This window comes from Miniopterus schreibersii, assembly GCF_964146895.1.
Source record: "Miniopterus schreibersii genome assembly, chromosome: 10".
Classification (NCBI taxonomy): domain Eukaryota; kingdom Metazoa; phylum Chordata; class Mammalia; order Chiroptera; family Miniopteridae; genus Miniopterus; species Miniopterus schreibersii.
Genome location: NC_138110.1, coordinates 32,441,029 through 32,585,207, shown reverse-complemented (window position 1 = coordinate 32,585,207; position 144,179 = coordinate 32,441,029). Strand labels below are relative to the sequence as shown.

The following is a 144,179-nucleotide window of genomic DNA, read 5'->3' as shown; positions in this document are numbered from 1 at the left end:
TCTAAGTTGCTGTATGTGCAAACAAGACACACACGTCTTCCTCAGAGGGCTTGGTTTTTAACAATAATCTGGATTAGTGGATTATAAAATTGAGGGTCAAGAATGATGCACTAATAAAGGGGAGCAGCAGGACGAGGAGAACCACAGCTGGCCTGGAAACCGTGGTGGGGTAGCAAGAGCAAGCTGCTTCAAGGCTCTGGTCAACCCCCCGTGGTGCCATTGATGAGCTGTGAGGCCTGATCAGTTCGCGTTCTCTTTAAGGCTCCCAATTTCTCATTTGGGGTGGGGAATATACCACTCCTTATCAGAGTGTGAGTTGTAAGTGCAAAGCAAATGAAATAGTGCCCATGGAAGAACTTCATAAAGTGGAAAGCACGCCCTATTTGGTTGCTAGGATGATTATTATTGGAGTACTCCTTGCCTAATTGTTCTCCGACTCTCATGCCCTGAGAGAAATCCTTCGTCTTCCTAAAAAGAACTTGGAAAAATTCAAAATCTATTTCCAACCATAATTTTCCCTATTCCCCCTCACTATTCCTTTTTTCTATTTTATCTCTAAAAAAAGTGAAACACACAGGTGATCAGATAAAACAAACAAAGTTTTGTTTTCTTTTATGTGTGAACTGTCTGCCAAAGTAAAGATGTACAGCCGATTCCCATTATCTGCAATCGTGATGTTCTATAGAGTTGCCGAGGACACTGAACCATTGCTTCTAGGGGAAATACAGGGGTAGGTTCCTGTGAGCCTCTAGTCACAACATTTTTGTCAATCAATCAATACAGAACCTCATTTTATATATGTATTTTATTAGATGCCTTATTACTATATATTGTTGGGTAATTAACATTGAACTCATTGCCAACCGACAGCACTGTAACTCATTCTTGAACAAAGCTCCCCTAATGTGTTTTCTCAGTAAGGCAACTCACAGCCTTCTTTCACTCAGGAGCACTAGACAGCACTGCTTGGGGGCCATTTTCAACAGTGAGATCACCAACAAAAGCTCATTGTAAAAAAACGTGACTGTGAAAGTGACTCATATACATATGAAGCTGAGACAGGTAGGCAGAGCGTCATCTTGTTTTACCGCAGTTGAGAATGTGTGTTTTGGGTTACTAAAATTTCTCACCACACTGAACATGTCCACAAATTACCACAAAAGTGTTGGGAGTTCTGATTTGGGGGATACAAATAAATTTTAAGTGAGTAGGCAAATTTGCAAATAAGAATCCACAAATCATAACGATGGGCTGTGTCTCTGGAGGGCAGAGCTAAGATTGACTCGAGGAAATTGTAGGAGAGCAGCTTCCAGATCCCTGCCAAAAAAGGGTTTCCTGATCATTACAACTGTCCAGCAAGAGAGCGGTCTTGCCAGTGAGCGTCTACCATTGTGCGGGTTCTAGGGGAAGGGGCGTGATTTAGATGGGTCCTGAAAAGAGGCCACAGGCCATGAGATGACCCATGATTGAAGAAAGAATTTAAAAAAGGCAAATGCAGTTACCATTGTTATTGATCATTCCCTAAAATAAATCTTCATTCTTTTATACCCAAAATGGAATTTCTATCGGGCCAGTTTCTAGTGCTTAAAAAAAGAAAAAGAAAAGAAAAGCGGAGCCCTTTTAAATGAGAATATGTCCATCAATGTGCTTTATCCTTGCAAGCTGTCAGATGTTAGAAGGCACGGCAGCACTTCGCAGGTTATAGAACAGTGATGAGGAACATGCTAAGGGATAAGTTAGCATGGAAGAGTAAGTTCCTCAGTAAATCATCAGAACATAAAAGACAGAAAGATCTCTGGGAAGAAGTCACTTTCAGAAATACCTCATCAAAGCAGCAAGAGAGGGGCATCTCCACGAAGGACTGAAATATCTAGAGATCTACATTAATAGCAAATAATGTGTCCTTTTGCTTAGAGATAAACAACAAAATGGCACCCCTCCCCCAAGTAAAACTGACTGTTTAATACTCAGGAACTTGAAGGGCATGCAGAAAAATTTGATGGTTAGGGTTAAAATGTATTTTCAGAGGCTGGGTTAAGGAGGAGGGGCCACAACCACCTTCAGAAAGCTCCCCTCCTCCAGTTCCTGCAGTGAGGCAAAGGAGATTCCAGGAACTTTCAACTGAGAGCTGCAAACTTTTTTTCTAAGCAGAGCCAAATAAAGTAGCAATAAATTCCCTCATTTCTGCCCTAGTCTGGCTTGTCTTCCTGCATCAAATGGTGGAGGTTCTCCTGTGGGGCTCATTCCCTTTCACTTTTCTGTGATTTTATAGATTCTGGACTAGTGGGGACTTGGCTCATGTCCTCTCATGGGCCTGGGCTGGGTTTCTGATTTCTCCCCCTCTTTTTTTCACTCACATCTATGGGCAGATAGCGGGCAGCCATACAGATTCTGTGAGGTTGAGGGTTTTTATTATTTTTTTCCTGGACCCCAGGAGGTTAGCCCAGCTGCCCTCTTTGCAGGGGCCTGGGACTCATCCTTTCCAGGTTTAGTCGTCCCTGGACTGTTCAGTTGAGCTTCCATGCAATACTTTGCCTTTACGTTCTGTTTATTTCTGTAAGTTAAGCTTTCTTTTTCTTGCTTTCAAGCCTAGTCATGTATTAAGGGGAAAAAATTAATCCAGAATTTTTATATATTAGAGTAGGGACAGGGAGGGCTCCCTGCTTTTGCTCTGTCTGTAATAATAAACAGAAGTCAGCAAACAGTACTCTCCCCCGCTCAACCCAAATTGTTAGTTTTGAAAAGTGTCAAGGTCTCAAAATTGTTGAGTTATATTTGTTTATTTTCTGCCTTATTCCATAAAAATTTTAAGGCTGCTAACATGATGGGATAAACTTTAAGGGAAAAGTAGTGTCCCTTAAGCTTTGAGGTATCCTTTTCTGGAAAAAGCTTTCATTTTAAAGCAAATGAGTTTTACATAGTTAAGGTTTCATTATTTTTTAAAGATCTTAGTGGGTTTTTTTTCCTCTTCAAAACATTCAGGCAAATTCTTCAAAATAATTTGTAGCCTACTATGGATCATTTTTGGTTTCTGTTTAACTTGCATCTTTGGGAGTATCTATTCCTGAGCAGTGAAATCTTTCCTCTTGTCATGAACTCCAGGCCAATCTCAGAACTCTTTTCATGGCTGGCTTGCTGACTCTGGGGACTCTGCAGGCAGATTGCTTCACAAGAGCCTGTTCAAGTAGCAGATCTCCTGGGAAAAGTTGCTACCATTCACAGTTGGAGTGGTTAGAAAAGTAATAGTAAAACTTGTATAAAATCAGTTTAGGATGTGCTTACTTTGCTCCAGCTTTCAAAGCAAGAGAAGCAGATCTTACCAGTTGAGTGCAAGACGCGTATCGATTAACAGGAATATACTAAATGATCACAGTTGCTTTTAAAAATCCTTGTGCAGAGCAAGAAAATGTACCAAAAGGCTTATAATTGTATCTTCCATTAAATTTAGAGAGATAAACATAAAGAATTTAAAAAGACAGTGAGGATCGGGGATGTTACTCTATCTTGAACATCACTTAGTCAATCTTAGGACGTTGTTTTTATGTACCATGAGGATTCCGCACTGCTTGCATAGTCCCAATGCCATACTGAAAACTTTCCTGAGTAGATGCTCATAAATAAATACATACAGCTGTTTAACAATGATAATCAGGCACAGTCTTGCTAGTAGCTATTTTATATTGATGATCAATGCAAACTTCTGTTTACTTCATATTTTTTCTTTAGGATTTTACACTTTGATTCTTTCCTGCGCTGGTATATTTTGGTTTCACATACATTTTGGAGTTAACATCCATAGCGCTACATTTAAGTTGTGCAAATCTGTCCATATGAAGTTACAGTAAAGATGTTTATTTGACAGGTATTTAAATTAACCTATAAAGCAATGGTGTGTGTGTGTGTGTGTGTGTGTGTTAAGCCAAGAGCAGAAAGGTTAATCATAATAACAGCATTTATTAAACTCTGCATTAAGTGCTTTACATTCATCTCATTTAATCTCAAGTTTATCAAGCAAATAGGCTTAGGGAGGTAAAATTATTTGTTCAATAATTTGGACACATACTGACACAGCCCATAAGAGGCTGTATGGAGATTCCAAATGCCTGAAGACAGCACCCTGAGAGCCAACAGGTCAAGCTGACATATTCTTTCAAATGGCTATTTTCTACTCTTTGCATGCTCATTAGGATTATACAGGTCAAAAGGATAATTGGTTCTCAAACATTTATATGTAAATGTAGCTGGGTCCAAGGAGCAAGCTGTGGGGACCCAATTTTAATCAATATATATATCACATAGATCAATTTCCCTAACTAAGCATGAGAGAAGAGGCCTGTGAAGTAATTTAGTTTATGGGAAAGCCAATGGACAGAAATGAGAGGTGATTGTCTTCCATCTTTTTTCACTAGAAAACTTTTCTCAAGTAAGACATGTATGTTGCAGGCAGTCATTTCCCCTGTTACAGCTACACTTGTTCTTATTGTTAGAGTTATATTACAATAACTACCACAAGTTATTGGGATAGTTGTTCAAGTCTTCTCCTTTCTCTTTTTTGTTGTGACACTATTTGCTGAAGCGAATGAACAAATAAGACCTAGAAACTAGCTCATAGTAGAATGTCTGAGACACACACGTAAAAAGACATCTTCACCAGGCCGGAGCATGTCCTTGGGGAACGAAAAGATGAATTCGATAGTTGATAACAGGAAACTCAGCCAGGTGGATACAGTTATTCAAGGAGTGGGATGACAGGCAGCAGGTAGTGGTTCTGGAAGTTGAGCTCTGTCAGGGTGGCTCAGAGAGGAGTCATAGGTGAGTTGAACAGAGCATGGTGTGCATGACTTTTGAAGCAAGAGGCAGCATTTACTCCCTCATTACACATTCACTGAGAGTTTTATAAGACGCAGCCACCGTACTAGGTGTTATGATTATAAGATGAATAAAACATGGCCTCTTCTCACAATCCAGTGATGAAAACAAACTTTAAACAATGTAATAGAATGGGTTGTGTTAGAATGTAGGGAAAGCTACAAAGTTTTATGAGTCCGGCAGAAGGGAATGACTAAGTCATACTTGGAAGTCTTAACAAATGAGCTCAAGGAGGCAAAAGTTGCCCACTGCTTAGAAGTTTCATAGGATTTGGCCAGGTTAAGAAGGAAAAGCATTACAGGTATAAGAACAGCTTGCAAAATGGTATTGAGGGACTAAAGTCTTCTTGATTTGGAGAATAGTAACTACTTTAAGGAACTAGAGTGCAGAGTATGTCAGGGAAGTGAAAAGCTATGCAGCTGCAGTGTAGGTGTTTATAAAATACTTTTAATAGCATCTCCTAGCTGGTAGGGAGCCATAGAATAATTTCATCATAGGATTAACATTTGCTAGACATGCATTTGCTATGAATTAATTGAATGATGGAAAGGTGTGAGGGCCTTTCGTTTGCATAGGCCTTTCCAAGACCCAGGGAAGATCCAGAGCAATGGGTCAATGGTCATATGCTTTGGAAAAATTTGAAAAAGAAATCCTTTATTTTACAGAGGACCTTCTCAATGGGATAATCTTAAAGATCCACAAATCTTGGATCGGTCCCTGGCATGACCTGTGACTTAGAAAGCTCTCCCTGACAGTGAGGTGGTGCACGGGGTGGAGGGGAAGAGGCTGGTCGGAGACTCTTGCCAAAGTCTAAGAGATGTTGAAACTGAGTTAAGGCAACAGCAGTGAGGATCGCCAGAAGAAGTGGGCGCTTATGATGGAGAATCAACAGCATTTGTGAGAGTTGAATATGGGGACAGAGCAGATGGAAGAAACTTTTGGAAGTTTCAGATTTTTAATGGGTGCTTAGGAGGAAGGTGTTGCTATTAACTGCAAAATGGAATATTCATGTGAAAGACACTGAGTTGTCTGTGGTGGGGAGAGGGATCATGAAAGAACGGTGTTCAGCAATGTTAAATACTGGAAAAAAGGTGGAGTAAAATGAGAATTAAGGATAGTCTGCTAAATTTGGTGATTAAGAAGTCACTGGTTACCTCAAAAAACAAAGACTAGATTCATTGGGCGGTGTAGGTGGAACTCAGACAGTAGCAGGAAGCAGGTTATAGTCCTGTACCTCTCACCACTTTCATGAGTTCAGAGGTAGAACTGCAGCTTTCTTTTGAGGAGTTGGTGAGAGATTAGCTATCAAATAAGACAGGTCCGAGTTGAAGAGGAGCTGAGGAGGTGGGCAGGCTGCGAGGAAAGGAATTCAGGAACAGGGGAACCTAAGAGAGAGACTGTTCCAGAGCATGGGAGTTTTGGAATCAGAAACTCAGTTCCTGGGAATCAAGATGCTCAAAGGACTAGAAGTTAGGCTGCATTAATGCTGAATTCCAGCACTGCCATAAAATATCCCAACCCCTTTGGATAAAGATCAGGTTGTCCCAGGAGTCCAGGGCATGCCTGAGCCTGCAATTTTTGGGCAAGAGATATAGCAGGCAGGAAGAGGGGACTAGGGACTCAGGAAGAGGTAACCAGAAGGAAGAATTTATGGTTGGGGAAGGGATTCGAGGCACCACCAAGCTCAGGAATCTGAAGTCAGTGCTTCCAAACCTCAGAGGGGAGATGCAGGCCCATCGCCCTTTGTGTTTCTAACAATAGTACCTCGGCCTTTTTAATTTATCATGTGATTATTCTGAAGTTTGGAAGGGGAAAAATGGGAGATTTTGCTCTGAAGATTCCTAAGGGGCATCAAGGAAGACATAGTATTGGTTTGTGGACTGTTCCCTAACGTACTCCTAGCAGCAAAACCCAAAAGAAACACAGCTGGAATCGTTTTATGAATTGCAGGCAAATTGTAAGATTGAGTGTAGTCAAGATAATTGGTTCTTAAGCATGTCTTTTTCTCTTTCTCCTGTTCGGTATTATTAACATGAAGTCTTTTTAAATGTCGATAGTTTAAATGTAATTTAATTTCTTGAATGAAATCGTTTAATAATTTGAGAATATAAGATAGGTTTTGAGTGGGAAAGGAGCAGCAGGGGAGGCTGGTGGAGGCCCGGGGAGCACTCAGCCTTGGAGGGGACGGAAGGTGCCTTCTAGCTCTCCAGGGCGACTGACTGATGCCTGCAGGGTCCCTTTGAAAGGCCTTCTTTTTCAAGTTGCCCCAGCTGAACGCAAGGGAACTGCAGGCCAAACGTCATTCAGGAAATGTAAAGTGTATTAGAATAGGCAGCGATCCAATAGTATTGGATCCGGTTCCCCTGCCCACAAAATTCTAGTATTTAAGTAAAGCTGGAATCTGGAAAACAGATGAGACTGTCATAGCCCTATAGCCTGGTGCATAAAGACCTTCACAATTAACTTTTTGTAAAACATTGAATCACACTCAACTCTGAATTATATTCAACCTTTTAATTTTTTTAAATACAGGTCTGAGTTTATCATGTTATTTATGGAGTTAAAGCATTTGGAACCTAGAACCACGTAGAGGACTTTATATTTACCCCTATTTAATGTTATCTTGTGATTTTTGAACTCGGACAAGTTTCTAGGCTGTTTGGAGCTTTTTGAATGCTAATTCAACCATCACTATATTCCCTGTTTCTCCCAGCTTTGTGCCATTTGCAAATATAACAGTTACGTCATTTGACACCTTCATCCAAATAATTGATTGGAAATGTGGAGAGGATGGGGTGAAGTCTTAAAAATCTTCCTATGGGTTGACATTGGTTAATTAATGGGGAAATGGAAGAGAAATAACTTTTATGGAATTTCTACTATGTACCTGATACTACAGATTCTTAGCATGTATTATCATATTTAATCTCTAATCATGGTAACACAGCTAGCAAGTGCTGAACTTGATTTTTGATTCTATGTATCTAACTCCATGCTCGTATTAGTAAACAATATCGCCTCTAACTAAAGTGTTTTACTTAGTTATTCAAATTCCTACCAGTTCACCAGAGTTTTCTTCCAGCCTCACATTTCTGAATTTGTCCATAAGGGCACCAAGACAGGTTCTACTAAAGATGTGGTTGAAATTCAAATACACTATGTAGATTTCTCTCAGTCATATCAAGACTAAAAATTGTTGGGTGTGGTGGTAAAGGATGGGGGGGGAGGGGAGACAATCTGAAGGGACACTGTTTGAATTTTCCATAAGGTGGTACTTATTTTTGGTTGGTTCGTTTTTGATAAGAAATATATTATATATGACACTTAAATATTAGAATAAAGAGAAATGTGGTTTCTCATAATTAATGTAGTATATATCACATTCTATCATTTTTTTCTACAGTTGCATTTTTTTTAGAGTTTTGAAATTTGAAGGGCCTATTATAATGGAGAATTCTGTTACATTGATGATATTCCCCTCAACACCCCCGAGTTGTGGTGATAACAGGAATAATAATAGTAACATTAAAATGCTTACTCTGTATCAGGCAGTGTGAAAAATGCAAAATGTATTAGGTATCATCTCACTTATTTTATATAACTACTGTCTGAAATGCTTCCTATTAATATTTCCATTTTATAGACTTGGAAACAGATTGAGAAGTTAAGTAATGTGCCCAAGAGCTGTGGTTTGAACCAGGAAGATGGTGTCCTCTATTGCCTGTGGCTCTAGTCATTGTTGGGAGAGAATTTTCCAAGGATCACTTGCATTTTTGTCTGACTTGTGAGCAGAGAAACGAACTGTCTTTTTCAAATTATCTTTTCAAGAAGTTTGAATAATGAATAGCCTTAGAAGATGTAGTGTCTCCCTGCAAGATAAAGGGTAGGTGTGTTTACTGTTCAGTATAGTAAAGATTGTATCCCTCTCTGGGGCAAAGGTTAAGGAGGCCCACTGTTCACTATAAAAGGTTCAGGTTCCTTAAACTCAGGATTCCTTTCATGTAATGCAGCTCACTGTGTGTGCGGACATCACAGGGGCCCTCATGGAATCACCTTGTGGGAATCAGGGCTAGGGTAACTGGTACAAACGCTGACCTTCTGGCTACTGCTATTGCTGTGAGTAATAAAATATTTTGTCTCTGACGCTAGATTCTCATGTCTTTTTCTATGAATTTTTTAACTTGTAACTAGGGTAAAATCTCAGACATATTATAGTTCTTGACCGCCTCTATATGGAGAGCATATGATTCTCTCAACTAGAATCACGTCTTGTCAAAAAGACGTGACAAACTAAAAAAAAGAGAGCTAGTTGCCTTCTGATGGTCCAAATATCTTTGATGATGTACTTTTGGTTAATAGACCTCTGGTGGCAGCCTCTGCTCTCCTTCTCTTAGATAAATAAAATGCATAAATGAGAATCTGACTGTCCTTAGGTAGTCTAGAAGCATAGTTCTGGTTAAAAACATCTTGAAGCAGAACTTCCAACTTAAGTTTGCAAAACAGAAGGCTACTTTGCTGGGTTGCCTTGGTTGTTGACCTTAAGGGATGTGGACTCATTTCAATGGGTAAAATAATCACAGAAAAATCACTCAATCTGGATTTACTGTTATTTTAGAGCTTTACATACACCTATCAACAGCAGAACCTAGCTAGTGTCAAAAGGTACAGGATTTGAGAAAAGGAGCCATTCTTGAATAAATACCAGTTACTTGAGACAATCTTAGAAATTTATTGGAGAAATGATGCTTTTAGTTTCTTAAGAAAAAAGTGATCATTAGAGTATACAAAGGATTATAATTTGATTTAAATAAAATGATTCTGAATACTGTGCATTTTCAGAGTTTGGGGTGGAAGAATTTGGGTTTTCAACAGTTTTCAGTAGATTATAGGAATGTTTTCCTAAGTTGTGTGCAAGAAACATATACTCGAAAGGTTGCCCAAAAGGTTTTATATAAACTATTAAAAATTTCACACCCGGCCAGGCGTGGCTCAGTGGTTGAGCGTCGACCTAGGATCCAGGCGATCAGGGTTCGATTCCTGGTCAGGGCACATGCTCGGGTTGCGGGCCAGTGGTTCTCGAACTTTAGTGAGCAGCAGAATCCCCTCGAGGTCTTGCTGCTTCAGCCCCACAACCAACCCCTAGACTGGAGTGTCTGATTCCCTGGGTCTAGGATAAGCCTGAGAATTTGCATTTCGAATGAGTTCCCAAATAACACTGAGACTGCTGGTCTGAGGAGCACATTTTGAGAACCACTGCCCAAGACCTTCTGTGAGACTAAGTGCCTCTGGCCTAAAATGAGAAGCTCTTTAGAAAAGTAGATGTTTAGGCTATTTGTTCATATTTGCCTTAGGAAAGATATGAACTTTTGTTTCCCAGGGGACCCTCCTTCTACTTCATGCCGATTTTCGTTTTCCATTGTATTTCTCCTTTGCATAAGTCAAAGTACAATTCTGCCCTAACATACACTGAACTTAATTTTGGCCCCTCATTTGATTTTTCTGTTTTTCTTCAATCATCTTTCTTCCTTTGCATGTGAAGCAACACCCAGTGATTTTTAGGTACGTTTTCTGGACAAACTAGATGTGTATTACGCAGACCTCTTCTAAACTGCAGACAAGGGACCACTTTAAGCCCTTCTGGAGAGGGAAGTTACCAGTTTCCTTTTACTCTAAGTCTTTATCTGTTGGATTTCTGAGTATGTCAACAAATTGCATACCCTCTTTAAAAGGCCAAGACACCATCTGGATTTGCACTTTTAGCAAATGCTTGCTTTTTACACAATAACTGTCTTTTACTTGACTGTTGTACATTTTTCTTATTGCATACTTTCATCAGTTTATTCATCCCAATTAACCATATTTGTCACATTTGAAATCTGTCATGTGCAATTCAGTATATTATTAATCTAAACAGATGAGTGACCACTGTTGGATAGCCCGAGATGACAAATAGGGTTTATTCTCTTGGTTGATTGATAGGTATATAGGCTGCTTAGAGCCCTAGGCTGAGACCAATTTTGACTGCACCTGAACTCAGTGGGGAAGGATGCCACCATCAGTTATGACCGTGTTGGGCCCCAGAGAAGAACATGGCTGCATGGGAGTCCCCCACTGGCAGATTCTGGCCCACTGTTTCTTTTTTAAAAAATTTATTTTCCAATTACATTTTACATTCAATATTATTCTGTATTTGTTTCAGTTGCACAGCATAGTGATTAGACAATCATATTGGCTTATTGTTTCACTATCATATGCATATAGGATAGATGAAGCAATTTTGTATGGAAATGTCAAAAAGTAATAAAATAATGATATAGGAATTAGAGAAACTTCTTTTTTTTTTTTTCTTAGCCTCAGTTTCCTTAATGATAATATAGGGATAATACTACCTATTTAGTATATGATATTATTAAGCTAGAAAAGAGCTCCCAAAAAGAAAGGCATAACTGTGGTGAGGGGACAAGAGATCCAGTTGGGGTTCCAACCCCACCTTTTCACTCACTAACCCTATTTGTTTAACCTTTCTGAGATGTAATTTGCTAATCTGTAAAATTGTAATGTAATATCTACTTCTCAGGGTTTTGATAATTAATACATGTAACATGCATAACTCGTAATAGGTATTCAATAAAGAAGGCCATTATAAATGAATTGTTATTTACTATGGAAAACCTGAAAGGAAAATATTTGAAGACAGATTAGAAGATAAATATTTTCTGTGTAATTAGGGTCAAAAGATAAAAATTATACAAGGGAAAATCACACCAAGTACAAGGAGGAACCTTCTAAGAAGCAAACCTGGGCGAGCAATGGAGCAGGTTTCTGCGTCAGGCAGTGAGTTACCTAACCGAGAAAATATTCAGAGAGCTGCTGCATGGTTTTGGTCAGAGTTTGTAAAAGAATTCCCACTTTCGATGGGAGATTGGAGCCTATGATATTGGCAATTCCTCCAATTCAATTATACTGTGAATTCATCCCAGTGACTTTTGGAAAATCACCCTCTCTGCTCCTGTTTTACATTATCCCAGTGATGACTCTTATATTCCAAAGGGTTTAGATTTCCATAGGACTTGCGGGACTTAAGAAATTACCATAAAGAAAACTCCATCCCGGTGTTTAAAAACCAACAAACAAAATGAAAACAATAGATATCTATTTCTTTTCTTTGTTTTAAACAGAGTAATAGGTGCTCTGCTTGACCAAGGGCTCAAGTGCTAAATATACCCACTTAAGCAGCCCAAGGTTGACACTACTAACAAGAGGACATTCTGAAAAAGCACATGAGGACATGGCAATTGAGTCCGGCAGTCCCAGGAAGAAGTACATTACTGTGGCTGTATGTTTCTGGTACACTGATCAGCAGTGAAATGATTAACAGTGTTGGCATTTAAGTGATCATAATTAGGTTTCAAAGTTAACAGCCCATTGAGATAAATAGTGGAAGTTCACACCTCTCTCAGTGCTATTGTTTATCAGACTGTCAAGTTGCAGATTCAGGAAGACAACATTAATGTGGCTTTGGACACTAATTGCCCAAAGCCGAGTTACATCCACCTGGGAGGGTCCTTTGGGTATTTGTTCGACTAAAATGTCAGGGAATACGCCGTGCTGGGGTTGTGTGGTGCCTATCAACATACAACATTGCACTGGTGTTTTGATGCCTAGAAGGAAAACAATACTGGAGTATGTTACTATATTCAGGAAGAATCTCCTGGTTTAATAGTATATTTGCCTCAGTTTCTCCTCTCAAACAGCACCGAGACTGCTCACTTGGACACAATGGTTTCTGAGAGAAATAAGAAATTTAATGATTTAAACAACAACTAAAACCCCTTTGCTCACATGAGTTAGATTTCATAACCCCATGTTATTGTCCTAAAGGAGTTACATGCTCATTCCATCAATAGAAGAACATTAGAGTATAATGAAATTAATTTTCATAGAATTCTGAATTATTTGTTCACGATGAAGTTTACACGCATGGTTGCATGCTGCCTGGTGCTCAATAAGGGTGGCGACTGTACAGTTTCAGTTGGCAAAGTATTGATTTTCTTTTTCAAAAGACAGTCAATAATTAAAGGCAGCAAAAATAGGGGAAAAGTAGCCCTAAGACATAAAAAAGTGTATGCTGCAACATTATAGTAACGGTTGTCTTTTTATGAAATAAAGTTTATTAAAAGAACAAAGTCATTAGGAGTTCATGATCATCATCAACATAAAATAATTATTGAACATCATTAAAAAAATTCCGTCATTAATGAAGCTTAAGGAAAACTCAACTTTACACCTTCCCATGTCACCTTACAAAGTATTTCTTTTCTTTCCTTTTTCTCCCATCCCTCTACCAACAGGTGAGAAAATGGGCCGTGGCGTTCTCTCTAACTCTGAGCGCTCCCCCTGGGCTTAGCCATGACCAAGGACAAGATGAGGAGCCCCAGGCATGCAGACAGGAGAGCAGAAAAAGAATTATATAAAAGAAGAGAGGAAAAAAAGCTCAGGAGCAAGAATGTGGGCAAGGGATGAAAAGCAGGGAAACTGGGATATAGGGGCCCCGGGGATCAGCAGATGCCTCAGGTGATGGGGCCATTGTTTTCCCACATCTCAGAAACAGGTGTCTAGTTTCTGCTTCTTTGAAATAGTTTTGCTTTGAGAAGCTTTTTATGAAAAGAATTACATCACAAAGAAACGGCTTTAATCTTTCTGAAAGAATACAAGGTGTTTTCATTTCTTACTGTTTTCCACCTGGAATAGCCTGATGCCTGAGGTTCTAAAGCCAGTCAGGAGAGGGTATTTACACAGACATCTGAGCCAGGGTGGACTGTAGGGCAGACCCGGACGGTCAGTGGAGTCCATCCTCTAGGGATTGGAGAAGAATCCTGCTTTATTGCTGTATAAATAGGAGTAGACTATGAACTCCCTGAGGCCCATGGTTGTGCTTTATTAATTTTAATATCTTTAATCTAAGCTTAATGCCTGGTTCGTAGATTTTTTTAAAGGGTAAATGTAGACTCTATGGCAGACACCTAAAAAATCATTAATCCACATCTTTTGTTAGGAGATATTAAAAGCCACTGAGTAATTATTATACTCATAATTTTCATATCACACATTTAAAAAGTATTTTAAATTTTTCAAAATGCCCCCATAGGCCCTGGCAGGTGTGGCTCAGTGGTTAGAGAATCGGCCCACAGACCAAAGGGTCTCAGGTTTGATTCCTGCTCAAGGTCATGTTGGATTCCTGGTCCCAGTTGGGGAACCTGTAGGAGGCAAACAATGGGTGTGTCTCTCTCACATCTATGTTTCTCTCTCTCTCTCTCTCCCCCCCTCCCTCCCTTCCTACTCTAAAAATCAATGGAAAAAATATCCTCAGGTGAGAACAACAAAAAATGCTTCCATAGTACTTTTGGACTCTACTGAACTCTGTTGTACTTCTTGCAATTTGAATGTGTATCAGTGTCAAGGACAGGAAGAAGATGCACCCAAATATAAACCATGATGTGATGGTCAATTATACGTGTTAATTTGGCGAGGGTACAGCCAGTTATTCAGTCAAACACTAATCTTGCATTGCTGTGGAAGTATTTTGTAGATCTGAAAGGGAGATTGTTTTATATAACCCGGGTGGGTCTGACCCATTCGGGCTTCCCCGAGGAAGAAGAAATCCCCCCCTTGTGCATAGCAGTTTTCACTCCGGCCTGGGAGTTCCAGCCAGCCCTTCCTGATGGCCTGCTCCACAGGTTTCCAACTTGCCTAGTCAGCCTCCACAAGCCCATTAAGTCAATTTCTTGCAATAAATCTCTCAAGTAGCTTTATTGAGATATAATTCCCATGTCATATAATTAACCCATTGGAAATGCACAGTCCAATGGTTTTGTATTATTACATTATTAATTTTTAAAAATTGTGGTAAAATATATATAATGTAAAATTAGCTGTTTCAACCATTTTAAGTGTACAATTCAGTGGCATTTATTACACTCACAGTGTTGGGCAAACATCACCACTATTTCCAAACTTTTCCATTACCCCAAATGGAAACTCTAACCACTAAGCAATAACTCCCTCTTCTCCTCTTCTTCCCGTAACTTCTAATATACTTGCTGTTTCTGTGAATTTTCCTATTCTAGGTATTTCATATAATGGAATCATAAAATATTTGTCCTTCTGCGTCTGGTTTATTCACTTAGCATAAATTTTCAAAGTTTATCCATGTGGTAGCATGTATCAGTATTTCATTTATTTTTAAGGCTGAATAATATAATTTCATTGTAGTATATACCACGTTTTATTTATCTGTCCATCAGCTGATGGGCACTTGGGTTGTTTCTGTCTTTGGGCTACTGTGAGTAATGTTTCTATGAACGTTGGCATACAAACATCTGTTTGAGTCCCTCTTTTCAGTTCCTTTGGGTATATACCTAGAAATGAAATTGTTGGGTCATGTGGTAATTCTATGCAATATATTGAACATGAACCATTTGCAGAACTGAAAGCAATCCATGGTGATTGTTGGCTATATTTGATCCAGCTAAAAGAATTTTTTTTTAGTTATAACATATCTGATACAGTTGAAGCTCTTGCAGTCCTATTTTTCACTCCCTCATCCCCTAGGGTAAGGAACATTCTCAGCTGGCGTGTAGGCTTCTGATCCATGTTTACACATTTTCAGTACTATATGTAAATGACCATAATCTGCTGAGTGTTATATTTTGAGTTTTAGCAATTTGCATAAATGGCACAATACTTCATTTTTGTAGCTTACTTTTTTACTACTATAGTGTATTAGACATTCATACAAGTTTATACATGTAGATCTAGTTCATTTATTTTAACTTCTGAATAGTACTCCATTGTAAAAATACACCATTTTTTTCATACACTTCCTTATTGATTCTAATTTTTCACAATTTTAAATAGTGCTGAATAGATCTATTTGCATGTTTCCTTATTAAAATGTGCAAAAATTTAGCATCTAATTAAAAATGGATTTTTCTTTTTTTTCTGTGTTTAATCTGATGTTTATGACATCCATTGAGTTTTTAATTTCAAAAGTACTTTTTCAGAAATTTTATTTGGCATTTTTTTCCAAATTCATTTTTTAAAAACATATTTTCCTATCTTATCATTATGAAATTTCCTCCACTTGGTATGAAAAGGAGAGAAGATAATTAAAAAAAGAAAGAAGTGGCATTAGCAGGACTTGTGAACTGATTAAACATGGGAAGTAAAGAAGAAAGAAGAGCACTGGGTGAAACTATTAACAACTAGCATTTACTGAGCATTTTGCATGTGTTTGGCACTGTGCTAAACATGTTACATGCATGACCTCATTCATCCTTCCTGCAGTAAATGATTTGGTTCTGACAGTTTCAGGGAGTGTCCTGTAGCCTGATAAGAATATCTTTGCTTACTGGGAGGCCTTGGGTCATGCAAATAGTCTATGCCAACAATACCATTTATTGGGTTTTGGACCACACAGTATCAGTTTGACCTCTGGAGAGGCTCTAGCGTAAGTGGTCAGCCATATCTAAGTCACCAAATCCCGTTAAAAACTCTGGACACCAAGGCCGGGGGAGCTTCTCTGGCTGGCAATACTTTGCATGTTGCCACACATAGTTGCTGAGAGAGGTAAGTGCTGTGTGCATGACTCCCCTGGACAGAACAACTGGAAGCTTCATGCTTGGTCTTCCCTGGATTCTGCCCTATGTGCCTTTTCCTTTTGTTGATTTTTGTCTGTAACTTTCATTGTAATAAACTGTAATTGTGCATATAATGGCTTTTCTGAGTTCTGTGAGTTCTTCTAGCCAACAATTGAACCTGAGGGTAGTCTTGGGGGACGCTTGGATTGCACACTCACAAAAGCCTCTTCATGTAGCTATTATTGTTATTTTCATTTTTATGCATGAGGACACTGAAGCTCAAAGAAATTAAGTAAGAGATAATGAAATTTGAATGTAAATGAAGACCTCCATGATTCCCATTGCCACAACCCTAAACTTGCTAAACTAATGTACCCTATGCTTCTGGCTTGGGAAGCTGGATACAATTCACCCAGAATGGCAATTGAGAAGAAATAGATTTGGGGGGAAGATGCTGAATTGTATATATGAGGCTTGAGCTTCAAAACCGGGTGTGGGCTGGAGATAAAGATTTAGGAGTGATAGGTGGGGCTTGACATCACTGGAATGAATGTCATCATCAAGTTTGAGTATGCAGGGAGGAAAGAGATGTGCCGAAAAGAGACTCCAAAATACACCAATTCAGAAAGATCAACTAAAGAAAAGGAGTCAGCCAAGAAGACTGAAAAAGAATAGTTGGCAAGAAGGAGGAAAACCTGATAATCATGCTAAGGATACCAGGGAGAAAGCATGTTTTAAGAAGGAAGGGCATGGCCAATGGTGTCAAATGTAAAAATATGTCACATAGGATAAAATTTAAATAGTATCCATTGGATTTGGAAACTAAGAGCTGTAATCTCCTTCAGGGACCAGCCTGGCTCCGATCCCTGGGTCCCACTCAGTAATGAGTACACTGCAGGTGCAAGCTGATATTCAATGAGTTCGGTATGCTGAGGAAGGCGGTCGTGGCAGAGATGAGCAGCTGTGCGAAGGGGATCGTTCCTGGTGGGGCTCAGAGTGCACCAAGTTAGACAAGGGCTCACAGGATGCAGTCATGTTAGGGGGTTAAGAGAAGCTCTGGGTCCGGTAGGCCCCACCTCAAATCCTGTCTCCAGTACTTTCTGTATAACTCAGTAACAATTCTAAGTCTCCATTTTCTTACTGTAAAAAAATGTGTATTAGTTTGCTAGGGCTGCCATAACAAAATACCACAGATTGGGCTGCTAAACAACAGAAATGTATTTTCTCATAGTTCTGGAGGCTAGAAGTCCCAGATCAGGGTGTCGGCAGGGTTGATTTCTTCTGAGGTCTCTCTCCTTTGCTTGCAGAGACTGCCTTCTTGCTGTATCCCCACATGGTCATCCCTCTGTTTGTGTTGCCTGTGTTCTAATCACCTCTTCTTATAAACACACCAGAAATATTGGATTATGGCCCATGCTAATGACTCCATTTTAATTTAATTACCTCTTTAAAGGCCCTATCTCTAAAAATAGTCACCTTCTGAGGTACTGGGGTTATGGCTTTAACAGATGAATTTTGGGGTGATGCAATTTAGCCCATAACAAAGAGGATAATATTAAAACCTATTGCATATCGTTTGGGGAAGAAGTATTGAGAAAACACAGAACATACTTAGTACTGTATCTGAGATCTAGTCACTACTAAATAACTTAGATGAGAAGAAAACTGCAGACCTATAAAGGAAGTGCTTGCCTGGCTCTAAAAGGAAGTAGAGGGGAAAACCCAAGGTCCACTTTCTGAGTTATTTCTTCTGGAACATAATGCCTGATCAACCCTCTTGCCTACACATGGGTCTCCTCTTTGCTCTGGTCCTGTCTAATAACGTCCATTATGTCACTCTTTTTGTGATTGTCTTCCCCTTTGATGGTGGTCAGTGTCAGAGATCATGCCTATTTTGTCTATATCATCAGCATAGAAGCAGGAAAAACAGCACAAACATATTTATTAAATGAAAACATGACTGTCAACATATTTCCAAGATAACACAGTGACTCATTTCTCCTCACATTTTTACAGCAAAAGAGAACAGAAAATAAATGAAGACTTAAGAAGACTAAAAGCATTGCTTTGATTCCTGGGCAATTTGAATCTGTTTTTATTCAGTGCACTTGCTGTTTAAGTTTCTTCCTCCGAGTAAAGGAAAACCTGATAAGTTTGCATGGCACGTAACCCACACAGTTATGCTTTCTCAATATTTAGCTAGCTTTCTCCTTTCTCCCCACTGCCCTGGAGCAAATGCTGAATTTTAATTTTGTGATTTCATACCTAATTTTTAGCAGTAGCCCTTACACAGTTATGAAGATATAGACCCTCCCCCCCAAGAAAAGAGAAACATTAAAACTCAAAACAAGCTTTATGTAAATTTGCCTTCTCAACTTTATGCACCTGAGTTAAATGAGGCTCATAAGAACGGTTGCAATTCGGTTAATGTTTTCCTCCTGACACAGAATTTTAATTTGGAATTGTATTTCTGAAAAGGTGACACAATTTAGGAGGCTGACAATTTAGGAGGCCATTTAAAATGATGCCCTCTCTATAAAAGGTAGTAAGAGGGCTTCTTCGTGGGTATTAACTAGGCCAAAAGTTCACCAAGGTCAGGGAGCAACAAATGTCCTTGACACTGAAAAAGGTTTGGAAATCTGAGAAGTATGTAGAGCCCTGGTTGTTGTTTTTAATGCTGTTAATAGGCGACAGAATGCTAATTAGTCAGATTAACTAAGTGGCTGAGTCATGCAGTAACCCTTCTCACAAAAGAAGTGCCCATTTTGAGGTGTTAAATGAGGCCATAAAGGCAGCCAACCATTCCATTCTTGAAAGGTAAGAGTACCCATGAGGCTGCTAATGTAGCAAGTGAATTAAGTTTCCTGTGTGTTGTATATGTATGTACACCTACCTACATATATTAATATACATATGTGTATGGAGGGTCCAGTTTTCATATCTCAGGCCTACTCTAATAAGCACTTAAATAAATCTGCAATAAGCTCAGGTCTTTGAGATATTGAATCAGATCAATTTATTCTTTAAGGAAAACCCATTAACAATTTTTATTTGAAATAAAAATTGTAAAACTTAAGAATTGAACAATTTTCTTGAAAATTGTGGTTTTGGATAATCAGTAGAGGGTCCAGAATGGTGGAGGCAGTTTCTGAGGCAGGACTGGGTCTAAGTTATGAAAATTTCAGGGGTCTGCCCCACTTTCTTGAGAAGGATGTCTTAGCAAGGAGGTCTCAGGTTTTCTTCAGGAGACTCTAATTTCCAAACTGTATTTGCTTATTTTACAGCCTTTCTGCTGCCGCTCTTCCCTCAGTGGCTCTAGCGGTTACCTAAATAAAAGGTCTTTTGCCCAAATTCCTTCTGGAGGTGCTGGTGGGCAGCCCTGAAGTGGTCTTTGTTCTTCACAGTTGAGACCGTGTTTCTGTTTTCCCTATTCCCAGCACAGTAGGACAGTTAGCAGGATAACCAAGGCAGGGCTACTGATGCCTACTGACTGGAAAAACACACAAGAGAGCTTGTAAAAGTGTAGCTCTGATAGGAAAACCAAATCACCAAGTGTTGCTGGTTCTTTCAGTGCACTGACAAGCAATACTGAGAAACAAATGGTTTGGCTTAAAATGATCTAGGCTAAGGGTATGATTAAGAAACACCTTTCTTTCTCTCTCCATATCATTTTATTAAAAGCAAGTAAGAGAAGAAAAAAAATCATGGAGCTGGAACATGTTCATTTGTGTAAGATGGTGGTTGGGCTGAGGGAAGGTGAACCTGGAGACAGACTGTGGTTGGTGAGTGTCACCGCGCTGACCTCTTGATATGGCTTGACATGGCCCTGACTGTCTTCAGCTTTCCTCTTACAGGAAGAAAAAGAATACTCTTGCCAGTGGAAATGGAGTCCTTTCAAGGAGCCATAAGGAAAGCCTTCCGGGAGACCCACTATGAGAGGATGTGGTCTAGTTGGAAGAGTTATTTGGGTGGAAGCAGAAGGCTGTCCCCAGGTTCCCGATGTCTCATCTCCTTCCATCCCACTATGGAAAAAGTTCAGCCTTGTCTTCATCAAACCTGGAAATAGGGCCAGTGTGCCGACATTTAGCACCATTGATTCAGTCTCTATTCCTGTCCTGCTAGCTTAGCTTCTGTTCCCAGGTCCTGTGCCCAGGCCTGCGTGGTCTGCTGCAGGCCCGGTGGCTGCTAGGCCCCAGTGGCTATGGAGAGAGAATGCACAAGCGAAGGGGGCGAGCACATGCTAGCCAGCCAGAGAGGGCGCTTTGTTGAGTTTGGGTTATATTATTCCAGGCTTGGAAGGACCAGGCACCCTTTCCAACTAACCAATCAACTTCCCGGTCTTTCTCAGGCTTCTGATGGGGCCGCCTTGTAACCAATTTATTTCCTAGATTTTCTGGGGTTCTGGGTCCCTTATCCAATCCGATCCTTTTCCCAGACTAGACACCCCCCCCTTATGGCCGTCATCTTAGTTCCTACTGCACATGCCTCGTAGTAGAAACACCTCCCCCTGTGCCATCTTGACCTTTACTGGGCGTGTGCCCAGTGAGGAATTTCTCCTGTTGCTTTTTACCCCTCTCTGGGTAACAACTGGTTAACAATCCTTCCTGCCTGCTTGCAGAACTTAGAGGTCCCTTGGGGTGTAGCTTCCCAGTGAAGCAGGCCTAGTATTGGATTCAGCTGCCCAGTTTATTAGGCTTTATAATGTCTAATTCCCTTTGCTCCCTTCCTTTATTAATATCTAGCTACCTATGCTAACAATGCCAGGAAAGAAGGTGTGGATACCCTGTCCTGGTGCAACTGGGGTGAAAACGAAACTAATGCTACATACTTTCTTGTGCCATGTTAAGCCATTTGGATTCTATAGAGAGAGGTAACTGAAGTTCATAGTCAACCTTGTTTTGAATGAAGCAGTGATAGACACACCCAGGTTTTAGAAAGATGATTCTAGCAGCCAGCAGGGCGGGGAGCACAGAGGGACACAGACCAATGGGGAGGGGGTTTTGGAGGCTGGGGCTCTGACGAGATTGCCTGCTGTTACTCAAAGGGTTTTGGTGGTGGCCACCTCCACAGCACAGATGTCACTGGGGAGCTTGTCAGAAGTGCCAAATCCATTGGCCATGTCCTGACCAGGGTATTTAAATCTCTGGGGATGGGTCCAGGAAACTTCTCCCATGCTCTCCAGCAGATTCTTAGGCACATTCAAGTTTGAGGATGCTGTAGAAGATACTCTGGGGAGCTGCTGCATTCTTCTTTGGTCACCTGCATGTGACCTGGATCCATCCCTCGGCTCCTGCTCCAGAGACGTGTACTCTGCAGGGTTAACTTTCCACCCGAATGCAACAAGGGAATGCTTTTCAGCGATCAGAGTTCCACTTGGAAAGTCACAACTTCCTGGGAATAAATCAGGCCACCTGGGAATAGTTTAGTCTCTTTACTTGAGAGGAGTGCTTCATCAGCTTCGATTCATCAGAGGATCTGGTCTGCATAGTAATAATAATCATCTTGATGACAACCAGCATTTGTTTAAGAGGGAATGGATGATGGCAGGCTATGGAGGTCTTAAGTGTTGAGCAGCAATAAATCCTCTCTCTTTGTCTTTGTGGGCTAGGATAATACCAATCATTCTCTTCCTTCCTTCCTCTCAGGGCTCTGCCTAGGCAAAAAAAAAGCAGGAGTGGGGTGATTCAGGGATACCGCAAAGACCTCCAGGAAGGCCCAGATTCCTTCCTGTCTGCCAAAGTTCCTTTGTACTGGCCACTCTGAAATTTTATTGCTTTATTCTATTATTTATACTTTAGTTACTAAAACTATTAAGTTTCTCTGAGTGGGCTGTAATTTAAGGGTAACCTGTAGTGAATTTGAAGACCCCAAATGTGTATATTTTTATCTTAAAATATATGTGTACTATAGTACCAACATTATATACATATACCAATGCAAAAATAACAAGAAAAACATAAATGTATATAAACTATACATTTCTCCCAGTTCCCAATGCATTGGATGGTAAATTCTGCTTCTTAGACTCCTGCTCTAAAACTGAAGTTCTAAATCTGAGAAAATCCATAGACCAGCTGCAAATAGTCAGTCAACTCCCTGAAATGTATGCAAAATTGATAAGCATTTTTCTGGAGAGAAATAAAGCTTTCTTAGAGGGGGTTTTAAATTCAAAAGGTATTATATAATCACAGGTAAGAGAAAGAAGGACCTACAAATAAGATTGTGCATGGGGTAGGGGAAAAATACATGAATGAAATAAATTAAATTATTTAATGAGAAGCTAATATAAATTAGATACTGTCTCTGAGACTCTGACTTATCTTCTATTGGCATTGCTATCTCTATTTTATAAATAGGGAAGTTAGATGATTTCCTCAAGTTTACTCAGCAGGAATGGGATGGATCTGGATTCAAGGAGGGAGAGCAATAGGCACTTGAATTTAAAAGACTTCAAACAGGGAGATTAGGGACATCAAAGAGACACTTTTTTTCTTCTGGTCTCTTGAGAAAGATGGGGCGCTCCCTTTATCTAAGACTTACCCCTCCAGTTATGCCTCGATTCTTCCTACTCTTGCCTCTTCTGAGACCGTCTCTATCAAATATCCCGTCTCATTTACACCTGGTCTCTTCGGCTGCACCTGTGATCAACAACAACGAGGGTCAGCAGAGAGCATGTGATGTGTAGGTAAAACCAAACCACACCCTCTTCAGGTAATTCCACTGTCTCTGTTTTGTTCTCCCCTGTGCCACTGGGAAGTATCCTCTGTCCTCTGTATTTCTTCCTGACCCTTTTGCCTGTGGACATAGTTAACGTTCCCTATTACAAAAAAACTGCCTTGAGACTCACATGCTTTTTGTTTTCTCTAGCTCCCTCCCTTACGCCCCTAAAACTTCTAAAGCACACCCATGTTCTACTAACTCTGGTGCAGAAACACATTTGATTAAAGTACATATCATATACAGTAAGTCCTCACTTAATGTTGTCTATAGTTTTTTTGTCTTTAAGCAAAATGGCATATGATGAAACCAGTTTTACTATAAACTAATTGATATAAACCGAGTTAAGTTTCTACGACATCTCATCAAGTATAACAACAAAATGATGTTGAATGAAACAATATGATTAGAGGACCCACTGGAATAAGATATCTTATTGTCTACCTATCTTTCTCCTTCAATAGACCAAGAGGGGACTGGACTACTGTGTTATTTTGTCTCCCTGGACCCGGGAATGAAGCATAGGAGATATGTACGGTGAAACAAGCACTGTATTCTATGATCTAAAATCACAAATCAAGCTTTATAGGGTGAAAAGCTATCCTGGTCTTTCCAGGGTGAAGTACTTTCTTAGGCTGTAGACATTCAAGTACTAAAACTGGGTCAAATTGGGTGCCTTAAGCCTTAACCTGATATTCCAGACCTAGCATGATCTGGCCCCAAGAAGCTTTTCCAACTCAACTTGCATTACTTCCTCACAGACATCCTGTGTTTCAAGAAGAAAAGAAAGCAAACCATGTCCTTGGAGTTCCCTGAAGATGGACATTGCTAAACCTGGAATGAGAATGTAGGGCCTCGAGCAGAGTATCCTGGGAAGAGAGGGTGTTATTGTGGGTGCGCTGAGTTCAGTTTGAAAATGGAGGCCATGTAAATGGAGCTGACCCAGACTCTAAGAAACAGGTATATTTGGAAAGGTAGGGATGTGGAAAGGTTAAGAGGTAAGAAAGGAATCTAGTGTCATATGGAGTTCTCAAAACGTGGTCCTTGGGCCAGCTGCATCAGCCTCCCCTGAAGGTTGTTATAAATGCAAATTCTCAGGCCCCACCCCAGACCTACTTAGACATTCAGCAGGTGCTTCCAGCATCTGTATTTTAACAAGCTGTCCAGGGAATTGGGGTGCACACACAAGTTTGAGGGCCACTGTCCAGTGAAATGAACACCTTAGTAGGAATCAGAAAACCTAGATCGTAGTGCCAATTGTCACAGATTATCAGAGAGACTGTGAGGCCTCTGATTCTCTAGCTATACACTGAGGGGATTGGAAGGGATGATCTTTGAACAGTTGTTCTCTCTATGGAAACTCTTTCACCGTAAGTACCCAAGGGCCCATTAGTGGAGCATTAATGGCAGGCCAGAATATAATTCCACAGTGCTGTACCTGGGCAGGGTTAGCACCCATTCTGATTATGGCACCAGGGACCTCTTAGAGAAGAAAGTGGCTGTGCTTTCCAATATTTGGCAGAAGGAAAATACCTTCCCCCAAATATCTCTAACTTCCTCTAGCCTATGTGCAACTCTATTCCTATTCATCTCAGCCTGCATCGAAACCTTAATTTAATTAACAGTTGGATTGTGTTACCCATTGTGTGTCTATTGCTGTGCAAGGTGCTATGCTAGAGGAATGATGTGAACTGACCTATGCCAATCTGATCATTCCCATTAAGCTTTTGGGGGAGAATACTGGTAACCTCCAATAGCTGAAAGTTGGTAAGGGTGATAGATCTCAGGTTGGGACACCCTTGACACTAGTTTTTAATGACAGCATGGCTCAGATCAAATTCTGCCATATATATATATATATATATATATATATATATATATACACACACACACACACATATTAAGCCAGGGGACACAAAAGGAATCATATAACCTGTTCCGTAAGCTTGGTAAAGTCCTAGCTCTAGGTCCCTTGGAGTGCTCCAACAGCGCCTTGCATTGATGGTTCACTAGAGGCAAAGAGGCAGTAATTTAGCAGCAGGATTCAGCTAACACTCCAGCCAGATGCAGACAAGGAGAATCCTCTGAGTCAGCAGCTGGACCCAGGACAATTTCTGAATCAAGCCTCAGGCTCCACTCCTAATTGCGCAGGCTATGGGGCTCGCTGGATTCTTACACCCTGTTCACGCATGAGTGGGAATGCCTGTACAATATTTCGGTCGATACGCACATCTTGATCACCACTCATTTCACCAATGAAAAATCATTTCTGACATCCCTTGCTCTAACAAAGAAAGTCTCTGGAGTTGATCGGCCATAAAGATAGCTGAAGTGTTTCAAGAGCCTCATGTGGCGGGAAGTTTCCATTAGAGTCTTTCAATTTTTAACCACCCTGGAATGAGCATTCTCACTTAGGACACTGACCTCCCTCTCTCAAGCTAGATAAAAACTACCTAAAAACACTGTCGGGGGTGGGGGGGAGCCTTTTAAAGGAAATCAGAGATAGCATGCCTGGGAAATACAAAGAAATACGATTTTTATAATATGTGAAAATGTGTATTTTTAGGTCAGAAATTTCTGGTTGAGATTGGTCATCTCCTATGCTTCAACCTAAAAACAGTCGTTGAGCATCTCTGAATACATTGTGCTTTGTTTTTTGGCCCAGTCTTTGCTGGTCTCCTCAAGTGGCTCTCCTGCATCTCCCCACACACATTTGACCTTTCTTCTCTGCCTGAGGCGGTTCTGTCCCAACCTTTTCCTGTGAACTGCCATTCATCCTATCTTAGATATCACTTATACAGGGACCTCTGGACTCCCCAGATATACCATCTAAAACATCCTGTGCTAACTGCCTTCTGAGCACTGCATTGTAAATCCTTTGTTAACTCCCTTTGTTCTGGCTCCTGGGTCAGTGGGTTGTGAGCCCCCTGAGAGCTGGGGCTGGACCTTCCTCTGCCAGGACAGAGCAGAAGGCAGCAGTGAGTGTGTTGTGCTCCACAATGTGTATCCTTAAGTTTTCTTTGGAGGGCATATGAGCTTAATCTATGAGAGACTAATGTCCTCAGTGGACACCACACGACAAGTTACAATTGGGTGCTAGCTGTTGAGATGTGGCCTGTAAGTGCTGTAAGACACTAGGGAGAGAAGAATGAAGGGGCGGCTCATAGAAAACCAAGGAAGGACATTTTGGAGATGGGGATCTGTGCCCTTGTCCTAAGTCTCTGGGTCATAAGAGAATGTGAAGGAGAACCCAGGCCACTGGGCTTCACCCTGATGACTGATGGCCCCGTGTCTGCGGGCCAGTGGGGCTCCAATTAACCTCAGAGGAGCTCTGGGCATCACCAGATCTGTGCAAGGACGACAAACAGAGGGAGAGGGAAGGAATAACAATAGCAGTTACACCAATTAAAATAGAAATGATATCATCTGGGATCACTCAACCAATTAGCATACAATTTAGTGTAATAAGAAATCAGAGAGGGGGAGAAAGAGAGAATGAGAACAAGAGCACGGTGCCTACCAGGACTATGAGAGGAAGCAAAAGACCGAAACTGCTGGAGTTCAGCACCGAGTAGATGGCTCGCATTTCCTGCAAGAATTGCACCCAAATAGGAGGATGACCATGTCCCTGCCGGTCCAGAGTCCAGCATAGTATCTATTGCGGATTTTGATGTCTTAGTTAAGCCTGTGCCAGTCTGATTTTAGGAAGAGTGTACATTATTTACATGAAAACAAATATGAGCATTAGGAGGCATTTTTCCCCTGCGTGCAATTCCTACTAAAGAATTTACATTCTTCTAATTTGCTGCTTTACTGCACCACTTAGTATCCGCCTGAGATGAGCACAATGTCCTCAGTTAGGAAGGTGCTGAGGAAATTTACCCTCTCTGCACTTAATCACTTGCTCTCCTCCTAGAAGCCACCAAGCTCTTACCCATTTGAAATTCCCCTTTTCTAAGCATCTGTTTGGGTTTGCAGGTATCTGCTGATCCCCAAATCACAATGCAGGCTTGGGAAGACATTTGATTTTAACATTTAATTCTGGGTGTACTGTTGTAGTATTTCGACTCAGATTCAAAATGGCCTTCTCCATAACAAATGCAGAGGCATGTGTTTTATTTACGTTGCAATTGATGAATTCTTCTTAAAAATGGGGATTCTGAGTGTTTTTTAGCAACACGCAAACATGAATACCATATGGCAGGCTGCCTCCTGCGGAGTTAGGATAAACATCATGAATAGCATTAATGTAAACCACATGTATTAGTGGTACCCATCCGACCAGCTCAAAAGACTTGCAGACTGAAACTGAACTAGAAAAAATGTCTTACGAAACCAAACATTGAACTTCTGTGGTGTCAGGAGACTTTGGTGTGTTTTCCTTTAGGAAAAAGGAAGACAAATTTAGAACCTTGCTTTAAACACATAGGAATACGAATGCCCATGGTTTTGTTCTTTGTATTTAGATTTTGAGGACAAAGAATGCTCGAGAGTCCAACTTTGAAGCCAGCTTTTGAAGTGATTGTGGACTTCTGTCACTTGCAAATTCTATTAAAATGGAAAGAGATATAGGAAACCACGGAAGGACTTTGAGGCACTGCAGGGCCTTGCATTTGCAGCTTTGCCCTGGCTCAGGCAGGATTTTGTGCTTATTGAGAAAACATTGCAGAGGTGAGGCTGATATGGTCCTCATCAGGACAGGGTAGGCAAAGTGTGATGGGAAGCCAGCAGGAGTCACATTAATGGAGACCAGTCTTTGTAGCTGTGTTTTATTTTTAAATATCAGCAGGGAGCTAACCTCTCTGCTGTGTCATTTTTTGCTCAACATTTTATTAATATGATGTGGCTTGGCCGGATTATTATAATTATAATCTATGGGAACTGTATCCATTACTGCAACCTACAATTTTTAAAATTTGAAGTCTTTCCCAAAGGGGTTATTCTTTTATTGTGTCTATCTCCTGCTCCTTAAGTCCCCCACAGGTGCAGGGACATGAGAATAGGATATTCCTTGCTCTCCTCACTGTCTCTGCCTCTCTGCCTTTTTACTTACCGAGTCTCTGCGACATGCCAGATGTTGTGCTAGCCGCTCTCCATTGTCTGCAGGCGCGAACATCAGCGCTGCTCCTGTTTTCAATTTTCCTCTTCCTCTTAGTTGCCTCTGTTGACCTTGAAGAGGAGGATGTCCCCTCCCTTTTCATTTTTTACCACCTGATTCCCCTTCCTTCTTCCACACCAAGACCTCCCGATGTCTTGGTGACATTAAAATCCACATCAATAAGACTGACCACGAGTTACTAATTGTCGATGCGTGGTTAAGAGTATATTGGGGTTCATTGTACTATTTTTCTACTTTATAAGCTTGAAAATACTTATAACAAAAAGTTAAAATAATCCATGTTGATGACCTTTACAAAATCCTGGTCTTATTTAGAGTTTCTGAATATGGTCTTCAGCTGCATTTCAGCTACCATGGGCAAGGCCACCTACTGGACTTCAGTGTCACTCAGAGTATTTCTCCCTCAAGATCATGAAATTTCCTTATCTGAACTCACTTTCCACCTTACCCAATACTATCCCATCCTCCTACTGTATTCATTCCTTATCAACATCCAGATCTAAAATCGCTCTACCTCTCCTAGTTCTCAAAATCTATTTGTTTTCATTTTGGTTTCAGTTAAGTTCCTGCCTGGCCTCGGTCCCTTAGATTGGGCAATGAAATAATTCTTATAGCAGCACCCTTAACTTCCTACTCATTTGCCTTTATATGATACCGGTTCTTCCAATATTTATCCCCATTACACATTTTTACTCCTGCTTACTTGCATAGCAAATATACCCTAGGCCACATTACCTGCTTACAGTCCCTATATCAAGAAATAACAAATATTATTCTTCAAGAACTATCTTATGAGCTCTAATCATTTCTTAATTTTAACTACATCTTAGCATCTAGAGCAGCACTGTCCATTAGAACTTTCTATGGTGACTGAAATGTTCTGTGAACCTCTCTGTTCAAAATGGTAACCACAAACCACAACTGCTATTGAGCAATCAAAATGTGAAGACTGCTAATAAGATTGAGAAATTGAAATTTTATTTTATTAAATTTTTATTGATTTATATTTAAATAGACACACATAGCTAATGGCTGCCATGCTGGACAGCACAGCTCTGGAGCTTTGGAACATTGTCTTAATTTCAACATCACTGTTGCTACCTGGAGAGCCTTCCTGCTAAGGTGATATGTTTCCATTTCACCGCAAGGGCAACCCTTCTGTATTGTGGATATTTTCTCTCTCTTTTGGGCCTTCATTGTTGTCTCTGGGGAAGACTAACTTGATGCTGGGTACAAAGGTTGAAAACTCTGGGTTGTTTGCCCATGTCTAATTCTCTCCTGTGAGGCCAACTTTCATGCTTTATTTCAGCACGAAATGCCTGGAATTCACCATCTCTTTCTAGAACTTCTGCATTGGCCTTCAACTAATTTCCTTGTTGCCACTTTTTGCTCCCTTAGAACCCATTCTTCACCAGGTAGATAGAATGAATGCATTAAAATGAAATTCAGACTTCCTCTTCTCCTCTTTTGCTATTTCAGGGATGTTATAAATGCTTTAGCCTAAAATGTTCCTCTTCTGCTTTTTGCATAGCTAGTTTCTCATCCTTCAAATCCCAGGTTAAATGACACCTCCTCAGAGAGGCCTTCTCTGAGGGGTCTAAAGAACACCTGCATTTTACTGTCTGTCTCAGGCCCCATTTTTGTCCTTTGTAGCATTGATTGCAGTTTGTTTCTATTTTATTTGTTTGTTTAAGTGTCCTTTTCTATAGAATGTAAAGTCCTTCAAAGCAGGGATCCCAGCAGCTTTTGCTCCCTCCCCACTGGATCTCTAGTACTTAGCATGTGATGGAGACTTAAGAAACAATTGTCAGATGAATGATGGAATCATTCCTGTTTTCTCCCTAAGAGAGCATGATAAGCAAGCCTCCTCCTTCTCAAAGTCTGATCTGTGGACCAGCATCGGGCACGACGTGGAATTTTATTAGAAATGCAGGATTTCAGGCCCCACCCCAGACCCATTGTATCAGAGTATGAGTTGGAGCAGCACTGCTCTGGCATATGAGAGAGTGGGGTGCTCCCTGTCGCTGCCCTCCATGTTCCACCATAGGCCCCAGACCCATCTGTGGCTCCAGTTGTGGTTTTCTTTTCACCCAAGGGGAATAAGAATTTTTTTCCCAACAACAAAAAATATGAATTCTACTGACCATTTCCTGAAGACAGAGCTTGCATTTAACATATCCTAGTGAGTTTGCCAGCTACCTGGGTTCATCTGAGGCTGGACTGCAGAGGTATACTGATGAGAGAATTGCAGGTTGAAGTCCTGACTTGTTACTCACTGACTGTATGAGATTGGATATGTTACATAACCTTTCTGTGTCTATTTAACACCTGTATTGAAAACATAGCCAGGTGGCATATCCAGACAGTGAAATATTATTCAGCACTAAAAAAAAAGGAGCTATCGATTCATTGAAGGACATGGAGGAATCTTTTTTTTATTTTATTTTAGAAATAGAGGAAGAGGGAGAGAGAGAGAGAAAAACATCAATGTGAGAGAGAAACAACGATTTGTTGCCAGAGAGAAACAACAATTGGTTGCCATCAGTACATGACCCAACTGGGGATCCAACCCGCCACCTAAGTGTGTGCCCCAACCGGGAATCGAACCTACAACCTTTTTGGTGTACTGGATGACACTCCGACCAACTGAGCCACCTAGCCAGGGCAAGACATGGAAGAATCTTAAATGCATATTACTAAGTGAAAGAAGCCAATCTGAAAAGGCTACATAAGGTAGGACTCCAACTATATGACATTCTAGAAAGGCAAAACTGTGGGGATAGTAAAAATCTCATTGGTTACCAGTTGGTGGGGAAGGAGGGATGAATAGGTAGAACAGAGAAAAAAATTTAGGGCGCTTAAAATACTTTGAATGATACTATGATGGATGCATGCCATTTGTCCAAACCCATAGAATATATACCAAGAGTGAAATTTAATGTAAACTATAAACTTTGGGTGATTATAATGTGCCAATGTAGGTTCATCAGTTGTAACAAACATACCACTCTGGTGGGGAATGTTGGTAATAAAGAGGAGGCTGTGTTTGTAGGGTGGGAGGCAGGGGATATATGGGGAAATTTCTGTATTTCCCCCCGAATTTCACTGTGAACCTAAAACCGCTCTAAATAATAGCCTTAATAATAATGAGGATGATAATAATAAAGCATAGCTAGCATTTACACAGTGCTTATGATGAACACTGCACTAAGCGCCTTACTTGGATTCATACTTAACAATTCACAACACCCTATTAGATCCCCTTTCATGATTTTTATATTGTAGATAGAGACTTAGGACTTAGAGACATGGGGTACTGAACAAGGCCACACAGTTGGTAAATGGCTAAGCTGGAATTCAAACCTAGGGCTGCTTTTCTCCAGAATCTTACCCCTTAGTGCTAGGCAGCTCTTGGATGACAGCACTTGGGGTTCTTGTGACAGCTCGGTGAAATAATACGGTGTTGATAAATGACTAAGTCCTGTGTAAATACTGGTTAACGTAATTTGGAGCAGAGATAAATGGCTGGGTCCCTCAACATATAACCATCTTGTATAATATGGTCCCAGACAGGCAGTGGTCCAGCTGGCTACACCGCATCTGCTCATGTCCGCAGACCTCGGCCTCTCCCTGGGCTGGGCAAATGATCTAGGTGAGAAGCAAAGGAAGCATTGCTCTCCTCCATGTACTGAACACAAGCCCAAGACTTGGACCCATGCAAGATTCAGGCTGCTTTGTGGATCAGTGTGAGCAGAGTGCTCAGGACCGTACAAACAAGACCTCAGAATGCTCACTGCGTATCGTATTCTGTGCACCCCCATCATCTCTGTGAGCAGCACAGAGCAGAAAATTCACTCCCTTTTCACACCTGGGGAAACAGAAGTATGCAGAGGTGAAATCATTTGCCTAAGGTCACAGGCTTCATCACTGATCGGAGCAGGGACCAGGAGCTTCAACATTTCTTTACTTCAATATTAGAGTTTTATCTAGTAGATGCTTCTGCTTAAAAAGCTGGTGTTTCAGTTCTTTTATGCTAAGTTCCATTTCAGCATTTCTTCTGATGTATGGCCCTAATTCTGCTTCAGTGGGTCTTGCTCAAAACTCATTTCTTTAGTGAACCATCCTCTAATCTTATATGACCACAGGCTCTCCTTAGACTGGAGCTCCTGGACATGGTTTTTGAAAAATGACATCATAATCCTTAAAAGAAATGAAGGAAATTGAAAGCAATCTTTGTGACGCACTATTTTTATTTGGTTGCTTGTGCTGTTTAGATGAAGAGGGTACCGGATAGGGACTATATCTTTCCCACATTTTATACCATGCTTAATAAGTTCTCAGAATATAATAAATGTTTCACAGGCCAATGAAAAATTTCAAAGCACATAACCTACTGGGGAGGTTGTAAAATTATTCATGGCTGACACTGATGAGAGGATCAGAGTTTTTACCCTCCAGAAAGAAGACACTGTGATATCCAGAGAAACCAAGAGTTATTCTTGGGAAAACCAGATGTATAGAGTATTTCAATAAAACATGTTTCTGCAATGAATGTTAATAAGGCATATACAAATGTACATAATAACAATGTGCTCATTTATGCCACTCTGTGATAAAACTAATAGTTGGTGCTGGTTATTTATTGTATGATGCACTAATTTGCATATAGCTCTTAAAAGAGGACCTTTAAAATGGTATGTTGCTGATCAAATGAGATAGTAGATGTATAGAAGAGTATATGCCTATCAATATTATATATGTAAATTCTTATTATTTAATGATGGAATAATTTCAGATATCTGTACAAGTGAATGGGCTTTGGGGAATTATTAGAAAATAAAACTGCAAAGTTGTTGGACTAATACAACTTGAAATCAAACCATCCACACTGTATGACAGTTATGTGGGATGTCAGAAAAAAGATTATCTGGAACAGGAGGGAGGAGACAGTACTTTAGTAATGGACATAAAAGTGGACAGTGACCGTTTTTGAACATTTGTTTCCTTAATTTATCTGTTCTAATATCAATTCTCATTGCAAATAAAACCATTAACTAACGTGTGTATGTGTTACTGAAAGGCTTACTGCTTATGTATACTGCAACAATCCATGAAGAACTACAGAAGAAGGTGAGTCCAAGGAATCTTGGGGGAGTTAGTGGGAAAGTGGGCACATGGAACCACTGAAAAGCAGAGGCTGGGAGGGGCTCAAGCCTAAGTCAGCGGTCAAGGCTGGTATGAGAGGAGTGGGAGCAGAGTGACCCGGAGTAGGTTGTGTCCTCAGTTAAGAGGAGGAGTAGGGGAGCTCAGTCTTGTGAGAGAGACTGTTAAATTAATAAATGCAAAGTGCTAGGTGCTATGATGATGGTGACGATGATGACATTTTTTGAGCATTTACCAAGTGTCAAGTATATAGTATTTTACATGCATTTACATGCATCAAAACATTTTACCTTTATGTGAAGACTCTGATAAAGAGGAATGACTACAGGATGGCATGACATCACATAAGAGGGCTATCTACCCACTCTAGGAGGATTATTTTTGGTTTCCTGGAGAAGGTGAATGCCTTAAATGAGAGTGGGGGTGAAATGGAAGAGTGTGAGGGTTCCAGATGGAGAGAGGAGAGCATTCAGGCGGCACATCAGAATGGTGAAAAGATGCAGATGATTTCCTCTCCTCCAGACATTAGTCCTACGCATCAGGGTTATGCTTGAAGCAATTCCTGCAAGAGTCATCCTCTATACAGTCAGAAAAATTGAGTTTCTCCCCTACAACCTGCTTTTGCATTTGTGATGGACATTGTTCTTATTTATCAATATATTTGATCCCCTTTTTCCATTCACAGGGAAGGTGAAATTTCCCTACGTCCCCAAAGACATAGCCATGGAATTTACTTTGGCTGATGACATGTGAGCAGAAGTGTATTGGGCGGAGGCACATAAGTGTTGGGGTGCTATTCTCCATACTTTGTTCTGTTGAACCAGGAGCCCATGTGTTCCAGATGGTACAGCTGCAAAAGGGCGGAGCCTCTGCCGGCCTGGATCAGAGAATTGCTCCACAGGGGTCCTCGCTCAGCGCCCGAGAGAGAGAATCCTGAGGGTCACCTTAACCTACAGCAGATTTTGAGTGAGAAAGAAATTTCTGTTCTGTTAAGTCACTAAAATGTTGGGAAGTGGCATTTATAGCTGCAGTATAACTGTCTGTCTGTTTTCTTTTGTTTCAGTTGAAAACATTTTTGTTTTTAGATTTGCATCTTATTTTTGTATCTTTTGAGTCATTTTTTTACTATAAAGTATTGTCTATGGGCTCTTAAGGCATCCACATTCCTGCTGGAATCAAATGCCTTTTGAAAATAACATCCTACTATATATAAATCTTGTGGTAAATTTCAGATGACAGTTTGAGTTAAAAATATAAGAAATTCTTTATTAAAATTCTAGATGGGTATTATTCTGCAAGACATCCTTAATATTATATTGCTATCAATGTTTTTATTTTTGTATTTTCACTGGCATAACACAGTCTACAATTTGCTTATAGTCACTAATTAAAGTGAACTTTAATTCCTATATTTATTAGGAATAAATAAGGTGACATTCCTATACTTATTAGGAATAAATTCCTTGAAAATTATAGGTATGGGTTAAATCCCTGTATCTTTCTGCAATTATTTTTCTCTTTAAAGGGAATGTTTCCACTACATTGCTAGACCTCACAGTTTGCATTAATTAAAATATGCATTAATACACTTCACTGAAGCTGGAATTTCAATGTTAGACACTTTTGGATGGTGTGAGAAGGTTGTACCCAAACTTGCAAATTTGGACCATTTTATTGCTTAGAATCTGCTGTCAGTTTTGTTTCCCAAAGTGATTCACAGGCAAAGTAAAAACGGGTGAATAAAGATTCAGATGCAACTACATCATCAGTAGACTGAATGTCTAAGATGAGAGGTTGACCTAAAACAAGGGCAAAACTTTCCAATGAGATTCTGTTTATTATGGAATTTATAAATGGTAAGGGAAGCAGAGTCTTTTTTGGGATGTTTTTATCTGGAGACCCAGAGGAGGAGGGTAGGAGATCATAAGATTTTTTTTCCTACAGAAGAGCTCTCCTCCCAGCAAACAGAAAAGATTGATCAACAAGTTTTTTTCTTTCCTTCCCTTCCTACTTTCCTTTCTCCCTCCCTCCCTCCTCCCCTCCTTCCCTCCTTTCTTCCTTTTTGAGCACCTGTCACATGGTTAAGCAAAATACTTAAACAGGGGAGATGTTGAGATGACCAAAACAGTAAAGCAGTTGGTTATATCTCACAGTCACGATGATGAAAGCACGGGTTGTCCTCGCTCTGCCTACACTTGCTTCTTCCAGGTTCTGTCAATTTTCTGCATTTATTACATTTTCTCTCCCGCCCTCTCTCTGTCCCTTCCTCCCTTCTCTCCCTAATGCAGCTCTGCCTGACACCCTATCATGCTCTTCTTACCTGTTAGCTTTTTTGTGGGGAAATAGGATGAGATATTTTAAACTTCCACTGGTAGAAAGAAGCATAGGTTCTGGTTAATATTACCCAACCCTTTGACTCAGCATCTTCTTGGGGGCTTGTCTGAATATTCGAAACCACTGTTATCACACAGGTTGCATCATCCCGTCGCTTCACCAAGTTGGGCTCGGAACAGAGACACAGAGAAATGGGAATGATGAGACCTACCCTGGCCAAACGGGTCAGCACCAGGCTGTTTATACAGTGCATATCTTTCTGCTGTATCCAAAGGTCTAAATTATGTGGTAAGATACTTATAGATTAAAAATTGTGCCTTGGAGACAATATTTACAAAAGAAAGTGGAGTAAAGAGTGATTCACTTGAGAGCAGAATTATGCCATTATCAGAAAAATTAAACTCTAAATCTGGAGCTTCAGCTTTCCCGTGTGGGGTTCATCCTGAGTGCACCTGTTTCCCTTTCAGTGAGTTTCTCTTTCCTGCTCACTGTCCTCTGAGAAATCCTTGTCTTCAGGGAGTTTGCTAGCAAAGCCACTGGCGCTCTAAGCAGGGAGTCAAAGTCAAGTGTAGAAATTGGATTGTTAGCGGTGGAGCTCGTGGGTGGTCTCCCAAATTCCCTTCCAGTGTTCTTTCCGGTACATCATGTGGTCTATAATATCTACTTAATATCTACTTGGTTTGGAATACAATCAAAAGCAATAGGCTTCTCTACAAGTGTGAGCAGGCTGAATAGCAATCCTTTATATACAAATGCACATATTTTTTTACTTCAGGGTGTACACATTTTTTTCTTTCTGTTTCTTTTACACACACACACACACACACACACACACACACACACAATTCTGTTACCAGACCTCTCTGTATAGCTGTACAGGTGTATGATTGAATTAGGTTAGGCAGGGCAGGGCCGAAGGTCCCAGGTAATCATAAACACTCTCTCAAAACATGGGCAACCCACTTACCATTAAACAGGATTGACAGCAGTTACTCCGGATGAGAACAGTTTATATGTTTTCACCTTTGCAGATTAGTTGTTTCATTAACGAACTGTCTCCACCAGCTGAATATGCACCAGGACAACAGAGCCAAGAAGTCTCTCCAATAACTTACATTTGGATTTAGAATGTACTATAAATGTACACTTATTTTGTAAAACTTATAAAGCATGTTTCTTAATTCCAGTTATACTTCATTTTCACTGATGGTGAAAATTTGTGTTTTCTGAGCACAAACACTACCTGAAATTGGAGAAGGTGGTCCAGGGTTGTATTGAGTGCAGTGGGAACTGAGATGGCTAAAATATGTGCCTTGGATAAAAATTTCTATTTTTTGTGGTGGTAGAAAGGTGACTAAGAAAGACTAAAACCTGATAACTTGTTTTTTCAAATCACAAAACATGAACTTATTTACCTGATTTTTTTATTGTAGGAACATTAACAACTTATTTTTAACAACTTATTTTTTATTACAAATGTAACATACTTTATAAGGAAAATGCAAATAAACCCATCTAAATATTCACCTCAGTTTAAAAATACTTTGGGATTAGACCTGCACTAAAGGATCTGTAACAAGTATTAAGAGTAATTTCATTTTTATGGTTCCTCAGGAGAGAACCAGAGAGTTGTTTTAAAAAATACTGTTGAATTAGATCTGGGTGGGAGATAACTATAAAGTACTTGAAAAAGAAGAAAAAAACAAGAACTGAAAATACCTATAAAAACTTAGAAATGGAGTATTCTGGTCATGTCCCAAGTTCTTTCAGCTTTTTTCCCTTTAAAGAACCAAGCAGGAAATGGTAGGCAGCACAGTCTGGGGGTGCAGGACCAACATAGTTCCATCTGCATCTGAAACTCAAAGAACAGCCTGTGGCTGTGTAAAAGCAGATTATCAAATAAATGTACATGTGGATATTTTAAGTTACAATAAAATCTTTAAGGTACTTTTGTATTCTCTCTCTCTCCTTTAACTATTTTGTTCATCCCATTCTAATCTTTCTGCCTTTCATTCCATGCACAGTGGTACCTGGGTTTTCAAATGTGAGCCGCTCCAGAAGACCGAGTTCTGAAAGGTTCAAAAACCGAGGGATCCACAGCCGACAGCTGGGCCTCAGGACCTTGCCCTCAGCGGAAGCCGTGGGGCATGTTCGACTTCCGAGGCGTGTTCGAAAACCGAAGCATTTCCTTCCAGGTTTACAGTGTTCGTAACCCGAAATGATCGTCAACGGAGACGTTCCAAAACCGAGGCACCACTGTAATGGTGGAAAACATAATGCAGACAACTCCAGGCAAACTTCATCACTTTTGGTTTTCTTAAATTCTAATATTTTTTATAATTAAATGCTTTATGGTAAGGTAATTGTAGATTTACATGCAGTTGTAAGAAATAATGGGGAGAGATCCAGTGTACCCTTTACCTAGTTTCCTGCAATGGTAACATCTTGCAAACTATAATAAAATATAAGAACTAGGATACTGACAATGACACAGTCAAGACACAGGACATTTCATCGCCACAAGGATCCCTCATGTTGGCCTACTCTCTCCTGCCTCTACTTCCCCCTTAACCCTTGACAACCACTAATCTGTCCTTCATCCTTTAATTTCGTCACTTTAAGGATGTTATATAAATGGATTCATATAGTATGTAACCTTTTGGGATTAGCTTTTTCTCTTAGTCTAATTGCCTGGAGATTCATCTAGGTTGTCACATATATCAATAGTTCATTCTTCTTTACTGCTAGTAGTTCATGGTATGGATTTACCACAGTTTAACATTCTCCTACTGAGGGACATTTTAGTTTCCTGTACTGGGTTATTATGAATAAAGCTGTTGTAAACATCATGTACCGGTATTTGTATGAGCATAAGTTTTCATTTCTCTGAGGTAAATGTCTAGAAGTATACTTGTTGGATTGGATTGTAGTTGCATATTTAATCTGTTAGAAACTGCTAAACTGTTTTCTAGAGTGGCTGTACCATTTCCTATTCCCACCAGCAATGTATGAGTAATCCACACCCTGGCAAGCATTTGGTGATGCCACTGTTTTTTATTTTAGCTATTCTGATTAGTGTGTAGTGCGATCATTGTGGTTTTCATTTGCATTTCTTTGATGGTTAATACTATTGAGGTTCTTTTGATGAGCTATTTACCATCTCGATGTCTATTTGTGTCCTTTGCCCATTTTCTAATTGGATTGTTTGTTTTTATTGTTGAGTTTTGAGAGTTCTTTATATAGTCTAGATATTTGTCCATTGCCAGAGTTATGCTTTGTAAATATTTTCTTCCAAACTATAGCTTGTCTTATCATTCCCTTAATAGAGTCTTCACCAAAGCAGACTCAATGCCTCCCTTGTGGAGCTGAGATTAGCAGAGAAAGTGGAAGAATAGAACTAATAGAATTTACTTCCAAAGTTTGTTATTGATGCAATGCACCCTTGTATCTCCATAGAGTCTTTACACAGAGTAAATGTTATTTTATAAAAAGCATTGAATTAGAGTTCTCCAGAGAAACAGAACCAAGAATATACACATACACGCACGCACACACACATCACCTTTAAACATTGCAGTGATATTGCATATTATAAATTATTATTTTCAGCATATCAGTTAGAGTTCCACCAAAACCCAAAAGCTGATGTTGTACCCTTCCAGGTGGGTTCCAGGTGCTTGGAAATAAGGTATAGCTAAATGTGCATCTAAACATGTGGATGATGCTGGCCTTTGTATCTATTATAGATGTGGTGTAGCCAGGGGAGCAACAGGCGGTCTGATCAAAGGTGGAAACAGACACGTTCGAGAAAGAACACCACCTCCTTGCTCGATGTCAAAGCCAGACCGTAAAGGAAAACCATTGCAGTGGAACAGCCTGTGCCTGGGATGGAGGGGACACTGGGGAGCAGGAGAGTGGTCTCGGGGCCAGGTGGCCAGTCGGCCAGGTGGTGAATCATCTCGGTGGACGTGGAAAACCACTGGGTGTCCACCTCCTGGCAAGGGACAGCAGTGAGAGGAGACACAAAACTTACAAAGCAAATTGCCCATCTGGAGCCAGTTGTGAGCCAACCGAACCTGAGAATAGAGTGGAAACTGGGGGAGCTGCTACTTAGCTTCCTACTCCTCTCACTGGCTGGCATGCACTGAACTAACTTCAGCCAGGCATTTGTGACTTCTTCTTGGACACATCACCAAGAAAGGTGTAGGGAGGGCGAGAGGTGGTCAAACCCTTCTTGACTTCCTAGCACCTGGGACCTCCTTCATGGGGGGATAGGGGCCTGGGTGGGTGGTGGAGCATGTGTTTGGCACCAAATAGGCCAACATGCAGGACTGGAAGCTCCAGTGGCCAGAGCTCACCCCACTTGGGTGCTGGCTCTGCAGGCCCACTTTGCACCCTCCTGGGGTCCTGGGGTCCTGGGGTCCGGGGTCCAGAGGTTAGAGCCTGCTCAGAGCTAAGTGCTGGAACCACCCAGATCCTGCCCCGATGTGGCCCACCTCCTCTGGCGACCTCCCCAGCTTCTCTGTTTCTGAGGAGTGTATGCGGATCCCTGACCTGACTGGGCACTGCACCCCATGACATCCCTTCCTGGCAGGCAGGTTCTTTCCTCACATCTTTTTATGAACTTGGTAAAACATTTAAACCTTAGGCGGGTCCTCAGGCCATACAGTTGGCAGCAGCTTGGTCAGGATTCGAACCCAGCTTGTGTGATCACAGAGCGCCTGCTCTAGATTGTGGTGTTTCCTTAATGAAATTCATGTTTTAACTGTGTGAGGATTTTCTGTTAGTGAAGGCAACTATGGTACCTTATTGGACAATTTTAGTTTATTTTTCATTGGTTGCTTTACTGAGCCTAATCAAATGTATTTGCTTTGTAGAGCTGCAGTGGATTAATCCTGAATAAGTAATTTAGAAATGTTTTTATTCATTTCTATGGAAACCATCTATTTGGATTTTCATATATCAAGATCATAGAGATTTGTCCCAGTCCAATTGCAATCTTAGTTACAGCAGTACTGGCTTACATATTAAGGGCGTAGTCTTGCTCTGATGGCCCTTCAGAAGTCTGTAATTGGTGTGGAACACTGACACTAACAGAATGTGCCTTAGAGGTCCTGTGACTTAGGCTTCTGGAGATTAGTGGAATCTTTTTTTGATGGAACAAGCCCTTTGAAATTGATTAACACTACCTGCCTCTCCCATTAACTACTCACTTCTCACACAATCTGTTTGGTCTGCCTTTGCTGGCATTTTTAAGAGCCAGACCTAAATCTGAGAGTCAAATTGATATGCCAGGTAATATACACCAGACATATTCCCTGACTGTTTACCCCCAAGCAGGGATTTTTCTCTGTGTGTCCATTTTGGGATGAACAATAATTTATATATTTCCTTTCTACAGAACAAACCTCTATCTTTTTATTCTCAGAATATGTCATCCTGCCTACAACATTACTTTAGGGCTTTTTGGGCCATAGTGTCTTTTTCCCCCTAAACATTACTGAGAGGATTGTCTGTTTGTGTTGGAATATATGTTAGGGAACATGCAGTGCAGACCTCGTGGAGACTATGAAATACGTTTAAAGAAACAATACTGTAAGGATGGCCTAAAGATCTAAGAATCATGTTAGAAATTTTGCCCAGCCGGGCGTGGCTCAGCAGTTGAGCGTCGACCTAGGATCCAGGCGATCGGGGTTCGATTCCCCGTCAGGGTACATGCCCGGGTTGTGGGCTCAGTCAATGGCTCTCTCATCATTGATGTTTCTATCTCTCTCTCTCTCCCTCTCCTTTCCTCTCTCTGAAATCAATAAAGATATATTTTTTAAAAAGAAAAAAAAGAAATTTAAGCAACAGCCCGGCCAGTCTGGCTCAGCGGTTGAGCATAAACCCATGAACCTGGAGGTTGTGGTTTGATTCCGGTCAGGGCACATGCCTGGGTTTTGGGCTCAATTCCCAGTAAGGGGTGTGCAGGAGGCAGCCAATCGATGATTCTCTTTCTTCATTGATGTTTCTATCTCTCTCTCCCTCTCCCTTCCTCTGAAATCAATAAAAACATATTAAAAAAAAATTCAAGCAACAGATATAAATTCTAGGAGAGTTTATAATAAATATCCAAGATTATCTATCTTTCCATCTATCTCTAATCTATTTATCATCTTTTTTCCTCTCATGTCAAATAACTTTTTATAAAAAAATTCTTTCTTAAAACATTGATTAGCTGTAACTGATTTATAACATGCAAAACAGCATCTAATATACCAAATTATTACAAACCCAGAGTTGCTAGGCTTTTAAGGTAGAAAGAAGTCATGCCCATTTGTTGAACTTTGTTTTTTATGTCTTTATACTACATCTAATGGTATTATAATTACATAGCTTTCCTTTGGTATATTCTTATATTTAAATTTTGTCTCCCATAAGCATCATATGAGTTTTTTCAAACCAGTCTGACAAGCTTATTCTTTAACTCAGAGTATTTATTTATTTTATTATTATTATTTTTTAAATTTTATTTTTGTTTAAAATATTACAGATGTTCCCTTTTCTCCCCAATGACCCGTTCCACCCCATCCCGCCCCCCTCCCCAGTCTCCTTCCCCACCATTGTCCGTGTCCTTGGGTTGTGCATATATGCATATAAATTCTTGGTTAATCTCTCCCCCTCCACCCACCCGCCCTCCTCCATCCCTCTGAGATTCGTCAGTCTGATCCATGCTTCCATGTCATTGAATCTATTCTGTTCATCAGTTTATTAAGTTCTTTAGATTCCACATATAAAGATCATGTGATGTTTGTCTTTCTCTGCCTGGCTTATTTCACCTAGCATAATAATCTCCAGGTCCATCCATACTGTCCCAAAGCGTACGAGGTCCCTTTTTACAGCTGCGTAGTATTCCATGGTGTAAATGTCCCACAGCTTCTTTATCCACTCATCTACTAATGGCCACTTGGGCTGTTTCCAGGTCTTAGCTGTTATAAACTGCGCTGCTATAACTCAGAGTATTTAGTCCATTTATCTTTAATAAAATTACTGACATTGGGTTTTATATTTCCCATCTTACTATTTGTTTTTTATTTAGCCTGTTTTGTATTTTTCTTTCCTTTTTTGCTTTTACTTGAATTAATTAAATGTCTTTATTATTCTATTTTCCTCTTATTCATTTGTTAATCTTATATTTTTAATTATTTGTTTAATGATTAACCTAGAGATCACAATATGCCTCCTTGACTTATTACAAATTATTACTTTATCTCTTTTCTAATCCTGATAGAAACTTTGAACACTTCAACTCTGCCACTGTGTCCTGTCTTTTAAATTACCTTTGCTACATAATTCAGTTATAATCTTACAGGAATTTACAATTACTTTTTGTATGGTCAATACTCATGTATAGTTACCCAAACATTAATTTTTCCTGTGTTCTTAATTCCCTCCTGTTTTCTACATGTTTCTACCTGTGATCACTTTTCTTTTGCTGAAAATCTCTCTTTGGTATGTCTTTTAATGCAAACCTACTGTTAAGGAACTTTCTTGGTTTTTGTTTGCCTAAAATGATCTTTTGTTCATTTTCAGGTTTTAGAGAATATTTTCACCAGATATAAAATTCCGAGTTGGCTTTTATTTTCTTTCAGCAGTTTAAAGATGCTGTAATAATGTCTTTGGCTTCTATCATTTCTGTTGAAAACTAAATTGAAAGTTTCATTGTTGTTCCTTTAAAAATAATGTGACTTTTTGTTCTCTGCCTTGGTTTTCATAAATTTTATTACAATATACTGTGTTATTTTATCTTTATACAGCTTGGAGTTGTTAATCTTCTTGAATTTGTGGGTTGCTATCCTTTAACAATTTTGGAAAATTCTTGGCCAATATTGTCTAGAATATGGTTTTACCATCATCTCTCTTCTTTCTTTCTGGAATTATAATGATGCATATGTTAGATATTTGGAGCATGTCCCAGAAGTCTCTTTAATTTAATGTATATACTTTTCTACTTTGTTTTCTCTCTGTGCTTCATTTTAGTTATTATTTATTAACCTCTTTTCCAGTTTACCAATCCTGTGTTCAGCGGTGTCTAATTTACTATTAACTCCATTCACTGAGTTCTTAATTTAACATTTTATTTCTTTTAAAATTTTAAAATAACTGTTTGATCTTTTAAAAGTCTAATTTTTTGGTTAAATTCTCCATCCTTTCATTTATTTGTCTACTTTTTATTCTTTTAACATGTCAGTCATAGTTATTTGTTTGCTAACTCTGGATCAACAGTGGGTCTATCGCTCTTTGTTTTATTCTGTTGTTTTTCTTATGTCTAGTAATTTTTGACTAAATGTACTGGTTGTGTACAAAAGAACTGTAGTGGCTCCACAGAACTATATCTTCTATCATAGAAGGCCTCTGCCTTTCTCTGTGATGCAGATGAGGTATGGAGGTGATTATCTCAACTCAATCAGGGATGGAGCTTGGCTGAGTCTCGTTTCAGTATTTCTCAGTTTGCGGTTGGTCTGTCCTTATTTCTAGGGTAGGCTCTCTTGGGCTTTTGGCTGAGCATCTGGTCTTTGTCTCGTGAGCCTTGGAGCGCTTCCCTTCCGTAGTGCTCAGCTTAACCCTTTACCCTCCTACTCATACAACTAACACTTGCAACTGCCTGGCAGGGATGAGCAGTCACGTATTTGAAGTAGATCTCTTCACCAGGCAAGTCTTTAATTCCTAAGCACTGTGAAATTGTGGAAACTTTTTTTTTTTTTCCTTCTAGAAGTTTTTGGCCTAGTTCCCCATCTTCCTGTAAAACACCAGAACTCCAAAAACTTCCTTCAGGGAAGACTGGCTGTGTTTAGGACGCCTCAGGCTTTCATTTTGTCACTCCAGTTCTGTGTGGCCGCTAAGAGTTGGCTAGTTTCTCTTTCCCACAGCATACGTTCTCTGTGTGGGCCAAGGTTGAACTACATATGGCCAGGACTTAAAAATGTGCCCAGAAATCTCAGAGGGAAGGCATGGGTGGGCAGGAAGAGATTAACTGAAGGATTTATATGCATGCTGTATTATGCATGGATGCACACAACAGTGTGGTGAAGGCCTGGGGCAGGGGCAGGGGTGGGAAGGAGGGATCAAGGGGGAAAAAAGGGGGACATCTGTAATACTTTCAACAATAAAGATAAATTTTAAAAAATGTCCCCAAAGAAAAACATTACTGGCCATCATCAGCTCACCTCAGTACATTGTTTTCCTCTCTGGAACTTTAGTTCGCTTAGTCTTAATTACTTTAATAGCTCTGTAATGTCTATAAAAATATTTTTTTAAAAAGTATTCATCTTTTGCTAGTCATCACAGTGAAAATCTTGTCCTGCTGTGGATTTACTTCATTTTATCTAAACCTGAGAAGTCCTTACCCTCACACATTTTCATTTTCTTCATCAATTATACCACCATTTAATACACTAATCTAGAGATGATTAAATATCTGATCTAGCAGTTTTCCATATGAAATTGGTTTGTTATTTACTGGATTTTCAAGGATTACCTTACAAACATTAACTGAAGAAAACAATTTCTTTTATTTTCTACCTACTCTTCCAGGACTGACTTTATATACTCTCCCTGCCCCTGCCTTTCCTGATTTCTTAGTTGGACATAAATTCATCCTCTCTGCAACTCCCAGATCACCTTATTTGTATTTCTTTATGCACATATACCTTGAATTACAGTGACTTACATATATTTATGCTCTTGACAGGGCATATCATATAGCTTTGCCTAAAGTAGAACAAAAAAATGAACCAAAGACTGACAGTGTGATACTGAAGATATTCTCTGGGGATACCAAGAGATTTGTTACACGCTCATCTTCATCATTTGTGTTTTCTGAGCTGGAGGCCAGGATCACACAATTACTATCTCATTTATGTACCAGGGCTAAGATTTTCATAATAGTGGGGTTTTTATACAATTGAACAAGGGTTTTTGCATTAAAATTCTGGTTTTCAGTCATTAAATAGGAAAAACATGGTTAATTTAACAAAGGCAGCTAACTTGCACACACTTATAGACAGGGTTTGTTATATTGGCAACAGTCAGGTTTGTCTTTGAGAAAATCCATGTGCAACTTACAGTTTCAAGATTATGAGCATACAATTTCTGAGTGAAAAAGACTGAGCTACTCCAGGGATTCCAATACCTCTAAAAGCCAATATCCATTTGCTGAGTACCACGATGGGCAAAGCATTGAGGGGAAAGCACATTTCAGGCATTGTACATTCTCCAGCAATGGGATTAGTTAAAACAAAGCATAAATATATCATAAAACACCATCTATAAAATAAATCATGAGAGGTGCCATATGAACAGTATAGATAATAAATATTCTAAGAATTTAGAGGAGATGATGACCACCCAAGGATGGCTAGCCAGAGATTTGGATTATATTTTCTCATCAGACACGTAGCTCCAGGGCCGTTTGGCTTTCAAGTTCTTTTTTCCCCTTCTTTTCTTTCTTTCCTGCAAGTTGGATTAACACTGGTGAATCATGTTGGAAAAGAAATGAATAAATTTAAAATGGCATTCTATTCCAGCTGGTTTTAATTGTCTGAATTACCTTCAAGACAAATTTGTAAAACAAGTAAAGAGCTTCCTGCCAAACTGTATGAATGCCATGTGGCCTGAAGTGGAATCTTGGTGGTCCTAGTCCATTCACAAGGAAAGCACAATTTACCACAACTATTCTGAGGGAGCCTGGAGGTTGGGGGAATTGCAGCATTTCTCTTCAGAAATGTTAAATGAGGAAAATGACCATAAGTGAATTGAATAAGCAATATTTCTGGAGAGCAAGAAGTTTTATGCATTTCAAAGTGTTTGTTATGGTGAAACAATACTAGTAGTTAGGTGGAACATGAACTGTGGAGTGAAATTGGTGGGAGGGAATCAGAAAGAACACATAAGAATGCTGTTTGAGCATTGTGTGTGACACCAAGACATAAGTCAAAATTTGCCAATGTTTGAATGTTCATTCAGCATACTATGAAATTATTAACAGTGACTATAAAGACCACCTAGTCACATAGAAACATGCTTATGAAATGCTAAAAAGTTAATGTCAAGATATAAATTCAGTTGTATAGAATGCAAAAAATGCAAGTGAAAAGACAGGTTAGAGTTCACACCCCCAAAAGTAAAAGTTATTGTGTTGTATGGTGGAGTCAAGGTAATTTTCTTTTCCTCCCTGTATTTCCAAAAATGTTTATAATTTGATTACCTTACACATTAAATATAGTACTTTTATTCAACAAATATTTCATAGCTTTATGGTTTATTCAAGACATATTGCATATTATACCTACCCTCAAAGAACACTGAATCTAGTAAGAGGGTAAGACAATAAAATCTTTTGAATAGCATTGAATAGATGAGGGAAGAGAGCCATAGGAAGTCCCATGAAGAACATCACAGAAGACTGTTGTGATGATGAAGCCTTAACGAAGGCAGTGGAGTCTGAACGGGGACCTTGAAGGACAGGATTTTAATAGATAGTGTTGAGCATGAAATAGTATTCTCGGTGGAGAAAAGACACAGGCAAAAGGTCAAAATGGAAAAGCATAGATGTGTTTGTGGAAAAGCAAGGATTCACATTGCTCAGTGAACAGGGCAGTGAAGGAAAATGTGAGGCTGAGACCCGATTTTAATGTATCTGACATGCCAGGCTAACACTTGAACTTCGTCATCCCATCCAAATAGCTGATAAGTGTATTTTACTTCGGAGTTTACGAGGTACAGAGTATTTTCAGGTTCTTTATGTATGAGTTTCACAATAGTTTTTTGAAGAAATGACTATCACTCCATATACAGATAACAAAACTGAAGTTGGAGAAACTAAACACCTTCCCAAGGTCTCAGAGCAAGTTCCTGCTAGTCCTGCCCACTCCTGTGCTTCCCAGGAGTTCGTTCTCACCAACAATATAGCATTAACCATAATACATCATCATTAATTGTTCACTTTTCCCTCCGGCACATTCTCTTCATATGTGAAAAAAGCAGCCAATCCTCCAGGAATTCCTACATGACTTCAAGTGATTGATTTAAGAAATTTCTTTGTGGGCAGAAGAGGGTATGGTAACTTGAGGATGATCTTAGATTAATGCCTTGGTGTGAATCCTAGCTCGGCTACTTGTCAGGTGTTTAACTTTATCAAATACTGTAGTTTACTTTTCCTGAGCATGTGTCCTTACATTTAACGTATGCATAATATTTATCTTATATAGCCATTTAGAGTAAATAGAAAAGATGTATAAAATGCCCAGCGTAGTGCCTGACTCACAGTAAGCATTCAGTTAGTGGAAGTTTTATATAATATTGTTGATAAAATAACTTCGAATTAATAACTAAATGCTGTTCTTTTTATTCCTTTTTTCCTAATTTAGTTCAATCAGTTCTTAAATGTCTCAGATTTGAGCAACTTAATTGGAAGCCAGGAGCCTGCCATCTCTCTAAATGTAGGGTGACCTTGTCCTGCAGCATATGTTTACCTGCCCCTGTACCCAGCCCAAAATGTCATTTTGTTGAACATAGAGGACTTGGAAGGTCACAGAGGAGGACTCATCTTAAGATGTAAAAAATGAAAGGGGAGGTAAGGGGAGGTTACAATCAAGGATCACTTTACCTGAAGAGATCTAATCCTTCAGAGCCTGAGCAGTACACAGTCCTCTATCTTGACTCACTTCAAAACCATCTTGTTTTTAGTATCGTTAGTGAATTAGAAACACTAAGGTACTACGACTCCTGCAAACGTGAGGAATTGACATTTGCTGAGTCCCTAATATATGCTAGGCCATAGCCTAGAATAGAATCAAATAAAATAAGCCACAGAAGTTTCAATTTGTAGATTTTTTTTCTTATTCCTAAACCCTCGTGTTGCATTCTTGAAGCCCATTTTTCTTATGCATCTTTCAAACTGAACCTTTTGTTACTGCATCAAGCCTGTAGAGTTAACATATGTTAAATGCTGAGAAATCCCATCCAATACTTGGTCCATTCTTATTGCACCATCCAGAGCATCACTATACAGCTACAGCTACACAAGGCAAAGGTACTATTTGGATATTTTCTTAGGGTGGCCTTTTAGCTTCTCATTGCCATTTTATTTTCTATCAAAGTTCAACATCCTCTGGGGCAGTGCTTCTAGGAAGTCAGATTTGATGAGTCATGATCTTCCTGCTACCCTGTCTATGGGAACTCAATCTATAAGATACCCACCAATGAGTGTATTAACTGGCTTTGGTATGCTTTACCGATCCAATTTTGGCCTATTCACTCACTTATTTAAAAATATTTTGACCTAGAGAAACTAGTTTAATGAGAGCTCTGGCATTTATGGTCTATCTTTTGGGATATGTTCAATAAATACTTGATACTTACAATGTTGATAATTATGACAATTTGTTAAGTGATGTGTCAAGCAGCTGGGAAAACAGAAATTTGGGTCTAAGAGGGGAGGACAAAAAGGTAGTAACTTTAAGTCTACAGTCACAATTAATTAATTCAAAACCCTGGTCCCTATGCTCACTCTCCCAATTTTAATCAGTCTATCTAGTTATGGACTTAAAGTGGGTGGCTGCTTGGAATTAGGAAAAAGACAATTATATTCACTTAACTGGTCTTGATACCGGGTCAGCACTAGAGTTTTGGGGGAATCCGGGCCTTTGGAAGAAGCCCTGCTACAAGCAGGCATTAGATCAGGAGATGGTGCAGGAGACTGGCTCAGAGAGAGCCTCTTTCTGGAATCTGTGCTGGCACAGAGAGGGGAGGTCCAGGGGCAGAAGAGAGGAACTCACTACTCTTGCTTTCGTGGAATGCTAGGGGGGATCAAATAATCCTTTAATTGTGAGTTTCATCCTCAGTAATGGTAGATTGGGCAGGGAAGCATGGAAGTAAATCCTTTCTAGCTTACAAGCTTCAGGAAGTAGCTTCTAACCCTTCATAACTCTTCAGCTACACGCCTCAGTCTCCCCTATTGTCTCCCACAGCCATCTTTCCTTGCTCTGCACTTCTTTTTCAGATTAAAAAAAAAATTAAATACTACTATGTATTTAGACAATTTATCTAATCAAATGTGTGGTTCAGTGATTCTTTAGAAAGTGTACAAGTATTGTTTAATACATATGGTGCTTCTACTCATTTCTGTAAGTATTTAGTTATTAGATCTTGGATAAGTTATTCCTTATTGTAACACTCATACAGTGTCAAAATCAGGTTTAACTCATTATTTTTAACTCAACATTTTTCCTGAAGCATTCCATAATTTTTAGCATTGTCCACACTTATAAAATACACTGCAGAATAAAAATATGTAGGCATTTATATATTACAAACATTTAAACAATTCAATGAAGATTTATGCACAGGCTTTATAAGCAAAACCATGAGAGACAGTTGAATTAGTACATAAAGTTTTTATTTCAAGTTTCCCCCTTCCAAGCAAGCTTCATTTACACATTCTAATACTGTACAAAATTTACATCCTCTGTGACTTTTAATCGTTTTTCACTAATAGTTTGTGTCTTTCTGAAATACAGAAAGCTTTACTTACAGTTCTCATAAATGCTTTTTATTTATTTGGGCTAGAAATAAAAAATAAATGAAGAACAAGTCTAAGGAAAGCCAATATCCTTGTTTAAACGGCGACATTCAGGCGGCACGGTGACAGGCGACGGTGAGGTTCTGGAGCAGACCTTGTTTTCTTCCTGATGTCAGCTGGGGTTTCCCCGCCAAGCTCTGTAACTTTTCCTTCTATATACTCATATGCTTTCAAGGAAAAAGAAATGAAAGTTCATTGTACTGGATATATACTTATATATATATTTTACAACGGATCCTTTGGATCTGAACATACAAATAAATACAAAAACAACAAAGATTGCACTTGACTGTGGAAACGGCACCGGGCTCCAGGTCCCCTGTCCACCTTGACGTGTCCCGCAGCGAAAGCTCGTCACCCGGCAGCTTTCACCTGTGGCTTCCCCGCGCTGTTGTTCTGAATGACACATTTGTTGAGGGATTCAACAACATCTCTGGGTGATTGAAAAAAATATTTTAGGCTTTCATGTACTCCTAACGGATGTCGTTCCACATCCGAAGAGCTTGAAAATCAAATTCACGTTTCTGCCAGTGTTGTTCGTTCGACAGGCCACACTGAGCCGATGTCATGCTCTCCCGACCTTCTGGTCCCAAAGTCCTTGGGGCCCCGAAGACAACTAGCGACTGCGCTCTTAACTGGGCCCAGGCGTCCCTGGCGATGGCAAACACGTCTGATGAGCTGGGGGAATAGTCAGGGCAAGCCATGTGCTTTTCCAGAGCCAACTCTAGAGCCGCTTCTAGAGCCGAGGCGAGAGGGTTTGCTGGGGACTAGCATTCGCTCCTGCGGCTCTTTAAAGTTGTGTGTTTTAGGGACAGAGAGACAACTGGGATTGTACTTAAAAGAAATGATTCTTTCATTTTGTTCCTGAATTCTGGAAAGCCATCTCTCAGTTTTCATTGTGGGTTAAGTTTGGGTCAGATGTCACCCGACAGAAAACACAATACTGTCTGCCTGCCTGTCAATCCTACCGTTTGACGCGAACTACAGGTGTGTTCCCTACTTGTTTATACACTGCAGAAAACGGGCGAGCCTCCACGAACCCAACAGCTACACAGTGCATTTTGTTTTACTCTTTCGGGTAAAACTGAGAACACAGAAACAATGACTTTGGCTACAGGGCAGAAAGCAGTTGCTACAGGAGCCAGCATCTTTCTCCTTTCTGATCCCATGAGGTTCCAAGGGGAAGAAGGTATACGACAGTTACACAGAAACAAAAGTGTTTCTCTTTAATCTGATACGATTTTCTAGAACTGTGTTGCCTAAGGAGTCTGTGAAGTAGCCACAGGTTAGGGATATAGAATCAGGTGGCAATTTCTGTGATGCAGGGAGAGTACTTCAGCGGGTCCAACGTTGAATCACTCATGAACACAATGTCCCCGGAACTTCAACATAGATCACATGCAGGCAGACTACAATGCACAATACTGATCTCAGGTCTCTCTGGGGGTGCTCTTCTGTATTTTATCTTTCTCCTTTTGAAAGGGTAAGATCCATGGGAGGAGTTTTTGTAAAGCTGGGACAAGTCAAAACCAGTCTGAAATGGAAGAGTCTGTCACCACCGGAGGTTTGTTGTGATCCGAGTTACAGACACAGTATCTGTTCAAGAACAGGTCTTTTTCTTTCGTAGTTACTTGTACATCAACAGCAACCGCTGGGCTGCATTGTTCCTAGTTATAATAGTGATGTCGCCTGTCATTGTTTCCTAGAACGGGATACTGTTCATTCCAGGGTTTCCTGGGGTTATTTATTGTAAGGTACGCAGGCGGGCAGGATAACTGTTGCACAGGCTGGACCTGCCAGTGGTTCTGCTACGTCTCCTTCCAGTTCTGTCCAGGTGCCTTTTTCTGGACAATAGCATATTGTAGATGACTTGTAGGCCCCCTGTAATGGCAGAACAGGGAGCATTTAGGGAAGGATATTCAGAGAAGTGCAACGGCAACCTTATTTATCACATTTACCTTGCAAAGAAAATATCAATTGTCTGCTCTTGTTTAAAAACTTCAAAATTAAACAGTGGATTTTAAACTGTTTCAAGCCAAGGGAAAATTTGAGATTGACAAAATTTCTAAACTATGTTTTTATGTGTGTGTGACTAATAAGAAAAGTCAAGCACCTAGAACATCCTAGATGATCAACAAATCCCTTAAAATAATTGACCAAAAACATAGAAATTATCCTGCTGGTTTAAGATAAAAAAAAAAAAAAATCACCTTAAATAGTCAAATAATTGAAGTAAATTGGATTTTAGACTGTTGCCTCACATTTCCATTTTTATTTTACTACTGTAGAGAGGATTAGAGCTTGATTCAAAATCAGTTTAAAATAAACTGGAAATGAAAGCTTGCTGATTTCTTCGCACACTGATTTATTTATTTTCAAAAGGCCACATGAGAAACAAACAAAAAAACCTTGTTTCTTTTGTCAACCTCTGGGGCTAGTGCTTGTATAACATATCCCTTCCCAAAGCGGCTTGCTTTTTATCATAGACAACAAACAAAATTCCCCACCAACCTAACAACCATTTTCTGAAAGTGTGTCCTTCTTGTGGCTACCAATTTGCACCAGCAAACAGGCACATGTTGAGTGTCTGGTGATATATGTCAATATATATTTGCCTCTGTATGACTAATAACCTTTTAAAGCTCCCCCTAAAACTTTATACAACAACCTTGTTTGATGCAAAAGGAATAAAACCCTGAATTAATCTTACAAAATGAACGCATATAAATAGGAAAAGATAAAAAGTCATGATTTAAAAAGTGAATATGTAGACGTTAGACCCTATCTGTCTCCTGATGTGATATAAGTTGAACTACAGAGGCTCAAGTGTTTTTGGCAAAAATAAATTTAAAAAATTTTTTTTAAAGAGAAAAGCTGCCCAGTTGGTGTGGCTCAGAGGTTGAGCATCGACCCAGGAACCAAGATGTCACGGGTTTGATTCCTGGTCAGGGCACAAGCCCGGGTTGCGGGCTCGATCCCCAGTCGGGGGTGTGCAGGAGGCAGCTGATGGATGATGTTTCTCTCTCATCGATGTTTCTATCTCTCTATCCCTATTCCTTCCCCTCTCTCTAAAAATCAATAAAAACATATTTTTTAAAAGAGAGAAAAGCTGAACTTAATTAAGCCCTTATATCTAACTTCCAGTCTATAGGAAATTTTAAATGATGCCACAAGGAAGCCATTAGCTAACTGCATACTGCTGGATATTCTTTTTTTTTTTTTTTTTTTTTAAATATATCTTTATTGATTTCAGAGAGAGAACAGGAGAGGGAGAGAGACAGAAACATCAATGATGAGAGAGTCATTGATCGAGCCCGCAACCCGGGCATGTGCCCTGACCGGGAATCGAACCCCGATCGCCTGGATCCTAGGTCGAAGCTCAACCGCTGAGCCACGCCCGGCCTGGCAATGCTGGATATTTTATATGATAACTGACTCTGCATATTTCAACAAGTCAGTGGCATGAAACAATAAGTTCCATGGGACCGGGGGTAATGTTCCAGTTTGCACAAGAGATGATAATTAATACAAATGAGACTTGTTTTAACATAACAATCTGAAAAATAAATTTTTTTCAAGTGAACAGGAGAATTTTAAGTATGGATTGGATATAAAGAAATTATTGTTAACTTTGTTGGGTGTGATAATATAGTATGTTTACATAAATGAGTGATTTCTTAAAGGTAAACACTGACACATTTAGGGTGAAATCATATAATGTCTAGAATTTGCTTCAAATTGTTTCAGTAAAAATTTTTTGAAGGATGAAGCAAGTATGGCAAAATGTTGATGGATGTTGAAGTTGGATGGTGTGTTAATGAGGGCCCACTTACTCTCAATTTTGGTGTATGTTTGGAAATTTTAATGATAAAGGGGGAAAAAGTGAAACACGATGATAAATTACATATCCTAAATAGAATTTGTGGATATTAAACAATTGATTTCCATTTTCATGCCTTTCTGGTCAGAAAGTTTTCAGACTCTCCTATTCAAACCACTTTAGTCTGACTTACCGTTGGAAAGCCAGAATTGCAAAAGCATGGGGAAGGGAGAGAACCAGAGATCTAACCCATTCATGATACAGTTGATCAGAGAGCAAGCCAGCTCTACAGAAGCCACGCTGATTCTATTACTTAAAGTAATTTACTGTTTGCATATAAGCGTGATACTTTTTAAAAGTACATGCATGGGTAGATGACACATTTTGAGGGAAACAAAAAGTAAGTACAAACAGAAAGGAGGAACAGTTCAGTGGGGGTACAAACCATGCTCCAGCTGTAGCCTCCCACAAGGTAAATGCTGTCATCAAGCACTGCACAGCCAGGACCACTTCGACCCTCCAAGATGGGAGTTTGGAGAATATTCCACTGGTCACCTTTTGGGTCATAGCATTCCACGAGCATTACATCAAGGTGGGAGAAACCTAGGTAACAGAGCAAAATGGAATTACAGAAGAATAAACTCTCACGGTCCCAATTTAAAGCTAGAGCTTCTTTTAAAAAAATGGTCTAGAGCCAAGAAGCAGATAATTGTGTCTTGAAGGCACACATGTATAAATTTACTGGTGAAATTAAGAGAGATGTCAGAAAGACCTAAAACAAACAACTAACCCAACTCCGGTTGTTTCAGATTAATTCAAAGCAAGAACCATCTGACTAGATTAGATGTCATTGGTTGATTATATGGGGGTAGAGTTTATGAAAAATGGCTTATTAAAACTTTTTTAAAAGGTTTAAAATAATTACAGTTAAAGCAAGCATTTTATAGAGTGCCTTTAAAAAGTTAAACAGCTCGCTTATTAAAGTGCTTTATATAAATGAACTCATTTAATCCCATCAGTAATCCTATGAGATAGTTGTACCATTATATTCATTTTATAGATGAGGAAACTGGGTGACAGAGAGAGTTAATGATGTGAGTAAGTCACATGGCCAGTAAGAAGATAGGCTGAGATTTGAATACAAGTGAACTGGCTTCAAAGTTCATACTTTTACAGATTTTTCTTCAATGAGTATTTAACTCTCTCAAAATGTTTTAATTAAAATGTGTTGTTCAGCATATTCTACCCTTTTCACAGCCTATGTAAACAGCTATGACACTGTGAACTGTTTCCAACATCTACTAAGAATCAAGGTTTTGAGTATGGGGCTAAGTTCCACCGAAGGGCCTCTCTTCCCACTTCTGATAAAGTTTCTCAGTGGCCGGGACAGTCGCCAGGTCACAGAGAACAACTTAGGTTACTGGACTCTCCTGGGTCCCTGCCTTTAATTTAGGGAGTCAAAAAACCCCTACTAGGAGCTTCCTGGTTATTGAGCAAACTAAGTCTTTAATGATTTTTTTTTCCTAGTTAAACACATGGTATGGATATTTGCTAGCCGACAATTACAATGCATATAATAAAAATAAACCAATGTACTGGACTCTTCAAATTAATTGAGAAGGTAGACCAAAAAGTAGAATAATTTTCATTCTCGAAGAGGCAGACAGAATATTTCAGGCCACTAACCTTTTACATAAAATAAATCACACTGATTTTGGAACAGCAGAGTAATGTGCTTACTGCAACTCTGTGGTACATTTCTTTCCTTTACCATTAAGATAATGGGTAATTTTTGAAGCATATGTAACTGGAATGAGGATTTGGGTAAATTCCTGGCTCTAGGTTCTAGTGGCATCATATGAGAATATGTGTGCCTTCTCTGTACCAAGTAAAAGTATTACTTTTGTTGACTGTAATTGTCATAACTACCAAGGAAAGGGTCACTATCCCTTCTTTACAGACATGAAGTTAAGTGTCTTGAGTAAGACCACACAACTGTAAGTACATAACTGGGATTCAAACCTAAGCTTAGATGCAAAGTTCACACCCTTTCCTCTAATGCCTCAGTGTCTCCCTGAGCCAACCTGACTTCATGCGTGTGTGCCATTTTTCATTTAGACTGTCATTACTCAAATCTTTTCTGTCCAAGTATAACCATAAATATTAAAAGTTCCTAAAATAGTTAGGCTTTCTTGTGCAAAGAAATTAGTAGAAGTGATATTGTAATGCAGGAAACTACAAAGTTAATATAAAACATATTGATGTAAGGGCATGGTGTGTGGGTTGACATGCAGGAGCACCAGGGAAGGAAACAAAGAGTAAAAGGGAAGAGCTGCAGGAGGAAAGATAACCGTCTTCCACTGGGGAGAGCGCTGAGATGAGCAGCAGACACAGACCAGGAAATGACATTTCTGACTCATCATTCTTGTCTGGCCTTTATTATATTTAGGGGTAAATATTTAGTAAGAAAAATAGAAAAAATGTCTATGTTTAAGCCATTTTTTAAAGATGGATATCTAGTTGAGAAATAAATGCACAGATGGGCCTTATCTACCATATCCAGATGGCCTAGTTCTCTTTGAGTTCAATTTCAAGGATCATGGAAGGTCAGAGCCACAGGGGATTTTTAGAGATCAACTTCCTTTGTTTTCAGATGAGGAAACTGAGGTCCAAAGTAGTTAGCAACATTCTCAATACCATACATCTCTCTGTTTCCCTATCAAATTCAGTGTTATATAAATGTACATAAAGCTGCATACATGCACATATACTGTAAAAAGTTGGAGTCAAATACAAATATGAAGGAAAAGAACCAAAGACATGGCTCTAAAGATACTATGCTTTAAATAAGTTTTTTTTTCATTAAAAAAAGCAAATAGAAAAAATTTGAGAATCATCGATGGTTCTTAAAAGAGATCATTCTAAATTTAGACATGAAATTCTAAGTGTTTTCTTTAAGAAAAATCACCTATTAGCTTTGCGCAGCTATGACTAAAGTTTTTATGATTACTACAGAAAACAATTTTCAGGACAAAATTCATTACTATAACTTTGTTGATAAGGAATAATTTGTTTTTACTGAATTCATTGTTACAACAAATTGTTTGTGCTTTTTCAGTTATTAATGCTTTCATTTTTAAATTTTCTACAGACATCATTATTCATTTCCTTAATGTGTGTGGTAACTTAAAAATAATCCTATCTGCAGAGGAGCCAAAATAAATGCTTGCCCAGTGGTACCGGGAATTTACACAGAGTAGATTTTCTTTGGTCAACATACTTTTTACTTGGTTACATTAAGTATGATTATCTAACAAGAAACCCTGTTAGCAAGAAACATGAGATGCAAATGTTATTGTGATTAAAAAAAAAATAAGACCTTTCAAATGATTTCCTCCAATTGCATACAAGCGATCGTTCATTACAGCCAAAGTATGAATGGCACGTTTTGTGTTCATGTCTTGCTTTCGAGCCCAGACATCCATCACGGGGTCATAGCAATAGAGCCACGGGACGTATTCTCCATTGTGCACACCCCCTGTGAATGGAACATAGACACACAAGTCGGGAGAGTGCCTGGGGAGCGCGCCGCGCGCCAGCAGGCGGCACTTGCCTGAGATGTATATCTTGCCGTTGTGCACCGCTCCCGCGTGCGCGGCCAGGGGCTGCGGCAAGGAGGACACGTAGCGCCACTCGTTTGTCTCGAGGTTGTAGCACTCCACGCTGGACAGGTAGCCCGTCTCATTCCTCCCGCCGATGACGTACAGATGCTTGTCCAGCCGACAAGCATAGAAACTGGCTCTTCTACGGGAGAAACAACCACCGGCCGTGAATCACACAAGGGGCCCCGTCCGTTGGGAAAAGGGAGTCTATTCAGCGTCAGAAAGGGCTGCAAGCCTCTGAAAATCACTTATGCAGCTACCTCCTGAGTCTGAGGCCTTACCCAGGAGCCGTACGCACCGCCCGTCCTGGTTAGCCTTTCTGATATCAAAGAACAGTAGAGGAGCAATGGACCAGCTCGTTGTCTGAGCTCTTTTTATCTTGCGTTTGATACACTGGTAAAGTGTTCACTAATGTTTGGGATATTTGGTGCCCTGTAAGGATATCACAGCTCAGTAAGACAACGTGAAAAATGAGGTAGATAATGTAACATTAATAAATTATCTTGACATTCACTTTCTTTATGGTCCTTCAAGGGTCATTGTTTCCAATTTATAAGAGAACTACATCATCAAAATTTTTCTTCAATTATCATTTTTTCTTTTTCTCCCCCCAGTTCTACGGCAAATAGAGAAACTTTTGTGAACTGAATATAGTGTTGAAAATTTGCTGTTATATAACCCATCACAGGAATTTCATCTCTGTAGTATTTGGTGTTGATTCTTACAAAGCTATGGGATATTTTTTAGTCTCTTTTCAAGAGAGGCTCTTTATTAGATTATTTCATTATGCCACTGAAAGCAAAAGTTGTAAACTGTGTTGAAAGGACTGGAGACAGGAAGACCAATCCGAGGCAGACCATAATCCAGGAGTGAGGTATTAAGGACCTAAATTATAGTTTTAGTATAAGGCTAGAAAAGGGTGACAAAAAAGATATTTTAAAGGCAGATGTAAGACTCGGCAACTAATAAGATATGGAAGCTGAGGCAGGATAAAGGTTAGGAAGACTAGGTTGAAATCTTAAGCAAACCTTTGGATCTTCGCTTCTTTTTCTCATTGATGCTACCAGAATTATATATTCATAAGGAAAGCGTGGTCCAATACTGACAAACTACAATTACTAAGTGCCAAGTCTCTTAGAGAATATAATTTATGTTTGATGAATTATGGTTTTCATAAAAATTGATGCTAAGTCTCTTGGGCAATGTCAATAACAAGATGAAAAGTCCCGTAAGTTTTTATCAGGTAAACTTATATGGTTTGGAGATCTTCCAAGTTGTGTTTACGTAGTGCCCAAACCTCTGGGAAGCAGTGTATAGCATCTTGATAAACAGTTTGATGTCTGGAATAAGATTGCCTGGCTCCGTGATTTACTGGGTGTGTGGCCCCTGTGTTTATTGCAGCATTATTTACAATAGCCAAGACATGGGAGCAACCCAAGTGCCCATCCATAGATGAGTGGATAAAAAAGCTGTGGTACATATATACCACGGAATATTATTCGGCCATAAAAAATAATGAAATCTTACCATTTGCAACAGCATGGATGAACCTAGAAGGTATTATGCTCAGTGAAATAAGCCAGACAGAGAAAGACAAATACCACATGAATTCACTTATATGTGGACTCTAAAGAACAAACAAACAAATAGAAACATACTTATGGATACAGAGAACAGACTGACGAATGCCAGAGGGGAGTGAGGTTCAGGGATTGGGTGAAAAAAGTAAAAGGATTAAGAAGTACTAATTGGTAGTTACAAAACAGTCTCGGAGATGTAAAGTAAAGCATAGAGAATACAGTTAACGATATTGTAATAACTATATACTGTGCCAGGTGGTTACTTGAAATATCAGGGGGAACACTTTGTAAAGTATATGATTGCCTAACCACTATGCTGTACACCTCAAACTAATACAAAATAATGTTGAATTTAATTGAAAAATAAAATTAAAAATATTTCCATATACATTTTCTTAATAATACAGGGGTGAGGCAAAAGTAGGTTTACGGTACTATTTCAGTATCCACTTTCATGGGCCGTTGGTTAAATTACCAGCCATTGTTACTTAAAAGATAAATCGTAAGGATATGAAATAATAACAATCATAAAAAGACAAGTAATATAAATAAATAATACAATAATAAATAAATAAATAATAATATAGGAATAAACTCCGTGTTTCGTGGTCGCACAACTGTAAACCTACTTTTGCCCATCCATGTATTTTAAGTGACAGTTAAATTCTTTAATATTTGTGTAGATAATTTATTACCATATAGGTATGATGTATGTTATATATGGTGTTGTATTCAGTTTTACTTCATTTTATTCCAGCTTTATTGAGGCATAATTGACAAATAAAATTATAATTTATTTAAAGTGTAAATGTGATGATTCAATATATGTGATGCATTTAATATGCATACAATGTAAAGGGATTCCCACCATGAAATTAAATAACACATTCATCACCTGACATAGTTACCTCCCATTTTTTTACTAGAACACTTAAAATCTACTCTATTAGCAAATTTCAAGCGTATTAACTATAGTTATAGGATCCTTTATATTAGATCCTCAGAACTTATTCATCTTACAACTAAAATTTTGTTGCCTTTGACTAACTGCTCCCCCTTTTCCCCACTCCTAGCCCCTGGCAACCACCATTCTATTTTCTGTTTCCATAAATTCAACATCTTTTTAGATTCCATGTATAAATGATATCATACAGTGTTTGTCTTTCTCCACCTGGCTTATTTCACTTAGCATACTAACTTTCAGTTTAAAACGGCAGGATTTCCTTCAATTCTATGGCTGAATAATATTCTATTTGATGCAGACACCATGCTTTCTTTATCCATTTATCTGTTGACAGACAATGTTGTTTGCACATCTTGGCTACAGTGAATGATGCTACAATGACCGTGGGACTACAGATATCTCTTCAAGATACTGATTTTGGTTCCTTTGAATATATAAGCAGAAATGGGATTGAGGGATCATATGGTTCAGTTATATATTTATAGTCCTGAAATTGTTAGTATTATTGGTAATTTTAGAATAATATTTTGGTTATGTTTGTTTTTTCTATATTTTCTTGATGCTTTTGAAAAACATACATGCTATGGAAAATTCCGAAGGAAAATGAACAACAATGATGGGCAAAGGAAGAAGAAAAATGGAGAAGGGAGAATAAAGAGCAGGGGAGCCTGGCCAGTGTGGCTCAGCAGTTGAGCGTCGACCTAGGATCCAGGAGATTGTGGTTTGATTCCCGGTCAGGGCACATGCCCGGGTTGCGGGCTGGATTCCCAGTTGGGGGGCGTGCAGGAGGCAGCCGATCAATGACTCTCTCATCATTGATGTTTCTCTCTCTCTCTCTCTCTCTCTCTCTTCCTCTCTGAAGTCAATAAAGACATATTTAAAAAAAAAGAGCAGCAGAGACAGATTTCATAAAGTAAGGGTTGTTAACCTGGGCCTATGTCTTCCGAGGGGTCCATAAAGTCCTTTTGAAATTGTAATAAAATGATGTATATATGTGTTTTGTGTATGTGCATTTTTAGGAAGAATATGGAGAAAGATTTTGGAGGAAGATTTAATCAGATTTTCAAAGAATGCAAACTCCCCCAAATTGGGGTTTCCTGGTGTGGAGGAGTAAAAACTCTTTGAAATATAAAATTAGGTTTAAAAACAATTGGAAAATTAAGTGCATATAGATGGGTCACTGGTTCCTTTAATTTCTCTAGCCAGATTTTAACTGCTTTCTTATGAAATATGATAAGTCAAGATTATTTTACTAGTGATTTTACCTTCTCAGTTAAAATGTTTCATTGAAAAGACTCACACATGTCTACAAAAATCTGTACGTAGATATTTCTTTGCAACATGGAAACAGGATAGATCAGTATCCCTCTGCCATGTGAGTCTACGACAGGTCTTAGGGCCTCTGAAATAATTAGTTTACTAATTTCACTCATGTGCCATTTTAAAATAATCTGGACTATGTGGGTTTTAAGGTGGTGAGTTCTTCTATCCACTATATATTGGTAAAAAAAAAAAAAAGCCCACCAGCCATAAGCATGAAAACCCTCTAAGTTTTTATAGTGGAGGGTAAGAGAAAGGTCTCTCTTTGGAAGCATGAACTCCTTTTCTCTAGTCTAAATTTCAATTTTCTCACTTGCCTTCCTTTCTCACTGTGACACCGAGTCAGCCTGCCAGAATTTGCTCTTTAAAATTAGCCTAAGTATTCTTAATTTGATGCTCCATGTGTACTCCTAGCTTTATCCACACAGTGTCACTGTTAGGATCTAAATGGGGGGAAAAACCCAACCCAGTAGGTTTCACTTCCTGATGAAAAGTGCATTTTTATGTAGAAATTCCAATAGCAAAGATTCTGAGTCTCTGATTTTATCCCTTGTGTGCCCAAAATGAGAATTCATGAAATGCATTCTAGAAACACTGGTTAATGGTCTGTCAGCAGCTGTGAACATTTGTTCCAGGCTCAAATTCTACCATTAGGTCTCTTGGGAATCCCTGCCCTGCTTGTCCACGTGAAGAGCACACCTGGTTTAGGCTATTTTTTGAAAACTAAGTTAAGATTATTAAAGATTCCTTAATGGTGTTACACTGTATTTTAAACTGTTCATCTCTTCCCTCTACAACATTCCCCTGACCCCACTGCCACAGGCAATGTTCAATGTACTGAGATAAGTGAAAAGACTATGAAATCCCGAGTACTGTACCGGTCTTGACTCTTCCTCTCTTACCCTTAGGGTGGTCAGTTTCTATGCTACAGCATGAGATTGAATTACTACAACTTTATCTCAGCTTGAATTTTTGAATTTCATCATCAGCTTAAAAACTATTTTCAAATGGAATATTGTCTGACATTGTTTCTTATAAGGCTTCTAGAAACACAATAGTTAAATTTGGAAACTTTCTGATGTATTTGCTTCTAGATTTCACTTACTCTGTGAAACATATGCTTTGTTTTTGTTCTCCAGACGGCTTTTCGTTTCTCTTCCCCCCCCAGACTAGCTAGGGAGTAAGATATCCATACAAATAATACCTAAAATGTCTATTTTTATTAAAAAAACTTAAAGTCACCAAAGCATTTCTATTGATTGGAGTTTTCATTTTTGCCCCATCTTCTTTCTGGAGAATCAAATCCTAAATCTGAACCAAAACAACCTGTAAGTAAATTCACAGGTAGCAGGCATGCAGTTCCTGAGCAGACCTCCCATGGTTGAGGAAGTCTAGAGGATGTGTGCCCATTTCCCGGCTGAACTGGGATGGCAGCTTGCACTTTATTACACTCTTTTGGATGCTCTAATTAGGTAAGCTAGCAGAGGAATCTGTCCAGCCAGCTCTGTAAGAATGGGTTACCCCGGAGTGTTTTACAACTTGTTTCTGTAATTCTCAACCAGTTCGCTAACTTATCAGCAGTTTGATAGCAGCTAAAGGCACGGGAGCGGGGTGGGAAACTCCTGGTGAGTTTGATTGATGATCTACACAATGCAAAATTAACTCAATTAAATGTTTAAGAAAATCCTTTTCTGATCTGTAGTCTGTCTCACGTATTTTAGTCTTTTGCCTTCTTTGTTTAATCACCAATTAGGCCACACTGGTAACTGATTGTACTTGCTATTTTGGATGGAAGCTTAGCAATGACAGAAAAATTTCATTTTAAGTTATGGATTGCTGCCTGGGTCAACCAACCCATAGGAGATGTGGAGCTAGAAGATTGACTGGGCATCTGTGAGATCTGCCTTTTCCCATTCTGCTCTGCTAGGAGCTCTTTATTTGGTCTATCGAGTTGATTGTTCTAAATCTAAAAAAAAACTTCTCTTACTAGGGACCTGACATGATATACCATAATGACTTAGAAAGAAACGTTAAACAGTCCATCCTGTCAACGGTGGCTGCCGGGCACCGACAGACCATGGCAGGTCTTTTTATCAGGTCAATGAGCTGCTAAAAATTGTCTAAGTAGGACCCTGCCATGATAGGCCATAGTGCCTCAGAGGAAGTCATTATAGAATATCAAGTAAACAATACACACTTTAAAAAAATTACTAATTAGGTTTTGCAGCAATACTTCTCATCCTTAGGGGCTCTACAGTGAGATAATTGACCGCGACGTGAGTTATGCCTCCCAAACCCAAGGCGTGAAGGTTAATTATCCTGGTGCACAGCCCCCAGCAAAGGGGACCACAGTGATGAGGTGCTGACATTTCAAATATGTTATTGATGTTTATTTTTAAAATAGAATTTAAGTAAAACTTTTTTGAATGGCTTTGATTAAAGGGTAAATTGATGCCTCTACAATCACAGCAACCAGGAAATAACGGCCAAAAGACAGAAACAAGAAAGACATCAGGAAGCTTTTGGGGTATCCCTGTATAGAAACAGGGAGACTGACAAGTATGCCAGGATATTAGTTGACCTAGAATAATTTCTTGAGGCACCTCTGAACTAGACATTCCTAAAAGTATCTGTGGTCCTTTTAATAGATTGTGCCTCATCATTTTCAGTGTATAGCTCTTGGTCTCCTAAAAGAAAGTCTTGATCTATTATATGGGGTAGAAATTTAGTAAGTTTTTTATAGCATAGATTCATAGTCTTCCTGCAGTAATGTTCATTTTTGAATGAATGGTATGATCTGAAAATTTCTTTTTCACTTGGAATTTATGATTCAGGATCTAATTTGATCTCAGTGCGGTATGATTGAATGCTTTTAAAAAAAAGGAAATGTTAAGGTGAAGGGTCATGAAAGAAATAACAAAGAAATTATTTCTTAATTCAATTGATAAAATAGGTTGTCGATTATTGTTACTATTATTCTGAAGAATTTGCTCAAGAGGATGTTGAGATATTATTTTAAAAGAATCAAGTGTTCAAATTTTAGCATGTGAATTTGCATAGGCATATTAAGATATGGCCTCGTGCCTGTGTAACAGCCAGGAGGGCCAAATAGGTATAAATGTAGTTGTCACCTTGTTCTTTGGTGCTAGGAGAATTGGGTGAGATAAACACTGTACATAAAAAATGAGAGGACACCTTGCAAAACTGTGTGTTTTTTTTTAAAGCTAACAAATGACCTGTTCTTGAATATATGATGGAAAGACATCTGAGGAGGCAAATGGAAAGGTTTTGAGTCAGTGAGACTTGAAAACTTTAATATTGAAATTTCTGCATCAAAATGCACATCACTGTGAAAAGGGTGTTTTATATTTCAATGATAGGACTTAAATATATCATAACCAAGGAGAGTGGGATGGCCTATAAGATGATATCTCTGCTTGCCAAAAAACCAACGCAATGTAGTAAGGGAAGAAAAGTCATAGAATTTTTTTTCTTCCTCCTTTAGGATAAATTGACTTATTTGATTATTTTTGTCCATTGAATTAATAAGGCAGTTAATCTACATTGGCCAGGCCAAGTTTTGTATGTCGCCCCATTTGTCTCTCACTGGTTCCATTTAACATACCTTATCATGGAAAACCATTCAGTACCCATGCTTCCAGTAGAGCCGCCACAACTGTTTCAGATACAAGAAATAAACGCTTACCTTTCTTGCATGGGTGGAAGTTGTATCCAGCTATTAAATCGGGGATCATATCGGCTGACAAAATTTGTACTGTGTTTTCCTGTAAAAATATATTTGAGACACTTAAAACTTAAGATTCCTTTGTTGTTTTCCACACTTAATAGCATTTTATAAGATGCCTCTGTTCTCAGGTTTAACAAATAGATAAATTAAGTAAAGGGACTATCTTACACGGTCTGAGAAGTGATAAAGTGGGTAGAAGAGTAAACGAGCCACCTCCAATGTTTTCCCTTTTTCCTCACTTCTCCTCTGCCCCGCCCCCTTATTTTAATGAGTTAGAATAAAAGTAAATCATAATAATAGGAGCAAGTATGTTTATCAAACCGGTTTTGTCCCCAAGTTAGGGTAAACATTTCTAGTTTTGGTGTTTTTATGCTTTAAAAACATGAAGTTATTGCCTATAAATAATCAGTTCCAGAGACAATCCTGTGTGATATCTCTGGTTAGAGCTTTTTTTTTTTTTTAAAAAAAAATGATCCAAGAATTCTATCATTGGGAGAGTCCACTCTCTCTCCATGGCAGTTAACAGCTTTCGCAACAATAAGCGTTTTAGGGAAATCAGTGTTAAGCTATACGTGTTGTGTATGTTCTGTTTGTATATTTGAGGGAAGTACAGTTGCTGTGACCTATCTCAGGTAAAAGTTCTGAATGGGAAACGTGAGTCCTTGGAACTGGTTAACCAGTTTATCCCCTCTGTTGAACCTAATAAGCACAGGGATGCCTCCGAGGCATTACAATTATTGTTATTTTACATACAGGCTGACACCAAGAAACGGAAGCAAAAGAGTATATTCCATTTTCTGTGTAGCAGCTGAGATGACAATTATCTAAAGCACCTGCGGCCTGAATTCTAAAAGTCTGTTTTTTATTCATATACATGTAACTAACCATTGAAATACAGGTAGCAAACATGAGCACAGGAATAAACAGGTAGGAGCGAGTGTGTGTGTGTGTGTGTGTGTGTGTGTGTGTTTACATAGGCATGTATACAAAACATAATTATCAATTGCACAATTATCTACTGAGTACTTATTATGTGTCTTATGTGTTCTAGGTTCTGAGAATACACTGGTAAAAAAAGAAAAGCCAAGTTCCTGTTTTTGTAAATGAGTAAACAGATATATAACATACTATTAAGTAGATGAAGGCTATAAAAAAATAAAGCAGGGATTGATAGAAGGGAGGCCAGTTTAAGTAGAATGGTCCCAGATGCCTCTTGCAAGCCATGCAGATAGCTGCAGAATGAGCCCCTCGGGCAGTGGGCAGGCGAGTGTCAAGTCCCAGGGCTGCTCATGAATTCAAAAGCAGCTAGAGTGCTGGAGTGACTTGGACAGAAGCCAGAGAGGTGTCAAGGTCCAGAACAGTGACAACAAGAAGGCACTGGGGGGTTTTGAGCAAGCAAGCAAGGAATATGGTCTAGTTTGTCTTTTACAAAGACTCTTGCTGCTGACTGAAGAACAGACTATAGAGGGGCCACTGTTGAAGCAGGGGAGCGATCAGGAGGTCACTGAATAAAGGTGCAGGCAGCGAGATGTGGTCAGGTTTGGGATCTATTGCATGGAAACAGCCAATTCAATTTTCAGATTGATTATTAGTATGAGATAAAGAGAATGTGATTAAGGAAGGTTGCCAGGTCTTTAGCCTAAGGAACTGGATGGAAGGTCATGAGATCTGCTGAGGTGAGGAAGACCAAGCAGGGGTAGCTTGGGGGCTGAGGAAAGAAGCCATGAGCTAGCTCTGTTTTGGATCTCAAAGTGGAGGTATCTGGTAGGCCACTGGCTAAATGAGGCTGTAGGTGCAAATTTTGGGGTTACTATTCCAGAATTATTAAAGTCATAGATGAGAATGAAACCCCTTTAGGGAGAGGGTATGAAAATGGAAGGTAATATACACCCTGGGAATTAGCCCGAGGATAGAAGGAAAACTAGCAAAGGAAAGAAATTGTCAGAGATAGGAGGAAAAGTGTGGTATTTTGGAAACTATGACATACTATTTCAAAATGAGGAGTAGTACCTGAGAACTGACCATAAGATTTGGCAACATGGAGGTTAGTGGCCTGGATGGCACTGCTTCAGTGGACAGGTGGGAATGTGAGCCTGAGAGGGGGCTCCTTCAGGGCAACTAAAATGTGAGAAAGCAGGGAAAGAGGGTAGGGAATACTTTTTAGAACTTCTGCCATAAAAAGATTATAGCTGGAAGATGCAGCATCCAGAGAAACTTTTATTTGTTTGTTTGTGCTTTTAAGTTTAGAAGTATTGCAAAGGTGCTTGAGCAAACAAGAGGGAATGAAGAATAGACCTTAGATTGGAACAGAAACAATAATAAGAGAAAAGAAAGAATATGTGGGTGGCCATAGATATAAGTGAATAGATTTGGTAGGAGCAAGATAAAGGTTTTTATCTTCTGATTGCTTCGGTTATAATTGAACTAAGAAGACAGGCTATGCAATGAGAGTGAGGAGGGAGGTTTTGGAGAAAGGTGTTTGAGAGAGAAGGTGTGAAATAGTTAAGCTGGAGGGTGGGAGAGTGTACTGATCAGGACAATTTAGTGGAATTGGCTAGAAGTCAGCACGGTTCATTAGTAGCCAGAGGGGCCGTGTGGTTTTCTATATCCACAGTTAGTTGCTCAGGGGCAGGGAAGAGGTGGAACAGAATGGATTTAACCAGGACCAAGGCTTTACTAGGTAGGTACAATGGAAGGAGGTGGACACTAGGATTGTGGGTGTGTGCACTAGTGTGACTGTCATAGGCATGGACAATAGAATGTAAACTCAATAAGGAGGGAAATAAGGACAGGAGGGGATAATGGGCAGTGAAAAAGTGGTAGTCAAGTGAAGGAGGTGGAATTATCAGGAAAAGAGCGGAGAGCTGCCACAAGGGGCAACAGGTGGTATAGTCTGAAGAAATCCTTTAAAGAGATAGATGGGTTTTAAGGGCATGGAACTGGCAATGAAGAGGAAGCCAAAGAGCTACCTGCCTTCAGTAACATGAATAGTATTAGTCATAATTTCAAAAGTGACTCAAGACTTAGGTCTGACAGGAATGTGTCACCTGGGTCTTCACATGGAGCATGCTGGGAGGTGACAGGAGGCCCTACAGGAAATGCAATGCTATGCTTTCCATAGTCTTTTCCCACAGCATATTCATTGAGGGCTTTAAAGCAAATTGCTTTACTTCTCAGGGGTTGGGGAGGAAGATCAGTGAGGTCCAACAGCACAATTTTATGGGAGTCTGAATTAGTTCAAAGATAAAATCTTGATTCTCTAGAACAGAGGAAGGAGTATGTCCATTAAACTCTCTCCTAATTCCCCGATCCAATCCTCTGAGCTGTGTCTTTCATAGAAGTTGAACAGAAACTAGTTACAGGTCATTTTGGGGGGACATAAACCTAGGGAGCAGATTTTCTGTGTTATTGATTAGGGTCTGTCTCACAGGAATGGGAGGTTCACAGAGTTTTGTGAACAGGGAGCTATGGCACTGAGACTGGTATTTTGACAGAGGCTTATTCCATCTGGGAAGAGAGGTGGGCTGAGGGAGCACTGTCATCAGAAACAAGGCTCTCCAGCCTTTTCTTTTGGTCATGCGTTAGTTTTAACCTGGCCTTTAAAGAGAAGGTTCTGCAGATTCTTTGCTTAGATAAACTTGATGACAGTGCACTGCAAGTTCACTTACAGATGCTCTGTTCAGCCGAAATCACTTCTGAGGAAGGACAGGTTAAACAGCAAATGGGGAGTTTGCAGGGATCTGTATGTATGCCCAGGCTTCTGGTAACATCAAATCCGTCATTTCAAAGGTAAGTTAGAGGAGAGATATTACATATCATTTTTGCTCCTGTTCCAAATCTGTTTCTCACCGAGCCCAGGAACTGTCTCCTTTCCAACCATTAAAGATATGAACCAGCTATGCTGCAGGTCTTAAGAACTAATGTCCACCTCACTTCAAAGAAATGTTCTCGGAGGGTGGCCTGGGTTGTTTTCTTTAAGATTTTCTAGACTGAACAGATGTAACCATTTTCTATAATTTGCCTTGGCACAGATGCTAAAAGAGAGCATTCACAATAAAATATATGCAGTATATGTAATTTCATCTGGATGTTCTGGGGTTTTAAAGTAAAAATGTGTACCTGCAAGCTGTTTTATGGTTTCTCAGTCATAATGATCTCTGTTACACAGAAGGCTACAACTGCAGCTCCTCCTCCACGTGCAAGCTTTCCAAAAATATCTTGATAATTTTGCGTGTTCTGCAAGGCACAGTGTTCTCCCTGTGTTTGGCTTGGGAAATGCGTGAAAGTGTTTTAATTTCTCTTTGCTATAAATTTATGAAGTAATCACATCAACAGGGAGGATGGTGGATGATCTTTGGAAGAAGCCCGTAAAAGGTGGGACAACTCGAATGGGTCTCACGTAATAAATGCTGCAAAAGAACTTCGGCGAAGGTTTTGTACAGCGGGACTGCAGATAATGCTTAATTATTGAAACTGCATTGTTACACTGGTAAAATGGGAGAGCAGTGGTGGAGAAGGTGGTGAGAATTCTTAATAGCTGCAGCTTGCCACCTGTCCCCAGGGAGCCCATGCCTGCGCTGTGGCATTCCTCAAGGGACGGATAAGGAGAGGGGCTGGGGCGTCAGTGCGAAGCCAAATCCCCAGGCAGCGAGGGAGTGAATGCTCTGCTGCGCAGTCCTCTGCTAGCTCAGTGATTGACCCTCCTTCCAACTGTCAGCCCAATTCACTGACTACTTCACTGGTCCCTGCTGCACAGATACGTATTTCCCACAGTAATTACAGACTGGACTGTTACCAGTGCCTTTCATTACATTGTTCAATAGTTACCATTAGGGTTCCATTGGTCCTCTCCGCCCAACACAAACAAGAAATTCTCTACCTCCACAACGCAGTGGTGGGCACTGTTGTACGGCATAACTGGAATGAAGAAGAAAAAACAGATGCATGAAATTTTCCATCTTAGGACCTGCCCCTTGGCTCACTAGTTATTTGTGCACCCTAAAGTGTATAAAATGTGAGAAGAAGTCAGTAGGAAGAAGAGAGTCAAGAGGCAGAGCGGGGCACCCACCAATCCACAGTGGCTCAATGGTGTGTTCCCAGCAACTGCAAACCCAACCCCTTTTGATGAATTTTACATAATGTTATTCCACAGATTAGTCAAGAACGACCTGTCATGCTGCTTTCTATTCTTAAGTTCTCCTCGCTTGTCTGATGATGGGGATCTCATTCTGAAACGATGCTCGAAACTCCCAAAGGGTCAGGGCTGGGGTTGCTTCTTGGAAGAAATAATCCTGCATACACTTGGAGCCGTTACGATGCTCTGCCCAAACTTGGTTTGCTGGCAATCTTTCCATAAACAGACTCAGTGTGCTTGGTAGCTTTCTATTCCACAGCAATGAGCAAGCTGCATTTCCATACAGTTTTAAGTTTTTAAATTAAGGTCCTGCTGATTTAATGCCTTCTCCAAATGTATACGCTTAATTTCCTGTCCAATGTCATTAGCAGCACAATCACACATTTTCTATCTATCTGCTTAGGAGCTCTTCTGTAACACAGATAAAAACTGTCAGAAACATCACAAATATTCATTCCCCTCCGCTCGCCCTTCTCCCTGCCCCGATGTGGTGGCTGCGAGGTGGGGGTGTGACTCAGAAGCCCATGAACACCGGGTTTCTCTGTGTTTGTTCTCATTTACATTTTCATTTGGGAGACACGCACAACCAGGACAGGACACCCCTGTCCCCCACCCTGTGCGGTGCGGTGTTAATCTCTGCTATTATAATATCATATGGTAAATGTAAACATCCACAGCATTAGTTATAACGCAGGCAGTGGCTTGGGCCCAGTGGCACCAGTAGTAAAAATGATGTCCTTGTTCAGCTCATCATATGGGCACCTTAAATCTAGGTGAGGAAAAATGGGGAGGTGATGTGCATGTTCAGGCAGGGAGCTTATTGCTTGACACGGATCAACAGAGCACTTAAGAAACCAGTGCAGTGGGAAATCAATGTGAGCCAAGGCCAGATCTTACTTTGTGCTCTTTTTCCAGTGGGGAGAGAGAGAGAGAGAGAGAGGGAAAAAGAGAGAACACACCTATCTTACACCCGACTCATTTTGGATGATACATATCTTTCATGTCATTTTGTTTTTATTATTTTTTTTATTTTTCTCAGAATGTGCTTAGGTAGGCCAAGATAAGTAATAAAAACAATAGGAAACAGGCAAAGCTTTGAAACCTATAACACAGCTTCTGAAAGAGCAAATCAGGTCATTGAAGCTTTTTACAAAAGGATTTTAAGAGTTTTGATTGTTTTATCATTTTTTAAAATTTTTACTGTGACCATTCATTGTTTTTGAACTGATACCCACAAGGGAGAAGGCATTGGTATGTACACCCCTGATTTTGGGGCTAATGTAGTTGGGTGTGTCCTTGGTTTGTGAGGCCCATTAATTAGGTCGATTGACTTAGGGGGTCATCTTGGGGATGCCCTTTTCTCCCTCAACCCTCAGTTGTCTCTTTGGGAAATGCTTTTAACCATATAGATTCTGCAGGCTTCACTTCTTAGAACCCATTTGGGGCAGAGTATATGTTGAGGTCATTGAGCAACTAAGATTAGATATGTTTTGAATATCTTTTTTTCTTTTCTCTTTTAAATTAACTCATTGTTTGGATTATGATGATTGTTCCAAAATCCCAAAAACAAACTATGCTACCCATATGTTAAGTATCTCATGAACAGTCTGGCAGTACTCAGTTCATCACAATGTCATCTGGTCAGTGTAAACTCATAGCACTGATTGCCATCTACTCCCATGAGACATGAGTGTGAGAATAGAGGCCACTGACTATACCCAACTAACTTGATGACAATCACTCTTCCAATATTTATTTTAAATTTTTGGCCCGTTCAATGTCTAAGTCTTATAAGTAATAAAAAGTTGTATTATCTTCTTTTTAACTGGAAGCCCAGCATTATAATACAGCACTATCTCTGAAAATATAACTACACTTGTATTTTGTTCTTGCCATTCATTTGCTCCCATTCAGGCAAGCACAAATTAAGTGAAGGAAATAATAGTGATTTATTCTTAAGCCTCTTTTTCATTTGATTACTTCTATTGTTATGCTTTATGCAAACAAATGAAACTACTGCACTGACTATTGAAACCTTCAAAATAATAGAGAAGGTCTTTGAAGTTCTAATATAAAGGTTACTTGAAGGTATTCTTATTTATCTTCACATATTTACTCTTGTTTTTAAACCTTGTACGCTATCTTTCTTGGCAGAGAATTTCAGTATTCTCATTCCTGAATTATTGTCTTTTTTGAATTATTACCATGAGTTGAGAGGCTATAAATACACACAAAAGCTCTCTGAAATTATTCTGAATGTAAAATGCTCCAAATTTATTAGAAGAAAATCTATATTAAATCAATGTTTGAGTTTTGCAAAAGAGCCACTTTCTCTGATTTCTGATTAAACCTGAAGGAAAGTAAAATAAATAGGGCAGCAAGCAAGGGCAAACATCTGTTTAAAATGGCATCAGGTACTGTACTTATTGATCACATTTTAAATAACAAAGAATACACGCCTGACCCTTTCTAGATTTCTCTAGAGGTGGACACTAACCTCGCCCTCACAAGCAGTACTGGAGGCGAAGTTTGTACTCCATGTTCATCTGCAGCCCAGTGTGAGTTTTTAGCGTGTCAGTCAGTGAGTTAGAGGGAAAGGGTAAAGAGAAGCTAATCAGGATGAAATGAGATTAAAGGCTGTCTAATTTTACAGCAACTGTGATCCATCAGCCACTGTGAAAGTGACAGTGGAAATGAATGATGGAGACAGACAGGTGGGGCTGTACATTTCACTGATTTATCCTCAAATGCACTGGGCCTTATTTTATTGAGTGAACATGACCGCATTTATCATGACTGTCATCTAAACCCACTTCCCTCCATTTAAAAAGGTCACTTTACTCAGAGGGAGCAGGAGAGAGGCACTTTCAAATCAGATTTAAAATCTCATAACACGTGTTTATAAGGCCCTTTGTGAGAATTCTCAACTTTTATTAAACAAACTACAAGTGCTAGAAGGAAAGGGGGGAAAAAGCCAGAAAACTGAAAAAGAAGAAGCCTTTGGTCATCTGTGGGAATACACTCACTCATTTAGCCTCTCAATTTGAAGCAGCTTGTACCATTTTTGCCTTTCCCACTCCAAGCAAGTGAAATTCTATTCTAGCTTGGGAAATGAAATACAACATTTGCACTTAATATTTTTCATTAAGAAAGTAAGAAGCAGGTGATCCTATAAAGTTAACTTGGAAAGGATATTAAGGCCCAGTATTTACTCTGCAGAATGACCGATCATCACACACTCAATAGATGGTAGCAGTTGTTGCGGGTTGAATCTCTGCCACAATTCACTTATATGCCTGTTAATTGTTTTCCCATAACTTTAAGGCCATAAAAATCTCAGTTATACAGTCTTACTTCTCCTTGTACCAGTGCAATAAAATATCCTGAAATGTTATACATAAAATTAGTCTTTGTAAAGAATGTTTTGTGTTACTTTTCACAATAGTAACCATGCTTTACCAAATATTTACTACGTGCCAGGCTATGTGCCGGTGCTATATGTATATAAAATAAAATGTATAATTATGTTTATATTTAGGTACCTATATTATATCACTGACAATATAATAACACTTATGTTTTATTCTTGCCACTCATTTGCCTCCATTCAGGCAAACAGAAATTAAGTGAAGGAAATAATATATGATATTATAATACATGATAGAATATACCCATATTTTATTTACCTGTATTTACCTAGATCTTTCATTTAATACAACTAACTACAAGGGAGGAGTTACTCATTTATTTCTTTAAGAAATACTGACGTTTTTAAGAGGTTAAGTCACTTATTGAAGGTCAGACTCAGCTAATGAATGGCAGAGGGAATCCAAACACAGAGATATCTGGATTCCAACCCACACTCTTATCCATTTCACTCTACTGATTTTCAATAGGTATGTTCATCCAACCAGCAAGTAATTACTGAGTACCTGTGTCTTCAATGATGGTGTTCCTGAAATTTCTGTATAATTTTTTTATATTAAATCATATTTTAAATGTTTATTATTTTCATATTTAAAGCAATACTAAGGAAAACAAGTGGGCACTCCTTTAAAGTTTTTTTTCTGTAAGTCTGATATTCAAATAGTGGGTTTTCTTAAAGTAGAATACATTTGTTTGACAGAGTCAGAAAAACACTGAGCAAATAAGCCAGTTAAGGGTGGGTAGAGTCTACTGGCAGAGGGTTTTTATTTATTTTTTAAACAATGAATGCATATTTCAACCTTGCAAGCAGATTCATAGTATCTTGGGCATAGAGACCCCTTTCCTGGCATATAAAATGTGCAGGGTGCTTGTTGTGTTTTCGAAGCTCTTGTTTTCTTAGAGATCGACACTATTTCCTCCCATATTTTATATCTAAGGAATGTATACCTCTTTCAAAAGAAAGTTACAAATGTCCTTCCTTCACAACTACAAAATTTCCATGAGCATCCAAACAAGAGATTGCCTAGGGCAATGTGAAGTTTATAAAATTGCCAAATATACGGTTATTGAATATTTATCATTTTGATGTCACATTTATGAGGGCCTTGATTTCCTCTTGGGCTTAAATGCAAGAACTTGCAAAACTATCAAATATGATATACTTCTTACTTAGTTTGAAAAAAATAATAAATGTTCATGGTAAAAATGCAATCTTATAAAAAATTAAGATATATAGGACCCCTAAGTCTTCCTTGGATTCCTGAACCTCAGCCTTTTGGGACCCTACCACAGAAGCCATCGCTGTTATTGTGTTCTTGATTTTCTTTCCAGAAAGATTAAACATATGACTCCTTTTCTTTAATACAAATGGCAGAGATGTTCAATGGGCACACTGTTTAGTTCCTTGCTTTTTTTGTACTCACAGATACATTCCTTTATTTACTCCCCACCAATCAAATATTTTTTTCAGCTGCTACTCTATGCCAGGCAATGTTCTACCTGCTGGGAAGTTCATGATAAATAGCAACAAGGAATGGTCTAGTCGGGGGAACACATAAGAAACATGTACACAAATAAATAAGCACTTTAGTTTCAAATGGCAAGTACAATGAAGAAAAGTAGAGTAGGGTCAAAGGAGAGGGACGGGCAGGGTGAGGAATTTTGATAATGATCAACGAAAGCCTTTCTGAGTGGATTACTTTGAGTAGAAGAGGGACATTCAGGATGTAGATGCAGCAACAGCAAGTGCAAAGGCCCTGAGGCACAGGTGCAGAGTGTATCAAGAACAGCAAGAAGACCAGGAGCAGTGGGATCTGAGATGAGGTTTAGGGGGAAATCCAGGGCAGATCAAGTGTGATGGTGCAATCTTGGGTCAAAGGACAACCCTTGGATTATCGACCACCACATTCTTTCTTTTTTTTAATGTATCTTTATTGATTTCAGAGAGAGGAAAGGAGGGGGAGAGAGACAGAAACATCAATGATGACAGAATCATTGATCAGCTGCCTAGCCCACAACCCGGGCATGTGCCCCGATCCAGGAGATCGGGGAGTCAAACCCTGATCTCCTGGATCCTAGGCCGATGCTCAGCCGCGGAGCCACGCCCGGCTGGGCCCACATTCTTTTTAACAGTATTCCACCTGATGGGTAGCCTACAGTGTATTCCATTCCCTTCTGATGGCCATATATTAATTCATTCAACAAACTTTACTAAACTCTCATTATGTGCAGATGGTTTTCTGGTTGCTGATAATATAACAGGAACTATGCTGATGATGTCCCTGCTCTTGTAGTGCTTACATCACAGGGCAAAGAACATAAACAAATAAATACAGAACACATAGAAACACATGATATAAAGAGAAATAAAATGGGACAATATGTAGAGAGGCAGTGCTTGGTTATTACTCTACCTAGGGGGTCGAGGACGACTCACTAGGGAACAGCATTTAAGGTAGAATTTGAAGGATGAGAGGAGCTTTGTTAGAAAATAAGGGGAAGGAATCCATGCAGAGACCTTGAAGTGCAAATGAGCTGGATGTGCCTGAGAAGCCAGGAGAAAGCCTCCGTGACTGGAGCACTCAGGGTAAGGGCCAAAGAGGCATGAGAGGAGGTCAGGAGGAGGGCAGAGGCTGGGTAGGTGGGTCTTTATAAACCAGGATAAATGGTGTAGATTTTATTCTTACCTGGATGGAAAGACACTGGAGGGGTTTTAAGCAGTAGAATGAAATAATCTGGTTTATGTTTTAAAAATATTACTCTGGCTACTGTAGATGCTGTGGGTAGAAGAGGGAAAAGAGGTAGATCAGAGAGGATGGTCTAGGTGAGAGATGCTGGAGACTTGATCAGGAAGGGCCCTAGGATTGGAGAGAAGGGGACATGCATTAACCAGCTGCCCATATTATAAACGGTGCTCCGCTGAGTGTCCTTGTAGGTACACAACACACACACACACACACACACACACACATACACACGAGTTTATTTTAGGATTAATTCCCCCAAGTGAAATTTCTGGGCTAAAGGATGGGTGCATTTTACATTTTGATGGATAACATCCCATTGTACCCCTTTTTACACTTGTATCTTTGCCAATACAGTAGGTGAACAATTGGGATCTAGTAAAAATTTAAATCTGCATTTATTTCATTAGGATATAGGTTGAGCATCTTTTCATTTGTTTAAAATCCACTTGCATTTCATAAACTTTTCTGCTGGATTTTGATTTCTTGATATCGTAATTTATGCTACCTCTAATTACATTATTTCTGTCTTTAAAGTGCTTTTCTATGGTGTTATCTAAACTGGCAAAATGATATTTTGAAAGCATAGTATTGCTAGAATACATATTTGTGAAATATTTACTCGAAGCAAATTCAAATAGCAATTACATGCTGTTGAAAACAAATGTAACCTGAAAGAAAGATGCTTCGCTTTAATAATACTGAATGAGTATTCCTTGCCATGGCATTGCAGAAGGTTGTTTTGTTTTTTATGATTTTTCTCAATTTTTAAATAAGTGTAATAGAGAGAAAAAAATGTTTAAAAATGTACTAGTTAGTTTAGTCCTAACACCCAGTCCTTTGGCACAGATCTAGCAATTTGGCCAATGCCTCTCTGCAGACAGAAACAGACACATAGTAAAACATCTTACATAAAGACGTGCTTGATGGATATTATTGAAAATCTACAGAAAAGGCTCTGTTACTTATTTTTCCTGTTATATTTGGATTGTACAATCTCTGCACACTACAAAAAAAATGGAAATGTGTTGTGCATTGGGGATGATTTGATCATTATGGACAGTTAGCCTGGAACATTAAATCCCGTAAGAAATTCACATGGTCTGATTCCAGTGCTGAGTCGGTGGAGGTTCTGAATTAACCCAAAGGTTGTCAACACTTTCTCCCTCCTCCCCAACTTGTTCTGCACGCAATGAGCCAGATTCTCACAGTCCCACTGAGGACAAAGGTTTTGAAGTGAGTTCAAGATGTACAAATCTGAAAAAAAGGGCACACGCGTGAAGTTCTGAAGGCTGAGCAGAAACCAGGAGAGCGTGTTTCCTGTTCATGATTCAAAACGGGATCTAAGGGAGAGTTTTCTGACACTGAGTGTTGCTTTGTTACTCCCTGTATGGACACTTGCTATACTGAGCGCATGCCTTTACTGTACACTTGCCAATCCCGACACAGCGAACTGAAACTGCCTGTCTTCTGGGTGGCGTCCCTACAGGATCTATGCGCTCCCTGAGGCCCCACAGTGTTACCCCTACAGCTTCATGCTGAGCATTGAGCCCAGTGTAAGGCCAGGTCAGACTCAGGCGCCGCTATAGCTTTTATACCTAATCTAGTAATTAGAAATATTAGTGAAGCAATAAATGTTAGTCGCACAATGAGCGCATGTTAGCTAGCTAAGGGGGACTCTGGAATTTACTTCTTTGGAATTTGTAGAAACTGTGACGGGCACCAGAAGTGTGAAGGAGGGAGGAAGTGAAGGAAGAAAAGGGGCAGAAGGGAGGGAGATGTGCCTTAGATCAGGACTTTATGGACTCTAGGGTAAGTGTCCCCTATATGCAGCACATATGGTAGTTTAAAACAAGGAGGTTTGTAAGTTTTTCTAAGACTGTGACATATTTCATTAGAAACTATCACAGGCCTCAAAGATTTTTAATAGATCTTTGCTTATTTACAGTTTTAGCTCTGAGCACTTAAGAGGGGTGGGGAGGGATTGCTAATAACCTGTGAGGTTAAAGGGACTTATAAAATAGCACTTCTATTAGTTATTTAAGCAAAACTGACCATTTTTATTTTAATTAGAATATTTTCACTAATACGTTCCTAAATTATGATTGTTATTACAATATCAGCTATTTTATTTTGGATACTTCCTGGCATGTTAGTTAGAGATTAAAAATTAAAAACAGTTTTATTTTAACTTTTGGAAAGTAAAAAAATCTTTGGAAATGAGAGCTGCAAGGTTCCAATGCTGTGTTTGCAGACATGAAATACGCTAATGCTTTGATGTTACTTTCATGTTCCCTTTTCTAAGGGCCAACACAACGTCTTCTTGATCGTATCTTTGGGGGGAGTGAGAAATTGTACTATTCATTGTTCTACACCAAAAAAGGCTCATTAAAAAATAGTCAACTCTGTAAATGGACTAAAGTAGTAAAACAACACATATTATTTAAACTTGTGAATATAAAATCCTTGACAAAGGTCAAGGGAGCCAGTGCTATTTAAATTGTGGATGCTCTAACAAGAGGATAGCAAAAATGATTGTGAAATAGCTTCAGTCTTAGAGGATGGCCCCACAGTTGTTCCAAGTTATTGAGGAAAGGAGGAAGGAAATGGGTGTGGGCTCTATAATGAGAATTTATTAGGAAGTGTTTTCTGATGTAGATCACACATACTTTATATGGGAAAGTGAACTCTAGTTGTTCAGTTTATAACCCATAGATATAAAAAGGTACATTTAAGAATCATTTGTCTATCAACTCATTCATTCATTTCATTCAAAAATAGGCATTTGAGGAACTATTAGCTATTGTGTTAAACTCTGAGCATGTAAAGATTAATTGGACACTATTCCATTCCCAAGCTCACAGTGCAGAAAGAAAGAGAACACGTAAACACAGAAATAGGATACGCAATGCTCTAGGAGTCGAGCAACAGAAGCACCAGACGGGAAATTACTAAAACTTCACAGAGAAAGAGAGGCTTAAACTAAATTGTAAGATTATAAAAGGTTTTCCAGGTTGTCACAGCAGTGAAAGTCACGATCAGTAAAAGGAACATGGATTTAACAAATATTAATTGAGCTCCTACTATGTGCCAGAGCTTGGGCTAGGCCCTAGTGATATTATGTTCACTTTAATTAGATTATTTTATAAAATTTTATTACTTAAATTTGATCCATTTCCCAAATGTTCTCAATACTATAATCATATTATTACAACATGAACCATTTTGTGGAAGCCAGAGAAAATGTGCTTGAGGAACATGAGAGCAAATAAAAGGGAGGAGCTATGTTCTACGCTGTCCTTTTAGGCAGCTAGCCCACTCCCCCACTCGAATTCCCCCTGGAGCACTCTCTCCTTAGACAATCCAGAAGTAATGGCCTCTGCTCTAATTAAATCTCTCCCAACAGTTGGAGCCACCTGATCATTCTGGAAACAGTTGCTTCAGTGTGCTATTGTGCTATTGTACTTACTTGATTTCAAAGGATATTTCAGTGCAAAGATTCAGAAAGATCTATTACATGTTTCTGCCGTAGCCATTTCATGGTGTGCACATGTGTATGTTCACATGTACCCGTGTGTGTTATATCTTAGAAGTACTAGTTGGGCTGGGCAATCAAGATGATATAAGATACATGCCAGGCCGTTTATGCAGGACTTGCTCAAAGTTGCTCCTAAACTGGTTCTGACTGATTGTATGTTTGCACTTATCCACACACACACACACACACATACACATATTTAGCCTATGTATACAATGACATGGAAGACTATTAGTGAATATGGTTTTTTTGGTTTTTTTTTAAAAGAGAGTGTTTGTGGGAGATTATGGAAGCCCTGGGCATTTTTTCATTCACAGAAGAAGGGAACAGTCCTCCCCCCTCCCCAGCAAAGACAAAGCAGAGACTGATGGAACAGACTTGGGCTAGATGTTTCCCTGCCTCCTGGGGCTTGGCAGGCATGGGTGAAGTCTGAGGCAAGAGGCTGGCAGGAGCTTTCTGTGGTGGGAGTGTGAGGGGCGAGAGCGGGGGCAGAAGTGGCCGGTACTTGTGGATTTGGTGGGGCGCTGCTCCCCAGTACCTTCCTGGGGGCTGAGCCAGTGCTCGGGAAGCTTGCTTGACTAGAACTAGCACATAAGGATCCTCCGCTCAAGCAGATGAATGGACAGTCAAGCTGACCCTAACAGGAGCTCTGTGGTGGATAGCCCACGGCTTAGTGGGAAGTCTCTAGAATGAGGTCCACAACGGAACCCATAAAGACAGCCATTCAACACAAAGCCAGCTTTACAGCATTTGCCTCCTGAAAGGCAACACCAAGTAAATAAGAGCTGGTCTCCCTTTGGCTTCCCCTCTTTCAGCTCTATCGCTGGTAGAGCCAGACTACTTAAGACGGCTGGTTTCTTGCAGGGTGGGTCACCCTCTTGTCAACATTGGTGTGAAGGAAAGGGTCAATGTAGCAGGCCTGAGACTGCTATCCTTACAAAGGCTTGCTTTCAAGGCTGGCCTTTGGCTGATGTCTGGGAACTTAGATTTCATGAGTGTTCCCACCACCTTAACTAAGAGTGGCTGTCTGTGCCCAAATTAGACAAACAGTGTGATCTACGCTACATGCCTGCTTTTCTTATCAGAGTATGGAATTTTTGTGTGTGTTGGGCAGAACATGTCTACCTGACCAGCCCCCAGTAGAAACCTTGGGCACTGAGTCTCTAATGAGCTTCCCTGGTAGACAACATTTCGCAGGTGTTGCTATAATTCATGCTGGAGGGAATAAGTGTGTCCCGTGTGACTCCACTGGGAGAGGACGCCTGGCCTTGCACCTGTTTTGTTGTTTTTTTTTGGACTTTGCCCCATGTACCCTTTTCCTTTGCTGATTTTGCTTTGTATGGTTTTGCTGTAATAAATCATAGCTGTGAGGACCACTATATGCTGATCCTGTTAGTGCTCCTAGTAAATCAGTGAACCTGGGGGTGCTCTTAGGGATTCCTGGTATAACAGCAGATGGAGAAACTTCAGATGTATTTGAAGAACGAGATTCTGACTTAACACACTGGGGCTGCTTTAAGGACTTCCTGAGGTATGGCCCACAGGGAGAGATGAGACAGCCAACAGAGAGGTGCTGAAAAAGCAGTGGCTGGAAAAAAATCAAGTTGTTTTCCATTGGCTCTGTATGGGAAGCTCGTTCAATAAATGATTATGGGTGGGTGTATTTATGACCAGACTGCTTCTGGATCCCGAGGAAGACTTTCAGCTGGGGAAGCGTGGCTCCAGATCCCCTCCGGCTGGAAGGTGCCACCCTCCCGAGAATCCACTCGCGGCTAACACTGTCCCCTCGCAGGTGCTAGAGAATCTGTCAGAGAACTTGACACTATGGCCCTTTTCATTTGCTCAGAAAATGCTCAGTCAAGTTGACACTAATGCAGACACATATGCCACCGTTTGGAAGGAGTAACGCAGTGGCGGAGAAACCTTGCGTGGAAGAATCCTAGGGAAGGAGGAAGTCAGTGGGGCTTGGCTCGTTCGGGTGGGGATGCGCCCGCTCAGTCTCTCCCCAGCCATTACATCCTTCTGCTCCCTTCGCAGGGAGCTTTGCCTTCACTTTAAAACACACAGAAGGTGCAAACTTCTTCCATTCCGCTGCTCCTTCCAGCTACCATTAGAGCACCCCGTTCCCCAGGCCCAAAGCTGGGCCCACAGTCACGGTGCTGGACACACCGAGTGACTGGCCTAGACACGGTCCCGTGACCCAGCCAGGCCCTTCGGGGGGCCTCATACTGAAGCTGACAAGAGGAAGCCTTTTTCTCTTCGGAGCACAGATCCCGGAGCTGCGGTGGCAACAAGAAGCAGGTCCAAGCAACGAAGGAGCTCGTGGAGTGAGGAGGAACGAGACCCACAAAGAATGAATCTTGACAGGATTCTGAAATTTCGCTTCTGAGCCAGGTCCCACAGTCCTGGGCACGCGGCCCTCTACCTTCCCTTTCTGTCCCGGGTTTTTCCAGAGCCTCCTCACAGTCTCTCTGCTTTCGTTTTTGTCCTCCTGGGCTGAATCTTCGAAGAGCACTCAGGGTGATCCTTTTAAAACCCAAGTCAGATGATATTCACGTCTGTGTCCTTCCCTTACTTCTCATCACCCTGATGATAAACTTCAAAGTTTGCAGAGTGGCCTACAAAGACCACGTGGCCTGGCTGCTGGTCACCTTTTCAACCTCCTTTGCCACCCTGTCCCCTCACCGATGGTGCTCCAGCCATACTGGCTTCCTGCCATCTCGCCAACGCCACAAACACAATTCTCCTTCGCACTTGCTAGAAACAGAGACCGTGTCTGACAATCTCACTTAAAAAGGCCTCCCCTGTCATTCACCACCCCTGTACCCCAGTTTAGTGTTTATTAGCGCTTAATAATGCCTATCATTACACAGGTTTTTTGTTTATTTATAAACTATTTCTATATTAATATGATAGCTACATAGGTAGGCAGTATACTAATGTATTAGCTGCATAGTCTTGCTCACCACTGAACTCCAAGTGCCCAGAAAAATGTGTTACACGCAGTACGTACCTGATAAATATGTGTTAAATTAGTGGCAAAATAGTTTAAGTTATATTGAGTTGGATTTTAGTAACCTGCAATCAATACTCTGAAATTACAAACGGAGAAAATAAAGCAATTTGGTTAAGATGACACAATAATTTTAAAAAGTATGTGGCAGATCTTACTTATATGTGGAATCTAAAGAACATAATAAACTGATGAACAAAATAGATTCAGTGACATAGAAGCATGGGACAGGAATTTCAGAGGGAAGGTGGGGGGTGGGTAGGAGGGGAGATTAAGCAAGGAATTTATGTGCATATACGCATAACCCACGGACACAGACAATAGTGTGAAGGCCTGGGGCGGGGTGGAAGGGGTTAATGGGGAAAAAAATGGGACATCTGTAATATTTTCAACAATAAAGATAAATTTTTTAAAAAAAGCATGTGGCTTTAGCTACTTGGTTCAGTATTGGAGGCTTATGTGCACTTTGCCTTTTAAAATGAGAGATAGAATAGCGTTATACAGGTCTAGGTTTTATATCATTTAACTGTGTGAGTTTGGGAGTCTCGATTTTCTTCATCACTAAGATGTGGACTGTAATATCCACCTCACAGGGCTATTGTGAGAATTTAATTAAATTGGATAACTTACATAAAACACCAGGCTTATTACAGACAAACTATAAAAGTTAGTTCTTTCACTGTCCCCTTTCTTTAGTTCCTCCACCAAATACCTTACATTGTTCAATTTTGCAAAGGACATAACATCTCCAAACAAAACAATTTCTTTCACTTGCACTATTAAGTAATTAATAAAAGCATGAAATTGTTAAAGCATGAGTTTGATGTAGAACTAACTTAAAATACAGTTTGGGCTTATTGGGGTAGGAATTTATGGCTCCCAAAAGATGATCACATCTGGATATGTTGATAGAATGAAGTGACACAGGTCCCCAAATTTTCAAGAGTTATGTTGGTGATGCTTAAGTGGTTTAAACTCACATTCTAATAATACACATTGCATGAGAAAGATATTTCATTTCACTTTTACTTAATATATATTAGACATCTACTATATGCTGTGTATGAAACAGAGATGATTACAAGATAGTACCTGACTGTGGGGCTCACACCCAATAGAGCAAACTTAAAAAAATTTTTTTTAAATTGATTTTTTAGAGAGAAAGGAAAGGAGAGGGAGAGAGAAAAACATCAATCAGCTCCCTTCTACCAGGGATCCAGCTACAACCTGGCATGTGCCCTGACTGGGAATGAACCGGCAGCTTTTTGGTGCATGGGATGACACCCAACCAACTGAGCCACACCGGCCAGGGCAAAAGGAAATATTTACATGCACACAAAAATAAAATGCAAAGCAGACTGTAGGTTATGATATGATGGAAATCCAAAGTGCTGAGAAAGATGAGGCAAGTGAACAGTAATTTTTTTCAGTTGCCTTGGAAAATAATAGCTACAGGTAGATTTGTGTTGGGTCCTTGAAGGAAGGGTGGGAAATGGACCGGTGGAGAGGCTCTTGGGGAATTCTAGTCAGTGCCATCTGTGTGCACAAAGTCTTGGTGGCTAGGGAACTGTTAGCAGCTTTGTGGGGCTGGAGTGTAAAGTAAGGTTTGAGGAGCAATGGGATGTGAAGTTGGAAAAGTAGCAACAGACAAGGTCATGGAGGTCCCTGAATATGAAAGAGTCCATTACTCTCCGTAGAGAGGCCTTGAAGGTTTAAGGAACAGAGTAAAGCATGAATGGTGTGAGCAGGGAATAGATCCTGTCCTTTGATCTTGCTAACATTCTTTCATCACCTGGGTATGTTTCTGCTAAAATGAAAAGCCCTCATCTCAAAGCTCAATAATTCAACAAAGGAGGAAAGGTCTATAGGGGGAGACAGAAGAAAAGTATAAACACCATCAAGTGTCAACCCAGAAAAAGTAAAACATAACCAGACATAAAGCCTAAGAGGCCAAAAAAAAAAAAAAAAGAGAGAGAAAAAAAGGGAAAGGGAGACATCAAAAGAAAAAAAGAGAGATCATTAACTAAAAGTGACAATGGGTGTATGTATTATTTGTGGAGAGGGAGTAGGCAAGAACATTCAAATACAATGAGGAAGAAGAGAGGGAATATGTTTCACCCTCATAAGTCAGAAACTAGATATTATTGTAAACAAGACTGTCATTCAGACACCACTCCCCACTCGAATTTGGATTGTCCTTCCCTTCATGGTGACAAAATGGGGAGGAATGTCACATCTGTCCCACACAATGATGACCACTCTATATACACTGTGACCCACCAAAGTGACATCGTTTGAATCACTATTTAGCTCGTGCTCTTCAACAAATTAGCTAATGAACTGTCCCCTTTCCCCAGGGAAAGTATCTGAACATCAGAGGCTACTAGCAAGGTCTAAACCCACTGCCTCCTTCACTCTCCCTTTCCCCCATCCCCCTCATGTTCTCACTTCCCCGGGACTCAGCTTAGATTTTAATGCTCATCTTTGCAATAATTTCTTGGCGTGCACCTTCAACGCTCTTGCTCTTTTCTCTGTTCTTCCTACTTGCACAGCAAAACCAAATCTTGGTTGTATCCAGCCCCAGGTCAGCACCAGCACAACTGAATGTGGCTATACCATCGTGTGAACAGCTTCATTTAAAATTCATGTTATCGTTGCCTGAAATTTCAACTGTGTTTCCCTTCACCACTCATTGTCCCATTTTTCAAGATCAAAGGTTAACAAACTATGGCCCATGGACCAGATCTGGCCCACCACCTGTTTTTGTAAATAAAGTTTTCTTGAAACACAGTCACACCCATCAGTTTATGTATCATCTGTGCAGCTGCTTTCTTACTACAATGGCAGAGCTGAATAGTTGTGACAGAGACATAATGGCCTACAAAGGATAGAATATTTACTATCTTGCCCTTTACAGAAAGTTTTCTGACCTGTCCGAATGACTATTTTACATCTTCTTTCTTCTCAGCTTTCTTAACATCTGCTTTCTGATTTACTTTTAGCTTATAACCTTGTTTCCTATTTCACTAAGAAAATAGAAACATTTAGAAAAGAACTCCCACAGGCTCCCCGAATGTATGAACCAAATTACCTTCATCAGCACACCTAAACCTACTCTGCCTTTCTTTTTGTTTCCTTTCATTATCAAGGATGGATGAACTGTCCAGGCTTATTTCTGAAGTCAAGACCTCCATTTGTGTACTAGCTCCCATTCCCTCTCAACTACTCAAGGATCTTTTCCCCAGAAATTTTATCACGTCTTGCATCATTAATTCTTTTCCTCTATATCAGATCTCTCCCAGAGAAACAGGCTGCTACATTGCCACCTTAAAAAAAAAGAATCTTGGATCAATATTCTGTTCTTCTTACCTATCCCATTTCTCTGTTACTTTTTACATAAATAATCCTTGAAAAAGTTGCACTTGTTCAAAGTTTCCAGTTTTCCCCTTCCATTTTCAGTTAAACCCTTTCTAATCATACTTTAGCTTCATCATTCCACTGAAACAGATGTTGTTAACATTCATGTTGCTAAATACGATGTTTCTTCTCAGTGCTCATCTCACATGATCTGTCATTTGACCTAGTCCATGGCTCCCTCCTTCACACGTGTCCTTCCAGGAGAAGGGGCTCTCTGGGTCCTCCTTCTACCCGATTGGCTGTTCCCTGTTCTTAACTTGCTGGTTGCTTGTCATCTCCTCAGTCTGTAGACATTGGCATGTCCCAGGAGCTTGCCCTCTTTTCGCCTTTATCCATACTCACTACCTTGGTGATCTGCCAGCCACATGGCTTGCCAGCTCCACTTGGGTATCAGATGGGCTCCCCAGCTTCACATGCCACCAAACAGACCCCTGGCTTTCCCCTCTAAACATCCCTTTCCACCTAAGCCAGTATCAGCTCTATTCTTCCACTTGCTCAGGACAAGAAAGCCTTTCTCTTAAAGTATGCTTGATAAAATATATTATTCCTCTTGGGATAAAAGATATCCTTTTAGACTTTCTCTTTGTCTACACACAAATACAAAAAATGGATTATGATATATATGTCTTTCTAATCTTCTTTCACCTGTAAATATGTGATAAACTATTTTCATTTCAATAAATATAGATCTTCATTAATAGTTTTTAACAGTGGTATGCAATTTTCTTTTCTTTTTTTTTTACTATGGATAAACTAAAACTTATTCAGCAATCCTCTATCATCAAACACAAGTTTGGTTCCAAGTAACTGCTGTGATAAACAATACTGAAATGAATATCTTTAAACATATGAATGATTACCCCCTTCCAACAAATTTCCAGAAGTGGGGACTGCTGAAAACAGCCCCATTATGTTCCTTAAAAACCTATTTTTATGTAATTTACATATAAATATATAATATAAATACATTTTCCAGATTCTAATATGACAGTGATATACTAATATTTATTGATGAAAATTATATAACAAGTAAACTACTGATAATTTAGTAATCCTCTTTTACTAATTACATCTAAATTGTAGTTATGAATCCAATGTATACAGAAGACATCATATATTCAATTTATAGAGAAGGTGCCTTGTGACTGGGGATTCCAGGACCCTTAGCGATAGCTGCATGGCTCTCCAGGAGTTCACAGACTGGCAACCACAGCTTTGGTAGATGATTTAAGCAATTCACTTAGCATATAATCACAAATGGAAGTGTTTTCCCCTTCCATTGTGGTTGCTCACTTCATGATATAACAAAGTGTTACAGTAGTAATATTAATTCTGGTACTAAGCAGGCAAGTAAAAAGTTCTCATTAAACCTGAGTAATTATAGATACGTAGTCAGAGTAAAGTGGGGTTTTAACTGTGGGCTATTTAAACTAACTCCCTAGATTGAATCTCTTGATGTGCCGCGAGGGCTTCCCTCTGGAATTCATGGCAACCACTTCAGCGGTGCTCAGGCACTTGGAGAAATGCTGAAGGAACTGAGTCTGTTAATCGCCATGGCTGCAGATGCCGGTGGCTGCCTCCTGCTCAACGCGCCTTCCCGGGACAGCTGTAATTTTGAACTGAGCCACTAGATGGTGTACACTGTTCTTTGCTTGCCCCCCAGAAAAAAGCATCAAGAACTAGGCTTGGATATGGGGCCCTAAGCGAGGCCAACAAAAACATAGAGGAAAACTGCAACAGTAAGACAAAAATAAAGGAGATCTCTTTAAAACACTGGTGTTTACTTTTTTTTTTGGATGCAGATCATGCTGAGTTGGAGAATAATATCAGTATTATTTTCTTTATTTCATTCCTCCTAAGTAAGTCGAAATATTTGAGCTGGACCAGAAATAGCTCTGATTCTTAGCTATTCTTAGCTATTTTGAACTTCATACTTCAGTGCTGAAGACAACATAAATAGTTTATTTCCTCTTTTAGAAACTAAGATGGACAATTACTTAGCGATATTCTATGCTAATATTGGTAAAGAGAAAAAAATTTTAATATATCTTTATTGATTTCAGAGAGAGGAAGGGAGGAGAGAGAGAGAGAGAAACATCAATGATGAGAGAGTCATTGATCGGCTGTCTCCTGCACACCTCTGATTGGGGATCGAGCCTGCAACCAGGGCATGTGCCCTGACCGGGAATCGAATCGAGATCTCCCGGATCCTAGGTCGATGCTCAACCATTGAGCCACGCCTGGCTGAGTGGTAAGGACAGATTTTTAAAATAGGCCAGATTTTCCAAAAACTTGAAGATCAATATAAACTTGTATTTCTATACATCATGTATTCACAGTTGGGAAAATGATTTGGTTTTCTTTGCTTTTTAGGGAATAATTCCACACAAGAATTATTCCCAAACATTTTTAAATGGAAAATTGCTTTAAGTTTAAGAAGCAAACACTTTAGAAAAGTTGAAAAAATAAAGTTCTCTTTCTTACCTTAAAGTTCTCTCTTAGGTTTTTACAAATACATGGGCATTTAACTATTTGTGATGTTTTAATTAGAAGCTTCAACTCATTTTTTACTCTTTATTGAATTCACTTTTAAAACAGTAAATTGCTTTCATTTTAGAAGCAAACATTTTACTGAAGTAGCCGAGAGAATACTGAGTCCCTCTTCCTCACTTTAAAGTACTCTCCCAGATTTTTTACAAATAGCACACGCATTTAAACTATGGATGATCCCTTTTTGATTAAGTCATTTTACTATTATCTTTTACTCTTCCTTGTCATATTAACCTAGGTCCTGTGTGAATTATAATTGCTCATCTCAAGCAGCAGTTTAACTTTCTGAATTCTTACTAGTCAAAGGTGACTGCTGTAAATCAGTATGATCATCTGTGAGGAAAGTAGTATGGAAATCAGTCAGGGCCTTTGAGCTGAAGAGCTGCCCAAAGTTCATGTCCATGATGCAAGACGAGATGAAAAAATGTCTGTAGGTGGATCTTCCGTTGGAAAAATCTAAAAAGTCAGTGAAATTACTAAGAGGCCTTAACAGTACTTCTGAAAACAGACACTAACTTTATGTTCTCATTTTTTGAATTATATTCATCTGACATTTAGAAGTAATTTTAATGGGAAATTTTTTTATTAACTGAGAAATAAGATTTCTTGGACTATAATGATAAATGATGACTATATTTTAAAAGTATAGTCAAGTCATTATTACTCAATGACCAATGGTCTGGTTCATACATTATTCTGATATTATTATTTCTTTTGTTACCTCCTTCCAGCCTACCCTTTGGTTATTTAATTCTTCAGAGAGTGGGTAGAGTCAAAGGGTAGTGGTAAATGGAAATAAACTGATCAGGAATCAGCTATTAAAAAGCTTTGTGGTTTTTTGTTTCTTTCCTTTTTTTGCATGTGGTGAGAGAATGGAGTGATGAAGTTAAAATTTTATGAATTGTGAAGTTTTTGGTATCCTTGGATTTCAACAACAAATTTGACCCCTTTACTTCATATAGTTAATATTTAAAAATTGGCTGTTTTTATCACATTATGTTTTGTAACTAGTTTATATTTTAAATTTCTTTTCAAATATTACCTTTGTCGATATAAACCTTTTGCATTATGACTCCTGAAAGCTTTAGATTTAATTTCTTAATATTTACATATTCTTATTTGTCCTGATGTCCTCAGCTGCCAGTCTAGGCTGGGCCTGTAAGAGCAAAGCCAATCCAGATTGAGATGGAAATGTCCTCTCTCTCCAAATTGGCTCTCCCAGGGATGGTCAAGGTGCTGGACCAGTGCTGCAAAACCTCTCATGCAACATGTATGTCTTGGTTACAGTCTATAAGGTGAATGGACTGAATATTTTTATTCTATTTGGCCCACTTTTAGTACATGAAAAGTGTTATCAGTTCGTGTCATTGTAGTATAAGAAGTCTTAAGGAAAGAATGATTTGTTTTAACTGCAGTTTGGTGATAGATTTAAGTAGATAAATTGAACTGGAAAAAGAAACACGTGGAAGTGAAAATGACAAGGGGAAGAAATTGCTCACAGTTGCCTGAAATTTAGGCCACACAATTCACTTTTCCTCATGGGAGCCAGATGATGAATTGCAGAATTAGTCTATGATTCAGCTAAAACACTTAGGACAAAACAAAGGGCTATTGCATGATGCCCAGCTATTCTTTGTCTACTCCTGAAAATGGTATTCATTCATTCCTTCATTCCTTTGTTCGTGTACTCAGCGAATATTTATGTACTGAGCCCCACCCTGTGCCAGGCATTGGACACATACGGTCCTATCCTCTCAGAGCTGAGTCATTAATTCTCCATCTCGCCTCCTTTACAGATCTCAAAGATGTCCTTTGTTTACATTTTGACTTCAGAATTTCTACTTCTAGCCTTTTCTCTCTGTCATGTAGACTAATATTTTCTAATCCTTTCTGGATAACTTCCCTTAAATATCTCCCAGTCTTTAATTCTTCATTTCTTCACTGGTGCATTCGCAGAATATTTCTTGAGCTGGGTATGACCCACATGGGAGCCTCGACTCGGCGTGTTTGAGACTAGACCCATTTCATCCTGTTCTAAACTTGCCTCTTCTTCTTGCTTTCCTCTCTTGAGCAAGGGCATCCGCTCAAATTGGCCAACCAGCCAGACTGTCTCTTACCTCCTACTGCCCAGAATCACCAAATGATGTTTAATTCTGTTTATGAAATGAATTTTAACTTTGTCATTCTTTCACTGTTGTCATAGGCATGGCTGTATATCCAGCCCTTATTAGCCCCTGCCTCAGTTATGTAATAAGTGGTTACCATGTCTCCAATCTCTCCTTTTCCGATTCACCCTAAATTAGCTTTTAAACCACAGATTTAATTATGTTATTTCCCTGCTCAAGATTTCTGGTGACTCCCCACTGACTATAGAGTAAGATCTAAATGGTTTTTTCCTGACTCTTTACACCTGATGCCAACCCATCTCCAGCAGTTCCCAACTCTTTGTAATTTCTTAAATTTAAAATGCAACGTCACACTTTGCTTTTGTTCACGTTGTTCTTTCTCTGCCTGGAATAATAAGAAGGCATCACATTTGTATATTATTTTTCCAGGTTACAAGGACTTTCTTATGCCTCTTCTGTGAGGTAGGCAGGGATTATTCCCCAGGATTAAGAACAAAAAGAGCCAAGGCTCTGAACACATAAATGATTTACTGAGGGTCTTATGATTAGCAAGAGGGCCCAGATACTAAACTCAATGGGCAAGAGCACCAAAAACCAAATTAGATTGAGGGGTAGCATTATTACTGAATAAAATGAATTTGTAAGATGGGTTTCTATCAGTATTCAGAATCTATCGGTATTCACAAAGGCAAATCTTAAATTCCATATATCTTTGGATTTATTACACTAATCAGAGTTTTAAAATAATTTCAATATTTTATAGTCACTATGATAAGCTCCACCTTATTTTTAATCTTTGTGTATCTTTATAGTGATCTAGATATATTTACAATATTGGTAGTCTGGCTTTCATGAACATTTTATAAAAATAAAACCTGCTAGTGTCACCAAAATTTATAATATACTGTGCTACAGTTTGATGGAAACACACGATTTCAACAGACATTTAGCTAGTACCTGTTTTGTGCAACTATATTAGGTACTTAATAAAAGTCCATGGGAGAGAATACATTTTTAAAGCTTGCCCACAATTTTTGAATTTGAGCTTTAAATAAGATATGTCCATATCCCATAAGTCCATGATTCAAAGATCAGGATGAATTGGACATTTTCTCATCATTAACAACTTTGGACTTCACTATACAACATTTTATATGTATATATCAAACAATTTGATGTAACACTCATCCACACTGATCACTGTATAAATAAAATGTGAAGGTAAACTGACTTTGATGTGTTAGTTTATTGATTGCCAAGGCTGCTTAAGCTGCTATTGTTGTTTAGGCGCCACTCATTCATTTCTTCAATAATTATTACATGTGCTTGACACAGTGGCTATAAAGATAAATAAGGCATAATATTCTTGCTTTCAGTATAGGAAGGCAGACATTTAAACAACTACCATACCAAGTGACAGACTTGCCAAGGTAAGTGTGGGAAAGGCACCGTGACAACACAGAGGAGGCAGCAGACATTTATTAGAGGTGGGCCAGGAGATACCCTGGCTCTTGGTCAGAATAGTGGGTGTAACACCATGTGCTCCCTTAGCACCCTGTACCTACTTTTATCTTGGCCTGTCCCATTATACAGAACTGATTCATTTCTGTTTCCTGTGAAAATTGTGTAGACCTTAATAATACGGGCCATGTCTTACTCGTAGGTATCTCAATTTCCTAACACAAAGCTTGAACTTGAGCAAGTGTTACACAGTGGAGTGTGGAATTAGACATAACTGAAGAGCATCCCATGGAGAAGAAAGGACCTGAGCAATGGCCTAGGTGTCAGAAGGACCACATTTCAGAGATCTGCATGTAGTTTGGAAAACCTGGGGAAAAAGGAGTGGGATGGAAGAAATAGCATCAAGCGAACCTGAGGAGGCTGGCTTTAGAAGCCGTGTGGAGGAGCTGGATTTCATGTTGTGCGTTTTGGGGACTCATTGAAGATTTTATGCTAGGGACTGACAGTGTGAATGGAGATGAAGAATGACTGAAATGGACACAGAAGGTAATAATGACAGCATTGTTGACAGGATGAAGGGGTTAGAGGCCAGGGGCAAGTCTGGGATGTCACTTAGGTTTTCAGGCTGGAGAGATAAAGATGTCATTTACTGCAATCGAGACAAAGACAATGGGTTTGAAGGCAAGATAAGAAATTTAAGCCCAAACGGAGATGTTCAAGAGGCAACTGGAAATACAGAGTAGTCGGTTTCAAAAGAGAGGTCCGAGAAGGAAGCAAAGCACAGATTAGTGGCATGGATGCCACAGCACAGTAAGGGTGTTGAGCATGAGGGAAGGGCTGTGGATAACCTTCTGCCAAATACTAGTACTCAAAGAGGCATCCAAGAAGGTCGCCGAGAAAGTCCATTTCTGCAAAGCTACACTTTCGTAGTAAGAAGACTTAGCCAGGTAAATACAACTTTATTGAGATGAAGGATATATCAGAAGTACTAGAAGCACAGAATGGATCCTCTCTGGATCAGGAACCATTGCCAAGTAAAACTCTGTGTTCTACGTGATTTCACCACCAGACGCACCAAGCTCCCTCACATATGTTACAAACTGTCATTACTCTCCTCCCTCTTCCTCAAGTTCTTGCTCTTCTCCTGCCTTGGAAGCACATGCCTTTTAAGACTATCCTCTGATGAGATGAAAATAGGAGAAATGGTGAGATGGCACAGAGGCCAGATAAAAAGTGAAGCTGAGAATAAAGTATGTTCTCCAAAGAGAAGGCTCTTGACTTGCACGTAGGCCAGTAGTGAGCTAGTGCTCTGAGGCTGGCAAGTTTTAAGCCACTCTAACAATTATACCCTCGAGGCCATGCCACTGGACATTTAGATAACATTAGCAGGCATGGGACAACAGAAGTGGTAAAGTGTGCGTTTCAAATCCTGCTGAGAGGAAACCTGGGCATTTCTTAGTAGTTTGCAGAGTGATGCACAGCTTGGGCAGCTTTAGGGAGGCAGAGGGGTGCGGCGGGTGCCCACCAGCCTGTGCCCTGGTGCCTCCCATCACAGGAACGTGCAGAGATAAGAGGTGAGCTCCTCCTAAAGGAAGCCATTTTGTAAGGGGGTAAAAGAAAAGAATTACTTTCAAACCAGATTATTATTGACGTTAATAATACTCATTAAAAATAATTTGTTATTGACATCTACATTCATGGAGCAGTTGTTCAGACTTGATTCTCATAAATTTATATTTTTACCTGTTTTCTGTTCACTCGAAGGAAGGGTTCCTCTACCCCAACGCTCACACGTTCCTTTTAAGTGGCTAATTAATCAGACTTCATTTTTCACATGACTGGCCTTCCTCAGTTACCAATTTGAATATCTTTATGTGCTGAAAAATGTTAGAACACTTAATTCTCCCAGGTACACGGATTTGGGGAAGCCTCTCCAATAGTCTCAAGCACAGGGAACCCACTTGCTCAATTCACCCATTTATATCCACAAATACCCACCTGACCTTGAAAAAAAAGAGGGTGTGAATCTCCCATGGGACCCTCATGGCAATGCATTTAGTGACCATCGGGAGACCCTAGTCCAGCTACATCATCCCTCAGATACTTAGTGCCTTTTCTTTATCACAAATAGAGCTTCAAGTCTAATGTGATATGAACAACTGACAAAAAAGAGAAAGACAGAGAAAGAGAGAGAGATACACAAAAGGAATCTGGGAACATGGAGAGGGCAATACAGCAGCAGAGCTGCACTCTGTAAACAGGAATTCACAGAGCCCAGCAGTGTTTACACTACAGAAGGAGTCTACACTATTGAAGACAGTGGTTTTTGTTCTCACCACAAAGCTCACTTGTGCTTTCTGATAAAGGTGAGTCAAACCACTAATTTTTACTTTGTAACGTTAATATGCACAAAGCACAATGCTGTACCATGGAGATTGTCGTCTATTGGCAAAGAGAATCACGGGGAAGAAGAAAAATAATTCATCTTTTAAAAGTCAAACAAACATTCACAGTCATTTTTACTGTGGGAGATGGGTCCAGGATAATACTGAATACAGGCTCTTGACTTGTAACTGGTAGACAGGCTTGATGGTATCATGTCACTCTCTCCTTGCTACCTGCCTCCACTCCCATTTGTTTACTTGGTAGTGGGTCTGTTAGATCCAATAGAAAATATAAAATAGCTCAGGTATTAAGGAGCTTGGGTAAGCCAAACTAGATATTACAGTTCCAAAGAACTGAAAAGGTATCTGTATTTTGATATTTTTAATCACAGATTTTTGGTCTCTAATAAAAGGCAGCTTCAGGAATGGTGAATGCTGGGCATCTTCTGATTGCCCCTACAGATCCACTCTCTACCCCTAATGACCCTGCTTGGTTCTTCTGGGTACCAGTGGTACTAATCACAACATCTAGGGGCTCCCTTTCTTTCTTTTGGCTTTTGGCTGAATTTGGTTTCAGAAGGAGAAGAAGGTCAGGGTATTCTTTCCCCTGGCTTTCTTCTTCTGGGTCAGTGTGGGCTGCTTTTCTGGCTTGAACGATGGCTCTATTAAATGGTTCTTTCAAGCCAGCCTTCTCTGTCTCTTCTTATTTTTCATTCAAAATGGCTCAAGTGAATTAACAGCTTCTGATGCATACTTTTCTAAATATTCCAGTTGGGAAAAAAATACCATATTAGAAAGAGATCAAATAATGTCAGTTACAGGTCAAAGAATTCCTAATAAGGTTCCATAGAACATGGCTTAATAGAAAGAACATGGAACTAAATTAGGTCAGAAGCCACCGGCGTGAGTCACAAATTCATCAATTATTGCATGACCTTGACAAGTCACTTAACCGCTCTGAACTTTAGTTTCCTCATATGTCACAGTGATATAACACCTGACCTGTTTATCTCACAGGTTATTAGGGGGACCCAATGAATGACAGACTTGAAAGTTGCCAGGAGTAATAAGGATATTACCCAGTGTGGTCATGAGGATAAAATTTATCCAATAAATAAACATGTAAAGTTCCATTATCCTAGAGAGCCCTCAATATGGGTTCACTCTTCTCAATATCACAGTGCCAACATTAAAACAGTGCAATGTGAAGATTAAGAGGTAGGTTCTGAAGCCAACTTATTGGGTTTATAATCTGGCTCCACCACAAGCTAGCTTGGACAGACTGCCTGACCTTGGTTTACTCGACAACAAAATGGGGATTATAATGATCTCAACCTCACACTGTTACTCTGAGTATTTATTGAGATAAACCATGTAAGGTTCACAGCACAGTGTCAAGCACATAGAAATTCTCCATCTATTTAAGCCTCAAGCCATGGAGGTGGAGAGAGAGCACCTCAATAAAGACAGTGTCATGCAGTGGTTAAGCACTTAGCTTTTAGAGTCAAAGATTCATGCCTTGGAATATTAACTCACATATTTACTAACTGTAAGTTTTCCTAAGCCTTAGTTTTTTAAATCTTCATCAGGATAGCTTGATGTGCATTAAAATATGATATAGGATATCGTAAGCACTAAATAAGATGTATGCAATATGTTAAACACAATGCTGATCACATAATAAGTGCTCATTTAAGATGTCACTACCACTTGGTGTTGCTAAAGTTAAAACTCCTGTTCTTTGACTTTTTATCCCTTGCATCTTTTGCATGTGTAATCTGCAAAGATGCTGGTTAATGTTACAGATGTTTGCAAGTTCAAAGACAGAAAATCAAGATAAGCAGAAAAACCTAACTACACACATTTAAGGGCTGGACCTATCTTTGGAAGCTGACATTATCTCAGCATAAGCAGTGTTTAACCTCCTGTAGGACCCCTGGCTAATGAGCCAATGTTTACCTACTTTCAGTTCTTGCCTGTTGGCCCTGGAAAGCAGGTAAGCTAATCCCCTGACCTGACATTTGTACGGTGTCTGTGGGGTATGTCCTGTGAGTCAGGCAGGCGAGTGCAGTTAGTCAGCAAGGTAGATATAACGTCTGCCCCATGTCGCTGGCAGAGAAAGTGTTGTGTTTATGTTCAGAACAGAGTTTGTCTGATGTTAGAACAGGCTGCAAAACATTCCCTGAGAGTCAGTGTGGCTTGTAACAGGAGTGTGATCTCTGGAGTGAGACTACCTGAGTTTGAATCTTGGCTTCGTTTCTGCCTCATGGCCCTGGACATGTTGTGTTACCTCTTTATGACTTGGTTCCTCCTCTATAAAATGGGAGTCAAGGTAGAACTTGCATCAGATGATTGTTGTGAGGATTAGCCCTGGAAAGGGCTTAGTCACTGTCATAGCTGTTAGTTATAATGACCAAAATAAGTATTGTTTTACTACCAAGTGGTGTGATTTGTGAATAAAATAGACATGCCCTTAGGTTAGAGCACAAGGGTTGACAGACTACAGCCTGCAGGTCAAATCCAACCCTCCACATCTTTACATAAATAAAGTCTTTAAAAGTTTGTTGTTGTTTTTTAATAAATAAAGCCATTCTTATTCATTTACATCGTCTGGGGCTGCTTTTATGCTACAATGGTAGAGTTCAGTAGTTGTGATGAGGACCTTATGGCCGCAAAGCCCAAAATATTTACCATCTGGTCCTTTATGAAAAAAAGTTTGCTGACTCCTGGAAAGACAATTGCTACTAACTCATTTTTCTCAAAAGAAAATGTCTTTTTTAAATGCTGTTTATTTACCTATTCTGGGAAATATGTTGATATTCATGTGTTTGCACTCTGTCAAGTGGCATATTATGCTCTGCAAACAAGCAAACGCGAAGACCTGGGAGCACTGCTATGCGCTCTCCCTGCCCCCATCAGTTCTGCTTAAGGAAGCAACATGGATGAGGATAATGCTGCTAACCTATTTCTAGGAAAAATAAATGTCCTGTTATTTTCCAGGAGTGTTAATGGATTTGCTCTGTTCCATTCATTCTTTCAATGGGTTTTCTTTATCAACAGTCACAGATGCTTATATGGAACTGGGTGGGGTGCAGCTGGTGTGGGGCCTGGAAAAAGAATTCTCTCTATGAAGCCAGCTGAGCTGTAAAAGGAGCTGGACTCTCATCCTTGACGTCCCTCATACCATGATAGAATCAGGCGTCGACTATCGTATTGGTAAATGACTAAACTTTATTTGGTTAAGGAAACAAAAGCTGCTTCTTAAAGAGATACGTATTTTATGTTTCTGTTTTCTTCTTTTTAAAAAAACAGAGTATGGGAAACTTAAACATTTTCCCAAGATCAAGGAAGGTTGTTCTATCTTCAAAAGTACATGGTGGCTCCATCCTTTGGTTTCATCTCGCGCCCATGTCTACTCAAGCTTTGAATTCAAGAGTGACACTGGGGCAAGGCATGAAAGATGAAAGCCCAAAGCTGAGATTAGCAAGTGAACTGGACATTAGAGATACTTATGAATTATGAGAACTATCCTGGATTGTTTTCTGAATTAGATTTAACAACCTATTTACATGTATTTGTAACAAACACAATATAGGGTATCAAACCTTCAAATTTAAGAATAAGATTGAAAGTAAATAGCCATTGACTTCTCCTTAATTCATCTGCACATGGGGAAAATGACTTGGGTTTTTGACAAGAATAAAGACAAAAAAGGATACTTTATCACTTTAAAAAAATGAAAGCTTTAAAGTGGAGGAAATAATTTAATCCTAGGAAACGTTTATGCTCACATAAGAGAAGCCACTGATATTTGGTAAATTTAATGACTATGGTAATGGAGAACTTCAGGTAAATTTATGAATGAACAGGAAACAGAGGTGTGGGGTTTACCCAGGTATCACAGACGGAGGAGTACCTTGCAGCCATTTGTGCAAGATAAATCAGGCGACAGAAAGAACATAAATACACAGCTTTCTTCTCTTTAAAAATCATGTCTTGGCACACAGGTTTTATAATTATGCCTTTTGCAAGTGAGGAGGTACACACAGAAAGCAGCGGCAGGATTTTCAAGTCCCCTAGAAGAAAGATCACCTCATTCTAAAATAATTTTCACCTAGAAATAAGCCAATACAATGCTCTTCCTTAATCCTCAATTAATAACAAAGGGGCTAGTGGAAGGTTCAACAAATAAACATGTTTATTAGGGTATTAATATATTCCATTTGTGTAGAGGATATTCCATTTTATTCTGCATAAAAAGCTGAAGTAGCTCGTCTAATCTTGCTTTACCTTTAACTCTGTTTATGATATGCACTCTGTTAATACTATAGAAATGAGAAACAGATAGGAGGGCAGGCTCTGGAGCTTCATTTGGGTACAAATTTGGGCTCTGTCACTTACCATCTGTGCAACCTTGAGCAAATTACTTAATGTCTCTGTGCCTCCATTTCTTCATTTGAAGTAGAAACAATCATAGTTCCTAATACTATAGAGTGTTGTTTTAAGAATTAAATGAATAAATGCAAATGAAGTGCCTAGAATGTGTGCTGCACACCCGATGTCTAATTGCTATTTGTTTCACTATGTTTCTTCCTTACGTGTATCATTTGCTAGGTATAGTGAGCTGAATTGTGTCCTCCACCCCAACACATATGTTTAAATCCTAACCCCCCAGCACCTGTGAAAGTGAATTTATTTGGAAATAGGGTCTTTGCAGATGTACTCAAGTTAAAATGATGTTATACGGGATTAGGATGGGCTCTAAAGCCAGAGACGGATTTCTTTATAAGAGAAATGAGAGGAAGATTTAGAAACAGAGACACAGAAGAGTGACACAGGGAAAAAGGCCACGTGAAGACAAGTCAGCGATTGGAGTGATGAAGCTACAAATGAAGGAATACCAAGGGTTGCCTTGGATTTTGAACTTCAAGCCTACAGAACTGTGAGAGAATACATTTTTGTTGCTTTAAGCCACCCAGTTTTCGGTACTTTGTTATGGCAGCCACAGAAAATGAATACAACACTGGGTAAACGAGATGAAATAATAGGGACTCGTGGAAGGAGAGAATGAGAAAGCAGAAGGTGAAACCCTAGGACCTAGGAGAGAGCGTAGGTGTGGTCCCCTGGGTGCTCTTTGAATTTAGTTATTTCATGGGGCCGCCTGTTTTGTTCCCTGCCCACAGGGGACTGGGTTTGGGCCAGCAGGGAGGGAACGGCAGACAGCGCTAAGTGAATGCGAACATACCACACAGCTTTCTGCCACATGGAGCTGTGCTGTTAAATCAGAATCCACTGGTTCCAGGGGTTATTTACATGTAAATTTATTGAAATGAAATAAAATTAGAAATTCGGTTTCTCTCCTACTAGCCACATTTCAAGTACTCAATAGCCACGCGTAGCCAGCGGCTGCTCTATTGGACGGTGCAGATATAGGACATTTCCATCACTGCATAAAGTTCTATTGGACGCTGCTACATGATATTTTTTTGATAGGATTTATTTTATGATAGGATTTATTTAGGAGGCAAGTAAAATAGGGAGACAGGTCATGTAGAAAAAGGGAAGGTCTCATACTTTTGTAACATGGGCAAGCTACTCCTTTTATCTAAAGAAAAAGAAAAAGTGAATATGGCAGAGCCAATGCCTGGACAGCTGCTCACAAGGCAGGTCTCACTTGTTGAATGGGCTTTTGTTTTCTTCTTAGAGTTGTCTACATCACTGCTCTTCTGTAATTTGGACAAGGGATATTGTATTCAATTCTTGTGGACTGAAAATTAGAACAGCTGAAAACTAACCTATATCCAGTGCCAGGCATCACCCTGGAGAAGTATGGCTGGCTTTACCTTGATCTGGTCTAGATACGCCTCGGATTGAATTGGTTAATATTTTGGTCCCTTAATACTGTGAAGGAGGTAAACGCTACAAAGCGACAAATGAGATCAAGAAATCCGTGAGCTGCAATCTCTCCTCCTCTTCAGATCTAATCATACAGATGAATAAATTGCTATAAAAAATACCAAAAATAAAACTAAAAACAATGACTGAATCATTTTTTTAAATCTCATGTACTCTGTGTTCAGGTAGCAAGAAATTTAATTCCAGTCGGACCAGTCTCCTGTGATTTTTCCCCCTTTTCATCTAAGATATTTTTAATGCTCAGAGGCATTATAATAGAAAAGCATGTATTTTTGCCTGGTTTATACCCATCATCCTTACCATTACAACAAGACAAAAGCATTAAAGTAAAATTAATCATGTCAAAAGATTTTAGCAAAAACAAGTGAGACCATGCATAAAGCGTCGCTTTGTCTAGTGTGAAGTCACGCTCTGATTAAAAACATATAATGAAAGTGAAAGTGATACATCATTGCCTTAGCAGTAGGGTTTTCTGAAAGCGCTTTGCGTTCTCAACATAAAAATGTGGGAAGATTTCGGTCTTTGAAACTCACAATGATTATTGTTTTAGCTAAATAACTGGAATTCAATCTTATATTTTTTTAAAAAAGGAAATTAAGACTTAATGACCAAAGAAAGCATGTCAGTAGGATTAATAATTAGCACCCACTGTCAGAAGCGGTAGTTTGCCTTGACATTCAGACAGAGAGGTAAGAAAGTGCCTGCTCAGCACTCCCCTCTCGTAAAGCCATCTTTAAGGCCAGCTGCATGTGGCCAGGCTCTGAAGGTATCTAATATGAAGCACAACTGCTTGCTCCATCAAGAGCAATATAATTAATAAATATAAAAGTGTAGTCATAGAGTGGTCATTCCCCAGTAATGGCCTCATTTTGTGTATGATACACAAACCAAAATTTCTAACTGGACAAATAGTCATAAAAAACAGATCTGGTTCCTAACTCCACTTAGAGTCATCCCATGGATCTGAGAAAGAACAGTGCGCTTATTTGCACTTTGCCTTAATTACTCCTTTATTTTGATAAAGATGTTTGCATATAACAATTACTTAACCCAATTATAGTTTCATATTTTTGTTGTAATTTTGAAAGTTATTTCAATTCTTTTTTAATGAGGTGACTCTAAATGATAAAATCCATTCTGTTCTTGGGAATTATATGTTATCTATATAATTTACATCTACATACATATTTGCACAACTATATTATAGATGCATAAGTTTATGCATAATAAACAGTAAAAATAGTGAAATTATATAAACTCACACATAAACTACTTGAGGGGAGTCAAAATTTGAGAAATTCCACTCCAAATGCATTATAATAATATTTAAAATGCATTTTTAAACTTTTTCTTTAATGTAGAGGCATCTAATCTTCTGTGAACAAAGACTAGTCCTGGCAATAGAGTCATACTAAAGATATATAAAGATGCAGGGAGCAACCATCTCCTCTGCCTAATAACTGCTCAATGGAGGAGTGCGAATATTTCACATGTGACAATAGGAGTGAACCAAATATTTGTAGGAACATAAGGGTGCACTGTTGTAATGATTAGGGCTACTAAATATTTTGGTTACCCTACCTTCTGAGAATTTGGGAAGATTGCACTTCTCTACCCACTATGAGGTTAGGTGTGGCCAAATGATTTGTTTTTGACAATGAAATATGTTAATTCAGGGTAGAAGCTCATAGAGTCAGTGTGAAATTGTCCTTTCCCATGACATGGCAAAAATGACATGCCAAATCATGGAGTTTCCATGATTCCAAGTATTGGAGTGAGAAGATGTGGAACAGAGACCCTAGCTAACCTACCATGGACATGTGACATTAAAAGAAATAAATATTTACTATAGAGTCACTAAGATTTGGTGACTGTTGTTATGATCACCTAACCTAGTTTAGCCTAATCTGACTGAAACAGGCATTGGTACCAAGAGTGCCCAGTGGCTGATGACAAGGAAATTGATTTTGTAGGGTGGAAAGATGGAAATGCACATTATGGTACGGAAAACCACTTGGTAACCTGTGGTTTGTTCTTACTTGGACGGCAAATCAGTTATTTAGTGAACTTCCACTTCCAAGGGAAGAGATTGGAAAACAGAACGTTGATAGTGTGTATTGTTTGCTGTTGGCTGCACTTGGCAAAATCTACAAAAAAAAATAAATCTGGCTCATTTATAAGCAGGATTGAAAGGAAACAGAGTCCAAAAATCCAGTAATGTGCTGCATTGGAAGAGCAATGTTTTTCAATCGCACTGGGTAAAAGATTTTAGTTTTATGTATCATACACAAAAGTGAGAATTTTGAGCAAAAAAGGTTAAATGAAACTAGACTTACCGACAAAGACAAAGTGAAAGATATGGCTTTCAGAGTAATTTCACTGTGTTAGAGTGTCTTAGAAGAAAGTTTCAATGAAGGGTGAGATACCTAGTAAACTCTTTTAACTCAGGGAAAAGAGTAAAAAAAGAGCTGTCCATTAAAGCCTGGTAGATATACAAATATAGTATGGGGGGGTATGGGAACAAAAAAGCAAAGGAAAAAGCAATCTAAGTATATTAGAAATAAGTATTACCATAGAGTGGATGAATACATAAAAAGACAGCTAATAGAGACTGTGACAATTAGAGACTTAAAATAACCATTGTCCCCTAAATGTCTAAAGACATGACATGTACTTAGAAAATTCTTCCACTCCCAGGAAGAACATATTCTCAGGTTTACTTAGGCATTATGGCAAAGAAGAATCTCCTGCAAGGTGGAACCAGGGACCATGGAGAACCAAGGGCAATGAGCAGAATTAGAGAAGGCCCCAATCAACCTTGGGTAAGCACTATTCAAAATGTCTACTTGGTGGAATTGCCAGATCGCTATGCTCTTTCCAAATTAAAGTGTTTATTGTGCTGATCATGTCCTCAATCCACGACTGTGCATTATGTGTGAGGGGACCAGATAATTTGGGTTTTAGTTTGTTTCCAGATCAAATGAACCTGATGCTGGGATAATGGTCCACCGCCCAGAGATTGACACTGAGCTTAATGATTTGGGATGATCTCCCCTTCAGAGGAATGAGTGCACTTTGAGCATGGTATGGAGAGTGCACGGAATATCTGATGTCCAGCAGGACAGATTATGGAAGGCACATTGTGTTGTTCACCAAATCTCCTCTTCCTGAATCCTTGTAAGTTTACACTTCCCTGTCCCCTTGAAATGGGGTGTGGTCCTGTGACCGAGCAGACTTGATAAATGTCACTTTTAATTGCCAGTGCAAGATGCTGCAGCACAGTCTTCCCCCTGCTGCATTGATGGTAGAATTACGGTTAAGATGAAGCCCCATAGGCCTGGATCCCTGAATGACTCTGACAGACAGATGCCCTCTGACAACCTATGCTGGTCATGTAGCATGAGTGAAAAACACATTTTTTTGTTGGTTTAAGCCCCTGAGATTTTGGAGCTGTCTGTCACCATAGCATAACCTAGCCCATCCTGACTGATACACATAAGCTCCATGCTAGAAATAGAAATTTCATTCTGAGTCAAAGGTATGTCTTCTTTCTCAAACCCTTGATGATAAGAGCAGAATATAAGATTCAATCTTTTGGTTTGCTCTGTTTGGTTATAAAAGACAGAAAAATAGACTAAAATAGAATAAAACTTTAGTGAGAAACAACTATATTCCAGATAATAAGCCTAGAGCTTTATTTGCATTGTTTTATTTAAATCTCACAATAACTCTAAGAGGAATTACACTCACTTAGCAGATGAGAGAATCAAAGAGAAAGCAGCCTGCCTAAATCTCACAAATGTGGGGAAATGTATTTTAATTCAGAGCTATCTGTCTCGAAAGATGTTGCTCTGTGTGTGTGAGTGTATGTACATGTGTGTGTGTATGTGTGGTTTCATTTTTGACACTGTTTTAAAGACAGAGGTAAATTGTCAAGAAATCTGCATTGAATTATGGCTTGTCAATCATAATCACAAATTTTATCACTTACACAATCAAATGATATATCACCAAGATTATATTCTTGACCACTACGGGTAGGATATTCATTCAATTAATCTGTACTAGTTCTAATCTATGAATGTGGTACTATGCTAAGTACATTGGATCCACTTATATTTTCATGGGTGAAATGGGTCAGTACAGATAAAATCCCATTCATTAGTTTGGACTTCTGGCTAATGGCACTTGTTGGTGAGACAGATTGCTGTGGTGTGTGAGGCAGCTCTGTTTGATGGAAATACAGAGACTAGTGTTCTGTTCCTCATTCTGATATTAAATCATTGTGTGACTCTGAGTATGATACCACCTTTCTTCCAGTCACTTCAAATTGTGAACCTACCACAGAAGTGCCTACATGGTCTGGTTTCTGCTTAAGTCTTTAGCCACATATCATATCTTTCTTCTCACTCTGAGTTCAGTCATGTACCTTCTTTCTACAGGGTCTTTCTATTAACTAACCTGGAGCAATCTCCTTTCACATCTCCACCTGGGCACCTGGCTAACTCCTTCTCAGCCTTAAGTTCTCAGCTTAAATGCCACTTCATTGGTGATATTCTCCATGACTCTTAGACTAGGGCAGGTTGCCCCATTACAATATCTTATATACTTTATACCCTTTCTTTAGAGCACTATCACGTTTTTTCGTTACATATCACTATCTGGAACTGTTTATTAATGTTGGTTCCCCCACTAAACTCTGAGATTAATGAGGTATGACGATCTTTGCTTTGACTCAGTGTTGCATCCTCTGTATTTAGAACAATGCCTGCTACCTAGAAGGTATCAATTATATTTGTTGAATGAATGAAATGAATGTGTAAAGTGAGAGTGCTGGGCAAGGAGATCATTTAATCTTTCAGTACTTACATTCAACGGTTTGCCAAACTCAGTCTGCAATTTGCCTAGGAGCGACACAGAGCAAATTCAAGCGGCCCATATAACTCACACCTTCTTCATGCCAGACTCAGTAGCAAATACCACAGCACGTGTGTCAAAGAGGCATCAAAATGATCTGTACACATGTTAGTCTCTGGAGAAAGGGCAATTGCTATATCCAAGGGAGATGTACATTAGAAATAAAGTCAACTGTTTTTTCTAGGTACCAGCTTATTTAAAATACAGTATTTGGAATGACCAGCACACACATTTAAAAAAATCTATGAAAAATCCACTAAAGCACTGGTGCGTGGAAGCACAGTAGCAAATAATCCAAGATATATAGCAATGTGTAGCCATGTATCTCAAATTAGAATTGAGCTCATTGAAGGTAAAATTAGATGCTAACATATTTAAAAAGTCCAAACACAATTCTCTCTCCTTCTTCTTTGTCCAAAGTCATGGAAACAATTACTCCATGAACTAAAATAAAAAGTTCCAAGCTAAGAGAGAGCAACTACCATGCTACTGTAAAAATAACACAACAACTTTAGATCACTATGTTTTCACTAACATGGAAAACAAAAATTAGAGGGGTAATCTCTACTCTCAGTTCTTAATTCTTAAACCTGTCTTAACAATTCCTTGGAAAAGTCCCATATAATATGGTTCTTGGTTACCTCTAGCCCCACCACATACTTCCCCAGCCTCTGACTATAGATAGACAATTTCACGTCAGTTTCTAGAAGGCACCAATTCTCTCTTGCCTTTCGGCATTCCCAGTACCAGACTGTTACTAAAATACTTCCTTTTTAAAAAAAAAAAAAAATATATATATATATATATATATCTTTATTGATTTCAGAGAGAGGAAGGGGGAGGCAGAAGGAGAGAGAGAAATAGAAACATCAATGATGAGAGAGTTATCATTGATTGGGTTGCCTCCTGCATGACCCTGACTGGGGATCAAGCCCAACCCAGGCATGTACCCTGACCGGGAATTGAACTGACATCTCCTGGATCATAGGTCGATGCTCAACTGCTGAGACATACCCAGCAGGGCTAAAGTACTTTCTTGTCTGCCTCTTTGCCTCTTTGCCAGAAGGTCACTTCTAGGAAAGCTTACCTGACCTCCCATGTGTAGATTAGGGCCCCTTTATGTACTCCTATAGCATGAACTTCCCCTACTTCTCTCTTAGCCCACCGTATTGCAATTGACTCCTTAGGTTCTTAAGAAGAAAGATGACCTTATGCGTGTCCTACCATCCAGCACAGAGGGGGTATTCAATAATTGCTTTGAACATGAAGGAAAGATGTCTGTAAATAAGTCGAAATCTTGCCCAGGCATTTTCAGAGTCATTCTGGAAGCACCTCATTGTTTTCTGATGTTCTCCTGCAGTGAGAAGTGCACTATTTATGGATTCTACCTACCTGTCTAGAAATTAAATTAAATAATTTGTGGGTTTTGGTTCTGTTAATAAAGATAATATGAGCAAAGGAAACCTACAGGCATAAAAACCTCAATTGAACTTACTTTTTATTTCCTTCTAAACAAATAATCATAAGAAATGATTATTAGCTTTTGATTAACTTGACTTTCCCCCCAATACATCCTCAAAGAAAAGAAATGAAATGAAATCAAGAAACAGAAGGGCCAAGAAAAGAAGTCCAATTGAATGTATCAGTGTGCAGGTTTACTATTCCCCAAGTAGGCAGTAATTAAGCCATTCTCCATTGCTCAGATATTAGATGTGATCAAACCTGTATTTATCTTTTGGAACTGAAGCTCAATGTCTTATATAAGATTTGTTCTCTTTGTACTATTCCTTCAAAACTTATGGAAAGTATATTTTTAAAAAAGTATGAAGAGTGCACCAGCCTCTGATCTTTGTGGCTCTCTTAAAACCAATCAGTGACCCCCAGAGCTCCCACAACTTTCCTAAATAAAGGTGATCAAGTTAAATACATTCCAGGAACCAGAAGGGACAACCCCAAAAACCTCTGCATAATGGTTTCCTTTATTTCCTATGATTTAAAAATGCTAGTTCCCAAATCCTCGCACTACTAATAGACAGAATTGCAAATCAAAGGAAAGAAAGGGGGATAAAAGGCATCTTCCCTCCCTGTAACAAAGGGAACTTACCATGGCCAAAAGGAGGAACAAGCCTTTCTAACTCAGCTCTTCCAATCTTCATTCTAACATTATTAGTGGGAAGTCATTGTTGGCACATGGAAGGGTAAATCTGTATTTTGAAATCCTTTCTCCTGTCATTGCTCACAGAAAGCAATAAGAAACACCTAATAAGTAGAGTCTCTTATCGGAAATGAAGGCTAAAGGAAGTCAGGTCCTGGGAAACACTTAGAAAGTAAATAGAAATGACAGCTCCTCAGTGCTCTCTTGGGGAGGAATGTAAGCTGCTTCCCACACTTGGCCTTTATAAAAACTTTGATAAGTAAGAAATACATTACAAAAATACACAGTAGCTGGGGAAATTTTGTTTGATATTGGCACTAAGAATTTAGGGCCTGCAATGTGCAGGAGGCATATTTTTTTTGCATTGGCCATTTTAGTATTCAAGCCTCCTGTACTGCTTTCTAATAAGTTAAGAATGAAACAGGAGACTGCGTGCAGGCGTGAGAAATGCAAGAAAAGCAGTACTGTAAAATAAAAATGAATGAAAGTGCATTTCAACTTCCCTTTTATTATTAACAGGCAAGAGAACAACAATGCCAACTTTATTGTTATTACTTAACACTTCACACTTATAAAAGGACTTTACAGTCATTTTTACATGTTATTTTTTCAATACTTTTTCTGAAAGAGACTGGGGAGCTCTGTCACTATGCTTAAGATCAATTTTATAATGTTATATTAAATGATTTTTCCAAAGAGGAAGACAAATACGCAGTCTGTGCCAGCGTGCTACCAAAACAGCCTTTTCAGTGAGAATAATTGCTCTTTTTGTTGTTTGGGTAGATCAAACCACTGGTTGGTTGACTGAGGAATTTTGTTTTCTTTTTGTTAATGCACACCTACTTTTTCACTTCCATTCACCTCTACTCTATTCAATTTATTATTATTTAAGTGTCTATTATTATTAGAGTGTTCCTAAAATATAAATAACACAACAGGAACAAGACCTAAGGAAAATTCTGACTGACCTTCCCTTTAATTCTATAATGCGTGTGAGTAGCACGGCTTCCACAAGGGGGTATTTGTGCTCCTGCCTCTTTCTAAAAGGAGCATGTCTGTGCCACAGGCTGTGAAATGTTTGCTCAGGCCAAGTGGGCAAAGGATTCTAAGATTCAGAAGCTCTAGCTAACCTTGGGATTTTGTGTGTTAGCTTATTTGTTAGTTTGTATGGAGACTGTCATTCAATAAACAAGCAGACCCCAAACCAGGAGCTGTCTCCTGGCATTAGCTGTTCATCCTCTCCTCCCTGCAAAGTAGCTAAGCAGCTGTTCTGGGTCAAAGCAATGGCACTGGGAAGCTGTGGAATCTCTAGTGTTTCTTTGGATTTGGGGAGAATTTGGATATTTTCTTATTCCAAAAAGAAACATTTCTTCATTTATCACTAGATGGTCCAAATAGCTTAAAAACCTTTCATTTACATTTATTTAGTCGATGTAGCCACATACGATGCCTTAATTAAAAAACTCAAACCAACAGCAGAAATCACCCAGATAAACTGTCTATATTTCTCCAACAAACCTGAAAAATATGCCTTCGCATCGGGCCTTGTTGTCACAACCCAGCAGGTAATAAACTCCATTTTTTAAAGTACAAGTCTCACTGAAATAGAGTATGAGTAGAGTAGACATTTATTTCAAAGCTATGATTATGCCTGAGTATAGAAAAATGTTTACGATCTTTGAATATGTTCACATGATAAGAACTTCTCTATACATTAATGTCTTTATTTCCTTCAATTTCAAATGTGGTGAATGGAGTCAACAGATACTCATTTATCTTTACTTCTTAGTAGATTATTACTTCCGACATATAAAACTATGGAAAACAGGTTCCCTACTTTGGAGCAGTGGGTCCAAGTGTGTCTGTTGTAGTGCAATTTTTTTCCCCTTCTCTATGGAGAGCTTGAGTTGATTGATGCCTCTAAGGTATCAAGGTCTGTGCAGTCCTTGTGCTAATATTGGTATGGCTGTTACAATAATAGCAACAGTCCCTGAAATTTATTGAGTTCATTTTATGTGCTAAATGATTTATAAACACAATTTTATTTTAAAAAATACTCAAATTACGATGATTAAATGAAGTACCCATGACTCGAGATGTGTATATGACTTGCTCAATGTCATAGACATAAGTTTGAACCCAGTGTGACTGATTCAAGTTCATGCTTTCTTACTACATCCCTCTAAGTAAAGAGTTACATCAGGCAATGTAAAAAAATTGAGTAGGATGACTATATGTCCCAGTTCATACCTGTTGTCCCAGCGTAATTAATTTCATGCTTTAAAGTGTCCCAGTTCGGACAATAAGCTGATCACCCCGTCTCAGAACATGGTTCAAAATGAACAGAAGACTTTTCTTAGGTACTGTTCATACTACTTTAATTAATCTTTTTGCCTTTAATGAAGGGCTTCAAACAAATAGCACATTGGACCTGGCCTGCCCTATTTGGGAAAACAAGATGGATTAGTAAATGAATATCATTTATTGCTAGGGTCTAATATTTCCCTGTCCCTTAGCCTGTTTCTCTGTCATCTCTCTTTGAGAATCTTTTGGCCTTTTTCTCTCCTCCTCCTGGTATTAGTGTCTCATTGAATGTAGACTTTCTCTCTATTGATCAAGTGTTAGAAAATGAATTCTTTGGTTTTGCTTTAGCTTCAGTTTCTGATGAATCTTTACAATGCAGCTTGGCCATGCATTCAGGTATTTAAGTTGCGATTTTTGTCAAAAACAACAGATTAAAAATCATTTTAAGGCATCTCTAACTTATTTGTCTTCCTCCCTTCTCTTTAATCTTGCTGCTACCATTCCACCACTTCTTTACAAAACCGTAGTGTATGGGTGTCCGGGGAGCTTTCTCGTTGCAGCTCCTGGACAATGCTACCGCAGGTTTCGCTGGGGTAAGCCAGCTCTGAAATGTATTATTTCAAGCACCACCTCACATGTCTTTGCTCCTCCTCTGCTCTTATGGGCAAACTGTTGTCCAGTTTCTATTATTTTAAAGGGCTTTCAGTAAAAGGGAAGGAAAAGAATTTTTTTTTAACTGATAAAATATATAACTGCTTAAAAGACACATGCAGGAAGAAAACCTAACTTTCACTTTCGTCGGTTTTAAATTGTATGGCTTTGATTTATGGATCAAAATTCCTCATTTATTATTTTATCTATACAGCTCTGGGCAATTTTGACAGTTAAAATTTAGTTTTATTGACCAGTGCAGCCACTGTGCCCACAAGGGGACCGGTGCACACAGCCTGCTGCACTCAGGAAACGATGATTTTTGATTCCATGACTGAGTCAGATTGGGAATCATAACCGATATAACAATAAGTTCCAAATCTCAGCGCCCAAGGCAAGAGGTTTGTTGTAAAACACAATCACCCTTAAGGAGGGAGGGGGAAGATCTTGGGTGGAAGTTTGCAAGCACAATTTAATGCAGCTGGCAATAGGCTACGACTATATCCGTCGGTCCAAACTGGGGAGCAACAGAGGGGGTGTTTCTCTAAAGACCAAGTCCACAGACTAAAGATTAATGAGCAAAATGCCTAAAAAGCAAAAGGAATGTTAGATTCTGAAACAATGAACTGAACAACCAATCTGATGTGAGAACATTTACTAGTGCTGTTAGCCAACCTTTCACTTCTCAATGAACAAAAAAAACCTGAATGATTTCTTTTGGAAGATCACGGCTACCTGCCCCCCACCCCGTCTCAGCACACACAGAAACACAAACTCAAGGGGTGATTTTAGGCCACTTTTAATTTAGGCCTATTCAACTACCAACTTGGCCACCTTTGCAGTGTTAATTTGGTCTTTTCCTCTAAATCCCCAGTGCTACATAAACAGACCTCCAAAGGGTAACAAATCAATAAAATGTCTAATTTGATTAGCCAGCTCTTCGAATTCCTCAAGACAGCTCGAACGTGAAATAAACAGGTGGGTAAATAAATAAAGAAGGGCACTCACTTGTGAGTATTTTCCATGTCTTCTTTTCATCGTCGTAGTACTGGACCAGATTGCTGGGAAGGCGGTCCGGCCCAGGAGGCAGTCCTCCAACCAACAACAGCATTTTCTTGTTAGAGCGAATTCTTCACCCAAAACAAAAGGGGAGATGAATAACCACATTATTGTAGAGCCTTTTTAGTGGCAACGAAATCATAACCATCAAAAGAATGTTCCTTGCTTGCAGATTTCTATTTCATTTTTCCTGTTTCTTCTCCCATTCATGTCTCAACAGTTTTTTTGAACCAAGCAGAAAAATGATCAGAAGAGCGGCATATCCCCATACTCATGGAATAATAAGCTCCCTTTATGCAATTTGTTAGAGGTTCATTCTAGAACGACCTTTTTCTTATATTATCCCTTTAAATCATCACTCTTTACAGCTGAGTACACATGAAATGCTCTGGAGTTGTACTAAGGTTAAGCATTAAAGTTGCATGTCAAAAATCGTATTAGTCAAAATCATTATTATAAGCCATTCTCCACTCAAAGAACCTTGAAAAAATTAAGGTTATGCAGAGAGTTTGTGAGCCAACTCTTTAATCACCCAGGGAACTTCAAATGCAAGTTTGGTACAATTAGTAGCACAGGGCTAACTGGGGTGGCTTAACCAGTATGATCAGGACTTTTTGTTTGTTTAACTTAGCTCAGCCTTCCTCCCCTTCCCAGGTCCCCCTCCCCTCTCTGCCCCGCCTGCCACCCCATCCCCGGGCACCACTGGCAACACAGCAGCACCAATTGGTAAAAATGAGACTGTGAGGTTGTTTTGAGCCTCCCCAGAGTGGAGCCCTGCCAATGCTTGCCACTGATCCAGCGGCATGAACCTGCTCAGCTGTGCAAAGTCACTCTAATTCCCTCCCTCTGTTTTTCTACCTTCTCCCCCAGGGGGCAACCACTGAAAGGAGTGACTACCCACCCATCAAGAGCTGGCAATTCGCTGCTATTAACCGTGACTGTGATTCCCAGTCCGCCTGGCAGTTCCTGAGAACAGGCCTGCGACGTCTCATATGCAGTAAAAGCTGTAAGATGCACCCTGGCCGGCGGACTCGACCTGATGGATGTACATCCTCGGGAACAGTAATGGGTTGAGCACACTTGCGATTGGAGCGGGGAGGGGAGGCCCAGACCCCTACAAGGGGCCTGCTGATTTAACTGTCGCTTTACATATAATTGAACTTTTCATTTACCTGAAAGGCTGAAGGTGGTGGTGAAAGAAACGGAACAACCATGTTTGAAGGAAAAAGTCAATAAATACAAAAGGGTTCCTCTGAATCTATTATGACGCATTCGGCCCCGTTGCTGTCTTTCAGCTTCAAGGACGCTTGGCGAAGTACGCCCCGGTGGAGAAGCACTGTTTGTTGGTTAAGAACCTAACATTCGGAGAGTTAAGTTAATACAGTTAATGGCATTTCCATGTGAAGGAAGGGAACGAGAGAATTCCTTTAATGAAACTCTGGAGCCATTGAACGCATTGTGTATGCCTGAGTAGGAAAAACACCTTCTGAAGAATCTCCAATTAGGGACTCATGGGTAGGAGGCACCGCACTTACAGAAGAATGCCTAACATAGTATTGGCTTGCAATATTAATTTTGCCATAAACAAAAACCCCACTCAACTTCTCTTAATTTGAAGCATTTATTTTTTTAATTAATTAATTAATTAATTAATTTATTTATTTATTTTAATTTTTTATTTTTCAGAAGTACTTTGGATTTTTACCCTTATAGACCAGTATTTGGGAGATAAAAACAGAAGTCAATAGCAAAGAACTTCATAGTTTGAGGATTTCAGTGATTGGTGAGGTTTGTTGAGAGGGGTTAAGGAAACTCAGTGCATTAAGTACCTCTCTTTTACTTTGAAGTGATATACACATAATTGATGTATCATATAATTTCCTAAATGCATGGTTACAGGAATAGGCTATTTTTTTTTACTGTAGTTTTAGCCCAAATAATCAACCACTCTGTGAGTATAAGAGAAGTCAAGATAAGAACAAATATATATATTTTTAGATTGCTGTCAGTTACCATGTGTAGACAGACCTGTTCATCTGGAAGTCATGATTCTGTGGCTGTCGTGACAGGACACATGTATGTGCTGCCAGACTGCAGGTGTGGTCAGGTCAACCAGTATCTGCTGGTCAGATGTAGAGGAGAGGGCTCATTGAAGTGATGGTGTCACCAGAGCAATATAATTAAATCTTTATTTTAATATTTATGTTTTTAAAAAATATTTAAATAAACCTGCTGCTTTTATAATGTGTTTCATGAGTGACAAAGGGAGATAACTGCATGGTTCATATAGGTTTTTAAGGTCTTTTTATTCATTGATAAATCCAGCTTCCCTGGACCAATCCCACTGGTGATTTTCAACATTGACTTAAATGGACCAGCTCTGCAGACAAGAGAGAATCTAGAGTCTTTGTCTTCTCCATCCAAAGAGGCAGTCTTTGGCTTCTTAGAGACTATGTTTTCTTACCATTTGTCCTCTAAGAACTGGACTGAGACTACCAACACGTAGGCCACTGAACAGTTGGCAAATGTAACAACTTTCTTCCCCACCAACAATGCCATGATTCAAGGGGTTAGCTAGCATAATAGCAACAAGAGCTCTAAGATAAATCTGTAAACCATCCAAGTGTCCTCAGGGATTGTGATGAGGAATTACATGGAAGTAAGGAAAATCCCACCTACCCTTATTGTCAGTGTTGTCTGTGACGGGGCAGTGCTTTGAATTCATTATGAATGGCATTCTTGGTGAGGGAAGATACATTCTAAGTCTTTCGCATTGTGTGTGTATTTTTTATGTCATCATTCATTCAATTTGTTTTGCCATTTGAGTATTTTGTTTCTAAAGCTTGTTACACAATTTTCAGTATTGATGCTATTTAACTAACTAAAGTTTAAAAACTCTACCTTATGAAGGTGAATTACATAGAAACCAGAAATAGGATAAAACATGTGAGAAGCAGCATAACACAGAAGAAAGAAAACATAACAAAACACATTTGAGTGTTTTTCTCACCATTTTCTCTGCTGACTCTCAAAACAGCCCTATGTGGTAGGTATAATAACTCCATTCTACAAAGAGGTGAGAAAGTTCCCACAGTCAAACACAGAGGCAGAAACAGTGTTGAGACACAGGCCTTCCAGGTTACCAGACCAATGTCTTTTTAAAATTCAAATTTATTCATTAATATTTATTTTACTATAACTTCTAATTTAGACCTAGATGACCCAGATTCTAGTGTTAATTTTGCTATTCATCGGAGTGACTTTGTATAAATGACTTGGCTTCTCAGACACTATGTTTTCTTAGCATTAAGTAGACTAACAATATCTGACCTGCCTCTTCAAAGGACTTGTCATGAGGATTGTATAAAACAATGAAGTTAAGAGTTTTATGTAAACTCTAAGGTAAATTGCTATTAATCAGTCTTTAGATATTGACAATATAATGTGGGCTTTATTTCAACATGACAAATCTTATTAAATAGTTAAAAAAGAAAAGTAATATTTTTCACTGAGATTCTTATTGAGTTTATATATATAAATACAAGCTAATTAAGAGGACTTCACTACCCAGTTTTTCTTATAATTATGGTCTTGGAAAATTAATACTTTAATAATATTGGCCATCTTTTGAGCCTTGTTATAAGAAAGTATACATTTAGACATTACATAAAACTATGAACCTTTCTGGATCCAAATAAAGGAACCTAATAAAGATTACTCCACGTGTCTTAAGAACAAAACAAATGAGACAAACCATCACATATTTTACTTTGATATAAATGCAATGTCAACTATTCAATTACTCCTAGAAAGTAATACAGGTGAATAATTCCTGTAGAAAAGCTTCCATTCTTTTTACAATGTGCAATTATAATAGTGACAATGACAATAATGACAAATAATAATGATGTGTATTGGATATTGAAAACTCTAATTATCATGCTATTTATTTGTTTGATGTATGTGAACTTCAATTTGAAAACACCATGAAAAAAAGACACCTTGTGAACTAGCAAAGTGAAATTAAGATAATCTGAATTAACTTGCTAAAGTGGGTTTCAATTATTCTTTTCGAAATAATTCCAGTAGAGCCTTACAGATTTAATTGTAGATTAGGCAAAATTTACAAACATAGCACTATTGCAATAGAGTCCCTTCATATGGCAACATGGTGTACTTTTTAGAAGCTCTTTACTTAGGGAAACAATTTAGCCCAAATTAGTATGTTCTCTTCAAATATGTTAATATTTAAAAAATACTTCTTTTTGCTTGTCATCTTAGCACCACCTTTGCCTAAAGTAATGTATTTAAGAGGTAAGAAATTTGATAAATTTGAGTAAATAGCTGAGTATGTCATAATAAATAATAATATTTGGATGCCTTTGAGTTTCTAGATTCTTGCATAGAAAAATATAAGGTTAAAAGGAGAGGGAATCTGAAAGTTTCCTTTGTTCCATCTGAGTAATTGCCCAACATTTACCATGTGTCACATCCGTGAGTGTGTGTGCGCATATGTATGCATGTGTGCTCGTGCGCATACGCACTTTGGTTCCCTGGATGAACGATTGAAGGATGACCTAAAACCTCCTGGTGTAAACAAATTTTTCATCGTACTGGTTTTCTAAGTACGGTAAAGTCTCATTTATTTTTATTTCAGTGATTTGGAACTTTAATAATTGAGAAACAGGCCAGCTAAAGTTTTTCTTTCCATAATACATAAATAAGTTTTCAATAACTAGGTTAAAAGAAAAGTTTTAACCTATTTAAGATATCAGGTGACGTGCTGGCACTTTAGAACTACTAATGTACATTTAGATGAAATTCATTGTACAAATTATAAATAATTCTCATTTATTAAAGAAAATATTCTGCAATGTTTTAAGCACAGTTGAATCAGAGACTTAGAAGAGAACTTGGAAGTCATCTAGTTCAGTGATTCCCAAGGATCATGGAGGGAATTACAAAATTTAGATTCTTGGTATAAATTCTCAGGTCCCCATTCCCAGAGATTACGATTCAATGGGATGGGCCCTTAAAAATCAATAGTCGTGCAGTCTTCCAGTTGATTGTAACACACAGCCAGACTTGAGGCCCCTGATTTAGCCTGGTTTTCTAGATAATGTAGAAATACTTTTAATAGTTTTTTTCATAAATAATTATTCTTATCAGTTAAAGATTTATAATGAAATAGACCTTCATTTTTCAAGTCCACTCTATTGTAGAAAGTTGTTGGACAGTTGCGTTAGATACATTATTTTTCTCCTTATGCTGAGCTGAAAATCTACCTTAGACTTGTAGAGAAAAAGAGCAAGTTCTCATCTCTGTGTCATGGCAGCTCTTCAAATACTGGAAGACAGTTGCGGTATGTTTCTCTTTCCCGTGTTGAAAGTCTCCATTACTTTCTGAAAAACTTCCCATTTTCCTTACCATACAGTTTACCTCCTTTGAGTTTCCCTACACCATCATTGTCCCCTTCTAAAAATGTGAAGGTCAGAATTGCACACAATATAACAAATGTGATATGTGATATGATGTATACAATTTTTTAAGGGTTTCTAAAATCACAATAGTCTTTTATTAGTCACAGTGCAGCACTGGGTCCCCCTGTTAGCTTCCAGCTCACTACAAATATAGATTATTTTTTAAACCAAGTGTTTTCAAGCCAGGTCTTCCCTATCCTATATTTCCTCTAAACATTTTAGACATCAAATACATGACTATTTTTAATGTTTTTATATCCTCTACTGATTTAGACACTTAAATTTTCATTAATCTATTCTTTAGCAATTATTGAGTTCCTACTATGTTCCAGGTACTGTTCCAAGCACCAGAAGCACTGGTGGGAAGCAGAGGAATAAATTCCTTGCTCCTCATGGCATATGCACCCTAGTGGGGAAGTCTATGGAAAACATCATGATTCTTGAAGCAGGAAAAGCTGGTTGTTAAGGGTGTAAGCCTCACAGCTAACTTGACACATCTGGCTTCAGCTTTTCTCAACTGAATGACCTTGGGATAGCCTCTTTGTTCTCTTAAACCTTATTTGTAAAATAGGGAAAACAACAGACCTAAGGCATAGGTATATTTAATTTTCAGGATTAAAAGAAATAATTTATGTAAAGCATTGATAGTAGTGCTGAATAAATACTACCTTCCTCCTCCTTATCGCCATCATCAGTATTAGCTATTCCTTTGGGTAATTTGCAGGTTTAATAAGCAAGTGGCCTATGCTCTACCCAAGTTTTAGTCTTTAAAAATAATAGAGTTGCATTTCCACTGTTCAGATAATTTATTTTTCCTCTTTCTCTCTGAAAGGATTCTAAATCACTGAGGTTTTTATTTTATAATTCCCCATACATGGTCTTTCGAAGAGTATGGCCTTTTTTTTGAAACATAAAGATTTGATGTAAAAACTAAGCAGTTTTGAAGAGGCAAAGAAAATTGGGGTGGATGACCATCATCCCATCCTTCAAGGGCTGAGTTAATTTTAAGATTCAGACAGACCTGGATTTAAATTTTCTTTCTATCATTTCATACATTTATATCCTTGGGCTTGTATTCAACCTCTTTAAGCCTCAGTTGCCTCATCCGTAAAGTGGGAATGTTTTGAGGGTCAAAGGAAGTCATCTAAGTGTAATGGGAAAATAAATGGTTGCTATTTGCAAACAAAACCACCTCCTTCAACAAATAAAAGCCACTTTGTGCTGCTGATGCCTCTCTGCATAATGGAAATAAAAATCGATGCTCCCAACATAATCCAGGTGGGAGAGGCTGGAGAAGGTTGGAAGAAGTTATGACTCTTTCCCATGACTTTTCAATTTCAGTGAACTTTACTAAATCTGTGATGGCTCAGTGTTTTATACAAGCAGTGAGTGAATGGGCAATTTCACATCTCGTGGCACAGCAGTGATGGAGAGTAGTGATTCAGGGGACAGGAAAAGCCAGGAAGATGCAAATCCCAAGGGATCCACAGAAACAGGGATGGGTTTTGGATTTCCATAGGACATGGGATGGTAGAGTTTTGAAACAATTTTCCCAGAGCTTTCCCAGACCTGGGAAGCCACCAGATGACATCTGGGTTGCACATAAAAAATATTTATGTAGTTAACCATAGTAATCAATTGACAAATGCTAACTATTATTACGCATAATTATAAACCTTACAAATCACTCATTTGAAAATCAGTCTTTGGAATTTAGGCATTTTCTTTCTTTTGCTTAGAAGCCTTGCAGATACCAGAGGTTGCACCCTTTATAAAGAGCCAGAATACAGGGTGGGGCTAAAGTAGGTTTACAGTTGTGAGTACATGAAACACAGAGTTTATTCTTGTATAATTATTTATTAATTATTGTATTATTTTTCATAAGAACAACTGTAAACCTACTCTTGCCTCACCCTGTATTTACTGCATAAACATGCCTCACAAAAATATAAAACCATTAGACTTCCAACAGTGGTAATGACCCAGATCTCATTTATAAATTCAACTTATTCACTCTCTTGGCTGCCATCTCTCTCTGTTAAGGCAGTCATTGAGCCTTGTGATAGCCAAATCACCAGGTTTTATGGTAATCTTGACTCTTCTCCCATTTTCGTGCCATATTCAGTGTTTTGGCAAGTTCCATGAGTTCTAGCACTGTGATGTGTCTTTCATCTATTGATCTATCTGTTCATCCCAACCAAACTTCCATTAGCCCAACTCAGCTGGGCTGGCTCTCCCTGAACTGTCTTAGCAGGACTGTCCTTACCATCTGGGCTCCAGCTCCTATCTAATTGACCTACATACTTTGTCTAACGAATTTCAGCAAAACCTGGCATGAATGATCAATGACTTCAATCCTCTTTTTCCTCTTTTTATTAAAGAATTCCCTATTTCCTAGCATCTACAAAATGTACATTATAACCTCCCTTCTCTCTTTGCCTCTCTCTCTCTCTCTCATAGATAAATGCCTTGCTTGAGAGTGTTTTCAGGGATAAGAGTTTCTGAGTTAAGGTCTGAAAAATCTTGAAAGAACTTCATATGGAAACTGTTTAGACCGGGTGGAGTTGTGGGGGGAGGCGTTTAAGCAGAGGAGATCCAGAGTGATGGGCCAGGAGACTTTGAAGATCAGGTAGCCTTCCCTGAGCTCCCAGCTGGAATGGTACCCAGAAGTCCCCAGAGGAGAGCTGCTACCTTTTCTTAAAATTTTCCAGAGAAGTAAACTCCCTGGAGAATTTGTTCCAGCTGATTTGCCGTTGTATTTAGGTTTCTTTATCATAGTTGTTCTTGGTAATTACACAGCAGCTTTCATGGGAAGAGCCTTTAAATAGACCTGATAATGCCTCTCTGAGGTAGGTAAATGCAAAATATCATTATCCCCATTTACCAGATGAAAGAATAGAGGAAAGGGGGCTTGGGCATCTTTTCCAGTGTCTCAAGATGGGTTTTATTTCCTCCATTTTGCAGAGGAAATACCTCTAGGGCTTTTCCATACAACCCTTCTGTGATTCTCAGGAGTGACGGACAATGCTTTAGCTTCTTGTCCTCTTCCTCCCACCTCGAGTCTGGCTATGTTGTGACTAGAGAATGGTCAATCATGCACATTTTCTAATTTTTCTAAAATGGAAGTAACTTTAAGATTTGTATGGTCACATTATAAAGACAATTCATGTTCATGGAGAAAAATTCTGACTATACTAAGAAGCAATATAGTAGGTGCTCAATAAATGCTTTTTGTATGAATGGAGAAGTGATGAATGAAAAACTTAATGAGTGAAAAGAGTCAAAGTCACCAGTAATCCTAGGAACTATCCAGGAACATGTAATTATAGATTCTTTATCATTCTTTTTTTTTCCCATCTGTTTTTTGTATTTTTTGTTTCTGTTTTTTACCCAATGGATTTGTTTTCCCATCTGTTTTAAGGTCCAGTCAGTGTGATATTGGTGGTGTCAAAAGGCAAAAGGGAACAAGGAAAAGGCACGTTTCTGAACTACAGGGTGGGAGAGTCAGAGGGTAATATATTGGGAAATGAGCAATCTTATTGACTAACCCCCAAAGCTAACCTGCTACCTTTCCTCTACCCTGCCCCGAACCCCTCTGTCTTTTATCCCTGCTTGAGTATGCCCAAATAATCAGCCTTGATGTTGTCATTCCACCACATCCATCATTTTTACTGGATGTCTCTGTTTTTCTCTTTGCTCTTCAGGATCAGTGTTGTCTCCCAGAATGAATAGGATCTACCCAGGATAGAGAAAAGTTTGCCAAATTTCAGTTTTTAGAATGCTATAGGACCTTCGTGATATTTGCCATATCCACGTACTATGATATTACTTACTTAATATTTTATTTAACACTGCTCACTTAAAGAAATGATTAATCCCTATCTTTATGGTTTCCGATGCTGGGTGCTCTTTAGAGTGACCTAGGAGAACTTCTATAAAATATGTCTAGGATGAGGACACCTCTCAGAGATTCTGATTTAACGATGTAGGGTGAGACCCATCATTGGAGGGTTTGTTTGTTTTTTAAAGCTTTCTGTGTAAGTCTCATGTACAACCAGTATTAAGAATCATTGTTATAAGCAATTTTATTTCTGAATCATGGGCCTCATGGGTTGTGTTTTATTTCTAATATATGAAATCTAATAATATAGTAAAATATAGTAATACCTATTAAAATAAATGTAAAAGATGGTTTCTTGTGTATCATCTGAAATTGTCTCACAACCTACCAGTGGGAGGCAAACCATAGTGGAGGACTCACTATAACAAACGAAAGAAACCAGGACTTTAAAATCCGAACCTCTGAAAACTTAGTTAATTCCAACTCTGCCACTTATATGTTTGACTATGAGATCAACATCTCTACTGACTGTAATTTAGCATATTATAATTGTGATTAACCATCTTCCCAACTCTTTACTCTTCGTCCCAGCCCCGAAGCACACCAGGGTCTTCCATAATTCCTCCCTGATATATACTAATTCTAGATATATACTAATTCTAGAATATTACCGTGTCCTCCAACATGCAGATGGAGCAGCTCACCTACGCTTTTGCCACATTCCTCTGGGCACCAGACCTGTAGAACAGCTAATGATGGCAGAGACAAAAATGACAAAATAGCCTTGAGGTCTTCATCTGAATCCATGAAATATAAGTTTCCCCAAGACTTAGATCATACGTCTCAAGGGCCAGAGCGGGTCTATCTTTATATTGTACAAAGCCCTTCACACTTCATTCCCGGTCCTTTACTTCATGAGGGAAATGGCCTCCAGCCAACTTCATACTCACCGCATTTCCCCCTTCCCCACCTCCCAGACTAAAGCTTCCTTTAGTTCCTAGAAGCAGTTGAACATCTCTTTTGCTTGATTACTTATATAATCCCTAATTCCAATACCTAGTGCTCAGTGCCTTTCTTCTGAAGAGCATGCACTGCAATGGAAATAGCATCTCCGAATCCTCCCCGCATCCCTCTTAGACTAATCCTCCTGCGAGTGGGGCGCAGGGTCTCGCTGCTCACTTGCACGCAGGCCTGCTACCCAGCGAGCTGGCAGGGACCGGAGTGCTCGCGTGACAGGAGCAAGCGCTTCTCCTGGGTCAGGAGAGAGGAGGCTCTGTGCAGCCTGTCACAAAGGGGCCACTCCAGCTCTGTGTAGCCCAGTGACAAAAGGAGACGCAGCTTCCCTCTCATGTTAGTGATGAACTCATAAGTAATGTCTGCATTTAAACTCCCAATAAAGCCCAATGATTAGACTATGCTGCCTCCTGAGAACCAATCTCATTACTGAGACTCCTCTCTCCACCTCCCATCTGGCCGGCTTTTTGAAGGAAAGAGTGACTTCCTGACCTAAGGAAACCATGGCACCTGCTGCACAAGGAAAAAAATGCAGAAAGATAATACAGAATAATGTTGAAAGTTCAAGTTTAGGATATAACATCCCTCCACAATTACTTGTCTCTTAGTGCCTAGGATATAACAGTAAAAATGAATATTTTAACAAAACCACTTTCCAAAGAAAGAAGTTCAGCCATTCAGGCTGCTGCTGCCAAGGGGAACCAAGGCCAGACCCCACCTGATGACCTAGAGACCGATTTTATCCATTACTCTAACTCCAGGGAGAGATTTCTGGTGGGGAAACTAGGAAGCTTGTTGTGAGGAACTGGAGCCAGCCTCCTGCCAAGCAGGCTGTTTCCAGTTGGAGAGTCACTGCAGGAGTGGCCGTGCAGGTCCCCAGTGAGGAAAGTTAGTTAGTAACCGAATATATTACTCCAGGCTTCTCGTGGAATATTCATGGCAACAAATAGGTGTCCATCCTCAAGAAGACAGGAGTTTCAGCTGACAGCTTCTCAATGGGCCAGAATTTGTTTTTAGGGGAAGACTTAGTCTATGAAATCATCCTGGGGTTAAGATAAATGAAGGAGGTTACCCTTATTTTGGGGTAGATAAGCAACAAGGGACTGAAGCAGGCCCGGGGTGTGTATGCACTGTGGAGACAATGAGGTGTGGCTTGTGGGATCCAGCTTAGGGACACCCTGCTGCTGTGGGTGAAATAGGAATCTCTTCTCCTCCTCTCTTCCTCTCCCTCCCCATGGGGAGCTTGTTCTTTCTGTTCCTTGCTGCTTCACCAACCCTGGAGGGGCTAAGTGCTGAAGTAAACCTGAGCTCCAGAGCTCTCTGCAGGGTCTAGGATAACCTCCAATACTCATCACCCCCAAAAGGATATTTGCAGAAGCCTCCCAGACCCGCCCGCTCAGCCATTCCAGGACAATAGCCTTTTCAATGATCAGATCTTTGACAGGCGGACACAAATTATTCTGGGGCAATGTACTGCATTCTCTGAGGCTGGGTTGTGACCACTACGTTGTGTGACTTGAATTATCCTGAAAATTCTCTGGTACTCAAATTTCATCACCATGAAATAAATCCCTTGAGTCCCGTTATTCCAATAACTTATCCTTTGACTCATTTCTCTTTTTTTTAATTTTTATGTCAGTTCATTAGATTTCTTTTAATTTGCAACACATTTTCTTCAAACTTCTCTTTTGGTAAGTTACTATCAGTGTTTTCTCCCATCTTCTATGGATACGTAGCAAATTGGAAAACAAGCAATTGTTTGTTTAGTGCCATGATTTTCAAAGTGTGGTTTAAAAACCACTGGCAGCAAAACCTCCTGGGATGTTGCTAAATATGGAGGTTTCTGGGTCCGAGTTACAGGTTAATTTATTTAGACTCTCTGGGGTAAGGCTGGAGAAGATATACTTTATTTTTTAATAAAAGCTGTATGGTTGATTCTGATGAGAACTACTGAGTTAGGCAAGATTTTCTTGGGCTGAGGAAACAGGATCTGCATTTTTTCTCTTCTAGCTTTGTATCACTGGAAGAGCTATTAATATATTGCTGACTTTGATAACTGCTCAACCACCTATATAACTTTGCCTGTGTAAATCCAGTTGAAAAATATCATTTCAGTCAATTTCCCTAACTTATTTTCTAATTCCTTCTGTTTTATTCTTGACCCTTGTTAGGTACTGAATTGTATCTCCCCCAAATTCATATGTAGAAACCCTAACCCCCACTGTGACTGTGTTAGAGACGGGGCCATTAGGAGGTAATTAAAGTTAAAGTTAAATGAATTTGTAAGGGTGAGATCCAAACCATATAAGACTAGTGTCCTTATAAGAAGAGGAGGAGACCCTGGATTTCTCCCCCCGCCCTCTCTCTCTGTTTCTGTGCATCAAGAGGAAAAGCCATGTGAGGACAGAGGGATGTGGGCGTCTGCAAGCCAGGAAGAAAAGCATCACCAGAAACCAACTCTGCTGGCACTTTGATCTTAAACTTCCAGCCTCCAGAACTGTGACAAAACAAGTTTCTGTTATTTAAGCCACCCAGTCTGTGTTATTCTGTTACAGCAGCTCAAGCAGACTAATACAGCCCCCCTTAACAGAACTATCCTGACAACAAGAACACAAGGCAGAAAAAGACCAATGAATCTCACACCCACTTTTGGGAACTGGCACTTGAGAAGGAGCCTTCTATGGTCAAACATGCATGACTGCCTTGAGAAAGGGGCTTCCTAATTTTCACTACATAGACACTTACCAGCTCCCCTCTGTATGGAGAATTTGGAACATGGGGAGGCAGCCTCCTGATCTACTCCTATTTGGTGCTCAGCTACTCTACACCTGCAGTTAATGTTAACGGATAACAAGTTCCAATGGAAGAAGGGCAACCAGGAGGGATAAGCACAGATACAGTGAAAAGAAAAGAAGTGCTTTGCATAAACTTTTGTCACAGACTTTAATCAGTGTCTATAAAGCTATAGACATAAATCTCTTCGTGCTTTTAGAAATTTTCAATGTTTCTTATGTTCTGAGACTCTAAAGTTTCCTTGTCATAAAAATGTGAAGCATTCTCCAGAAACATCTTTGTGAGGTGAGGTAATTCTTTCTAGGTCAGAAACACCATTGTTTTCAGGGACTTGGGCTCTGCATTTGACTAGGCTGATGGAAGGCTTGAGGGCTCCTTCCCTGCAGGGGGTGCTCTGTCCATTCCTTGTGGAAAGGGTTTTACTTATGCTACTTTGCCGCTGGTTTCGTTGGCTGCTTCCTAACTGGGGAAATTGCAAACCTTGATTTTATTTGAGCACATTTGAGTGGTGTTTAATATTTCAGTTTTGCTTTGTCTGCTTTTTCTCTTTCCCAATTTTGAATATAAGAATGAGTGGCAGCTGAAGTTTGTTAGGTTTCTAGAGGTTCTGAAGTGACTGCTTAGAATGAGGTACTTTCGCTATGTGACCAAGATCTTCACCAAGGGAAGAAGACATTTGCCTTCTACACACACACACGACTAATTTATAGAAGTTACCTGCTTTCTTGGGATCTGCTGGTAGTGCATACTAAAAACTAGAAAATTATCAGGTACCTTTGCTAACACTTTGACCCTTTGAATATCCAGATAAAGAAATCTATGTTAATATTCCTACCATCTTGCACTCAGATCTATGATGGTGGCCTGAAGTCATCTTTGTTATTTAATAGAAAAGTAAATCTTTTAATAGAAATCCAGAATTTGATTGTTCAAAGAGATTCATAATCAAAATAGAAATTGTTCCATGTAGAAGCATAAACATGAAGGTTGGAAAACGGTTTGCTGAACATTCTTCCATATCCACACACTCAGAAGCAATAGTTAGTGAAGTAATAGTACCTAAACTACTAAGGGTAGTAAAAGTAATTTCTTACTGAGAGCTGTAGATACGTTTTTGTTCCTAAGGAGAGCTGCATGGAGACTGTAACAAAGGAAGATGAAACTGAACAAGTTCTTATCATGATTAGCTTGTCCATGCCAGAACCTGCCTTGGTGACATGTGAAGTGAGGCCCTCAGTGGGATCGCAGCCATGAAGATCCTGGGCTGGGCTGCTTCCTGCAGATCCCTACAAAGAACACTGTGCATTCCTTCAACTGAGAGTGTCTGTTTTTCAGGTTTGCTTTTTTTGTTGTTGACATCTTCTTCTTCTGCAGTGGATCTTATGAGTTATCACTGTCTTGGCAATCAAATAATTTTACCTCATTTCCCTAAAATAATTGTAGTATAAGCATAGTTTGAAAAAAAAATCTTCATATGCCTTTATGAAAATTTAAGCAAATAACCTGAGTAATGACTATTTTTTCTTTGAGTAAATGACTTGGTAAACCAAGTCCAGACTATCACTTAAGAACTATCATGCCTAAATCAACATAAAGCCCAAAAAACACAAGAAGGAGAAAACGACACCAAAACCAACCACCAAACACCAACATTTTAAATAATAGGTATTTATGCACATAAAAGTATCAGAGAGTTTTCCACTGTACATCTATATGCATTGTCTTTTCCTTTTTGTCAAACAGAACCCCCAATTCTTTCAGAAGGTGGCTCTAGCCATGACCCAGGAACCATAAGAAGCCCTAATAAAAATGCTTGAAATACTCCCACAACTCAATAAGAAAAATTGAAAAGCAACAACTAAGAATTTGACTAGACATTAAAAAAAAAAAAAATACAAGTGGCCAATAAGCCCATGAAGAGATGCTCAACATCATTAGCCGTTAGTGAAATGCAAACAACAATTGCATAACACTTCATACCCATTAGAATGGCTCCAGTCAAAAGACTGATACTAAGTGTTGGCAAGGATTTGGAGAAATCAGAACCTTTACATACTGCTCGTAAGAATGCAAAATGGTGCAGCTGCTTTGGAAAATAATCTGACAGTTCCTCAAAAGGTTAAACATTTGTTCAATAACCGAATACCACAGGGCCCAGAAATTCCACTCCTAAGTATATGCCCAAGAGAAATGACATGGCCACACAAAAACTTGTACATGAGTGCTCATAGCAGCATTATTCATAATAGCAAAAAGTGGAAACAACCCAAATGTCCATCGACAGATGAATAAATAAAATGTGGCATATCCATACAATGAAATATTGTTTAGCCGTAAAAAGGAATGTAGTACTGCATGCTACGACATGGATGAACTTTGAAAACATTATGCTACATGAAAGAAGCCAATCAAAGGACCACATATTATGTGATTCTATTTATATCAAATGTCCAGAATACGCAAAGCTATGGATCTATGGAGACAGAAAGTAGATTAGTGGTTGCCTAGGGTTCTGGGGTTGGGGATGATGGGAATGGAGGCTGATTGCTAACAGGTATGAGGTCTTTTGGGGGGTGATAACAATGGTCAAAAATTAATTGTGGTGATGGCTGCAACTCTGTGAATATACTAATACCATTGGATTTTACTCTTTAAATGGGTGAATAGAATGGTATGTAAATTACATCTCAATAAAATGTTTAATAGAATCTGCCATGGTTTTTCTAACTTTTCCAATTGCTGACATGACGGATCAAGCAGATGGAACAGATTGCTGGACTGGTCTAAGCTCTGTAGTTCAGTCAATGGTGGATAAAACAGACACTGTCAGTAGAAACATTATCCTTATCAGAGCAGCACTTAGGACTCAGGCTGTGAGAATCCAGCTCTAGAATGAACATATTTTATGGAATTAAGAGTCTTAACAGGCAAATAGAAAAGCAATTAGTTATAAATAAAACTCTTTCTATAAAAATAAAAGCTATTGATTAAGTATTCACAGCCAGGCACATATTCTCTCTATATTCAGAACTACCCTAATGAGGTGGGTATTATTATGTACATTTTACAAATAAGCAATCAGAAAATAAGTAAATTACAGGAAAGCCAGTTTATAAGTGGTCAAAGTGGGGTTGGATCCAAATCTGTCTGACTTTTAGGTATTAATTACTATACAATAGAACTGTTTAAGATATTTGCATTATAACATATCCTTTTTATTTGTACCTATTATTTCACATTCTCTCTCTTATTTATTATCTCTATCGCCATCTCTCTATCTCCACAGCCATAGCCATATCATATCCACACCCATACATATCTATATCATCTATATCTATGTATATCTATCTATATCTATATCATTTATATCTATATCTATTTATCTATCTATCTATCTATCTATCTATCTATCTATCTATCTATCTATCTATCATCTTTCTATCTATCTAATCTTTACCTCCTAGCTTTACTCTGTAGTGCCTACCCTACAAACGTCATTTTGGAGTGAACACTTGTGAAAGCCTTAACACAGGGAGATTATAGGAATTGCCATTGACAGTAGTGGTACAGTTGTCATAGTAACCAAGCCACCAAATTGGTCTGTGCTACGAGGCACACACTTCTGCCTCTATAATACACCAATATTGGCTGGGATCCCTTGTGGTATCACTGAACCCTTGTTAATGCATACGAGGTAGAAAGTGTTGAGGTCCTCGTGTGCATCTTTAAAGCATTAACATTTTTCCTTCAAAGTTTCCCTCTCTGACTCACAGATTATACATTCCCTCTCCTAATCTTTTCCATTTGCCCATGATGTTCTGATGTGGTTGGTTTTGAGGGATGCTAAAAAGCAGGATAAGATAGTGGTCTGCTGCTTTGTTCTAAGCAGCCTTAAAAAATATGACTATTTTTTCTTTTGGCAAAAAATTGAACTTCCCAACCCAATAATTCCACACTCAGTACCAGACTGTGAAATTGACTGTCCCACCCCCATCCTCACAGGCAAAATAGACCTTCAACTGATAAAAACACATCTCAGAAGTCACTGGACAGAAAATTTAAAGCTGGAACCCCACAATATGCATGTTGACTATGTACACACACACACACACACCCACACCCATCCATCCACATTTTCCCACCATGCCTCTACATTTTAAAGGCCTCTTTCTTCTTTAATACTGGTGCTCTCTCCCTTCCTACTCCTCTCCATTTCACTGGCCTCGTCTGTCTTCAGAGGCACCTGAAAGCACATGAGGCAGGGAAGTGAAACCGACTGTAATTCCTCAGCTCGCTTCTCCGCAGCCTCCAGTGAGCCAGTCTCCACGCGGCCCAGCTGAGCTGCGGGTCCGAGTCCCGCGCAGGTGAACTCGCCCGCCCGCTCCAGGCGCTGGGAGCGGAGAGCCAGGCCGCGTGCGAGGCTCCGGGAGCAGCACAGGGAGCCTCTGGGCTTGAGTTTGTGAGAATAGAAAGAAAAGGGACTCCTCTACGAGAGAAAGAATGGAGACTTTCATAGCTAAAAAGGCCATCGTTTTCCCTTTCAAGAATTAAATATAACCTGCAAAGAGCAATCAGAAACTCTAATCCTCCCCCTTCGATCTGATGCCCTTGTGTTCACCTTCGGGGTCCCTTCCACTTCATTCTCTTGGTTTTAAATGTCTCTGCTGAATTCTGTGCTATCAGTGAAATCACACATATGTCCAAGAGTTTTCTGGACAGGCAAACATGTATGCAGGTACATTTTGCTTAATGTATCTTTTAAAATTAATAAGTTAATTAATTTTAAAGAGCATTTTCTGTTTATATAGTTTTTTCCCCTTATCTCAGCTGATTGTTAACAAAACACCGGTGAGTAGAACTATAATTATTAACCCATTTTACTGATGCGAGACTCAGCTAAAGTGGAGGTAGAACATACATTTAGGTTTATGATTTCGAAGGCAGCAGTGTTTCCACCAGAGTATTGCTTGTTTTCTCAGTTCAAGTAAAAAACATGCTGAATTTTGCACTGCTGAATTCATCCATGGAGTGGATAATCCTTAGCAGAGCCTGCAATTTACTCCATGATTTAGACAACACGTCCTGCATAATCTTTAGCCACATGCACCTTCTTTAGGTTCCTGGAAGGCACCAAACTCTTTTCTGCCTAGATGCTCATGCGCGCTCTGGTCTCTCAGCTGGTGCTTTCCCCAGCTGCAGACTCCGTATGTCCCCCGGACCCATTACCTGGATATCTCATCTTAAGGCTCATCTTAACCTCTTCTGTAAAAAACGTCTTCTTTGGTCCCTCTGACAAGGTTGCAGCACTCTGTTATACGGTCTCCCAGCACATGGCACTTTTCTAATCGATCGTATGTATTACCAGTGTGGTTAATTTGTGTAATTATTTCCTCTTTTTCCTTACACTGTAAATGACATGAAGTCAGGAATGCGTCTGTCTCATTCAGCCCTATCTCTGAACCTAGCACAGAGCTTGGAGTATTGTATTTGCTCAATACATATTTGGGGGATATTCCATAGCAGAACTTCGTGTTAGTGGTAAATTGCAATGCATCAGCGGGTGTGCCCGGTCGGGGACATGGGTTCAGAAAAGCTGCCCATGGTTGTGAAGGTCCCCTTGCTTATCAGGTCTGCTGTCAGTTCCAATTACGCTGGGAATTAAGATGATTTTTACAAAGAATGTAGTAATATTTTTCTCTTCTCTTGTTGGCATAACAGGCTGTCCCCTTTGAACCCTAACTCTTCTGAAAATACTGCATTTAGCACAAGAGCAAAGAGCTTTTTATTAAACGTCTTGATTAACTCAGATTACAAATATATAATTATTGAACTGAATCAAATTATAGGAGTAAAGTTTTTTCTTTTGAAAACACTTTTTTTGAGGACTGACTTTTTTTTCTTTTTAACTCCATGTTTAACTCTGTAAATTATATGTTAGGTACACAATGACTTAAATACTTCTAAATTTGTAATTATTTGTCCAACAATTATTGAACACCTATTCTCCAAGTTCTAGTTTCCTTGCCCATCTTTCTCTACTACTAGCTCTTTTTCTTTCTTTTACAGATGGCTTATCTCTCTCTCTTTTTTATGATGTTAATTTATTTTTTAGAGACTTTTTTTTAAAGAGCGATTTTAGGTTCACAGCAAAATTGAGAGGACGGTACAAAGATTTTCCATATACTCCCTGCTCCTACACATGCAAAATCTCAACATCCCCCACCAGTGCGGTACATTTGTTACAATCTATATTGACACATTTCTTCGTAATTTCTTTGATTTCCCATATTTTCTTGCATTTTCCTTATTGCTTGATTTCCTTCTCTTTCACTTTCCTGTGATTTATTTTCTTTCTTCACATCATAAATAGTTACTATTTTCATTTTTTACTATTATAGACTTACCCTAGTACTTTTCTGCTTTTAATGCTGCAAATAGTTCTAAACCTATATTCACTAATATTAATTGTGAATATATAAGCCCTTCTGATGTTTACAGTAAAATGGACATAGTCACTGTATCATCTATGTTACAACTAAGAGTTCTTTCCCTGGTTAACTCACTCTCCTGCCCATATCAAAATGATGTTGATTTGTTTTTTTGTTTGTTTGTTTTAAGGCAGTCATCAGTAGTAATTCACGCATCATGAATTATCTTGGAAGTTAATGGAAAGGACATGACAATAAATATATTTTCTGAAATTCTAAATGAGTAAGAGAAGGTATAAACATCTATGGCATAACAATTGTTAAAATGATTTTCTTGAAACAGAATATAAACAAAATAAATTTCCAATTAGAGTAATCTTGTTTTATGTTTTTAAAATATACAGGCCTTTGGGTAATACTGGCTGCTACCTGTTGTATTATCACCTGTAAGTATCACTCACATGTATAGCTTCCTATTGTCCTCACAGAAAGAAGGCTGATGCCACTTTAGTACCCCAGTGCACAGAAATCTAGGGTCAGAGGGGGAGCTTCTTGGTTTAAATCCAAGCTTCAAGGCTTTGTTTTGGTTTGTTTTATTTTCACAATCATTTTTTCATGGTTAAACTGAAAGTTCTTATTTTTATAGATTTATTTAAAATATATTGGCCCATTCTGACTTTCAGTAAGTCAATATCATAAGGACAAATCTCAGCAACTTCATTATTTAGCCCCTTAACTTCAAAACTGATAACTAAGTGCAGAAGAATTTTGGCTTTTCTCTCACACTAAACCGAGCCAGACCCTAAATGTTGACCTCAATTTTATTTAAGACAAATACCACTTCATATTGAACTCATATTTTTGGATCAAGGTCAGGCAATGAATTAAGTGCTTTGCTCACAAATATTCAGAGCATTCACTATCTAGTGGGAGAGATAAACACAAAAGCCAGACCTACAACAGCAGGAGTGCTCCTCCAGAGGTTGCCCACTTGGGACAAGGCAGGGAGCTTCTATAGACACGCTGTACTCAATCCGATGACTCACTTAGAAATCAGGAGTGCTGACAACACATGCCCTTTGATCCAAGCAGCTGGAGATACAGGTTGGCATTTAGAAAAATAATTGTTCACATGCTCCTTTATATGCCTAGATTATATGCTGAATTATTTGCTGAATATAAGCATGTCACTCTCAGAAAGCAGTGGATTAAATGTACCTGACTACTCAAATTTCCAACCAGAGATTATTAAAATACCGTAAAAATAATATTTAACCTTCTTTGAATAATGACCAATTTATGGTAGATGTTTATATACCCCACCTTGGAAAAATGAGCAACTCTCTCACTGTTTTAATTTATCACCATTTACTTCCCTGGAAACACTATGTAAATTCTTAAGTCTCATTATGGGAAGTTGAAATTCTAACTTGGCATGGTAGAATTATTTAGACTTGAATTATCTCCAAGTGGAAGGAGAGAGACCAAAGGGACTCTTTCCACTAAAATAAGGGCAAAATTTTGTGTCCATTTGTTTAGTGGTGGCTCCCAAGTGCCAAGAACGGGGGTTGGCCAACTGTGACTCAAGGAAAAACTCCAACCTGCCTCCCGTTTTTATGCAGCCCACATAGACAGGATGGTTTCTACATTCTTAAATGGTTGAAAAAAATCAAAGGAGAACAATATTTCATGACATGTGAAACATCTGAAATTTTGGGAACACAAATGATGCGTTACCGTTGCACAGCCATGCCCATTCATTAATGTATTGTCCACAACTGTTTTTGTGCTACAAGAGAAGAGTGGAGTAGTTTCAGTAGAGATTGTGTGACAACTTGCCCCATGCCCGCAAGCCAAAAATAATTACTATTTGACCTTTTACAGGAAAAAAAAAAAAAGTCAGCCCCAGGCCTAGAACAATACCTCTCCTTCACTTTTTTTAAAGCCAGATACATTAATATTTAACCCTCACAAGTTTCTTTTCAAAAGGAAAGTCTAGTCTATATATAACTCTAAGAACAATCACCAGATCAGATCCTAGCATAGAGAGGTTCATAGCAAGAAGCATAACACCATGGGTGAGAACACAGAATCACGAGCCACACTGCCTGGACTCAGACTTTGGCTCCACCACTTGCCAGCTGTGCAACCATCAGCAAAATGCTTAACTTCTCTGTGCGTGTCAGTCTTCCCATCTATAAAATGAGGCTAATGATGGTACCCATCACTTAGGGCTATTATGAGCACAAATTTAACATGTAAAATGCTTAGAACGTCACCTAGTATGAAGTAACTGTCATAAATAAAGTAACATTTTTGACTGCGTTTTTATATTAAGAAAATTGAGATACTTAGAAATTAGCTAAGATAATAAGTAAACCTCAACATGTCCCTAAAGATGGGAAAATATAAGCAAGAATTAAAATGTGAACATGTCCACTTTTGTCAGTATGACAAAACACTCTAAGCCAATACACTGCATTAATATCTACTCTAATTGCCTTTTGATTGTAGGATGTAACTATTTGTCTTCCACACCTGTGGTATAATTTTGTAATCAATGGTCCTGTTTCAGATAATAAACAAATTGTATTCTGAATGGTTGAGTAAATTCTGGAACAAAATCTAACTACCTAACAACTTCTAATCTGGGGGTATCAAATCGGTGTAAAGGGAAGTAACAATTTAGAGAATGCATGCATACAAGACGAGCTTGTTTTGTTATGCAGTTCTTAGAAAGGGAGCCAATAGGAAATACTGTCTTACACTTAGAGAAACACTTTCTAAACACCAAAGCGAGGAAGCATAACTGTGTATCAGAAAATCTAACAGCTTTTTAATAATTGCAGGTCATTTTAGCAAATGGATAATTAGTATTCCTGATGTTTAAATAGATTTTTACATTAATTTATGTGAAATCTTTAAATAGGCTATGTTTTGTGGAAAGTGAAATCTTTCTAAGGTAGTCTATCTTCTATAAAATATAATATCTTGAAAACTATACACTAATACATATCTCTGCATGGAACTGTACGTTGGTGGTTAAATGTTTTAAAAAAATGCAATCATTCCCATGAATGCATTTCTACTACAGGTGTTTTCATGGAAGGGGTTCAATGGACTTTTGTGATGTACAATAGTAATGTAGATTGAGAAAGGCATTCGTGAAGTGCAATGCTGAGGCTTTTTAATTTTATAATCTTAATTCCTTCAACTTTCAATAAACATTTATTTAACTGTTACATTGTGTGAGGTGCAATGAAAGTGTAAAAGAGAAGTTAATTAATCCAGTCCAATTTGATTTATTTGGGACAATTACTAAATTATGCATTAAAATTTAAAAAATACTAATCAAAAAGAAACTTTGGGTTACTTAAGAAGACAAATTTAGATTGTAAGCCTCCTGATGTTTACTTCTTAATGTTCTAAACATTGCATGTCATGTCCCTTTATTAAATTAAATTTTCATGCTGTAGAAGTCTTTAATAATGACTTTTCCAAAACTTTTTCAAGAACTTATTTCTTAAGTTTTATATCTCATATAATAAAGCAAAACAAAAATAACAAAGAAACAGGATTTCAAAATGTTTTAATTTTTGTCTACTCAAGTCTTGTCTTAAACTAGTTATGTATATATTTGAATATATGAAAATATCTCTTACTTTTAAATTTATTATCCTTAATGCTCAGTTTACTAAAATAAAATATGAATCTGAGCATAAATGACATACTCACAAAAAAAGCAACTAGAGCAAAAATTAAAAATTAATTTGGTTATTTATAAAGTCTTTATGCTTGAGTTGCTTTATCTTTCTAGACTTAATAAAAATTCAGAATTACTTAATATTTACAAACATGTTTAAATTTTGTTATTATATTAACAGACCTATTTTCTATAGACAACATTCTTAAGTAAATTCTCTTTGAAGTTATTTTATTTGTTTATATTTTATTCTTATTTCAACTGACTGGTCAATTTCAATTTTCCAACTCCTTCTCTTCATTTGAGGAACTCTTTTATATTTAGACTTTAAGAACCACAGGTGGATAAAAAGTAATAAATACAATGAATGCCCTTCCATTCAATTGTCTTCAATAAAAGTGATGCAATTGCAAAAACAATGGTTTAACACATTTATCTCTCTGTTAAACCACATGTAAGGCTGAAAGAACATTTTTATATTATGCTGATGCTATAATAAATGGGCTGATATAATGCTTCTGATTGCAACTTACATCATTTTTCTACATTAAAGTTAGGAACTTGATGATTATTCTTGCATTCTTTCTGAAGAAAGATTAAAATTAGAATAATATCATTAACTCCTAAAATTAAAATGCTATAGTTATCAAAGTAACAAAATCTATATTACATTATTTTGAGATCAACAATAGATTCACATGAATTATTTTCTGTATCTTCCACTTTTAAAGGAATATACAGTTTCTTCCTATGTAGAAGTATCAGATTTTTGCAGCATCCATGACACTTGTAAGCATTTAGTGGTCAGACACCACTACATATCCTTCAAATGATATGGCCCAGTGAACCTGGAAGGTGTCGTCATGGAGCCAGGCAGCCTGGTATCTCAGCCATCCACCAGGACAGAGCCAGCAGGCCCCAGCTGGTGTGCTGAATCCAGACTAAGGTGCGAAATGGATTTTGCATTTTGAAAGTCAACTCTTTTAACACTGAACCCTGGGACATACTTATTTGATACAAGTGCATGGAGGGCTTCAGAAATTATTTATTGGGTCAAATTTATAATGCTCATTTCCAAAAATTACTCTTAGAGCAAGTTAGATCTTAATTTTATTATCCTTCTGGGTTTCTGAGTTTATACTAGATAGTTCATATTTTTTAAAATATGAATAAATGTATGTTCAGGACTACAGCTGTGTTGTCTGAATCTTGAATATGTATGATAGATGCTAAATTAAGTATACTTATAGGTCTTTTAGAAGTTGTTAAATAATAGAATACTAATCACCAATGCCCATTTTGTGGTGACATCTGCCCATCACACTAAGCTTACCATTTTGATCTTTAAACAAATGAAAAGCCCTTACAAAGTAAATATACATTTCACATTCTTGTTCTCACTTGGACTCTGTGTTCTCTGTTCAGTCACCCGGGGGTTTGGATTCTTGCTTGTGCTATTGTCTTACTGTCATATTTTGACACCGCAGTTGATTCTCTCATCTCTCACAAATATTAGAAAAATCAACTTGCAAGGTTCCTAAGTCCAAGGTTTCCCATGTCTCCTGTGGGCCTCACCTGAACACCAGTGCTGCCTAAGCAACTATAGAGAACACCTTCCATTTCTTAAAACTTTAGTCACCTAGGTCTGCTAGAAACATCATAATGAGAAAAATAAACATTTAGTTCCACAAGGCTGCACAAAGTGGACCCAATCCTTTAGACATCCTTCTCAAAGGGAAAATGCCATGATGGGTTTTTAAACCATGTGTCTTCTAATGTAACACTTCCATGGATTAGACTGGGGTAGCTGGCATCTGGAATCATGATGTTTTATCATGAGAAACTGAAAAGATGCTGCTTCTCTTTTCTAGAAAGAAAAAACAGCACTATTCTTTGGCTCATTAAAAAAGGGTTTTAAAATTGAAGCCATCAAATCACCATTGTCAAATCCTATAGTGTTTTGTTTAGTTTTTTTTTTTTTTTTTAATCTCAGCAGCATTTTAAAAAGGCACCCTTTCTCTCTCCCCTTTGACATGAAATCTGATTTGCAATACACACAAGGGACAGATTCCAAACAGCAACAACAGTCACAGCAACAACTCCCCAACTTCTTTGTGACTCCTGAGCAGGCACACAGACCTAACTGGAGCTAGATGACTCCCCTCCTGCCAATTTTCAGCTAGGATCCCCTTTGAGATGGGAGCCTCTAGGCATGATTCACACTGATACCCTGAAACCTCTTGCTTTGATCTCCTTTGAAAGCAAAAAGGAAAGGCTTTCCATATGACAGAAAAGTTTGCCTGGATATGTGATGCCTAAATTTCCAGTAGCGACCCCAATAGACAAAGCATTTTGGAGCTCTAACCTCCTAAGGGAGCAGACCCCACACACTAAAAACCAGAAAAACATGACAGAAAGAAAGAAAGCCTTCCTCCCTGAGCTGCCAGGCGCGTCTGAAGGCTCAAGGCAGGAAAAGAGGTGAAGTGGGGTGGGAACTTCTCCAGGCAGAATCCACCTCCTGAAACAAGCTCACTGTGATTTGGAGGGAGGCGTGGATAGAGAGGGTTCCAAAGCTGCACTTGTAATTGCCCTGGCCTTTGGCCCCACCGGCCTGACAGTTGGGGTCTCCAAGTCCCACATCTCCCTCTCTGGGGAGACTGAGAACCTGGGCTTCGGGGTGCTTTTACAGGCCACTTCTATGTTGACCTTTCAGGGACTATGCAATCAACTTTCCCCGCACAGTCTGAACTGTTTGTTTGCGTTTGTGGTTTTCAGCTCCCGGGAGCCTCCGGCCCAGCCCACCCCTCTCCCCCCTGCTCCCTACCCCATCCCCTCCCTCCGGCCTCTCGGGCTCCCGCACCCACCCCCACCCCCACCCCCACCCCAGCTCTCCGCTTTATTGTCTCCTACCTGCTGGCCAGGCTCTGCCTGCAGTGCTGCCTGAAGGGCATCAGGTGGTAGTTCATGGCGTCCAGCAGCAGCTTCTGGCAGACCGGGTCGGTGCGCATGAAATCCACCGACTGGACCCGCTCCACCAGCTCCGGGGCCGGGATGAGCGCGAAGCGGAGGCGCTTCATGAGGTCGGGCGCGTACTGCATGCGGGTCTCGCGGTCGTGCTCCAGCCACAGCACGGACATCTGGAAGAGCGCCAGTTCCGACTCCACGGGGGGCGGCAGGGAATCCAACAGGGCGCGCATCTCCTCGAAGTTGAGCAGCAGCACATCCTCCACCAGGTACTTGTTGGCCAGCTTCTTGGTCTCCTCCAGGCCGTGCAGCGCCGCGATCTTGCACACCTGCTTGTAGTTCTGCACCGAGATCTGGTCGTTGAGGAACTGCACGCAGAGCTTGGTGACCTGGGGGATGTGCAAGATCTTGCTGACCGACAGCACCTCCTCCACCGTGTCCAGGGAGAGGGTCACGTTGGCCGTGTAGAGGTACTCGAGCACCAGGCGCAGCCCAATGGACGAGCAGCCCTGCAGCACCAGGTTGTTGATGGCCCGGGGACTGGTCAGCAGCTTGTCGTCGGGGGAGGAGGAAGGAGTCCCAGGCTCCTCCTGTGGCGGCTGCTGTTGCTGTGGCGGCGGCTGCTGCGGCGGCTGCTGCTGCTGCTGGTCCTTGGGGGCCCCCAGGCCGTCCTGGCCGCCGACCCCTCCCCCGAGAGGGGGGTGGCTGGAGAAGAGCGATCGGAAGTACTGCGAGCAGGAGGCCAGCACGGCCTTGTGGCAGTGGAACTGCTGGCCCTGGGCCGTCAGGGTCACGTCGCAAAACAGCTGCTTCCTCCACAGCAGGTTGAGGCCGTGCAGCAGGTTGTCGCTGTGGCTGGGGTCGAAGGTGGAGGTCCTGTCCCCGGATCTGGACATGGCGAGCTGGCTCGGCGCACCTGGCTTTAAACCCTCCTCCAGCCTGGCAGAGCGGAGTGGGGGATGGGAGGGAGAGGAGCAGGGTAGTGGAGGGGGTGGGGTGTGGCAGGGGTGGGGAAGGGTGTGGAGGGGAGGGGAGGGCGAAGAACAACAGTCAGTGCTCGGCCCGCTCGTGCCCGCGCGCGTCGGGACCCCGACCCGAGGGGAAGCTCAGAGGGCGCCGGGCCCGTGCGCGCCACCCGAAGGGCCCTGCCTGGGGTCCGGGAGCGCGTCCTGCTCTCGGCTACTCCTGGCGCCACCGCCCTCACACTTCGCCCCTCACTTTCCTAAAACCCCCGGGCTCGGCTCTTGGCAGCCACAGCGGTGGCAGCAGCGACGGCAAAGTGGCGGCTGAGGCCGAGACGCCTCGTGGGCTCGTGCCCATGCCGGGCAGGAGGAAGGGAAAGGCCAGGCAGTGGGGAGCCGGGGGTGCCCCGAGAGCGCAGAGGCGACCGACGGAGGAGCTTCCAGGTCAACTTGTGCCCGCAGCTCTGCGTTTCACAGTTGGTCCGTTTGGGGGGGAGGGAGTAGGGACGGGGGGGGGGGGGCGCGACAAGAGTGCGGGTGAGTGAGTCTTAGCCTTCCAAAAGCTGGGGACCCTTTCGATTACCCGTGCTGCCCCAAGAAACTCCTGGGCTAATAGTCCGAGGGAGCAGATAAAGCCCTTTCTTCTCCCGAGAAAGTGCAGCGGAGCGCGGTGGGGACCAGCTCGGCGGACTCGGCAGAGGCGGGAGCTGTCCTTGTCAATTCTAGCTCATTTCCCTCGCCCCGGCCCTGCCTGCTTCCCTGCTTCGCAAACTGTTGGCTTCCCCGTCACCACTCAGTGCCACTAATTTTCCAGAGACGCCTTGAAACCTGGCAGGAGAATCCCGCCGGCCCCCCACCCCGGGCGCCTTCTCCCCTCCCCTCCGCATTTCAAGGCGCGGAAGTTCAGAAGAGGGTCTCCCCTTCCCCCGCGGGGCAGCGCCGAGGAAGGGGGGGGGGGGGGAAGTAGGGCTGCCGGGGTGGATCTGGAGCCAGAGCCGGGAGGGTGCGCGTAGACGGCCCTCCCTCCCCGGCACCCGGCGCAGCGGCGTTAACTCCAGTAACTGAGTTCAAGTTAACAGGCAGGTGCGGGGGGAGGGGTGGGGGCTGTCCAATGCGGGGGCGGGGTGGGGGTGGGGAGGACCCAGCTCCTCGCTGGGGTCTCTGCATCCCCCCCCACACCGTCGCCGCAGCCGCAGCTTCCCTTCCAGCCCCTCGGCACAGCCCCCAGCAGCCCCCCACGCGGGCACCCCCACTTCCCCGGCCCTGGAACTACTTCTGTAAAAAGTCTGAGCCTCCCACCTCTAGGCAGAGGAGGGCAGGATGGGGGAGGCGAGGCGAAGTCGCTACTCCAGGTCCTTAACCTATAATTGCACCTTCCAGGGCTGAGCGGAAAGGGACCCGGTGCCCACACGCCGCCCGCCCGCCCGCCCGCCCGCCGGGGACTAGCCGCCGCCGCCCCGGCTCCGAGGATCCCGCCGGACCTGCCCCTTCCTCTGCGGCGCACTCTGCCCTGCCTGGCGCCGCTCCGGGGTCGCCGGCTTCCGATTCATACCCGGCTGGGCTCCTCTGCACTCACTTTACCATCCCGTTCCAGGTGGACCCTAACCTGCCTAGAGCTCGCTCCCGCGGCTGCACCCCCTCACACTCGCCCCCCGAGCTCCGGCTTTCCTGAAACGACTCCCAGAACCTCCGTGTTTAAGTGGACCGGGCCATACCTCTCTCTCCAGCTCTCTCCGCTCCGTTGTCTCTCCCCCCCCACCCCCATCTTTCCCTGTTCCCCTGCCTTCTTGATCCCCCTTAGCCTTTCCCCCTCATCTGCTTATTTTTGCAACAGTTTTCATCTTTATGAGCGTTTGCCACATAACTACACCCCCTCCCCAACACTCCCTCCCCATCCCTTCCCCCCCGCCAACAACCCAAAAGACAACAAAATACACACAAGGCAGACACAAGGCCAGAAACTTACCTGCTTTCAACCAGCTGCAAAGTCAAGGCTCACTTAAGCTCCCCCCCCAAAAATCAATTGTCCTTCCTTTTTAAAGGTTTGCTCTCTCCTTGGGAGGGGGGGAGAAAACCTTCTGGTTCCCAACTCCAGGCAGTCACTCTTTACAATTTATTTTGTCGTACATCATTTGATCACCGTGAATTAGCAACAGCAAGAAAATGTAGGAGAGGGAGAAAAGAGAGAAAGAGAGAGGGAGAGAGAGGGAGAGAGAGGGGGAGAGTGAGAGGGAGCAGAGCTTTCTGCAAGAGAAGAAGAAGAAAAAATGTACGTGTGACAAATTATGCTACCAAGAAACAACACATCATTATCCTTGGGCCTGGGGCTCAGTGAGTCGTAACGAGAGTAATAGGAAATCCACGGTTGGGGAGAGAAACGGTCGTGCTTGGCCAGTAGAGAGAGACCATACAGGGGGATGGATGCTGGAGAGACTCGCAAAATTATGGCTCAAGGCTATTGTAAAAATTGTCGAGCGTAAATGACTGCGATTTCAAACATCTTTGGAAGAAAGAAGGGGAAAAAGCGAGCCCCCCCTCCCTCCCTCTCCCTCTCTCTCCCTCTCTCTTCTCTCTCTCTATAAAGAACCGTCAAGTTTTAGTGCGCATTGCTAATTAGTCAATTTCTCTCTGCCTTCACAGGCTGGCGACTTCGCTGCTGAGCTGAAACTGCTAATTTCTGTGACCAGCTTTTTTCTTAGCTGTGATCTGGATGAATGAGTAGCTGTCTCACAGAGATGACAAAAATAAACTCTAATCCCCCCAAAATTTCCACTACATCTTTCTCATGCATAGATTTATGATCTTCAAGCGCTCTGTGCAATATGCAAACTTTTTTTGTGTATCTGTATATAAGCTGTTTCCAGATTTCACTACATTGATATGCTGCTCTTCCCCGCCCCCCCACCCCCCCATGAAATGCAGAAACCCGCTGACTCAAAGTATGCCAAGATGCCACTTTACAGTGTCTTGGTATTTGGGGTGTGAGTCTGAAGACACTAGCCCTTTCCTAAGAGGAGATGGGGGATGGGGGGAGCAGAACTGGTAGACAGAATAGAGGACAGCCCTTTGCTTTACATTTGTTTCCCTGCACTATTCAAGCTTTATTATCTTGTTGGAGAACATATTTTCTCTATCATTTGTGTGGTTAAGCAACCATCTCTGAACTCTGTCAGTTCAACAGATAAGGGTTCAGAAGTCACATTGTTTTTATTGGAAGATTATCATATTGTCAGATTTGTCTTTCAATTAGGAGTCTGATTTGCAGGAGCTAGAATCAAGTGCTAGGAAACTCAGTTGCAATTTCACAAAGGTAACCTTTCACCTTTGGAGCTCATCTGATAAATAAGGATAACCACATAGAGCTTACATTTTTGACCCTGCTTAGCATGCAAAACCCCAGCAGGATTCTAGAATTTTAGCTGTACTAGAGATTCATGTGCATTTTGGTAGAGGACATGTTCCCTAGACCTATCTCATGATGTATTGCACGCTTACATTTATAGCCCTGCATTTTGGTTGTCAATGGGGATTGGAGGTGTCCAAGAAAGAAAGAAAGAAAAAAGAAGCAGAAATAGGAAGGTATGCCCTTGAACAAAATGAACATGAAAGAAAGCTGGACATGAGTTAAATGGAGTTTCATGTGCTATTAAATATATGAACATGATTCATTCTAATTTATATGAGCTCTGATTAGTAAACTTATTGAAATACACATCAGGGCACTACTGAAAGGCTATCTTTTTACCTTCCCCTTTGATTTGTGAGAGATGGAAAGACACCTGCTAAGGGAGGGGAAAAACTGAAATTCTTTGGTTCAGAAATAGGGAATTCCCCATTTAGGATGGTAAACATTAACATGCATATAGGATATTTCCTGTTAAATAAATGAAGAAGGATCATCTGAAGCATTTATCCCTTACAAAGGCCCTTCTCTGTCGAGGTCCTAGATGATCTGAGACTAAGCTTTCTTTATTCAGATCTTGCTGAGATGCTACATTCTCATATACATATTCATATTAGAAAGGCCCAAATACATGGTAAAAATTTTTTTAAAAAGGGGATTTTTGTTGTTGTTGTTGTTTAGAGCAGGAGATTATCCAAATCTTTGGGCACTACTATTTGTTTTGATTTTGTTTTTGTTTTTGAATTTCCCTTATTTGGGTATTGAATAGGAAGACAGTGTGACTATAATATAGCACCTTTTGGGGGATCTGTTTCATTAGCAATTAAAGCTATCAAGTATGTGGAGTGTCACCAATTCTCACACATGCAAAGTACAATTTGTATTGTACAATTTGCTGTGGATCTCTTATGAGCTCCCAATGAAGTATTTGGAACTAAATCCAAAAATGAATAAGAGTATTGATTACTTAAATTATTGCCATCTTTCCAATCTATAATAAAGAAATTTAGGTATCTTTTGTAGACTTCAAAATATGTTTTGAATTTCTTTTTTTTCTGATAGGATATATTGATCACTAATTATGACTACTAAGATCTTTGTTGCTTCCAAATAATATTAAAAGCCACATTTCAAAAATTTTTACTACCTATAATTTTAATGCTTATTTAACAGCTACAGTGGAAGGGGAAGAGAGGGTCCTGGGGTCTTGCAATTCCAAAACAGCTTCTAAAATAAAATGT

The 144,179-nt window shown here is 39.7% G+C and overlaps 1 protein-coding gene across 1 annotated transcript; it reads right to left on the bottom strand.

Moving 5' to 3' along the window:
- Positions 1-50,264: 50,264 nt before the first annotated feature.
- On the bottom strand, positions 50,265-141,281 carry KLHL14 (kelch like family member 14). The gene is made up of 9 exons (XM_081148870.1): positions 141,251-141,281; positions 138,520-139,512; positions 112,300-112,421; positions 70,383-70,472; positions 65,514-65,592; positions 57,895-58,085; positions 57,661-57,819; positions 54,727-54,884; positions 50,265-52,342 (listed from the first exon to the last, which is right to left on the bottom strand). Exons 2-9 carry the CDS (start codon positions 139,467-139,469, stop codon positions 52,202-52,204), a joined length of 1,890 nt encoding a protein of 629 aa, XP_081004996.1. The 5' UTR covers positions 139,470-139,512; positions 141,251-141,281; the 3' UTR covers positions 50,265-52,201.
- Between the last annotated feature and the right edge of the window lie 2,898 nt (positions 141,282-144,179).

Excerpts from the sequence above, each read along its gene's own strand:
- KLHL14 (XM_081148870.1), bottom strand. The coding sequence starts at position 139,469 with ATGTCCAGATCCGGGGACAGGACCTCCACCTTCGACCCCAGCCACAGC. Across the intron at positions 112,422-138,519 it reads AGGCAGAGCCTGGCCAGCAG|AATTCGCTCTAACAAGAAAA; the intron begins GTAGGAGACAAT and ends TTTTGGGTGAAG. Across the intron at positions 54,885-57,660 it reads TGGAGGAAATCATTTGAAAG|GTTTCTCCCACCTTGATGTA; the intron begins GTCTTATTTTTT and ends TCTGTTACCTAG.